The sequence below is a fragment of the Tetrao urogallus genome (assembly GCF_951394365.1).
Source record: "Tetrao urogallus genome assembly, chromosome: 23".
NCBI lineage: Eukaryota > Metazoa > Chordata > Aves > Galliformes > Phasianidae > Tetrao > Tetrao urogallus.
In genome coordinates, this window is record NC_136836.1 from 2,806,632 (window position 1) to 2,949,187 (window position 142,556).

Here is a 142,556-nt window from a genome sequence, read left to right on the forward strand (position 1 = left end):
TCTTCATCCTCTGTCTATATATAGTAAAGGAGATGAAATAATATTACATTTAGTTTTATTGCTGGAAGCAATCTGCTGTCCCTCAATGCAGTTTCCCAAAGGAAGGAGGCGAAACAGAAGATTCAGCAGGACGTGCTGACTGCAAACAAGAACAAGGTAGAACTGCACACATTCCAGCTGGCTGGCTGCTCCACAAGAGGAAAACAGAGCACAGAAGGGCTGAGGTTATTTAGCCAGGAACAGAACAGTCCAGCTAACAATCCTCTGCTCCAGCTGTCACAAAACAGCTCTGCTTTGCCTGGAAGGTGAGCTGTGTCAGAGCCCAGCATTTGCCACTCAAGGCTTCACAGAGATCTGGGATGCATGGAGTGGGACAAAGGAATGGGACTCTGCTGAACACTGCACCATAAATTCATTTAAATCAACTGATGTCATCTCATCCCTGTTGCTGCATTAAAATATAAGGCTCCCTGCAGTTGCATGGCTGATACTGAATGTTTCAGCTACTAAATACCCCAGCACTCCTGTGTCTTTGCAGTGGAAAGCTAAAAATCCTCAATGTTTTATACGAAAACAGAAGGTATGGAGATGAATTGCTCTAAATGTGACTAATCCAAATGCATTCAGCAGTGTGGATTCTGCTCTATTTACAGGTTTTAAGGAACTTACTACCTTAAGAATGTTATGAGGACCTTCTCAGGAGCTGGGAAGGACATGGAGAGATCAGGGACTGCTGCATGTTCATAGAAGCACACTCAGAATTCCAGCACAGCAAAAATACCAGCACACCCCTCTGCCATGTAAGCACAGGTTGCCACCTGCACATGCAGGAACAGAGCCACAAGCTTTGCTTTCTCCCTGACACAGACCAGCAAATCTCTTTTGAGAAGCAGTTCTCAGCTTGCTTTGCTGGCTGTTCAGACTGATCCCCCTCCAGGCAAACCTGCCCTTGTTGCTCTTCCCATCTCACTGCCAGAGATGCTGAGGATCAATGTCCACCTGGAGGCTGAATATGCTGAAGCACTGAAGTGTTCACAGGTTTTGAATAGGCCTGAAAATGAAAGGAAATTGTTTCTAGGAACTCTGTGTGCACCTGTATGCATACGCTGTCCACTGTGGGGTTTTCAGCTCCCATTCCTAGCATTTGGTTAGCTGTGAAGGCAGCTTGGACAAACTCATCCCACTACCAGGTGCTGCTGACTGTGTTATTTTGCCATAAGATGATCACAGTCCAGACAGCAGTTGCCCAAAAGCACTGATGGGAGAAATACAGATAGAATGTTTGTGTCCTGTGGGAGATAACTGCAGGAGAGATCTTTGCCTACCCAAAATCTATCCAAACAGGGCCCTCCTCCAACTGCCTGATAGCACAAATGACAACGGTTTGCTTGTTATCAGAGCCACCACTGATGGAAAACTCTTTGCCCATGGTGCACTTGAGTTGTGGTGGAAGCAGCCCAGGAGCCAACAAGGGGTTCAGAACAACCAGTATCAGCACGAGAAACTGGAACTTCAAAATCAACGTGGGAAGGTCAGCTCCCGAATCACAGCACTGAAGGATACAGATGAGCTGCTCTGAAGCTCACCCATTTCCTTACTGTCTCCTCTTCAGAGCTTTCATACATACATCTGTTAAACATGCTGCTAATAACTCAGTCTCTTTCAGGCACTCTCATGGGACACAGCAGACTCTGTATTCATATCTGTCCTCTTGCTATTGCAGCTCCACCACTGTTACCCTGGATTCCCCTTATAACCGGAGGTTTCTTCTAGATCTCAAAAAGAGATTGATATATCAAAACCAAATTCAATTACAAAATATAATAACCTCTTCTTGGAAGTGAAGCTGCCCCATATTCCAGACTGTGGCAGGATTTTTATGTCCTAAAAATATTTTTTAATAAGTTCTACTTAAAATATATCTGAGTCGCAGCCTGCCTATGGGCACGCTGTAATGCTCTCAGTGAAGATCTGCTCCCTGTCAGTTCCTCCTGGGCTCGAGGGAAGGGCTCTTCTCACTCTTCTTCTGCAGACTTGAGCATGAGAATGGCATTGTAGACCTTCAGGGCAGGACCCAGCTTGATATTGAGTATTTTAACCAAGTCATTCTGGTTCAGGAGCAGGAAGGCCTCCCCATCTATCTGCTAGAGGTGTAAAAACACAACAGAAGATCAAAATTACAATCGAGAAATAAGCAGGATTCTTACTCCTGGTTTTCAGTTAAACAATGCACTGAGGAATGAAAATACAGACACAGCCCTGAGGATGGAAACCTTATTCTTCCCTCTAGTTTTGGCACCCACACCAGCCTGCGATTCCCAAGCATGCTGCCCTTCCCAGGGGTCTCAGGCCTTCCCCTGAAGCCTGGAAAGTCAGAATGTGGACAAAACTCACTGGGAAGTAATGAGGATGAGGCTCGTCCACTTGACTTTCTATTCACTATAAGGATACTTACCCTAAAAAGCCAACAACTGTCAAAAATCCCGCAGCCTAGTCCCAATGTGTGGCAAAAGATTAGATCAGGAAATGCAAGCCTTCAGGAGGCAGCTATCCAAGAATTAATACATTACACTCATCTACAGCAATTAGAAGCACCACATCACCATTTCCTAGCACGCTCATTACATAATGTCATTGCACAGCTTCTCAGACTCCTGTTAAGCAGCTCAAGGTGAAGTGTGAAGCTTTGCTGCTTCTTTGGTCAGCTATGCTAGAAACTTTGCAAGATGAGAAGAACTGGACAGATGTGAGCATCTGGCTGCTCTCAGAACCAGCACTGTGCCCACAGAGTCTCACTTAAAGGAGGAGCAGAGGCTATTATGAAATAGCTCTCAATGGCACTAAATGGGCTTGTTCAGAACAAGGTAAAGGAGATGGTGTGTTATATAAAACAGGGCACAATAAAGCCATGAAATCTGTCTGGATTTACACACATACTCTTCTAATCCATCAGCAAGGAGACATCCAATCAGATTCAAAGCAAGCAATCTAAAACTGTATTAGCTTGTGAAAATAAGTGGAGCTCTTGGTAGCAGAGAGTAACAAAGAATGATTTGAAGAAGAGGTTAAAAATGTATTTTGGTTCACAAAAGCATCCACAGAGACAACGGATATAATTAATATAAACCCCAAATGCTGCAGAGAAGAAGCCAAAGATTAATGGACACAGACAAACAGTACATGTCTAAGTTATTCCATTAAAGTGCATTTACAGAGACTGACAGCATCTCCTCCTCTCACTTGATGCTCACCAGCACAGTGGACAATGCCAGACACTGGGCCTAACCAGAGCAACAATCCTTCTGTCCCTGCACTTTTCCTAACTGGAATTCTTCTCAATGTCAACAACTGGTAGAAAAGGACACGCTTTATAAAAACATGTATGTTGGACAAACATAGCAATGAGGCAAAGAGCTGGGAGACAGGAATTCCCCTCTGTAACCCTACGGAGGCTGCTGAGCAAGTAAAGTTCTTTTACTTCCCAGTCTGCACACTGGAAATGACAGCAAGGCTTCCAGCACAGCCAGCCACATTTCACTGAATCCTACCTGCAAGCTGCCTAGAGTCAACACTGCTGCAAGGCCCGTGGTAAGAACAGCTTGAAATAAATGGACTGCTGCTTAAACTGAATAAAGAGTCAAGAGAAGGAGAAAACTGGAGCACACTGCTGAAAAACAATCTAACGCTTTAAAGTGCTTTTGAGTCCAATATTATCATTACGTTTCACTTTCCTTGCATCGCCTCAACGATGTTTGTTTTAAACAGACCTTCCCTGAGCTGGTCCTAGAAATGAGTGCAGTATCACTGCCTGTGGTTTTTGTTCTATCTTATTTGGATGGTTTTTCAAATTCTGTGCACAATTTGTTCTCTTCATTTGTAACGTAAGCAGGAACTCATCCTCCTCCCTCCTGCCAACAGGAGTCTGCAAGGGATTTATTTCTCCTGAACGAAGAGCACTCAAAGGCCTGATTACAGTAATGGACAACCCTGGTGAAGCCCAGCAGTGCTGTCGCTCACACCTGAATTTTGGCCAGAGCCAAACTGCTAAAAGGGTTTTAAATTTACACTGACAGTTTAGTTCCAGCACAAACCTGAAAAACAATCCAAGCCTCTCTTGTTTGGCACAGAGAACCACGCTTTGAGACTGCAGAAGATATTAAAATAGAACATGGCTGTGCTGCTCTCTGAACTAGAAAACAGCCACCGTGTTCAGGATCCATTTCAATTATTACTAGAAGAAACAAAACAAATGGTAAATGGTTGGATCCATAGTAGACTTACACCTCAGCAAGCCCTCACCTCTGAACTCATCTTTGCTAGAAATTAGGAAGTATCTTTTACACCCAGCTATGCTGAAGGACTGCTTTACTGGGAGAAATTTCATCATTCCCACTGTATTCAATTAAGTGGTATTCCACTACATTGCTACACTGTGAACAAACATCAATTTATTTTGCTTTTTATTTGGTGTGTATGTTTTAAAATAAGGGAAAGCAAAATACAGGGACGTAAATCCCATAAAATGCACTCCAGCCTGATTCATCCTGAAAGAAAGCCAGCTCCGGGGAGCAGTCATCTATTACAAACCTGTCCTTTGCAGCCACTCCACTGAGCAGCGCTTCTCCTCAGCACACAGGGTGCACTAAGTGCCCTGCAGAATGCAGGGAAGGTCCAGCCCCTTCCCTCAAGCTCTTACAATCAGAGCAGCAGAAGGGGAGGCACGTCCGTGCAAATTAATCACGGGCTTACAAAGAACCTCCAAACCATCCCTGCAACAGAACTGGAAGCCAAAGCGTCATAGGATCAGTGAAAAGGAACAGGGCAGCCACATCCTGCACTGCTGGGATTTCTGAGAAGCCATGGGGAATGCACCATAGACAGGGAACAGAGCCCAGCACAGGGCAGTGACAGGATGTGCTGCAGGCAGGAGACGCTCTGACTCCCCAGCAATTGCTTGTTCAAGGCTAGGTGCCCCTCCTGCTCCCGCTGTGGTCCACAGGAGAAGCCAGGGATTCCTGAGAAGCCCTCTGACTGCCAGCCTGCCCAAGAGAAGCAGGCATATGTTCTTGTTAGAGGGAGCAGATGAGATCTGTGCTGCGCCATTCCAACAGGACATCTTTATAGTGATGCCAAAAGCACCAGACAATAGTCCAAGACAGGATGTTAAGCATAAGCTTAGTGATTGGAATGGGAGGGGAAATTTAAAGCAGCAGAATGCAATTAACCACACTGGGATTCAGCTCAGTGCTGAAGCTGTCTCCTAAATGCTACAGGCTAATGACAGGGCTGAGCATGTCTGTGCAGCCAGCACTGCAACTGCAGAGCAGCAGGGTACAAAACCAGCCAGCTCACAGCACAGGATTGGGGCAGATGTGACTTACCTCTTCCCTGAACACAGCTGCTTGTTCTTTGCAACCAGGTAAACGCTGGATAAAGTTTACCACCTACAATCAGATGTACAAAGAAAAACAAGGATGATCAGAATGATGATCAAGTACCAAGCATCTTATTTCTGTATGCAAGAATTTTGATAACTTTAATACTCATAACTCTCCTGTTAATGAAGGTTATATACAAGAAATAACACTGGGGTGTTGCTACAATGTGCCTGTAAAGCTTATTCTGGTCACAAACAGTACTTTGCATATTGCTGTTTGACCACTTCTCTAAGAGTTCAGTTTCTCCACTGCTTAAAACCATCACTCATTAAGAACTGCATACAGCCATATACTATTTTAAATCCCTCCACAAGTTTCCTTCCTCTGCAGTTTTGTCAGAAAATAAAACTAAAAAGAAGGATTTAGATGATTTCCCATCGTGACATCCTTTTCAGAGATGATATAAATCAACCAAATGAGCACTCCTGGTTTATTAACACACAGAAGGCAGAAAAGCAAGGAGTGAAAGAAGTTGTGGTTTTATTTAATGCATGGTGGATGCAGAGGATCCACAGAACCAACACGATTAAAGGAGTTAATTTTACATTTCATATTAGGGAAAACCTTTCTAAGCAGGAAATCTGTTACATTTGGAATAATCTCCTCTGAGACATGCAAGCAAGCCTTGGATTATATTATATAACACTACATAGTGCAAGCAACAATCCCGAATGCAGTGGAGGATGACTTAATACATATTGTCTTCTCCATCTGCAGCTTCACTGGTTCACAGAAGATTTGTATATTGAGGCATAATCAGATCAAACGTTTCATGCTAATTGGATGCTCCCTTGCAGGAACAGCTCTGTTTCATGAAGCATATTCACTTGAGTTATTACAGATGTGACATTTCTTCCATGAACACAAACAGACAAACAGTTTGGAGGCAAGGGGGGTCGCTGTCAAAGATGAGCTTCCCTTTAAATCACAATCGTCAAGCTCCCCCCTAAATCACATCACTGTGTCTCCAGCTGATCCCATTGCTGACCTGGGTCCTTCCGAGCACAGCAGCAAGCTCTCAGCTTGCCCCCAGCTGTGCTCTGCCCTGGCAGAGCTGCTTTTTGGTGAGCATCACTGACTCCTGACTCCTGTTGCTTCTGTTACACAGTCTGAGAGCAGAACCCTTCTCTCATCTCGTGTTTCACCTTTACATCGTGCCAGGAGGGAAAGCTCCATCTTAAAGAGAACCCCTAAAATCCACAGCTCCATCATGCACTGACTCCAAAAGTGCATTCTCCTACTGTAAACAAATAACAAAATAATACTTTCCCTGTATCTCCTTATAATAATAATAAAAAAAAACAATTGAAATACTTCTGCAGGGCTGCTATCTTCCAGAACGTTAAGTGGCAGCAAGGCAGTGAATGTCCCTCAGGGCCTGTGGCACTCACAGGCTGGCAGAGGTCTCAGGGGAAAGCTCTGAGCTTGCCTTGCTCTTCTCTCCTTCCTTGGACATCTGCTGTTGGCCACTGTCATGGATGCTGTGATGGCCTTTGATCTGCCCCTGAAGTCACCTGTGCGTACACAGCCAGCACCCTGCTCCACAGCAATGGTCTTTTAAACAAACAGAGTCCTGGGGCTTGCCAGAAACTGAGATAACAAAAGAAGGAGGAGGATGCAAGACAGGCATGCAGGAGAGATGGATCCCAGGGTGTGAACCAAAACAAAGCAGCGTGAGGAGTTGGAACAAACTTGTCTGGACCTTTAAGCAGCTTAACACTGATGGCAGGGAAGCACTTCCCCCAGGGAAAGGTGAGATATGGGGATGGTGGGAGATGGGGCAGATCAGGGCCTTTCCTTCCAGGAGGTCAACAGTTCCCTTTTGTTTCTGCTAGTAAAAGTCTCCACTGACAATCTCACAAATGCCTCTGCTGGCAGTGCCTTACTGCACATTAGGTGAGGGAAGAGAAACTGCTCTGTGTAATTCTGAGAGCACCTTTAACAGCTCCATGCAAAAGAGGTGCTAGGATAATCCTAGATTCATGAGATACATTGACATTGGCACAGTATTGGGGTATCCCTCTGGAAAAGCTGGAAGGCAGTCACACCAGCACCCATTTGGTATCAAGCTATAGCAGCCCTGATGCTAGGCAGTAACCCACAAGCCATTAGCACAAGCACAAAGTAATACCCTCTGACTCAGGATTAGCTAATCAACAATTCAGCTCTGGCACATATTAAAGTTCTTCCAAGATGCTTCACTTGCTGTGCTCTGAAAAAAGACAGGAAGCTTTCAATAACTAACAAAGCTGCATGACAGTAACTACTCCTGTTGGCTGCTCAGTGTTACCAAGAGTTTCTTAGCTTGAGGGCTTCCAAATATTGCTGCTGCTTTCACCCTTAAGCTGCTCCCAACCCAACAAAGAATTAAAGCAAGACTTCTTCCTTAATGCGGGTTCTATAAAAGCAGTTATTCAGTCTGAAACTGAAGGAGAGTACAACACTCCCATTGCTCTTGTTTCATATCAACAGAATGGGCTCCTTTGTGCAACAGAGTTCAAAGTACAACCCATAGGCAAATGTTTGCCCTGTAGGAAGATGTTAGGAGCCCAGATACCGACAGATCTGATCTACTTTGGACTCACTAGAACACAGGAAGTCCTACTGCATTCATCTTCCAGAGCTTGTGGCTACACTGCCCTGCACAAAGTGATCCTCCAAGTGCTCAGACAGAAGCCAAATTGATTCCTATGGGAACCTATGAAGAGCACCATTTGCTGAAACGAATCCACTTCACTGAAATGCAGGGCAGAATCCATCATGACTTCAGCCAGTCCACTGTGGTGCTGCAGCTGATCTTTGTAACACTGCATTCACAATCCCACTGGCAGCCAACACTCCATCGCTTGTTTCAGGCAGTATTCTGGGTTTTGAATCACCACATCCAGAGTGCAGTGTGCTTGCTACTTATATTAATCTGTTATCAAACTAATATCCCAGCTAAATTTACCCAGCAGTTGCTTTAAAGGTCAACTGTAAAGGACAAATTTTATTGGCTTGTATCCTGACTCTGCTCCTCCATGAACCAGCCTCCATATTTTGTCCAAAAGAAAGAGATTCTGATTGTTTCCATGCCAGAGGATTTGCTGCTCTGTCTTTATTGATTTATTAAAAGACCTTTTGGAGAAAGAAAAAAACAACACAACAATGGGAGCTTTTTCTAAAGAAGGATACAAATAGAAAATCTCTCCGATTTTTTTTTTTCTCCTTGCTAAGCAATTTAATTTAAGCTCATTTTCATTAAAACACGAAAGGAAGAAAGAAATATTAAAAGGACCATTTTTAAAAACAGCCCTACTAATTATTCTATCCCCTTCCCTTTTGCTGTGGTTCCTGTCCCTGTGATCAGTCCCACCACCTTCCAAGTGGTCCTCCAGCATCAAGAGCAAAGTCAGGACTGGCTTCTCTGACAAAGAGGCACTCAGGGAAGATGCACTTTCTGAATGTCTCTGAAGATCCTCTATGCATCATGAAGAACAGCACCTTTCTCCTGCTTTGCAGATTATCTCCTATCTTGTCAGCACAACATTACAGCACACTTCTCTTGAATTAAATGGCCTGTGATGAAGTGCCAGGATCCAAATTGTCATCACTTCCCAAGTGGAGATGCAAATATTATTTACGCCCAAGGCACCAAGTTAAAAAAAAAACACAACTACTCAGCACACAAAAGACAGCAGCTTTTTCACATGCCACCTAATTACAGGAGACATCTCGAGAGCTGGGACTGCAGACATCCCCAGCCACACAGCTGCCTCTGCCAGAAATCAGGTCATGCTGTGGGCAGTTTGTTCCAGGGAAACAGGCAGGGAGATGCGGGAGGAGCAGGCATGCACAGTGCAGTTTGGGATTATCTGCCATATAAAAGTGAATCAGCAGCAAAGTCACAGGAAAAGGGGAGGGAGGATCAGAAAGAAACAAAGTCTGATGTAAGAATGGTGCTTCAGGGGCTGAGGACTGAAACATAAAGGGGAAAATAAACAAAGAGAACTGCATTCACAGAAGTAAGGCATGGACATCAAAGGGTTAACAGAGCTCCTTCCCCTTCCTTCATAAAGGGACTTGGGTATAACTTTTAGCTGAGTCAGCTATGGCATATGCAAAGCAAACAAAAAAGCATTACCTAGGAGGAAAAAAAGGTGTTTTCCAATTAGCACTGCAGAAAAGGGGGGCCCTGGGATCCCCCCAGGAGCAGAGAGGAAGCAGGAAACTCACCTCTTCCACAGTCCATTTAGACACATGTTTGGCTGTGAGGCCCGAGACCTCCGGCAAGAGCCTGCAGTGCTGCTCCCAGCAGAGATGGAGGCGGTGGCTGGGGTTAGAGTCCAGGGCAGGCATGAAGATGGACTGGTGGAGGGCCTGCTGGAGGTTGAAATCGAGGTCTGTAAAGAAAAAGAGACAAGTCAGAGCAAGCTTTCAAGAAGGAGCAATTATGGAGAAGAAGGAAAGGTCAGAGTTTGGAGGGAAAAGCAAGGCAGGGCACACAGACAGCCAGGCACTGCTACTGCAAGGCACAGTGTGTTCTCAGGGCATGCTCCCCCACCCTCCTGAGAAAGAGAAACAAACAAACAACAAAAAAAAGATAAGATTGCCAGGCTGGATATAATATCGTTAGCTTCTTCCCAGGAAAATGATGTCACGCTGCTAACACAGAAGATGCTTGCAGCGTTTTATTGACAAGGTGGAGGAGTTCTGGTAACAGCATCTTCGGCTGGAAACTAATGGCACTGGCCCAGCTGCTGGCAGCCTGTGAGGAGTGAGATGTGTGCAGCTGATGGCCTGGGCTCATTGCCTCCCCAGGAGACTCCCAGGCCAGGAGTGCTGCATGTTACCTCCAGACATCAGTTCCCTTGTGCATCCGGTGATGGAAGCTTTGGAAATCAAAGAGGGGGAAAAAAAAAAGAGAGAGAGAAGAATCACCCCTCCCTGATGAGATCATTTGAGTAGTGCAGAGTCATGGTCCTACAGGGATTTGCCCAGTTATACAACAGGAAGTGAAGCAGAGGATGGAAATAACACGGAACACACTTCTCTGGTTCACAACCAGCATTATGCTTGGTCACATTAGAGGCAGAGGCTGGCCTGGCACAGTTGTTACTCTTCTGTCTCCTGCTGTGTCATGTTACCTTCATCTTCACCTCCCTAAGCAATGTAGGATGCCATCAAACATGGGTCTCTATCGCTAATAATGAGACCAGAGACAGGGGTTAAAAACACACATATAAAGCTAAGTAAGAACTGCTCTTCAAATGGGATGGAAGCTGTGTGCAATCACGAAATTACAGGTCAGTGGATTACTGCAGAATTCCTCTCCACTGATTTCCATCACTCTGCTTAAGGTGAATGCGACAGGAAAGCAGACAGCTTTCCCTGCCAACTGCAACTGCAGCTCAGAGCTGGCAGACTCCTCCAACTGCAGAAGTCAGCACTAGGTGAAAATGTATTAAAATAAAGCCAGGCACCTGTCCCAGTTTGTGCCTGCTTAGCTATTTTTGATTGGAGTCTATTACCATGTTAAATCCTCCTAAAAGCCTGGTCAGCTTGGTTCTCTGAAATGGCTTTTTATAGTAAATCTGAAAGTTAAGCATATGGTTTGCTAAAGTGATATCAGAAAGCTTCTCTTCAAACTTAACCTGTCAAGTACCAGAATAAAAAGACATTATTTTTCCATCTGAATTTTTATTTTCTTTTTCATCCTGAAGAGAACCTTCCAAAAGTCACCCCAAATGATTCTAACTGTTCTTCTGGATACCTGCAGAAAGAAGTTGATGGAACTCAGCAACCACCCGATAGGTTTGGGTTGTGTCTGCAGAATGGCTGTGGAATGGGTAACAGCCTCCCTTTGCCACTTCAGGAGAACAAGCAATGCTACAGGAGATGGTGAGAGCTTGTCTTCTCAATTAATAAACACAAAACTTCACCAGGTATTAAACCTTACACTTCTAGGCAATTTTACCCTTCTTCCTCATTTCAAAGGAAGAAGGACAACCACCATCATCATCTCCAAGCATGCATTCTCTTGATTGTGGTATCAAGAACAAAAAAAACCTGTGAAGTTTTAAATGATCCTCATAGGGATCATCATCTGGTATTCTGCACACACACAAATAAGTAAAAACCAACCAACCTTTCCCGTCGTTTTCCTGTTTCACCAGCTGCAACTTTATGTAGGCATGTGAGCATCCAAGCCTGAAACATCAATCACAAAGCATCTCAAATGATGACACAAACTGGTGCAACTGCTCCTCTATGCAGATCGACTAACGGGGTATTGAGGAACCAGAACATTCTCCCTCTTACCATCAGCAAGAGAATTTCTTTGTCCCTGGCTTCTCCTCCTCTAAACTAAGAACTGTGATATTAAACTCATACCTACAACTCAGAATGGAGTTCGCTGTGGGAAAGAAAGCCCCCAAATTAGTGTGAGGAAAGATTAACAAGTAATTCTAAAAGCCTATGCTGTGCATCTCCAATCAAACTGAGTTGTTCTAAGCTCCTGATCAACACCTGTATCTCAGATATCGCAGCAGCATCAAGAAACACAACTTCGTATCCACAAAAACACATCACAAAAATCTTATTTACTTTTTGGGTTTGGCTTTGATGTTTCCAGAGGGTTTCTCTTCTACCCTGTCTTTTGCTTCACAGCTTTCAGACTGCTCTGATGGACTCTGAATGCTGCTTTGACATGACTTTTCACTCTCTTGTGCAGATTTCCTGGAGAGACAGACAAATGATAGGAGCTAAGCTGACATTCTCAGTTTCCTTTTCCCAGAAGAGAGCAAAACTGGCAAATGAGAGTAACAAGTACCACCTAGTGGTGAAAGCTCTCCTCTCCCCTACCATCCTTACTGCTGCAGCCCACAGTGCTTTTTTTTCTCTTTAGCAGAGATTGAGAGACATGATACGAAATAAATCAGACCCTGTGGACAAAGGCTGCAATCCCAGCAGCTACAGGAAGCCCAATGAAACCGATTTAGGATTTATGAACCCTGGATAACGTTGAAGACAACTTACATGACTGAGTTTGTTGCTACAGTCGCCCAAAGGAGGATGAACAGCAGGAAGCTGTAATACCTGCATAACGAATTCAAACCTCCCACTATCAGCAAACGAACTGCTCAGAAGAATGTAAAAGTAATACAATTTTAGAATGATATTGGTTCTGGGAGAATCTGAAAACTCTTGAGGGAACTTTATGGCAGTGGTGCCATTGAAATGCAATCGATTTTGCTGTCAAGAGTAACAAAAGGTTACTTTTCTGCATGGCGCTGGGATGACAGGAAGCAAAATTTGGCCATGTGCACCTTGGGACTGAGAAGTGTTCCTTCTGTCTGAACAAATATACCAAATATATACAGAAAATGTTATACATTTAAGCAAAGCAAAGAAACCCTAACATGCATACAAGCCTTAATACACAAAAAAAGGCCAAAAGTAGCACTGGAGATTGCCCTGGTGAAGCTCAATTCCTACAGCCTAGGAATGACAATAATGAAAGCCTTTATGTCCAGATTTGTCCCATGACAGACTAACTGCTTCCTGCAGTCCAGAAGCCAAAACATGGTTCGTCTCAATGATACTCAATTCCAAAATTATTGTAAGAAAATAAAATACCTGAAGGGGCTCAATTTATTGGCCAAGTGATACATATGGAGTCATTACACCTACCACTGTAACATGACCGGCGCTGAGGTGGATTGCAGTTAGGATTTAATAGTACAAAATAATCTTGCCTGACAGTTTTAGGACAGGAAATGAAGAAAAAGAATATATTTTAAATTGAAACAGCAAGAAAAAAAAATAATTATGGAGACAGAATGCAATTTCCTTTGTTGGAACGTGACCAGAGCAGCAGGATTAAGGAATCAAAAAAACCTATTAAGGCACATGAGGGTATAAAAGCACACTGCTCTGTGTTAAGAGTGTCTGGAGCATGGGCCAATATTACAGAAAGATGAACTGAATGCACAACTGATTCTCTGCCAATTCCTGTGTTTTTCAGCCTTGTAAAATGGCATTGCTCTGCAATGTGTGCCCAGGAAATGGGCTCAGCTCACCTGAATTGTGGAGACTCCTCCTGAGAAGACTCTGCTGCTCTGAGCAGAACTTGGGCTGGGGTCTCCAGCCTCTTGGCTTTCTGCAGGCTGCTGCTGGGGGAAGGCCTCTCCCCACCAAGGCGGTCCTGTAACACGTTTTCTTTGTTGAGGTTCACATCAGAATATGGGCAGCCAACCAACCTGTGTTAAGAAAAAAAAAAGAGAGAGAGGTTGTGATGCATGTTCCTGTGTTCCTAAGTCACAGCCTTAGCAGCCTCAGGCAGATACAACCATTAACAAACCCAGGAAAAGGGAGGCCTAAAACTCATCCAGATGGAGACATTATTACCCAGTTTTAGGTATGGGAAAGCAGAGGACCAAATGGCAGATCTGGAAACTGAATTTATGTGTTTGAAGAATCATCCCAGAGAATAACAGGAATCTTCCCGTGTTACCTGCTTGTCTGAACAACATTTCATGAAACAGTCACTGTTCGAAGCTCTTCATCACAGTAAGTACCACTGGATCCCCAGACCTCCCATCTGAGATTGTTTTCTTGCTCTGTAAAGCCGTTTAATCAAGAAAAACTTTCCTTTTCCGAGAACACATAAGAAACCAGAGGTAAACCTGTCATCCAAAAGCCAGGAAGAAAACCCTCTGACTCCAATGTGGTGTTAGAAACTACAAAACATGAGCTCCCCCCTCACTCTTATGCTCTAGTAATATACCAGCACTCTCTTCCTCTTTAGCTATTGCCTTGCAATATTCTTGGGCACATTATTTTACATAAGTAATTCCTTCAGTGATGCTGGAATGTAGAATCTGGAGCGAATTAATCTACACTATGTTGTATTGCAGTTGGAACAAACATGCTGCTATAAACTAAATTTATGGTGGAACAGCTCATTTAGACACAAGAGGGAGCTGCAATTACACTAATAGCTGTCTCCAGAACACCCTGTGATAATTTCAGTGCAGTGCAGGTGCTTGTTGCTGCATTATTATTGCAGGCAACACTCAGATGCTCCCAGACAGAACCCTCCTAAGATCTCAGATACATACGTATAATGCGTTCCATATCGTGGCCCCCTGACATGACCAATGCCATGACAGCCTGGAGTGGGACACGTTTGTCCCACTGTTCCCACAGGATCAACAGCACCTGAAGAATAAAACACAAAGGTCAAGAGATTTGTAAGAAAGCTTCCTACCTCTGAAGAGAAGGCTGCATTTGGGGAAAATTATTCATGGTATCATCTGTATTACCTAGAGGGACTTGCAAAGCGTGTCCAGTTTTCGCACACCAGCCTACTGGATGAACATCAGGGCTGTCTGCATCGACCCAGAAATCATAGTTACAGTCCCAGCCATCAAAATGTATCTAAAAGAAGCACAGTCTCAGTGAGAGATACACTTAAGGATATGACTCAGCCGTTATTTTAACTTCCCCTTTTGTTTCACCTTGCTCAGCTTGGAGCTGATTCACTCAATCTTTCAGTCAAGCACAACCATCCTTTGTGTTCAATTTGTTTTCCTGTCCCCTCTGTCTACCTTTTACAGAAGCACCACGTTCTGGTGACACAGTCAAATCACAGGGTCTGCAAGAAAGCACAGACCATGGGGTGCCCTGGGGCTCTCCTTTCAAGTCTAAATCTATGCAAACATAACTGGTGTTTTAATTATCTTATTTGCTACAAATCCCAAAACATCACCAACTTGGCACGTTTTGCAGTGAAGAAACGAGAATTTTCTGCTGGATGAAGGCATGAGTAATAGCTGGTTTGGATCCAGGTTAGGCAAACAGAGACTAAGGACCACTGCTATTTAAAGGCTGTTAATAAGGCAAAGTTTCATACAGAGGTATGAACTGAACATCTTGCCTCTAGACTCTGGCAAAAGTCGACTTCTGCTTACAACCACAGTGATGAGATTGAGAATCAAACAAGCAAGGGAAAGCAAATGCCCCTCCTGCCCATGGAAGCATCCTTTAGGAAGGACTCCTGTAGCCAAGAAGCCCCCATCAGCGCAGCTTACACCTCAGCCAACTGATATTTAATTTCTCATAAACAAAAGCACAAGAGACTCTCCTGGCAGCATATTAATGTGAAAACAAGCAGTTACATTGCACCTATGCAACAAACATTCTGGTGCATAAAGCCACCTCCTAAATGGGTCAGGATTTAACTTGCTTTTGGATTTCCCTTAGGAAAAAAATAAATAAATTCAGGTAGCTTCCCACCAGCAGAACATTTCTGCTACCTTCATTTGTGCAGCTCGCAGATGGAAAACCGTTCTGTCAAATCTTATTTCAAAACAGTTACAGTAAAACAATAACTAACAATGCCAGGCAATTCTGTTAGATTTCAATGGGACAAAACAACAGAAATCATTTCCAGCTGGGCACTCCTGTCGGCTACATGGCCTGCAAAGCATTTGTTTGCTGCTCCTCACATCAGATGGGTATTTTTTTCTGTACTGCCTATCACTGCATTCCTTAGCACCAGGGCTCTGCCCTTCAAAGCAAGGTCATACCTTAATCCGATGGTCATCTCTGTCAGTTATGGTTGCCACTCTTATCAAGATGGGATTTCTTTTGTCTACAGCCTCCAACTTCATATTAACTTGAAATCCGTGAGCAGGACGCTGTAAGATAAGGTTGTAAACAGAACACTAAGAAGTGAAGGCAGTTGCAACTAGACATCTTCTCTGGATAAAATGCACTTAGTTTTTTATCTACCATTCAAGTGCTTTTGCAGTTTTGCCCCCATCTCCTCTGGCAGACTATTTCAGAGGTTAAAAGCAGAGTTTTCTAATAAGCTGTCCATTTGTCAGCAGCCCAAAAGCACTTGAAGAGAAGCCTGAGCTTCCCAGAGCAGAGCAGCATCTCAGAGTGAGAGCTCCTCTCTGACAGAACCAAAAAGCCCAAATACGAGCACAAACTCCACTGACAAACAGACTGAACAGCCTGGCAGGAAAACTGCTCAACACAGCAGAGATTACCCCTCACCACACAAGGACACCAGCCAGCTTGCTGCTGTCAGACACCTGAAGCACACTGCTGTGGGACATCTCCCTCTGCCACACAACGTGACATCCTTCCCAGCATCACATGCAGCCACCACTGCCTCAGCCTCTGGATATTAATTACCTTTGTTTGATGCGTGTGCTGGGAAACACACCTGGTTTCATTTCAGTGCAATGCCAATTTACTCCTCTGACCCTGTGGCTCTGTCCTACCTGTAACCTGGTGTTTTGGGGCATCCTTCTTTCTTCCCACTCCAAACCTCAAGTTTCTCTTTGGTCTTTTGAACTGGATGCAAGTCTTTCAGCCAGCTGGTAGAGCAGAAGGCAGACAGCCTACACTGCTTCTAGTTTTAAGAGATTCTTACTGAGACAGCCAACACCGTCTGAGTTTCTTGAGGAAGGAGCTGGAGTGCTAGAACAAAATGCTGCCCAGGAGATCAGTGAGGCTAATTGAGCCTTGCTGAAGGGCTGCTACCTTTTTGCAATGGCTTTTGAATGTTTATAAACTGACAGACCAAGACAGTAAGTTAAAATAGTGATGCTGACAACGGTTGTCTCCTGTTGTGTCTTTGGACAGACAAGGCAGAAACCCAGACACAAGATCTGCTGCATGTGCTAATGACCAGTGCCTCCACACTACGTATATTAGCTCTTGAAAACTGTTAAAAACTAATTTAGTGAGAAACACCAGTTCTGCCTCTCAACTCATATTTTTATATACTGATTTCCTGTAATTGCTAGCTGGAAAAATAGTAATAATAATAATAAAATCAATAACTCTGCCATGTATTTGCACTTCAGACCAATCAAGCCAGAAAAGTAACAAGATGCAATCTTGGAAGAGTTCTATTAGCGGCTGCTGTATCAAGTGTCTGCTTTCACTTTTTTTTCTGTTTCTATTTCAAAAAACAGACTTGGATGCTAATTTATACTCCTGAGTTTCATGAAAGTCGGTCTACCATCCTCTCTCAGCCAGGCATCTGAAGGAACAAAGCAACAGCTTCAGAAATGGATATAAAACAGGAAGAGTCAGACGAGGTGGCTGCATTCCCCCTTGGAAGATGCTTCATTTCAGAAGAATCCAGGAGAGGGAGTATCCACATGAAAAAGGCCCCATGTACTCTGCAAAAGCCCTGTGATCTTCAGGTGACATTTCTCAACACTCTTTGGATTCTGAAAATCTGAGGAAGCAGTGCTGGAATGACAGATTACTGAGGACTTCAGGCTGGCATCTCTAAGTAGGTTGCATTTCACTGTTTCCACTGTCACAACCAGTTTTATTATCTTTCCAAAACATTTGTCTCTACAACACCATTTCTATTGTTTCTCTGTCAAGAAGAAGACTGTCTGCCTCATTCCTTCTCTCTTGTATTCTGCAGGCTCCTGTTTTCCAGCCCTGTTGTGACTTTATGATTCACATGCTGCGCTCCATGACTGGGATGCAGCCTGTCCAACTGTGGAAAATCTAAATCCAAGGGATGTTATGGAGATCAACTACACTGCAGGTAACTCATGCTGTGGCCCTACAGTTCTCTGAAGAGGCAAAACAGCCTCTTTACATGACACCCACCATGCAGCCTACAGCATCTTCAAATGAATGCCTGCTGAAATCTAGCAATTATCAACTTTCCTTGGCTGGATTTTTACCTCCCTTATCTGGAGCCACCTTGATTGCTTTATCCTCTTCAGTCTCAAAGAGCTTGCCAACACAGTATAAGGGAGGGAAGGTGGTATTAACCTGCAAGTCTAACTTTATAAAAAGAAACCAAGGGAAATGTCACAACGGCACAGAAAAACTTCTTAAACACACTGCAAGATTTAACAAGATGAATCAGCATGGAAGATGCTGCTAAGGGAAAAAGAAACAAAAAAAAACCACCCAAACTTTGGAATTTATTTGTTATTCTACAATCTTTTGTTTTGTTTCTGCTCACAGTGAGCTCCCAGATAAACGCACTGTAAGGAAATGATGCCCATGTTCCTACAGTTGAGAGATCTATCTTCAGATTTAGCCTGCAGGATGGTCTCATTCCACCCAGGAGTTTGGCAGAGATGCTCTGTCACCTGGTGGTATGCTTATTCCTGCAGAGGGCACAGATGGCTCCTTCCTAGAAGTACCAAGATTTTGTTTTGTTTTAGCAGCACAGACAATTTTAATCTCAGACTCAAAGTAGAAAACACACTTTCATCCTCTTGGCACAGTCATGGTGAACTGTCACAAAATAAAGCATCTAGAAAGAAAGGCAAGATAATATGTTTCCCTTTCTCTCCTGAGCTAGGAAAATCAAAGAGATTCACCAACCAGCTTGAATGCTCTTGCTGGGGCTGCCTGAGAGTTGGTCTCTACCAAATATTTCTCCCATGAGAAGGCTTTGGGATCCTTGTATCCTGAAAAACAGGGAGAATTAACATTTCAGTAAGAGAACCCCACAATTACTCTTACAAACAACAGAAAAGCTGCTATGCAACATATGGCTATGATGTTAATGGAGCACTTAAAAATGCATGGCATTGGAAAGTGATCTGTTTATTCGTACACACTACTTATAGCACACACAACAGCACTGCAAGTTTCCCAAGCTTCTGCACAAAATTTTAACCCCAATCTGAAAAACCTGAAGAGTTTTTTTTTCTGTACAGCTTAATCCATTGTTATTCTGTTGCGAAAGCTGGCAATTAAGAGCAGCTAGTCAGAGGATTCTGTGATGTGCAGTGACATCACTAAATTCATCTCCTGTTTTATTAACCATGCTGTGTGTGAGTGCTTGGCTGTCTGTAGAAACTTCTTGTCTCTTCCCACCTATTCATCCATAGCTGAGTAGAATTAGCAGTCTGGATGTGAAAGCTCCATCACCATTACCTACCTACCCAGGTACCTACATGGCTGTGCTTCTCTCTTCACCAGCAACTCTCAAATGACATTTAAGAAAGTGCTTTGCCTTTTTTTCTTCTTCCCATTTCAGTATTTTTTAGCCTCAATATTGTTCCCTTTAGGCAGGAGGGTCCAATCACTAATTGCATAGGACAGACTGCAAATTGCTGCACATAAATCTTTTAGTAGAGAAATGAGAATTGACTGCAGATTCTCTCAGGGGCACAGGCAATTGTGATGTGAGTAGTGCTGTATGCCACAGCCTCGGTGCACGTTCCAGAAGCAGGAACAGATGTGGTGCTGCTGAGGAGCCCATAACCCTTCTAACATCTGCAGTAAAAGGCACAAAGGCTAATTCTTCCACTGCAAAGGCAGCTTGTAGTGGTACCCACTTCACTAAACTTGATATGCTGTAAGTAATCACAGAATTTCTTGCTCCAAGGCTGTCAATCCAGCTAACAGCAGACATGATTTTTTAATTACTATTATTTTTAAGACAAATGAGAACTTCCATAGCCCTGAAAACAGCACTCATTTTCCTGCAGGCTCTGTCCTTTTTCATTTGCCCACATTCTCTACAATGACTGAATTCCAATGAAGCAGAAAGAAATGTGGCTTCAGTTGCTCCTTCATTTTCAGGAATTCTCTCATCATCTATAAAATCATGACACCGATTCCTCTTTTTTCCTGCTCGCTTTGGAGGAAATTCAGAAAATAGCTCTGATTTCTTTCCTTCTGAAATAAAACTCAATTGCAAATTACCAAACCTTGTTCCTTTGCTTGAAAGAGCTGTAAAACAAACTACAGTGGCAAAAAGTATGAACAATAACTCTGTTCAATCAGCAAAGAAAAGAGTCAATCTGTAACTTGCAAACATATAATTATGTGGAAGATAAAGCCTGCAGGTTTTTTGGCTGAGGGAGGAAATGTCTCACTTTCAACATACCAGGTGGTGTTGTCAGTGGGGTTCCAGTTTCTTGGCAGTAGCCAACAGGACGAATATATGGGCTGCTAGATTCACACCTGAATCAAAGAGGAAAAGTTGGCACAAGTCAATTTTAAATCAGGAAGAAAAGCAGAATTTCAAATGCTCTCTGATACGCCTTTGCTGTGGCAGCAGATGCTTTCAGTGGGTGTGATCATGATGTAAAAGACAAGCACTGCCTTGTTAGAATTTATACACCTAAGTTATCAAGGTATTCAAGCTGCTCCAGAAGATGTCTGCTGCTTTAAAATACAGCAACAACAATAAAAGAGCTCCCACCCCCACACAGACCACACAAACCACAGCTCAGCCTGGACACAAATCATCCGAGTTAAAATACAAAGGAAGCAAGGGAAAGAAAAATCAAACACTTGTCCCTAACTGGAACACAATTACTGTGCAAGAAGGGGCAATGACTTCAAATGTCCTAACAAGAATTGCACATGAGCCACTGTTTCCAACCAAAACCTGTTGGTGGTCTGCCTGGTTCCCAATTTTATTGCAAATATAGACACTCTGAGGCCCTGAAGGAGGGGCTGGGTCTATTTGAGACAGCCCCTTTAGTCACAAACTGTGTTTGCGAGTCAAATGCTACTTTGAAGCTTCGTTTGCTTGTGTTTCCTATTAAAATGTTCAAATTCCAAACAAAACAAGACATGGAAACAAAGCTTCGCAGACTAAAATGGTAAAGGAACTAGATCTAACGTTCTGCAAATAGAAACAGCAGTGCTACAAGGTTCTGGATGGTATCTTTTTGGCAAAGAAAGAAAAAACCACCTTGGCACCTATTCTGAAGAACAAAACAAAACAAATAAAAGGAGGTGGGGGAGAAAATACAGAGCACCGATCAAGTCAGCGCTACGTAGATAAGCACATGCCTCGTGTTGCTTTCATAGGCAAACTCAAAGAAAGTTTCTCCATTCATGTGGGCTGGAAATCACAGGCCAAAGAGAGAGTATGTTTCCTAGATTAATATTTTACCTGGCCCCAGCATGCAGGGCAGGGATTGAGATTCCCAGATGCAGAAGAACTGCCGTGCAGGTCAGGACTTAAAAGCTTACATGCTGGCAATCACTTTTATTTTCAAAGTGCCTTAACCAAACTCTGCTGAAGCAATTGGGAAGATTTTTACTGATTTCAGTACTGCTTCCAAATGTAAGCTTGCCAACTTCCATTACTAGTTCTAGAGGACGACACCAATCAGAAGGGTTTGTCACCAGTGGAGCAGCTTATTCTTTCTTTAGTTCTGCAAAGGATAACATGAGCCTGACTCCCAGTCAACAGCTGCATTGCCCTGAACATTGCACTGGCAGTTCAAGCTAGTCCCAATGATTCTGCACTGAGCCAACTAAAGTCATCAAACAGAAAGAGAAACTACTATGCCACATTGTAATAGCCCCCAAATTATTCAGATATTTGAAAACTGATTTAAGATCCTGACTTCAGTGACTACGTTTCAAATATTAGACCTCACTCTCAGTGAAAGAGCGAAATAAACTGCAGTAATGCTTGCAGACATGGAACAGAAAAAGATGCTGTGTACCAGTAGTCGTAAGTCTCATCCCAGTTATCAAAATGAATCAGCAGGCGGTTATCCACCATGTCACTGATGGTTGCAACGCACATCAGAGAGGGATGCTTCTTGTCCACTGCCTCTAGTTTCATTCCCAGACGAAAACCAGATGGCGTGACAGGCTAAGGAACAGGACAGCAGGAAAGAGAAATCAGTCATAGCCCAGGTTAGGCCATTTCAACTAAGAAATCAGTCATAGCCCAGGTTAGGCCATTTAAAGTGCTGTTGTAAAGTTGTTAGTTGCAGGTCATAACCCCAAACCCCAAAACTCAGGCCATTAGCAAGAGGTCCACAGACTAGACTTCCACATGTTTTGGCAGTAATTTTCACTTTTAAAGAAGGGCTGTGCAGCCTGAATCTGCAGGTATTTCAATGCAAATTGAAAGGCTATGATGAACAAGCCTGTGCTGCTAAGTATTGGCTAAGGCTTAGCATGAGCACTGCAAGTCCTGTGCTATTGGTAGAAAAAATAGAGAGTCTTCACAAGCAGAGCTGTATGGTTAAGTCCAGATCCCTCTGCAGTCAGTGCTCTGTCCATCAGGAGCACTGAATCCATGGGATTGGGGACTTTGTGTCATTAGAGTACCACAAAATGGGCAACTGTGTTATACAGAAACTGAGGCTAACAACCAGAAAGGAAACAACAGTGGGTGAAGGATGAAAAATACTCCAGATCCATTGCCTCGTAATGAATCCCAGGGTGCACATGAGCATGCTGCTGGAAACCAGAAATTATTTTAGAAATGATTAAATTAGACGAAAGTGACACAAATATCTCGACTGTAGGGACACAGCAAAACAGTCCGTTGCAATATATTTAACAAATGGTGGAGTAAATCTTTTCCTCCAGTACTAAGGAAGAAGGGAAATAGAAATTCTCTGTCTGGACAGCCAGTGACTATGGGAAGGAAGAAAAATTGTACTAGTTTCCCATCTTACATATAAATCACAGCAGGAAATAGCTTGGATCTGACTGCTCTGTGGCCTCTGACATGAGCATATTAAAAACACGTAAATATTCTGGTCAAAACTTGCTTAGCATCAGACCTGTGTGAAAACACCTTGTATTCCATACAACCACTTACAGTGCTGAGGGTCTTAAAAAGGCTTTTCGGAGCTGCTTGAGCTTTGCAGTTCTTCAGATAGGAAGTCCAATTAAATTCTCCCTCCTTGAAACCTAGAAAGAGAGATAAAAAGATTGCTGTACACAGCCCTGTTACGTTCAGATTGCTTTTTCAGAAATGGAAATTACAGAATCACAGAATCACCCGGGTTGGAAGGGACCTCAAGGATCATGTAGTTCCAACCCCCCTGCCTAGCAGGGCCACCAAACATCCACATTTAGATCAGGTTGCCCAGGACCCCGTCCAACCTGGCCTTGAACACGTCCAAGGACGGGGCATCCACAACCTCCCTGGGCAGCCCGTTCCAGGGCCCAACCACTCTCCTTGTAAAGAACTTCCCCCTAACATCCAACCTAAATCTTCCCTCCTTCAACTTGGATCCATTTCCCCTAGTCCTGCTATTGTCAGCCCTTTTGAAGAGTTTACTCCCCTCCTGGGTGTAGGTTCCCTCCAGGTATTGATAGGCTGCCATGAGGTCGCCCCGCAGCCTTCTCTTCTCCAGGCTGAACAAGCCCAGCTCCCTCAGCCTGTCCTCATAGGGGAGGTGCTCCAGCCCCCTGATCATCTTAGTCGCCCTCCTCTGGACCCTTTCCAAAATCTCCATGTCTTTCTTGTACTGAGGGCTCCACACCTGGACACAGGACTCCAGATGGGGCCTCACAAGAGCCGAGTAGAGAGGGACGATCACCTCCCTGTCCCTGCTGACCACCCCTCTCCTGATGGAGCCCAGGATCCCATTTGCCTTTCGAGCTGCCAGAGCGCACTGCTGGCTCATGTTAAGATGTTACAATCTTCAGGGCTGATGCATCTCAGCTGAAACACCCCTCTCTCTTTCAGTACAATGTCCAATCATTGAACTCAACCTTCAAACGATTCCAGGGAATGGAATGTAGGAAAGAAAGTTGTGAACCCTAACGAAACTCCTTGCTTTACAGGCTCATCCAGGGGTCTCTGATCCAACTAACAACTTCAATCTTTGGGAACATCAGAACACACGCAGCCAGGACAAAGAGCTCTCAGTACGATTTATGCCTTCTTGTACACTGCTGTATTACATTCATACCTTTAGGAGGGAGCAGCTTATGACTCGTTTTTTCACACCAGCCAACAGGATGGATGTCTGAGGAATCAGCATTAACCCAGAAGTCATAGCACTCCGGATAGCCGTCAAAATGCAATCGCATTCTGTATCCTTGTACCTGTGAGCAGGGGAGTTCTGATTATCACACATGGTCACACACAAAGAAAAACACTCATAAAATGCTCCTTCTGGACTTGGATTTCTATCTAAGATCTGGTTTTATTTTCCCTCATCTCCATCTCCCACTTTCCACGCTCCTCCTTCTTCGCTTCAAACTGTTGGTGATAAAACTGGCCACTGCAAGTGCAGTGCCCTCATATTGCACACAATGTACATCCTGTGCTGCAACATCCTGAATGAAATCCAGCAGGACTTATGTCCATCCCAGCTCAATTCCATGAAATGTGTTGAAGAAGCATAAAAGCATTTCAGCTTGCCAATATTTAGTAAGTCTTAGGGCATAAATGCATTGCCTTTGTTCACATTCATTCATTTTATGGAATGAATAGGTGTGCTACCATTATGAGTTACAGCTGCACAAATCTGACAGTCGGGTTTCACATACAGATTCTTAATCACTTCACATTATTCCTTCAGTATCTGAAATCCTCCTAATCATTAATGAACTAAAATAATATGCTTATCTTTCCGCTTTTTACTTGAACAGAAATACCACAAATGTAAACAGGATTTTTGGAATCAAAGATAGGAATATCACCTACCTCTGCCACTGTAAGAACACAGAATCGAGAGGGGTGCTCAGGATCCAGCCCTTCTAATTTCATTCCAACTTTAAATCCATTCCGGCCTTGTGGGAACGACTGAGACTGTGAAAGGGAGGAAAGAAAGGAGAAACTTTTGAATTCCTGAAGAGAAAAAGCTATTGCACAGCAGTCATCAGATACACCTCAGGGTTTGAATTTACAGCTCTGAGTGGCAAATTCCATCCCTAAATGATAGCTTTAACAGACAAGCACAGGTACAGAGATCAGTAACGGCACGTTCACCGTATTTCAGGTTCACTTGTTATCCCAATTCGCCTCTGAAAAACATTGAACCACGAGTCTGTTGCATTTAACGGGGAGCAAATCTTTCAGCAGCCACAGAAATGAGCTCTATTCAAACACAAAAGATCTCCCTGCATAGCCCAGTGTAGGAGGGCTGGCAGAAACAAATAGAGAGGAAAGCTCCAATCATTCTGCCTGTGTCAGCACGAGGTCAGCAGGATGGATTTTCCCAAAAGGTAACTTCTCATCTTCAAACAGCAGAAGGGATAAAGCATGTTTAATCTGGAGCCCATTCACACAGCCATTCCAGAAAACGTTTGTGGTTTTCATTTATTTGCAAACTTAATCCAAATTAAACATTTGGAGTATAGTACAGGCTGAAGAATTGTAACCAGAATTGCAAATAGCTTACTGGATCCAATGGAGTACCAGACTTTCCTTCTCACCTCACCCTGCAGGCTGCAAACAGCCCTTGACTTTAGAGGATTCACTCAGAGTTGAACTCCTAATTCAGGCTGGAGCTCTGGAATGCAGAAGCAGCTTCACCATGCCTAAATTAATTGCCATATTCTCTCAGTTTCAGTGGATCTTCCACAACTTCCACCCTCCCTTGTAGTTTATCTCTAACATTCACGACTTGACTTACAGTTCTCTACACAGGAAGGCTGCTGTACAGCCACGGATGAAACACAGGACATATGGAAGACATTAAACTGTTCCTCTCCAGCACTACTTAGAGGTTGCCTAACAACCGACCTATTCGGAGCTACCCAAAGCAGACTGAAACAGCCACTGTTTATTTGGGAGTGGGATTCAATCCCTATTTTTTAAAGTGCTGCTTTTGGATGAGGCTCTCAGGGTGGATGTCAGTTTCCACAGCACCTCAGAGCTGGAAACAACTGGGTTTTACTGCCTGCTTGCACCAAAACAGCTAATAAACCCAACTGCTGGTTTGAGGATAGTCTGCAGTTCTGCTTCCACGGAGTTAGTGATTGTGTGAGATTGCCTGAAAAAAGCTTCCAACCTCTCTGAACAGCTTGAGGGGAGCAGCCGGCATCCGTTCCTCTTCTAAGTAGGAAATCCAGTTCCACACCTTCTTCTTTGCAGGAACAACTGAGCAATCAAAAACAGAAACAAAAATGAATGTTTCTCTCAGGTGCTTCCCGTTCTGCCCTCTCTTCTCTTTCTCCTCCCATTCCTGCAAGTAACGTTTTAGAGGACCTGGAGCATCTCCTGACTGCTCCAGTGCTGAATTACTCTTAGAGGAGGCAGCTCTGAGTTCAGCCCAGCCACATGCACAGCAGTGCTGTGCCTTGCTGTGCCCCTGAGGAGGCAGTGTGACCCAACTTTCTGAGGAAACGTGCAAATTCCAGCAGCAGGACAAACCACGCTCGTTTCTCATTAACCAAAATCGATGGCATCACAGGTCAAAGAAGTTGTGGCCCCCCGGATTGCTGGCAAGCTGTCATGGTAATATTCTGGCAGAGATATAACAGTGTAAAACTGTGGGAGATAATTCCTTCTCCTGATATTTTACAGAGAAATAAGGGACTGGGTAGGAACTAAAGGACAGCACAAATGGGAATGTGTAACTGCACCTGATGTCAACCTCCAACAAAAGAAATGAAAAAGCAAGTGAATTTGTGTTCACTCCATTTTTTTAATATATGGTACATGAATATATGTGTTTATAGCCTGCTAATAGCACAGTGCACCTACTGGAGAGGCAGCTGTCAGTACACAGATGATGAAGACAACGTGGCATGTGCTTGGATTCATTCTAGTAGGACCATGGCTGTCCACACAAAATTATGCTTTGAATGCATATTCAAAATCTCCCCCCAGTTTACACAAGCTAGCTCCTTTAAGGTAGGTAATAAATGTATCCCAAGGTCTACAATCAATCCCACGTTGTTTACAACTCATTTGCTGCTGGGCATTTGCTGTGTGTGGCTCTGAAGCTCTCTAAAGTCAATGGAGAAAAGATTCTTATCGGCTTCAGCAAGCTTTGCATCCAGGCTGTCTCCTTCCAGATCCTCTGTGCTGTGCCCACCATGCAGGCAAACCTCGTATATTCCTGCTAATACCTTTCAGGAGACTGACTGTGCTAAGAGGGTTATGTGCCTCATAAGCTACTCTGAATGTGGAATGAGCTCTACTGTCCTCTTCCGTTTACTACTATTCATTTTATAATAGCTAGTAAAAAAAATAATCATCTATAAACATTAAAGAAAAGAGACTATGAGCTTAGCTCACCTTGTTTTATTGGTTTACTGTTTCTGCGGCTTTTCATATTATTTGATTTATTCTTCTCCTAGACACAGATATGTTAAAAACAAGTTTAGCAATATTGTTGTTTCCTCCCTCTTTGATCATCTCACAAAGCATGTACAATAAGGATGTTACATGGATCTAACAGGAGTATTAGCTAGCATCATTTCCCTTTGAACAACCCTGCAAGAATGTTAGTAGGGTCTGTTACACACATCACTTTGATCCTGCAGCATCCCAAAATGCTTCACAAGTTATTCCACGTGGTACTAAAGTTCAATTTAAATATGGCCACCGAAGAGCAGCAGAGGCCCACAGTCTCCATCAGGAAATTAAGGATTTGCTTTCTGCAATGCAGGATTTACTGCTCATGTAAGCAACCTTACTGCAATGCTCCATTTTCCTTTGGCTTTCTGATGTTCTTATGTCCATCTACGCCAGGGAATGGATAGGGGAAAAACCAACAAAGCACTTACAAAGCCCTGTAGTTCAGAAGCAGAAGCTTCAAGTAATTACCATCATAGATGAACACCCCAAAACAGGTTTCCTTGCGTCACGCTTGGAGCCAAACTGCCGTTCATAGCTGCATGAAGTTTTCAAACCCATGTGAATTCACCCAGGGTTGTTATTCCTCAGAGTGAACCCCAAAGGGCAACATGTGAAATGCAAAGCTGCCTCCCAAAACACGCCCCAGACGAAACAGAGGGACCATTTCAAATGATGAAGAGGAGAAAAGGAAGAGACAGAAGTCAAGTACTTCTGCAGCGTGTATACTTTCAAATCTCTTAGGCACATCAAAGAGAAAGCTAAGCAATGAGTTAAACTGTTCATGAGATCAGAAACTGCAGTTTGCATTACCTACAAGCACCTACTCCAGTGGCTCTGCATTAGAAAAACAAGTGCAATAACAAGTACAGATATAATGGTTCAGGCCTGAAATTACATGCACGGTAGCAGAGAGCAGAATCACACAGAGAAAGGCCCCTAAAAGGAGTACAATGCTTAATGAAAGTTAAGATCATATCACAACTGAAGTACTGTTCATATGCCATTAATACCTGCTTCTAGTGGTTTAGTGGATGTGCACCCAAAGACATAATAAACAGAAATCTGGACACCAGCCCTCAGCATCTCCTAGCATTCCTTGACTGCAATTAGGCATAATATTTTGGGGGCATGTATTTTAATTACTGTGAAACGTGCTCAGTGCACACGGCTGTAAGCAGAACCATGTTCAGTTACAGTGTGAAATCTGGACTTCATGTGAGCTGTTCACCCATAGTGACTCCTCTCACTTCAGAGCTGAGCAGTGACCCAGCCCGTTCTCATGGGTACAAAACAACTTCCCTTGGTTCAGCTGTCACCATGCAGGGAGATGTAAGCCACAGCACTGTACATGCTCTTTACACTTCTCCTAAAGAAAAGACAGGCAGCCTCATTTACCTCTTCCTCATACGCATTTTCCTCATCATCCTCAGACTCCAAAAGCAATCTTCTCTTTCTTCTGAGCCGTTTCACAGGTCTGTCAGCCTCGTTTACCTGACAGCCAATGCTGGCATTAAGATTTCTACCACTTCCCCTGTTTCTGCAACCATCTGGAATTTCTTTGGTATCACTAAACGTTCAAAATTGAAAACAAAATCACATTAAAAGCCCGGCAGTATTCTTGTGGCATCCCCACTGCCTCTGTACCTCTTTGGCAGAACGAGGTCCATTTACCTGTCCCTGTGATGCTGTGAGCCTGTTTGAGCACAAAACTTCCCGTTCTCAAAGCAATCCATTTGCTTGTAAGTGGGGAAATCAGAACAGGGCACGTCGTCTTTGGGCACTACAGGAGCAGAGAAAAAGAACATTATTAAAGGAAATTGTTAAAACCATGCATCTGAAACACTTTCATGCACGGAGTTCTGTCAAAGTCCTTTACAAGCTCTCATTAAGTGAACCTCAGAATGCATTGGGAGGTAAGTAATTATTATCAGTATACAAATAGAGCGTACCACCTCATTAAAGACAAACTACTTTTATCTGTAATATTTTAATTTTGGAGAAGCTCTATCCCTATGTCGAAGCATTAAGAATGTAATCTCAAGGCTATAACCAGGACACGATGCCTAGTTCTTTATCCTTTGTAACCCTCTAACTTGAAACGCGCAAGGCCAACAGTGTTTGAAGAGTTCTGCCCAAAGAGTCACACTGGCAGATTAAAAGGAAGAATTGTTGGTGCTGAGGTGACCAGAGATGGGCTGGCTCTTTGCCTGATGGGTTGCTGCTGCCACAGACTGGCAGGCGAGGAAGACTACAGCCAGACAGCAGGAGCACAACAGAATGCCTTAAGGGAACCTACAGAGCTTATGGTGAGTCCTGAGATGAGAGACACAGCAGGGAAAATGGGTACAAAGCCCTCGTACCAGAGAAAGGAAACAGTTCCATGACAATAGTGGGGAAAGCCAGCTGGTAGAAACTTGTCCAGGCAAGCAACAAGAGGAGAGTGCTCTTCCTACAGAAGAAATTCCCTCCATGGGTGTGCATGATTTCAGGGATGCAGCCCTGCCTTGACCAGTGATCCAGCACTGGATTGCTTTTGCACATTCACAAGGTAGCCCTGCCAAAACAATGAGTAATTTGGTCATAGGAAACAAGGGTTTGAGGTGAGGGAGACTGCCCAGCTTAACTGAGAGGTGTGGAATGAAAAAGCTGAGAGGTTGGCATAGAAGTGTTCAATTTTGTGTTGTTGGTTTCTGGAAAACAAGAAGAGGTCTGCAAAGACCAATCTGAGATATTTGTTGATCATTACGTTGATGCATGTCTATAACATGCTTAGATTGTCTTGTTAGAACTCGATTTCCCCTAATTTAGATTGCAGCAGCCTTGGAAATGTTGAAACTGTAGCAGCTAACATATCTATAGCAGGAGTCAGGCTAGACTCAACTCTCTAGGAGTTCTAGCAAAGCTAACACAGTAGGGATTGACTAATTAAGGGACACGAACCCCAATTAGCACAGCACTATGTCACCCACTCACATTCCACAGGTGGAGGAATGACACTGGAAACTCTCATTGCCCCCAGGGGTGGTCAATGAAGGCAATCTGTACTAGTGCATCAAACAGTTCAGTTTAAGACAAACGCAGACCTAACTAACAGCTGTCATGACAAGGACATCACCCACATGAAGGACAAATGTCGATGCCACTGACGATCTGCTGCCCTGGAAAGAAGGGCCTCCATCTTCTCAGCATCACCTGAGGATTTAAGCTTAAACTCAGTGGCAGTGAGATGTTTGACCAAGCTGACAAACCCAGCCCACATCATTTCTATAACCACACTTACCTTCCACACAGGAGAGCACAATGCAGGAGCCAGGTACTGTTATGACTGTGCAGCAATTACATTCACTTTAAATACTTCTAATATATTCAAAACAGACAGTGACTCACAGCACATGCTGTGTCAGGGAGCGCAGCGCTGCTGAAACACGCATTTCAGTTCTGTTTCTAGAAGCTTTTTCAGAAACTGTATATTCTATCTCACAGCCAAAAGCTCACCTTCCAAAGCAGTGCTAAAGGCAGCGGGAGCGTTGATAGCAGCAGGAGCAAAGCTGGCTGGACTGGCATTTATTGCTGAGGCTGAAAGAGTTTCTAAGGCTTCTGCTTTTTCTGCTTCTACTTCAGTAATGATTTCTAGCATTCCAAACTCATTTAAAAAGTACTGCAGGTAACAGAAGAAAGCAGGTGAATGAGCAGTAGCAAATAAGTTAGGAAAGGGAAGAGGAAGGAATAGGATTCCCTGAGAAGCAGTGAGGAATGAGACAAAAAGAAATGGCTGTATGAGACGTACAAAAGCAGTAAAAATAACTAATGATAAAAACAAGAAACACCAAGTAACTTCCTCCAAATGCCAGCAACGGGCTCCCAAAAATCCCAGCAGTGCATTTCACTGCCAAAGGAAGCCACGTCAATTCTACCTGCTTTGGATGTTTCCCCTTTTAAAAGCCAGACTTATGACAAAAGCACCAGAATAAACTCCTGCAGAAAACCAATTTACTGCAAACCTCTGTTCTGATGGTTCAAACCTAGCAAAGCACAATCACATTTACAGCAAATTCCCCCAGATCTCCAGGCAGGCAGGAATCACCCAACTAAAAGTGCCACTGCAATGGGGAACGCAGACCTTGGAGCAACACGATGCAGTGAGCTGCAGGGGCTGGGGGCACAACTGGGCAACAAGAGCTTCCCATAAGAGCAGAGGGACGAGGGGAGATGCAAAGGCAGTGCTGCTGGACAACAGAAGACATGAAGAGATGACGAGCAGCTCTTCTCCTTGCATGCATCCCAAATAACCAGGATGCGCCCAACCTGCAACAGGCCAGGAGCAAACGGGTGCAAAGCACAAAAACTCTGCCAGGCACATTGTAAAATATATATATGTTAAAAAGATATATATATATATACATATATATATATAAAATATATATATATATAAAACCTCCTTTCTAATGAGCAAATAGCTCCAGTCACTCCTTGACCTTCTTCACTGCCTGCAGCACAGAGCTACTGAGCTCAAGAATGAAAGAGGCAAGTCAAAGGTGGGTTCCATTTGCAAGCTCTGCTCCAAAGCTTCTTCTCAAAGCCCTTTATTAGTTTGAAATCTTTTCACAGCCATCCGTTCTTCACTTAAAACTGGCAAACTCAGTCTAAAAGCATTTTGCCACCTCTGAAGCAGGGCTCCTCATCAAGGAGCACCATTCTGCCTCTACCGCTGCACGCTTCCTGGTCTCTGATCCCACCCCCAGCACTCTATCAAAGCCTCATCCCAAATACTCTTCCTCCCCCTGCTGCTTTTGATCTCAAAGCTCTATTTCTTAGAGCTTCAAAGATGCTGGACTTGTTTCTACAAAGCGCAAACCTCTTCCTCTGCATTCTCCCAGAGACCGAGCATCATTTTTATTTCGGCAAGAAATGGCTCATTACAAAGAAATAATCATTCTAAGGTAGGAACTCTGCATTTCCTGCAGACTGGCCAGCTTAAGAGAAGAAACCTATCAGCTGTCCTCACTGCCAGCACAGCACAGCATCTCAGCAGTCCGGTGCCATCGCTGATGAGGACAGCTCAGCACAACAAGCAGAAGGTGGGCAGAAGGAGCATCCCCAGATCTCTGTGCCATTAAGCAGCAGAGCTCCCAACCGGAGGTGGGGAAGGATGCCAACATCATTCTGTGTCAGCAGATCAGTCTCTGGGGTAGATATTCTTGCATACAAATCAACAGCTCTGATTCAGCCCAAGCCAGGAAGGACAGAGGGCTGCTATCCCTTCCTTTAAGAATTCCACAGTGTACCTGCAGCCTTATTAACTGATGAATCCCACTCCAAGCCCCCAGAAGCAAAAGACTGTTACAAAAAACAATGCCATATTATTAACAGTCCCTGATGTGCTGCAGAGGACAGGCTGTCCCATGGAGCCAACCCCCACTCTTCAAGGCCATACTGCTCACCCTTCACTTCTGGAAGCACACAGCTGTGCTTCTATCAGGACTGCATCCTCCACTGCACATTCAGAGGAGCTCAACGCAGCACATTTGTTAGTTTGAAACCGACGTGAACCCTTCAGAAATAATCTGTCCTTCCTGAGAACTTTTAAAGAAGGAATTCAGGAAAAAAGCATTTCATTGTGTATGCCAGAACTGGAATACAACAGGAAAATGAAGTGCTTCACATTTTTGGAGGAAAAAAAAGTGTTTGGCATCTTAAGAATGAAGTAGCTTCCTGTGCAGCCAGTTATGTTCCAGCTAAACACTTCTACTGCGCTCACTGGCCGTGGCATTCAGTGCTCTTACCCTCCATCATCTAACATAAAATAATGCTGTATTACTTGTTTTCTTTAACCCAAGTAAGCAGTGTGGTGCTTTGCTGGTTCTCTACTGGCAGCCCATGGAGGGACTTCTCTGCACTACTGGATATGGGAAGGGAGAGACGTCAGCATCATCAGGAGGTGGTGGACCTGATTCTGAATGCCTGATGACCAACAATATGTTTTTTCCAGAGCTCTCAAGTTCCTTCAATTCCAATTTACCTCTAGAAATTGATTTTTTTTTTCCCCCCAGATTCAAATCTTGACGCCTTAAGGACAATTTTATGCATTCACTTTCAGCCACCAGAAGTGCAATCAAACTGAAATAACAGCTAAAGGTAATTTGGGAAACAGTCGAGTCACCTCCTTCCCCCCTCTGCGACAGTACATCATGTTTGTGGCCATCAGATCTCGGTTGTGATTTATAGGAGAGCTGTGCTGGAGTCACCATCGTGAGTATATCAGGCAGAGGCAGCTGTAAAAAGCTGTCAAAAATAACCACTGGGGTGAAAAGAAACTCAAGGCCCAGCCCCATAAATATTCACTCATAAAAAAAGGTTCTCCCATTTTGGGCTGAATTAAGGGGACTTCTTGCCAAAATGAGTTGCCTGGACAAGATTGAGAATTAGGAAGATCAGATCCCAGAACTTCCATCATTTAATTGTTTAAAATATTCCTACCTTTAGAAATTAATCGAGCAACAAATGAGAAGGGGGAAGGGAATACCACCAGGCTTTCAGAAGCACCACTGAAATGCCACCGCTTGCTTGTAGAGTTTGAAACAAACCGCGGTCTGAAACAAACTGTTTGCTCTGCACAACTTTTACTTGCAGGCTAGAGAACATCAGGTAAATACTGTTGCAGTGCCTGAGGCACAGTGGCTGCTGGTTTATTGTTTCTTTGGATTCTTACTTGTATGTTGCTACTGGGTAAGGTACCAATGCCGTCTTTCCAGTCTAAGGCACTCAGCAAATCGTGGTCTGCTGTCGGGATGCTGATGGTGCTCTCCAGGACATTCTGTTCCATCTTTCTGCTTAGTCTTTGGGCTCTTTATTGAATTTTAAGAAAGAAAACTAGGATTTGGAGAAAAGAAAAATAGTAATAATCAAAGAATAAATCCTGCATTCTCTGGATTCAGCAGGAGCTACGCTCTGGGTATCAGCAGTACCAGGATTTAAAACTGCAGAATCATAAATACACATAAACTCGTACACCATATCCACTGCAACAAGTCAGTACAGCTTGTGAAGCAGCAGCATTTGTTGCTACGTTTCTTTGTATTGCAACAATGCTTAGGTTCCATGCTAGAAATTCTACAATGCTCTTAAAATGCTTTTTGCCCACGCACTGCCTTCGTGTCCCAGCAAATGATCTAATGGGCTCCATTAGAAGAACTGACCATAAGCCACAGCTGTATGAGCCCCCACTTCCCAATTACTCAAACATTACTGCAGAAGGCACTGAACAAACACTGACCATACGTTAACTGTATGTTGCTGCCCTTTAAACGTCCCCTGAATATTTTTAATCTGCAAACGTAACTGCTTGCCTAAAAACAAACGAGAAAGACTCACAGCCTTCTCTTGAGCTGGCAGGACTGCTAACTTTTCCAGTGTGAGCAAAGCCACTGATGTTAAGCACAAAGCTGAAGGCACGAGCTGAGCTACACTCCTATGGAAATGGGTCAAAACCACGCATGGATGGGGCTCTTTGCTCTGGCTTCTGGATTCCCACATCTGAGCTGGACTGCTCTGCTCTCAGCTCTCAGATGAGTTATAAGGTCAGGCATCGTCCAAGAACAATTTGCTTGATCTGCCTTTGGCAGGTTGCTTCTCGCCTTAAGCACTGGAGTGCAGTGACAAGGCTGGGGCATGGTTTAACTGCTGGGTGCTTACACTGGGGCAGGTGAACTTCACTCTGCTGTGATGTCTTCCACATGCTGAACCATCCATCTGCAAGCTAAGTGTGAATTTACTGCAGCCAAAGGCAAAACCACAGACCTGATACGAGTAATTGATAGTGCCTGAGCATTCCTGCAGCTCTAATTCAAGCATGACAGCTCAGTATGATGATCTTATTTAGGTCGAAATCAGGACAGATGCATGTAGATTGCATTTCTATTGCATAGCACGGTCTAATCCCTGTAGTATTTGCTTTTTTCCCCCCAAATGCATGTACCCAACTACTTACAATCCTGCCCATGCAGCAGAGCAGCACATGTTCTGCTCAGGCTGAGCCACAGCAGTGCAAACGGGAGCCACCAAAGCAAGGCTGAGCTGCAGCATCCAGCCCAACTGCCACTGGTTTCAATGGAACCACCAGGTGCTGCCTGGTGACCGTGGTGATGCAAACAGAACCCCACTGCTGCCCCCAGCCCAAAGCTCAGGCTGGGTGCCATGCAATGACTGCAGCCAGAGGCATTAATCTCAAATGTGCCCTTGTCCATATAGAAGCACCTGTTTGAGGCCATGCTTCAACTCCAGCAAGGGCAAAACCATCACTTTTTGTTATTATTTGTGCTCAGGCTTTAAAAATAAAGAAGCTGCAATACCAAGGCTGTCTGCAGGGCTCCCTTTAGGGAAGGGGGTTTGGAAAGTGCTTGGACAGAGCTTGGGCAAACGTAATTAAACCGCAGAAGTAATTAAACTGCTGTCAAGAAGTATAATACACGAAACAATCTTGGGCTATCTGGAGAAGACCCAATACGATAATGGGCCTTTTCCATCTCCTGTGCTTTATAAATCTATTAAAAGCCCTAGAAAAATGCAATGAAGAAATTACCGTTCTTACAGGGCTCCCTACCAGTACAATCTACAATAAAACCAAGATAGCCTAATAAAAGGAAGCAAACTGTGCAATTAGAAAGGCAGCAGAAACTAACTTGAAGCATTCTGAAGAGCCACAGTCGAGCACAAACGTTTCTGATTTGTCCCTATTTGCGATTGCTTTTCATTTTTAACATGATAAGACTCCGAAATTTTATTAGAAGATACAGCAAAGCGATGATGAGTCACCCAGACCCAAGCTGGAGATTCAGATGTATGAAATGATAAACGACTGGCAGAGAAAACGGCTCATAATTAATATGCTACCACCCAGACCTCTGTGCTTTATCTTCAGATTTGAAACCTGCAGGAAAAGGAAGCCCGAAATACTCAGGTTTTGATCTCATTTCTGTTACTGAACCTCAGAGCAGCCTTGGGAAACTGCTTCATCGTTACTGCAGAAAACCAGCTGTAGCTTTTAACATCCATCTTGCCTTCGTTGGGAGGGGAAAAAAAAAGAATACGGGAAAAAAGGCACAAGTTCATACAAACAAATAAAGGCATGGAAGCTGAATGAGTCAATTGGGGTTCATTATGTTTCCCTATACACCATCAGATCTAATGGGAAGAGAAATATTTCAACAGAAATTCCATTTCACATGCTGTCCAGCTTGACTGAGGATTTTGGTGTCTTTATATGAGGGTAAAATGTGAGAAACACAACGATGTAATAAACCCAAAGGCTGTAAATCAAGCAAAAAACAATCTCAGGTTCACAGCCCTTCTGGCTAAGCCTCCATACAGTAGGAGGTGAAATTCCATTCAGGAAGCAGCTGGCATCAGGGAAAGTATTTGATATTGTGCTGTTCTGGGAATAACCAACTTACAAATCACCCTTCCTCCCCGAAACAGAATGGGAAACCAAGCAAAGCTGGGCATTTCATTCAGTGTAATATATATGCACTCCAGCAAGCCAGGATTCAGAGCTCTGAGCACCCCTCTTCCTGTAAAATTCAGCATAGTTAGGTAACAGCCATTATATCTGTCATTCATTCTTATGACATTAGTGGAGAACTGAACCGCAATTTAAACAGGAGGAAAAAAAACTGTAATGAGTTCTCACAAGGCACAGCTAATCCTGCTTCTGGAACAGCTTTGAAAACTTACCATTTCAGATAAAAATTGGTTGCCTGTCCCAGGCTGTGACGGTGACTGATGATCTTTTACTTACCCATCAAAAAATATTACTCACCTCAGGCAAGCAATATTTTGCAAGGCTGAACTAAAACAATTACCAGAAGCCCAGCCTCACCTCCAGGAACCTCATCAGCACAGGCACAGATTGAAATGAACTTTCAGAGCTTGCAACGGAACCATACCAACACATTTCAAAAGAAAGTGTTTGCAGCCACTAGCAAGCATTTAATAGCACGAGTAACAGAGCTGCTTTCTCTATCTGCTGCGTCAATGAAGGAAGAATCAAACCTGGGCTCACAGCACAGGTCTGAAGCAAGGAGACACACAGGACTGCTCAGATAAACTGCTTTGGTTTCTGAGGGGCTTGCAGTGTTTGTTTGTACAATGCAGTCCTTGCAAGGTGACTGCAATGCACATTAATGTATGGATTATACCTACCTGCTATTGTGCTGCAGGACTCATAAAGAGGCGCGGCGGCTGTGTGACTTTAATCCATTTATAAGATCAGACACCAATATCTCCAGCTCACTCTAAACCAGGCAGCTGATCCTGGCATTAAGTCCAAAGCAGCATTGTCATTCATAAGCTGCTATCTCTTGGTTTCTTGACACAGTTGTGTTAAAAAAAATCCCAACGCATCCTCGTATTTATTTCAGCTCAGAAAAGAAAGCTGCTGCATGGGCTGTGTGTGCTCAGAGTGTGATGCAGCTTGCACAGAAACCCATCCTGCACTCTCTTTCCATTCGTGTGCCATCTCACAGTCACACAGCAGCCCTTCTCCTGTCATTTTCTTGCAAAAGGTGAACAAAACAGTCAGTGCTGTGCTGCAGAACCTATTCTCAGGAAGGGTGAGGATGCAAGGAAGGCACAAAACCTCCTCTGTGCCTTCCTTGGGCAACCTGTTCCAGGGCCTCACCACCCTCTGAGTGAAAAACTTCCTCCTAATATCCAACCTAAACCTCCCCTGTCTCAGTTTAAAACCATTCCCCTTTCTCCTATGTAAACAGCTGCTCTCCTCCTGTTTGTACTCACCCCAGAAAAACTGCCACGTTCAGAACTTCTGCAATGGTGGCAGAAGACAAGGAGGCTGTGGATCCCCATCCCTGCAGGCATTCAAGGCCAGGCTGGATGTGGCTGTGGGCAGCCTGGGCTGCTGGTTGGTGACCCTGTGCACAGCAGGGGGTTGGAACTGGGTGATCACTGTGGTCCTTTTCAACTCAGGCCATCCTTTGATCCTATAACATCCGCCATAAGATGCCCAAAGTTGTCCCAGTGCTAAACCTGTGTTCATTTCTACAGCAACACAAATACTTCCTGATGCTCTTGACCAGAACTGTTCTCACTCAGAGCGTAATGACCTGTAACCAAGTTGTACGATTTCTCATTCAAGAGAAAGTCAATTTTGTGGTAACATTAAAATTATAGTGCTGGGAGAAAAAATAAAGTGGTTCTTTAATGGAAAACTGAAAGCTCAGTTGCCACTTAAATGCTTAACTAAGAAACAAAGAATTAATTTTGCAATAAAACACGATCTCAAAGTGGATGTAGTTAAAGAAAACAAGAGCACACCATTACATTTTGTTGTCCTCCAATATTTTGATGTCTGCAATGACTGCAAGTTGGCAGAGGCTTTCAAAAAGAATTTTAAAGGGATGACAAAGTTCTGCACTGTTTGTTTTATTTGCTTCTGTTCTGAAGCCTGGCTGACATCGTGCCTTACTTCATCTCCATCTCATCCTTGTTGGGAGAAAAATTAAGGCTGATTATCTAAAACTGGCATTAAGGCCACTAATATTAACCTCCAAAAGCACCTCCTCCAAAGCAGTTTTTTAAGTGTTGCACTGACACTGACAGAAGCTGCTCCATGTTGAGTAATGCGTGCTAAGGTCAAGCATTTCAAAAGGAGAAAAGAAAATAAAAAGTGCTCAGAACTGAAAAAGCAAGTTCAAAAAGTACAGATAAACAGAAGCTTGTTGTTCAGATCCATTTGATGCTGAAGTCAACAGGCAGAACCAGACAGAGTGCCTGCACTGCATGTAACTGTGAGACAAAAATCACAACACAGATTTCTTTCCCTGGTATTTGTTTTTTAAATAGCTTGATACAGGATGCAGTCAATTTGTTATTTGTGGATTAGCGTTACTACAGAATGAAGGAAGTAAGGTACAGTCTGGCATAGAAGGCCATATCAAAATATCCCAGCTACCTTCAGCTAACTCTATGTGCAGGGGGAGAAAGAATCAGAACAGCAGTGAAGCATCGCCTGCCTTCTGTGTGCGAAACAAATGGAGAACTGCAAAACTGCCAGAGTCCCTGCTGCAGGAAAGGCTGAGACAAAAAGGAGTCCCAGAAAATCATCTGAATCTGGACACAAAAAGGGTCAGAGAAGGAACCAACTAAACAAAAAACGCAGAATTACTTTTTCAGGATAAAGATCACAGCTTGCAGGCAGACACAGGCCATCTTCCACCCTTCCTTTCCATCAGCAGCTGCAGCAGGTATGGGTGGATGGGTACCATAATCACAAAGGCTGAGCAGAGGAAGAAAACTTGATAGTACTGTCAGCAGCACTGTTATTTAGCCGACAATACGCTTAGAACAGAAGTTAAATGCAAGTGAATGACAACTAAAAGAACAGGTAACAGCCCAGGGCCTCTGTCTTTCTTCAAAAAGGGAAAAAAACCAACAAACCCAACCCAAACCCACCACCTTCATCAGCCCAACCTGCTTCCTATGCCTTTTATTTATTTATTCAGTAACTTTGCATATGTTCCAGTCCTGGAGCCCCAGAAATGCAGGAGGGCTGTCAAGTACTATTTGGAAACCCACTCTGACACAGACTGCAAGAGACAGACTGCTTGATCAGAAATAAAAAGTAATACTCAGATGCTACATTTAAAAACAAAACACCCATTCTGCTGGCACTGGACATCCCAGTCTGCCCATCACCACGTCCCCAGTGACTCAGTGTACCAACAGAAGCACATCCACACACGTGTTTCACCTGCTGAGCACAGTCAGTGCTGCTAATGAGGAAGACCTGGGCTGGAAGGAGCCCCATTTGCTGTGCCAACTAATTGATTCCAAGTGCCAGAGCTTTCAGCTGCCAATGTTCATTAACAAATAAATCATTTGATCTTTTCTCCCACCAGCTTCTGATCTAATTCTTCCATCTACTGTGCTAACCCTCTTCCTTTCCTCTGTCTGCTGGAGGCATGTGGCACTGATACAAGTTGTGGAAGGCTGAGAAAAGACAGAAATAGGTTTGTTGTTATAAACTATGGGAGAGGGGGAACTGCGTGTGTCTGGAGCAGAAAAACTGATGCTGCAATTCAGGAAGCACTGCGTTATTCCACAGGATGACTGCAAAGACGCACAGCAGCTGCTATAGCATTTCAGCCTGGTTTTACCCACTCTATTTTCCTGATATACAAATCCTGAAGTATCAATGCAGAATTACCCACAGATTCCTTCCTGTTCAGAGCAGACCATGCTCCTCAGCCTCTGCATGGCAACCCCATGGCAGTGGTTTCTCCTGACCTCCCACCGGCAGACTTTTGCACTTCTCACCTCCAAAATAACAGGGTTCGTATGGATCATGGAGGACTTTTCCAACTTTAATCAATCTAGGATTGCCAAGGGGCAAAAAAAGGCAAGATCTGAGCTCTGTGGCCCATGGGGCTTCTGCAGGGCTTCCATAGAGCCATTCTGTCACCATTGCATGGAAAAGGCCAAGGGGCTTACGCTGAGGCTGTACCCCCAAATCCACAATCCCACAGTGCAATGTATATATAATCACACATAAAAACACCTAGACTAATGGCTCTAAATTGGTAGAAATAAGGGAAAACCTTCTCCCATAGATGGAACGACAAAATTCCAAGTCAACCATTACAAACTGAATTCGCAGGTGTTTGTTAAAACAAGTTCTAGATGTTACTTCAAAGACAATCAGCCTAAAGACCAATGCCTACCGCTGCCTTAACGTTCCTGCAAGTAAAGAATTGGTGCTGAAATGCAGAAAGCACGCCCGAGGCAAATACACACTCTCAGGTCACATGAAAATGTGGTCAAGAGCTGTCAGCAGAGCACATCTGTGCACAACCACACATCACACCGCAGCTGATTCATTACGGCAATAAAAACAACAGAGGTGAGTTCAATTAACTCTGCCTGAGCGTGTGTGATGGCGACATGGAACTGGGCGGGCTCTGCAGCCCAGCTCTGCATCCATCTCCACACTCACGATGAAGCGCAATGTATTCGATGCATGTTCTTAACGGCAGGAAAAGATGCAGTCAACTTCAGGCACTGCAGCACTTCCCTCTCTTTTATGCCTCTTCTTATACAGAGCAACGTGTACCAGAGACACTTTATGCAATTCTGCACTGACCATCAGAGCTCTTTATCCCTTAATCCTGACGACGGACAAACGCAATGTTGTGTTTTTTGGTGGTTTTTTTTACTCATCTAAGCAGCATTTGAAGACATTAAACGCATTGATACTAAAATCTAATCCAACTCCCTGCAGCGTTGAGCATTAATAAAACCGCCCTCATCTCATTCTTCCAAACACCAAACTTCATTCAGATTGTCCCACGCTCATCTTTACGCAAAACACCGCTCAGGGATTCTCAAGTTCTGAGTTTATTGCTCTGTTTATCCGGCAGCAGCCTTCCCTCCATCCATTAATCCTCAATTTCATCGCTTCTGTGCTTTTCTCCTGGAGAACCTCTGCTTTCAGAAAGCATTACTTCTCGTGTAGAATCGCCATCTACCTTCAAGCTCAATACTTGGTTAAGCCTCCAAAAATCTCTCCTTTGCTGATGTTCCCCTTTGAGAGCAATAAAACACGATCTCAAAGTGGATGTAGTTAAAAGAAAACAAGAAGAGCACGCCATTACATTTTGTTGTCCTCCAATATTTTGATGCCTGCAATGCTTGCAAGTTGGCAGAGGCTTTCAAAAACAATTTTAAAGGGATGTCAAAGTTCTGCACTGTTTGTTTGCTTCTGTTCTGAAGCCTTGCTGACATCGTGCCTTACTTAATCTCCATCTCATCCTTTTTGGATAAGCTCTGAGCCTCCCCGTGCCCAGGTTTCCTCAACGAGCACAAGCCTCAAATATTTTGGGATATCTGTCTCCACAGCCCACAAACTCATCTTCCGACGGGCTCCCACGTTTGTGACAACGGCAGCGCGATGACACGAGGCCAAAGCCCAGCAGAGCACCGCCGCGGTCAGGTTGTGAGAGTTCAGGATTGAGGAACAGGGGAGAAAGAAGCCCGCCCGGCTCCGCGGTGCTCGCAGAGCGGATCCGGAGCTTTGCACGCGGAGTTCCAGACCCCGCAGCGGAGGCACCCGCGCCCAGCAGCGGGCGTCGAGCGGCCGAGGGCCGAGCGCTGCGCTGCGCTCCGCCGGGGCCGCGGCGCCCTGACGGCGGGAGGCGCCATGTTCCCACCCCTCCCCGCCGCCCCGCGCCGCCCGCCCCGCGCCCCCCGGCCCTCAGCGCCGCCGCCGCCGCCCGGCCCTTGCCACAAGATGGCGGCCCCCGGCCCCGCCGCCACTCACCGCCGCGCGGCCCAGCCCGGCCTCCCCGCGCTTTTCTTTTCTCCTCAACTCGGGCAACGTTTAGCGAACCGGCGGCGGGCACCGCGCATGCGTGGCTGCTCCGGCAGCGGCCCCGAGCCCCACGGCTCCGCTGGGGGCAAGGCGGGGCCGGGCGGCGGCAGGGCGGGCGGGGACGAGGCGGCTCCGGACGTCCGAAACGGGGATCTCGGGCCGGCCCGCGTGAGCGGCGCCTTCGCTGCTCTACCTGTGGTGGAGTTCGCTTCGCACCGCTCTGTTAAAATCGTGTTTCTTCTCATCGGGGAACGTCGTGTTTTTTGTTTTTTTTTCCCCATATGTGAATTTTGAGCAGGGAAACGCTGCTCAGCGATAGAAGCAGACCGCACTGAAGGCTCTGCTTTTAACCACGTCCTCGTGCTGCTCACCACGAGTTGCTGTGGGATTCCTTACCATGAAAGATGGCATTTTAAAAGATCAGCGCGCGAGTTAAATCAGCTGCTCTTAGGGGAAAGCAAAAGCGTTCAATACCCCAGGGATGCCCAAGGAAGCGGAGCGGGGCAGTGCCTTCACCACGCAGCTGTCGGTTAAAGCTGATGAAATCTCTTGAGGAAATCAGCCCCTGCTGAGCCCCGCTGCGCTTCTGCTTCTGTTCCTTGCACCACATCGCTCCCGTGCTGCCCAGCTCTCCATCGCTTTCTTAATCGAAACCTGCTCTTTACCTCTTGATAACTTGCCCGCAGCAATCGATCACCCGCTTTGGAAACGGCAGGAACAAAAGCAGGGAACAGGCAACAACGAATTGCATCCAAAAACTGCACTAATTAATGAATTACATCTAAAAACGGCACTAATACCTCATTGCAAGTACAGACATTTCCGTGCAGAGTAGGTGCTAGCTCCTTACTTCTGCATGGCCCAAACTACTCACCTATGTAACCTCAAATTAATTTTTGACCTGTGTGGTTTATAGAACCTCCTCTACTGGGCACAGCGTGCATCTTAGTTAAAAGTTTGCCTGTGTGCTTCCTTCCACCCTCAAAATACCCATCCTCAGGGATCCGGGGAAGAAAGTTCTGAGCACCCTTACTAAAAACACGCACTTCACTAGCAGCAGCATTGGCTGTCAGACAGTAAAAGCAAGAGTAAAATGCTCGCCTACACTTAACAAGTTGTGGATTTTGTTAGGAAGGATTTAAGCTAATTATCCCTATTATCATCACAGAACGGCTTGGGTTAAAAGGGACCCCAAGGACCATCATCACCTTGCCAGCACCTTGCCTGTTTTTTTTTATAAGCAGCAGAAGGAATTGCAAACACTCATCGCCTAACATGTTCAAGCAGTAACCACAAAACTGAACATCTCAAACTTCAAAGGAAATTAAATATCACTTCCACCGAGCTTTCTCATGCTCCTGCAGGAATATGACATTTGATACAGCCTGAGCCACTCACCAAGCCCTGAGCCCTCTCTGACGTGCTACAGAAATATTGTCTTGAAAGCCACTCTTGTGATCTATCACCCTTTCATCTTTTTAATGCGGCAGTGCAAGTTTCAAATGATCCAATTATACAAAAATCACTTGTTCCTATGAGGTTAACATCCAGTTGCAAAAATTGCCATTAGAAGTATGGTTAGCAGTTTGAGATTAGCTACAGGAAAGTTCTTAATAAAGCTGTAACTAACCTTCCCTACCAGACTAAGGAAGGATTAATAAGATTTGCTTTGCCTGGTATTTTCTGACGGCACTGCTGGCTTCAAAAGGTAGGAATGTCAGTTCTTAATTCAAAGCCAATGTAGGAGCTTGTAGAAAGTTCAGTTTTAATAATTTGCTAATGGTACAACTGTAAAATTGGAGTGCTATTCAGGACCAGTTAGAGTACTCGTGCTAGAAGCTGCTCTCCTTCCTTCCCAAATTCAGAGGGGTGCTGAGGACATTCAAGTAGAACAACTCACCCCTCAGTCCTCTCTAGTCCTCTAGAGCTCCTCAACAACACATGCCACACATTTCTCTTCTGTGTTTCCTCCAAAGCAGAGGTGTTTTGCTAGGAAGAAAAGCTCCTGGAGCTTTAGCCTCAACTCCCAATTGCTCTTTGTAACTGGAGAAGATGGATTGACTGCTGTAATGTTCTTGTGACACCTGGTTCAGACTAACACCTTTCCATTATAAAGTTATGCTTCATGACTGAAATCTCAAACTCACAATCAGAGATTATGAAATCATAGCAGTAAACAGCTGGATAAGCTTTGTGTCCTCCTGCTGAGTGTGCCAGACTAGCAAAACAACTGTAAAAGCACCGTGCCTCTCCCTTCATTTCTCAAGGGCACTGTAAGAAAGGCCAACTGTGCAGCAGAGGAAACAACTGAACTGATGATCTACAAAACAAAGCAAAAAGCAGAAGCAGCACGTTTTCCATGTGAACCATACTTACCTTTGGTGTTGGCTGTATAGAGAGCAAAATGTTTTGTTACAAAACAATGATTTCTGTTGGCTTAAGTCTAGCAAGTTAAGTGGCTGAAAAAACATCTTCGTATTATGGAAGCTGAAGCACACTACATTTCATTTATACACACAATGGAAAACAGTCTTGTCATCTTCATTATTTTTTCTGGTTCATTTTCTTGTATTCTTCTTAATGCAATGTTACAGCTCTAAACAACACTGTAAGTGCTTCTGGAGTAACAAGTTAAAATAACTTGATTATATTCAAGTGCCCTGACTACATATAGAGTGACTTTCCAAACCAAGACTCCGTTCTTTAAAAGCAACTGTTCTGCAAATTCAAGTTGACGCTGATTGATCTAAAACAGCAACAATCACAACACAACTTCAGGTAATCACCATCAAGTGTCATCAAGCAAAAATAGTCTTTATTCAAATCTCATGGAAACAGGGATCACTGTACTTTGCAAGACGGGGAAAAATAAATAAAAAATTAATATAAAACAAGGATATTGTCACAATACCAGAATATGGAACTCTATTTTCCCACAGATTACTGCAAGTACCTTTTTATCCCCTTTTGACTGTGCTATTCACAACTCTGTAAGTCCGAAAAATATGAAACAGAAGTAGTATGAAACTTAAGACTTAGCACTTCCACTAAATGGCATACAGCAAAGGGCATCAATTCAAGGGCAAAGATTGTTGAAGCCATCATACCTACCTATCAGTCATCACTGCAATCTCATAAACCCACTATGGTGCAGTGCTCACTCTCTGCAAAGCTCCTCCTGGAAAACAGGGCCGTTTCAGTGATCTGGGAAGAACTGTATTCTAAGAGAACCTTTCTGTAGAAGAGTGAAAGAGCTGAACAGCCCTGCACCAGAGAGCATTACAGGGAGCGAGTGCTGCCACTAACAACGACAGACAAACCATCAGGGCAGTTAAAAATATACAGCATTGACATGTTTTCTACTTCAATCACTTGTGCTACAACTACCAAACACGTACAAAAGACTTCTCTGACTGTTCCGAGTATGGTTGCAGCAAGGTTAGGATCTGGAGCGAGACCTTGACCGCGATCGGGAGCGTGACCTGGAGGCAGACCTAGACTTGGACCGGGACCTCGGTTTTGAAACAGATTTTGACCTGGAACGGGAATCTGATTTGACATTTGGTTTTGACTTGGAAATAGACCTTGACCTAGAGCGAGACACCACACGGGCAGCTGCATCCTCACCCTCACCTTTTGTCTCCTTTTTGTCAGACTCTGATTTTTGATGTTCCTTTTCTCTGGAGACTGACCTGGACTGCTCACGGCTGTCCTTCCTCTTTTTCTTGCTGCTTGGTTTGCTATCTCGCTTGCTGCGCCTCTTGCTTTTCTCACTCTTGCTGCAGCTCCTGCTTCTACTTCTGCTGTCATCCCTGCTTCTCTTCCTATTTTTCCTTTTCTCCTTACTGTGGCTCCTGCTCCTACTCTCATTCCTGCTCTTGCTCCTACTTCTAGCTTTGCTAATGCTCTTTTCCCTATCTTTGCTTCTACTCCTCAAGCTCTCCCTTGTCTCTCCCCTGTCCTTGCTTCCACTCCTGCTCCTGCTCTTTTCCTTGCTGCGGCTCCTGCTCTTTTCTTTCTCATCACTGTTATGGAGAGTGCCCTCAGATTTATCTTTACTTTTGTTCCGCGATTTCTCTGCACTCCTGCTGCGGCTCCTACTTTTATCCTCTTTACTTGGAGTCCTGCTTTTCTCTTTTTGGCCTCTGCTACGGCTCTTGCTTCGACTACGGCTCTTGCTTCTGGAACGGGACACAGACCTGGAAGGGCAAAGCCAACAGACAACTTCACTTTAGTGCAGCCTGGATTTAACCAGTGCTTAAATACTGTGCATAAGTCAAGAAAAACACTTTTCCCCCACTTAAACGAGAAGCGTCATCCCAAGTTTAAGTAACTAACCCCCATTTCTTTCACCACAAAGACGTACCTGGATCTTGATCTACTCTTGGAGCGACTGCTGCTGGCACTGCGGCTCCGGCTCTTATGAGAATGCCTGCTTCGAGAGCGAGACCTAGAACAAAATCCATCAGCTCAACATTAGCGTGTGCCCACGGAGGGCTTCTGGTCTCCTGCAGGTAAAAGCCCACAGCATTAAAGCACCTTTCAAGAACTCTTGAGCTTTTGAGAAACCTTGGAACCCTTATGCAGGAGGCACAACACACCAGTGCTTACTGAGCTAAAGGCTGCAATAGGGCCACTTCATTTTGCAGCTTATTATGATGAATCAGTTATAGAGCTGCTATCTGCCGACCTGCACACACCACTGAGCAGTGGTGAAGACATGAGAGAACAGCAGGAATCATGACTGACTGAGAGAGGAAAATCCACATGAAATCAAGCTTTAAATTCATGAGTTGTTCCACAAACAGCAGAAGTTTGCCTGAATTTTATTACAAAGTTCTACCCCAAAATGGAACGTGGCAGTATGTGCTGAAGCATTTCTCTTGATCGTACAAAGTAGGAAGTACATCTCTACAAACAAGGACTGGTTGGGGGCTTCCAAATTGAGGAAGAACTGTTAGCCCTGGTGCCTAGAGCAGAACACAGTGTTCAGAACTGAAGTGTTAGGAGTACCTTCTGCTTCATTCTCTATGCACAGCTCCACCTGCCACACAGCATTCCTCTGCAAGAAAGCAAGGACTACAGACTTAATGGAGTTGGGAAGAGGAGTAGCATACTGCCATGGATTTAGATAACAGATACACACATTCACTGAAGAAAACACTTCTGATTCGAGTTCCCTTGGTGACTTCCTGGTACCTGGTAAGTTCTCAAAAACTTGGTTTATTGAGAAGTCAGAACACTTGCAAGGTGTTTTAGAACCCACTGCATGTTCATATAATTGCAGATAGATTAAGCCTCACGATACCACCAGGAGACATACCTTGAATGGCTTCGGCTTCTGGAGTAAGAGCGGCGCCGTCTTGATCCAGGTCTGTCTTCCACTAATCTAATCTTTCTGCCATTTACTTCTGTCCCGTCCAGCTTTTCAAGGGCTCTTTTCATGTCAGAATAGGATTTGAACTCAATCACACCTTCATTTTTCCTTCCTTTGTGTGCATCTGCATATGTCACTTCCCCTGCCTGACGCATATAATCCTAGAGGAAGAGGACAGAATAACCATTGCCTCAAATCCAGAGTCAGGCTTCCAGGCTCTGCTCATCTCTCAGCGATGCTTGCATAGCCTCTTCTAGTCACACTGATGTCAGCAAGGGTTTTAAACAAAGAGCATTTGCAGTACTAAAGCCAAAAGTTCCTCAGCAAGCCAAGTAACACACTACAATTTCACAGAGTTTGTGCGATTAGAAAACTAAGGCAGCACTGATAATTTGAGCCAAATAATTTAAGATCTCTCATCTAGAGTCTAATGTCAGTAGGGTTGGGCTACGATGAAGTACAGAAATGTTTCAAGAAATAGATGCTTGCTCTCTAAATCCTGTTTTCAAAGTAACTTGGGGAAAGGAACACCCTTAAAGGTTAAATACGAGAAGGCCTCACACAGGCAAGAAGGCTTTAAAGCAAGCAGACTTCCCTTTGTCCTCCACCTAGGCAGCACATCTCATTCTGCTGGAAGAAACCCCCACACAAAAAAGAGCTGAATTCAGTTTCCCACTTCATGCTACCTGGCTTCTCTGTTTCACTTACTAAGCAGGTGAGCCCTGCTCAGAGCAAGCTGCCACAAGGCCATCTCAGCCACTAGCTACTTCAGCTGCAATGGGAACAGCACACAGAAATTTGGTTCAGTCTGTTTTTGGCCCAGCTACTCCCATCTTAATTACATTGAAATGAAAGCTATTCGGAGAAGCAATGCATCCAGTAGAGAATTAATCATGCCATGCTCTACTTACAAGTTTTAATACCAGAAGCAAAGACAAGCTACTGATGGTGTGAAGCATTAACAAAAGACATTTGAAGAATCTCAGTACGTACCTGAACTAGTGTTACACATTCAATTACAGACCAGTCTGTACTACGTCAAAGTTTGTTTAGAACAAATTTTACACATCCTTAAAAGAGAACCATAAAGAAAGCGTTCCTGTAAGAACAAGTGTTTTCAACCATTGCTGCTAAGTTCAATTAGGAAACACTGCCTTTCTGCACCTACTGTTGGAATGCTGCTCCCTGTCCTGCCCCTCTAGTCCACTGTGCAGGTAATCACAAGTCAACACCACCTCCAGGGGACTCAGATGTAGTGCTGTCTACACAGTGTTACCCAACATTTCCACTGCTGAGAATCACTTTCCATTCCTTCAGACTTTGAGAGAACATTCACTTTTTGGCAGAGATGGTTGCTCATTCGGGAAGCATCCTCTCCCTGAAACAGCCTTTAAAACAGTTTTTTTCACGCTGTGGACATTTTTAAGAGGGATTGTGCAAGAATGATGCTATCTTTTCCAAACAGCTCTTAGAAGCTGATGGTTAAAATCCAAACAGACAAGGGCAAATTCCTTTGTCTCTGGCGACTCCTACCACAGGCCTGCCTGAAGTGTTTCCACAATAACAGCTTAACAATAATCATCTCTAAGTGATGGTTTGTTAGGGCAAATGTTTTTCTCCCACCATCCGAGGACACCAAGCCTGCAACTGCAGCTCCCCGTGTTGCATGCCACACTACTGGCTTCGTATACACAAAGACACATCAAGACTGACTCAATATCGCTTCAAGAAAATGGACTTGTATGCATATGAGCACACAGATTTACTGACATGTTGGAGCTAAAAAAAAAAAGACAGGCGTATGAGTTTTCTTGGATGAAACAGAAGCTAACTTTTTTACCCTTTGTGCTCTTTAATAGAGAAAGGGTAAAGAAAGGGGCCCCATACCTTAAGATCTTGCCAACTGCAGCGGCTTGACAAATTTTCCACAATCAATCTGTATTCTGTACGGGTAGGAGGACCGTACTTATCTCTTCCGCTTCTTCTATAACCATATCCACCTTTAGGAGGTGACAAGCAGACAGCAGTACTTCAACCAGGGAAATGGAGCACTCACTCTACACCCCCCCGACAAAAACGTTCTGCCCCATCTGTTTCCAAATGCATTCAAAATTCACACCCCCACAAGTTTAAAAAGAAAGAAATAACCCCCCTCGTACAAAACACGAAGAGCCAAAGTGTTAAAAATGATTACAAGCACATCATTAAAGCTACGCACGGAATTATAATTAAGTTAAAAGTAACATGCAATTAAGTTTACTCTTTAAAACAGATTGAAAGAAGAAACCAAATTAAACCAGTTTACTAATGTTACTTACATTGCTTACAAGTTTTCTGAGTATTTGATATGAATAAAGATTTTCAGGCACCTATTTGAGATTAATCTCATCTGTCTCTAACCCTTGGGATCCTCACCACCCAGGTCTAATGGGAAAAGGTTGCAGTTGTCACATGGCTTCCTTTTTTGGTCAGCCAAGGGCCACAAGTTCAAAGAGCCACTCATGGAAAGGTAACCCAAGGTCAGCAAATGGAACAGGCAGTCATCTTAGCCTCAAAGGACTCTTAATTAAAACATTGAGGTCTTTGTTAAAGCTATGTTAAACATCACATTGCAAATAAACCATTAAAATAGTTAAACAAAACGATAATAAAATAATAGTACAAGAAAGCATGTTTATTAATTTATCCATTAAAAGAGTTTAATACAACAAATATTCAGATCAACAGTTACATTTACAGTTACAAAACACTATTCACAGCTTCATATCATTTTCTTTTAAAATTACTTAAAAAAATAAAATAAAATAAAATAAAAACAAGCAAAAATATTTTATTTAAAATAAGTCACTGATACAAATGCATTGTAGTGCTTACTGCGTCCAGAACCATAACTGCTGTCACGACGTGGGCCTCTGGCATGCTCAACGATCACTCTTTCCCCACAAAGATCTTTACCATTTAGCTCATAAACAGCATCATCTGCATCTCGCAGGTCATCGAACTCCACGAAGCCGTACCTGGAAACACGGGGGGAGAAAATAAAGAGAAGAGAATCACTCAAAACTGAGCCTGAGGTCTTCGTACTGGCAACAGCTGCCTCTGCAGAAGCACCTGAGGGAACCTCAGTGTGTGAATGTCAGTACCTCACGTGGAAATGCTCGTCTACCTCTGCAAATACATGGGGTCTGTGCACTGTGCTTGAAAGGCCAAACAAAAAAGAAGATGTGAAGTCAGGAAAAGGGATTTGCTTTTGCTCTTCAATAGACTCATTTTCCTCTAGACTGTGAGCAGTAACAGCCCAGAAAGCACTTAATGACAGCCCAAAACTTCAGAGAGCATGGGGAGACCAAACCTTAAAGAAATGCAGCAACAGCCACCAGAAATGAGTTCCTGGGGTGAACAGGGGGCACCCGCAGCCAAGACAGTGCAATGACAGCACTGGGCACAGGCCCAAGGAATCACAGAATCGAGGCTGGAAAACATCTCCCAGACCATCTGTCCAACCATCCACCTACCACCCATTCTGGCACTGCACCACGTCCTGAAGTCCACATCTACACAGCTCTTCAGCACCTCCATGGACAGAAACTCCAGCACTCCCCTGCAGCCTGCAGGCACCCAGTCCCCTCAGTCAGGATCCCACAGGATGGTTTATAAAACCATTTCTTACAGCTGCTTCTCAGGGCACGCTGTGATTTGCTTAAGGCTGCAGAGCAAATTCAGGGGAGCGCTGCAGTAAAACTCAGGCCTGCCAGCTCCTAAACACACGTTTAAAGAAAATAACAATGTGCAAAATGCCCATCACCATGCATTTGTGGCTTTTTTACTGTTGTCCACCCACCAAAACACCTTTAAGAAGGTCCCACAGAGAGGATTACGACCAGCCAAACCTCAGCTGAAAGCACTGAACTTCCTTCTCCTCACTTGCTCCAAAAGGAACCACTACGTATCTACCCTATCTGTTCATCCTATTCACCAAGGAGTGTAATAACACAAAAGCAGCCCTAGAATAAGATGGGCCAGCAACAACAAAACCACACTCCATACCACTCATAAACGAAAGTAATGCTGATCCACCTGCTAAATACGTGTAATATTGCACTGTATGATGCAAACCCATGAATCAAACCCCTTTGGAAGCATAGTTTTACACCACAGAAAGCCACGAGTGCTGACACAGCTTTAACTACAGCAATCTGAACCTGCTGTTACTTGACAGCAGGGCAAGTAAATCTTCTTTTAAATGTCTACTATTACTACTTCATACGTGGCATAAAACTACTTACTAAAAACGTCAACGCAATTTACTCCAGTTAATGTGAAGCTACATCATTTTCTGCTCCAGGATAAGAGGAAAAAAAAGAAAGGAAATTCTCTTGAAAGAGAATTTAACAGCTTACAGTCCATTCCAATTCATGTGATGCCTTTGAGTCCTCCTGCTCAGATGAAGCTACAGTCAGGAAAGGGAATATCAGGGTTCGCAAGGAAAAGCATCTTCAGACTGCTTGAAACATAACAGTCATTTAAATGAGTTACTGAAGTTAAAATCTCAGAAAACACTCAAATTTCAGTATTTAGAACTTCAGTTACTTAAGCATCCCTTAAGATTTGGTAAATAATCATTCTTTGAAATTGCTTCAATAATGATAAGCATTGCCACCAATGGTCTGCTAGCAAAACTGAACAACTGAAAGCAACAGAAAAAAGTCTCATCTTATTCACCTCCATTAATATTAAGGAAGAGAAAGGCCTGAATCCTTTGGAACGATAGGAGCAGTTCAGTGGAATCGTCCCTCCTGACATCCAGCTGTGCTGGCTCTCACCATTTCATGACTCCAACCTAATTTTTTAACACTGGCTGCTCCCACTGAAGTCAAACACTTCGCAGGGAAATCAAATCACTTCTCTTTAGGCAACAAACACAGGTTTTGAACTCAGCGAGATGAAAGAATTGAAGCTTGAAGCTTTTGGCTTTGATCTCTGCTCCTCAGCGCGTTGCAGAAGTGACGTCCCTCCTCTCGCAGGGATTTCTCCAAGGCGAAGCCATGAACACCAGAAAGCTGCTCAGGGTGACGCAGGGCAGGGAAGCACACAGACAGAACAGTTTGTTAAAGCTAGCGAGATTGCAAATTGCTCTCACCACCAGCAAAAGCTTCCAGCTTTCAAGTTATTACTGCTAGTTTTTCCTCATGCTTTCAGTAGATAAAAAAGCAGGCTGAAAAGTCCAATTTTCTGGTCATTTAATACACACACTACTGCCGTGCACAGCTCCAGATGTCCATGCAGGAAAACACGTGAGAACTATGAGCACACAACCAGAAACTTCAAACAGAAATGGAAGGACCTACAAGGAATGGATGTTTATTCTCTGGTCCTTCCCTCAGGTAAACATTGTTCAAAGACTTTGAACTGCAAGCTTAAGTTACAACCAGCAGCACCCGAGACCCAGCAAAGCCTTCAGGACTCTGCTGTGTCACATTCCAGTCGCATCTTATTGCCGAAGCACTTCAGCTTAGCTGCTAAAATACTGACAGGCTGATCTCCTGCAGGCTGAGCACTGCCAACAGCCCACCAGCTTCCAGAAGAAACTGAAAGACTCTACAGAGTGAAACAGTGTGCAGTCATTTTTAATCATTTGCTAAGCACTACTAAAAATAAGCTGACAAGAAAGGATCATTGGGCAAACAAAGCTCTGGAGTGCTCCAGCAAACGTCGAGCATGAGGCAAACCCAAGCAGAACAGCATCAAATCTGATAGCTGGAGTCAATAGCTGTCCAACTGGAATTCAAATACAAGCCACCAGGAGCCTGCACAGACTGCTTCAGGATAATGCCCTATAAATACCCATCCTAGAAACATACATGGAGCTCTATCTAACCCACAGCAGAAGCAACCTACCACAGAATCAGCAGACAGCAAGGCAGATGACCGCTCGGTTACATGTGGTTTCCTGTATCCCTCCAGTTATCTGCAACTTTTGAACTCTGTCTCCCCCAAGTGAACTGTGGTGTCACGTTCAGACTATTCACACTGTAGGTGTGGGCTGTGTCTTCCCTTTCACTCTGCAGTCCGTTGTAACAGGCACTCAGGATGCCCTGAGAGATGCTTTCAGCTTTGGCCACCTGAACTCAACACAGCTGCCCACAGAGCACTTCCAAATGCTAAGCTGGCATGGAAGGGCCAATCCTTGCAAAACATTTCTCAGTAAAGCAATAGGACCAGCCCATTACTGCGTCAGACATGCAATTCGGTAGATCCATATCCATTAACGAAGGATGTTTTTCTCTGCTGACATCTGCATATGAAGTACAAATATTTCTTTCAGAGCTTTCATACAACAACATAAAAACAAGATATCCCTTGAGCTTCAACAACGTGCAACCAAATACCTGAGCAGACTTCAACATTACCTGGCTAAAACATCAATATGTGCACACTCCTTTGTTTTAATAACTGCTTTTATTTCTCTTATGAACCTGTTAAATGTCCACCTCCCAGTAAAGCCAGTGTAACAGTTTAGCGAGCTTTTTGATGTGCTCTTTTACAAGAGATCCATTTACAAACAGAAATGATAATCAGCCCTCTTGGCTAATAGCAACAAATTCCATTTCCCACTCAGTCTTCCTAAACAAGACTTCAAGTTTTCTTACAAAGCTGCCAGCGCTCATTAGGCGGGCAGCTTCAAGAAACAGGAAAAAAGAAAGCAGCAATTTATTTCCTCTCGAGAATCAATACTTGAATGTCTTGTGCAAGTGCTGGTGGATCAGGATCCAACCCTCTACATGCAGCAAGGAGTCCTTATGTTACCACAGCTGCCCACAGGCATCCCACCCTGAGTGCTGGGGAGGGGGCAGGCACTCAAATACACCTGCATGGGGAGCCACTGCCACCCTGCCAGGCTGGGTGCTGGGAAGGGGCTGCACCACAGCTCAGCCCAGCTGAGAGGTGATACAGAATCATGGAATGGCCAGGGTTGGAAGAGGCTTCAAGGATGATGAAGCTCCAACCCCCTGCCACACACAGGAGGGTCACCAACCTCCACATTCAATACCAGCCCAGGCTGCCCAGGGCCCCATCCAGCCTTGCCTTGAACACCTCCAGGGATGGACGGGGCATCACAGCCTCTCTGGGCAGCTGTTCCAGCACCTCACCACTCTCATAGCAAAGAACTTCCCCCTGACATCCAGCCTCAGTCTTCCCTTCTTCAACTTCAAACCATTTCCTCTCATCCTGCTGTTATCTCCCCTTTCCAAGACTTGATTCCCCTCCTGTCTGTAGGCTCCCTTTAGGTACTGCAGGCTGCAATGAGGTCACCCCGCAGCCTTCTTTTCTCCAGGCTGAACATGCTCAGCTCCCTCAGCCTGTCTTCGTAGGAGAGGTGCTCCAGCCCCCGATCATCTTCGTGCCCCTCCTCCAGACCCTCTCCAACAGCTCCCTGTCTTTCTTGTACTGGAGGCTCCAGACCTGGACACAGCACTGCAGATGGGGCCTCACAAGGGCAGAGCAGAGGGGGACAATCACCTCCCTGTCCCTGCTGGCCACCCCTCTTCTGATGGAGCCCAGGATCCCATTTGCTTCCTGAGCTGCAGGAGACACTGCTGGCTCATGTTCAGCTTTCCATCCATCAGGACCCGCAAGTCCTTCTCTACAGGGCTGCTCTCGAGGACTCTTCCTCCCCTCCCATTACGGGACGCCCCCTGCTCACACAGGGCACTCTGCCCTCCCTCCCCTTTAACCTCAATGCTGAACACCTCCTCCCCACGCTCTCCCCAGCCGCCCTAAAACCCCACAACCATACACCCCCCCCTTCCCCCCCCCCAGCGCATCCCAACGGCACCGGCCGCCCTGCTCCCCCCGTTTCCATGGAAACCCACACCCCTAAACCCCCCCCCCCCCCCCCCCCACATCACCACAACACCCCAAACTCCCTCACAGCCCCTCAACCCCCCGGCGCCCCTCAGAGCAGCCGCCTCCCATCACAGCGAAACCCGGCCCTCCTATCAAGGCCGCCGCTTACGCAGGGCCGGGCCCGCGCTCCACCGATAAACCGAGCCGAGTTGGACCGAACCGCGCTCACCCGTTCTTAAGGTCCACCTCAAGGATCTTGCCGTAACCCTTGAAGAAACGCTCCACATCCCGTTCCCGCGCCTGGTAGCTGAGGCGCCCGATGTACACCCGCGGCATCGCGCCCGGGGGGGGCGGGAAGGGGCGGCGCCAAACGGCGGCGCTGCAACGTCACTACGCCGCGCGGCGATGAGTGGGGGGGCGATACGTCAGCATAGGCCACGCCCACCCGGCGGTTCTTAAAAGGGCCATGGCACGAGTGGGCCCACCTGCCCCAAAGTCACCAGGTGGGGGATATCGACCTCAGTATCGGGGTCCCAAGGGTTTTCTCGGTACGAGATTCCACCTGCATCTCAGCAGACCGTTCCAATGTTAATTAAATGCCAAGGACCTCAGTGCTTCATTTGTTTTTCTCCCTCCCTATAGGAAGACCCCAAAAGCCCGATTTTTGCCCCGCAAAAGGTGAAGTGGGACTGTAATTGTTGTATGGGCTGTTGCTCAAAATGAGAAACCCACTCTAAGGACAGAGTTGTTCCCTCCACTCTCCATCAGCCCCTGCTCCTGGTGAGCTAACCTAACACTAACCCCAACCCCCCATAGTGCTAATCATAGAATGGCCTGGGCTGAAAAGGACCACAATGCTCATCCAGCTCCAACCCCCTGCTATGTGCAGGGTCACCAACCAGCAGCCCAGGCTGCCCAGAGCCACATCCAGCCTGGCCTTGAATGCCTGCAGGGCTGGGGCATCAACAGCCTCCTTGGGCAACCTAATGGGGCACAGCCCACCCATGCCTCACCTCTATGAGCTGTGGGATTTCCCAGCCCTGAACTGGGAACAGCGAGAGTTTCCAGAGGCTGCTGGAGCAACAGAATGCTTTGAGCACATAAACATTTATTGGCAGCATCTTACAAAAATAGATATATCAGACATTGATTTCCAAGAGGTTTCCCTGCGCGTTCCACAATCAGAAGTTGTGGTGGTTCAGTAACAGCAGCAAAACTGAATTCAAGTCCAGGCAATGGAAAAATCACATTGATGGTGGTGAGCTGTTGGGGTGAGCCCAGAGGGTAGAAAATGTACCCATGTTGTCCAGTGTAACTCCAGCCTGCGTGGGTGCCCTGCAATGATGCCAGCACTGCATGTGCTAGGTAGGGAAAAATTAACAACAACAATAAAAAGTAATAATAATACAAATGTTTTAAAAAGTGGTTTTGCAATTCAATCTGCTCCTTTCCCTTGAGATGGCCAAGGGAAGAGCCCAGGCTTTCTGCTGCAACAAACTAAAATGTGACCCAAGTCTCCCTCCAGAAGCAAACCCAGCCTCTTTTCAGTGTGGCCTCTGCAAAATTCCAGAGGCTTTTAATACCTGAAATTAAAAGAAAAAAAAAGGAAAAAAAAAAAGAAACAAATTATGTGAGAAGTCAGAGCAGGAGCATCTGCTTGGAGGAGATGAAGGGCTGCATAGATGCCATCAAGGCCTCCCTGAAATCCTCCAGTGGGACTGCAGTGCAGGCAGGAGCGCTGAGCTGCCCCTTCCGCACCATCTGGCACAGGGAATCCACCATGCTGGCCATGCTTTGCTTGTCTGTGAGAGAAGAAGGTGGTCGCTGTCACCCTGAATGCTGACCCAGCCCCCTAACCCAACCCTAATGCATCCCTAACCCCAAGCCTGCAGCTCACCATGGTCCTTCTTCCACTGGGTCACCCAGAAGCCACGCAGCCTCACATCCCTGAAGATGAAGGCACTCTGCAGAAACAGGAGATGAGATCTGTCCCCTTCAGCCTGTTCCTGAGTTCTTGCTAGTGTGAGGAGCCTCTTTCAGAGCTCTAATTTGGGACAGATCCGCTTTGGCAGGTTCACAGTAATGAAATACCATGTGCTGCAGCACCGAGCTGCGTCTCACTGGGATAAAACCCAGTTTCACATCAAGGAGACACACACAGTCCCAGCATACAAGAACAATTTGCACCAGGACAAATCAGACACTCAGCATCTGTGGGGTTGTTTCAGCACAGGTACTTCAGCGCAGTCCAAATCCTCCATGAGTGCAACCAAGAGACCCCACAGCAGAATGCAAGGCAGCTCATTCCATAACAAACCCATCGGTTAAAAACAAAGACAGAAATTTGGAGGCTCTGAATGTGACATCCAGACAGAGGACGCACTGAACTCCTGCAGATGTACCCAAGACCATCCCTATACTCACCACTGGCACCGTCACAGGCTGCTTTGCCATTCCTCCATAGGTCACCATGGTCCCTTTGGGTCTGCAGGAGGTACAAGGCCTTGGGTTGCCCACGGGTTGCTCCCCCATCACACCCCAACCCACGTGCCCTGTCTTGGAGCAGGATCTGAGCCCAGCCCTCAGCCCAGCTCACTGCAGGTGCCGCAGCATCTCCGTCGTGCTCCTGCCTCCAACGCAGTTCAGGGCAAGCCGGGGCTTCGGGATGCTCTGCAGGAAAAAGGAAGGGAGCCCTTCATCAGCACTGTGCAGAGAGCTCCACTAAGCCCATTTGTATTAATGGCTGGGTAAATATATGAGGCGATTAGTGAGTGGCTTAGAGAACTGTATCTATTCCTAATGACTTACAGCCCAGATGTCACGCTGCCTGCCCTGACTCACAATTGCTCATCGCACATTTTCCTTTTTGCTATCCCTGCAGCTCCCACTCGAAGTACAGAGCTGTGGGGCAGCCTCTCAGATGGCCTCGCACCGAGGTACCTTAAATATCTCCTTCATCTCTGGCTTCCTCAGCGCATCCTCTGTCACAACGTGGTCTGCACCCAAGGCCAGCAGCCGCTCCACCAGCTGGGGAAGGTCGGGTCTGGAGGGAGAGAGGTCTTGTGAGGCAGAGATCAGGACATCCCCCCGCCCCCTTCTGCTGGAACAGGGCCGAGGGACGAAGGACCACAGGGATCACTGATGCCAACCCCTGGCTCCACGCAGCACCGTCCCAAATCCAAACCCTACGTCTCAGAGCAGTGTCCAAATGCTTTCTCTGCTCTGGCAGCTCATGGCTGTGTCCACTGCCCCATGGACAGACTGTTCCGTGCCCACCACCCTCTGGAGCAGAACCTTTCCCTATCCCCCACCTGTCTGTCCACTGATAGAGCTCCATGCTGTTCCCTCAGACAAGAAGGTGTGTGACCTTGTCATAAAAGAAGATTAAGTTCATTAACCGGGACTTTCCCCTCATGAAATTGTGTTGGCTGTGACCGCATTGCCTTCCAGGTGTTTCTCAATAACTCTCAGAATAATCTCCATAATTTTGCCAGGCACTGAAGCAAGCCTGGCAGGCCTATAATTACCTACAAAAGCCCCAGTGATGCACAGACTATGCAAATGAACTACAGAAAACCGAAATACAACAGAATCAGACCCTTTGTGATTGAGTCTTCACCACTTTCTCTGGGCTGAACACGCTCAGAAGGAACCTCCAGTCCCCACACTGTGCCTCCTTCCCCTTCTCCCACCTCACGGCACTCACCTGTCCCTCACCACATTGATGGTCCTGATGCCCATGGCCTTTGCAATCTGGATGACAGCCTGCCCCACGCCGCTGTTGGCCGCGTTCTGGATGACGGAGTCCCCTGGGGAGCACAGGTTTGGCACAGCCAGGTGGGCTCAGCCCCCTCCTCCCTCCTGCATCACCCCAGCACACAACGTACCCGGCGCCAGGCTCTCAAAGTCGGTCAGCATGCGGAGTGCTGTGCAGGGGTTGATGCTGAGCGTGGCAGCACACAGCAGTGGGATGTCACTGGGCACACGCAGCAGGCTGTCCTCGGGGAGCACCGCGTGTGTCCGCCACGTCCCTGTGCAGTGGGGAAAGGACAGCACTGGCAGACCTGGCACTGCACCCTAACTCGCATTGCTGCAGCACTGCCTTGCAGTGCATGGGGTGAACATCATACTGCAACATATTAAACCTTTTCCTCAACGGCTAGAGCCAGGACATTTATGTAAGTAAAGAAAGAGAAAGCCTGAAACAACGTGCAGGCTGGATATACTTAGATCTGATTTAACCCCTATCATCCATTTACTTTTTTTTTTTTCCCTTTATGTTTAAAAATATCGCATTTGGATCTTAACTAGATGGCTTTCGGTCTCCCATTAAGTGAAAAAGCCTTTTAAGAAGAAATAGGGAAGGAACAAGCTGTTAGACTAAATGGGAACTGACAATTTCTCTGGCCATTGGCGTGCTGGAGTAGCACGAGAGGCATTTGTTGGAAAATAAATTCCCAAGCTTTCCCATCAGAGCACTATTAGGGAGGAAACTGTAATGAGACAGAACTGCCCTTGCACAGGTTAAACACTTTATCCTGTGTCTTTACAGAGGCCATCAGCAGCTGTGACAAAACACGCTTGTTTCCAGAGAACAGATTGCCGTGATGCTCCGTAATAGTGCACAAGGGCCATAAAGGGTTTGCACTATAGAAAAGTAAATGATTTCTGGATTAAAGCTGAGCACACGCTTTCAGCACACAGCAGTGGGCGCCGGAGAGATGGAGGCTCTGCATCCGCAACCTTCCCCCAGGCAGGGTGCACCCAGGGCCCATCCCCAGACTCACCAAGCCCAGCATCAGCAGGGATGATGCAGTCCCCAGGACTCAGTGTCACCACGCCAGGGCCGACCTCCAGCACGCGCCCAACGCCTTCATTGCCTGCCACGGCTGGCAGTGGGGCCAGGAGGGCGTAGGTGCCTGCAGGGAGCAGGGTGAGAGCCACGCACAGAGCCAGGATAGGGACTGATGCGCAGTTCTATGATGCACAGTCAGTTGTAGGCAGCAAGAAACTACCTTGGATCATGTTGATGTCGGCCGGGTTGATGGGCGCTGCCAGCATCTTAATGAGGACATCTGAGTGTCCCAGTGCAGGCAGCTCCAGCTCCTTCAGCCTGGTAGGGACACAGTAATTACAGAGAGATTCATTCCTGTATTACTTCTACAAAGCATCAGCCGTAAGCAAAGCAGCACTATTTCCCCGTCTACATTGCTACAGCCTGGTCTCATCCAGCAAGAAATAAAATCTCAATATCTAACAGAGCATCTGTGCTGCTCCTCCGGCCTGTCCCCCTGCTCACAGCATTGCCTCACATCATAGAATCATTGACGTTGGGAAAGACATCTAAGATCACTCAGTCCAACCCCCATCATGCCCACTGACCATGTTCCTCAGTGCCACATCTCCATGTTTCTCTGAACACCTCCACGGACAGTGACTCCATCACTTTCCTAGACAGCCTGTGCCAATGCTTTCTCTCTCTTTCTGGGAAGAAACTTTTCCTCATCAGTCAGGTGGACCCAAAAGCACATCCTGCCCAGAGGACGCCTTCCAACCCCTTTGCCACCAAACCGTTTTCATGGAAATCCATGGAAAACGCCCTTACACCATGGCTGGGTGAGGCAGAATCCAAACTTATCCAAACTGAACAAGATCTTCAAGACCACCAAGTCAACCCAACCCTCCGAGTGCCACCAGCAAGCCGTGCCCCTGCTAGTTACTATCTTCCCATCACCAAACCACTCAGCCCATTGCTGCTGCGCACAGGGGCATTCATTTTTTGGCTGCCTTGGGCCACGAACCTTCCAGTAAAGAGGACACAGGGGATGCAGGGCTGCGTCCCACTGCCCACAGATGCATCAAGCAGCATTCACACCATGACACACAGAGTGGGGACAAGGGAGCTGGTGGTTGCCTGACCCACTGCAGGCCAGGGCAAAGTCATCTCCCGTTTGCAAGATGAGGGCAATTGGAGCCACATTGAACAAGTGAAGGAGGTGGCTGGACCTGGTGCTGCCAATTTTCAGGGCAGTTATTTGCTGCAATTATGTGCTGCTACATGTGTGTCATTAGAACAACCTGCTGAATTTCCTTCACAGCTCGTCCTGAGCTGGCAACGTGGTTTTCCCTTTTTCCCTTTGAAACTGCCTTGGTGATGGATGTGGAGACAACTCAGAGTTCTGAATGCTTAAGATATGAGCAAAAAGCACAGCGGCAGCCCAGTGTCAAGCTGCTGTGGGAAAATCTTTTTATTATAAAATAAAAAATATGGAGGGATTTTTGGCCAAGGCTGCCAAAACCCAATGTTGTGTAAGAAGGCATTGTGCAAGGATGAGGCTGTGTCATCTGGAATGGGTTTGAGGGCTCATCCCACCCTGCCTGAGCTTTAGGGGAAGTCGGATCTGTTTCCAAACATCTGCAACAAGACACAGAGAGGTTTCACCCATCACGAGGTGGGTCTTGCACAAGCAGCAGGGTGAGGACGGCTGCTCCTGCCCCATGTCCCAGCAAATCTCAGTGCTGCTAAACAGTGTGGTACAATTAAATGGTCCAAAGAGAAATAAGCATCTGCTTGCCTGCCCCAAAGAGTGGTTTGGGTTCTGTATGCACCCAGATCTGCGCCTCCCATCGTTCTGTGCAACTTGAAACAGCTCAGCTGCATCTGCACATCCCCAGCATTTCCTCTCTTGAAAAAGAAAGCAGAAAAAACTTCCCTCTTCTGAGCCTTTCTGGCCATAATTTGAAGAGAAATAAACCTGTACTGCTGCTGTGCCTTGGGTGGTTGCAGCACCTGCAGGAACCCCTACCTGCAACCCCAGGAAACACTCTCATTCCTGACCCTGCATACCCAACTGGGGTTAAAGTGGGGTGCAGCAATGCAGGCTCCCCCAGGGAACACTGAGGAACTGGGGGGCTGCCCCTTCCCTGTGTGCTGAACTACCCTGACACCCCCACACTGTGCACCCCCAAAAAACTCCACATCATCCCTGTGTTTACCTCCACCCTCTACCCCTGCCCTGCACTGCCATGCACCCCTGCCTCACCCCTACACCTGCTGTCCCCATTACAGTACACCCCTTATACACTCACACCATGTATCCCCTGCCATAAACCCCAAACATCTGAACTCCCGATACCTGCACCCCATACAATACACCCTCCTTGCAATGCAGCTCTCTATACTTGCACCCTTTTGCAATGCACCCCTGCATATCTGCACCCCCTTCAATTGCACTCCCCATATCTTCACCCCCTGCAGTGCACTCCTCCATATCTGCACCCCCCCATATCTTCACCCCCTGCAATGCCCCCTCCATAACTGCACCCCCTGCAATTGCAACCCCCATATCTGCATCCCCTCATATCTGCACCCCCTTCAATTACACCCCCCATATCTTCACCCCCCTATATCTCACTCCCCCATATCTGCACCCACTGCAATGCTCTCCCCATAGCTGCACCTCCTTCAATTGCAACCCCTATATCTGCACCCCCCCCATATCTGCACCCCCTGCAACTGCAAATTCCATACCTTCACCCCCCCATATCTGCACCCCCTGCAATTCCACCCCCTATATCTTCACTCCTCCATATCTGCACCCCCAGCAATGCACTCCCCCATACCTGCACACACACCCCATATCTTCACTACCTTCAATTGCACCCCCTGCATCTTCACCCCCATATAACTGCACCCCCTGCAATGCAACCCCCATAACTGCACCTCCATAACTGCAACCCCCACATCTGCATCCCCCCATATCTGTACCCCCTGCAACACACCCCCCATATCTGCACCCCCCAATATCTGCACCCCTTTCAATTACACCCCCTATATTTTCGCCCCTCCCCCCCTCAAACCTCCCCCCCTTCAACGCATCCCTTGCAAACTCCCCCTCTCCCTCCTTACTGCAGGACGTCCGCCGGCTCCCCGTGCCGCTCATAGAGGAGCCCCCTCGGGACGCTCCCAGCGGCAGCACAGCGCGACCGCACGGGACGAACCCGCAGCCCGCGCAGCACCGCCGCTCCCGCCCGCTGCATCCCGGCCCGGCACGGCGCGACTGCCGGCGGCGTCACGAGGGCAACCCCACCCCCAGCGGGTCGGTCCCGCCCTCGCCTGGCCTTAAGGCGGCCTCGAATGTGGCAGAGCAGCGCCGTGGTGGTGGGTTGTGCCGTTCCCGTCCCCGGTGACGTTTAAGGTCGGGTTGGACTGAGCGTCGCGGTGGGGCTGTTGGTGTCCTTGCGCAATGCGGGGAATTGGACCACGCGGTCTTTAAGGGTCCCTTCCGACTGAAACAATTCTATGATTCTATGGGATATCGTACCTTAGCGTGCCATGCCGTGCCTTACTATGCCATGCCATGCCATGATATTCCGTACCTTGCCATAAATGGTGATGGTAAGACCTTGCCATGCCATGCCATGCCTTACCATGCTATGCAATGCCTTACCACACCACACCATCCCATCCCATGCCACACCACGCCATGCCATGCCACGCCATGCCATGCCTTACCATGCTATGCAATGCCTTATCACACCATACCACAACATCCCATCCCATCCCATCCCATCCCATCCCATCCCATCCCATCCCATCCCATCCCATCCCATCCCATCCCATCCCATCCCATCCCATACCATACCATACCATACCATACCATACCATACCATATCACAACATGCCATGCCATGCCATGCCATGCCATGCCTTACCATGCTATGCAATGCCTTATCACACCATCCCATCCCATCCCATCCCATCCCATCCCATCCCATCCCATCCCATCCCATCCCATCCCATCCCATACCATACCATACCATACCATACCATACCATATCACAACATGCCATGCCATGCCATGCCATGCCATGCCTTACCATGCTATGCAATGCCTTATCACACCATCCCATCCCATCCCATCCCATCCCATCCCATCCCATCCCATCCCATCCCATCCCATACCATCCCATCCCATCCCATACCATACCATACCATATCACACCATGCCATGCCATGCCATGCTATGCCTTACCATGCTATGCAATGCCTTACCACACCATACCACACCATAGCACACCATACCATACCGTGCCGTGCCATGTCATGCCTTACCATGCTATGGCACACCTCACCATACCATATCATGCCATGCCATGCCACGCCATGCCATCCCATCCCATCCCATCCCATCCCATTCCATCCCATTTCACACCATGCCATGCCATGCCATGGCACACCTCACCATACCATATCATGCCACACCATGCCATAGCACCCTTTGGCCCTTCCCCTTTTGCCTGTCCCATCCCCAGCCCAAAGCCCCCACGCTCCTGCCACGCACAAAGAACAGCAAGATGCTCATTGCACGGTTATTTAAAACAACAGACGATGCCTGAACCAGTGTTAAGGAAAAAAAAATCCTAATAGTAATTTAATGCAGTGTTCGGTATAATTGTCTTGAAGGAGATCTCATTTATTTTTCCAATTAAAGCTGATTACATTGGGGGGGAAAGAAAAAGGGAAGTGAAGATGCTGCGTGCGCTGCTCATCTTGTCACTGCAGAACTAACAGTGGCTTTTACAAATAAATTCTTCTCGTAAATATAAGTTCCTCTTATGAAAAAAAGAACTGAAAATCAAGGGCAGCTCAGCGGGAAAGCTGAAGTGAAAGGCCAGAGTCAACTGGCATCATGTTCCAAGGTTGTTTTAATAATAATAAAAAGGAAAAATAACATTTTGGGGTTGTGAATTCCATGACTGGGGGAGGGTTCAAAAGGAAGGGAAAGCCCTGGTGGTGAGAAGGAGCCTCTGTGAGGCAGCAGATGGGGACTTTTCTGCCTTGCTGCTATTCTGGGTGAAGTTCGGAGGGGAGAGGAAGGTTTCTGCTCTGCCAACTGCTGCCCAAGTGCTGCAGAGCACCGACAGCACTCGTAACATTAAGAGATACACAGCAGTGCTGGCACAGGTGGAGCCAGGCTCAGCTTTGTGGGTTCCAAAGCCCATTTCCTTTCCCCAGTTCATAGGATTCCATTTCCTCAGCACAAACCCTCTTCCCCACATCTGGCGGGAGCCCGAGCACAGCTGCGTCCTGAAAGTATGGATGCAGCCATGTTTAAGATGCAGCAGTGTGGGTGAGCCTGCACAGCGTGAAGCTCGGGTGCCCACGCTGTGTGGCAAAGGGTTAATAGCTAATTACTGGAGCAAAATGAGATGCCTTTCCATAAGGTTCAAAATACATGCGTTTGCAAATCAGGGCTGGCAGACTATTTATGATTATTTTGTTAATGTTTCTCCTGTAACAAGCACAATTTCCTGGTGATTAATGGCTGCTTCATCTCCCGGAATTGCATTTATTTTATTTTATTTTATTTTTTTTTTTCAGGAGAGGCGCACAGAAATTTGCATGAGAGGGGTTTGGGATGAGGATGGGGCCGAGGTGGTGGCACAGGCACGGCTCTGCCAGGAGCTCAGCGATGCTCCCAGCTCCCCTTTGCCTTTTCCTGCTTAAAACCAATGAGCAAAGGTTTGTCTCACCCATCGGCTGATTCGGGTTGGTCACTCGTGTTCATGGCTGGAAAGCAAAATGAGGGCTGGGTTTGGCTGTGCACATCTGGGGGATGCTTGGCCCAGAGCCCCTGGTCTGCTCATGAAAGCTCAGTGGCACCTGGGTGACATTGGCTGTGATTTTGTGCCTGAAACATAAAGGGACACAGATGCAGGGAATCACCTGCTGAGCCATTCCAGGCAGAAGGTGGCAAACTGGTCAACTGCCTTTTGATCAGACATACCTGAACCAGAAAACACAAAATATATTGAGCTTAAAGAACCACTTCTATAATCCTTAGCTTAGCCCTGGATCCCTCATTTAACCCCTCTGGCAGTGCTGGACCATTCCATAACCCCTTCTGAATCCTCCACCTAAAGCCCCCCTTGTGCCCAATGCTCCACACAGTAGCAGCTGCCAGCACGTGGCTGCCCAGGATTAATTTCTGTACACACGCCAATGGCTGAGCCTTGTGCCTCCAGAACAGCCTGCATTATTACTTTTTTTTTTCTCCTATTCCCTTTGAATTGTTTCATTCTGAGATAATAATAATAAAAGAAAATAATAAAAGAAACAGAGCGCTCAGCAGCTAACTGAGGATTGATGAGTTCTGATCCTCTGCCAATGAGATGAAAAAGGAGGCTTTGCTGGAGCCATCCATAAGGGAAGGAGCAGACAAAGGATCCAGCTGTGCTGTGAGCAGTAGGGACCCAAAATGCCATCGTGGTCCTTTTGCAGGGAGAGAAATACCTGAACACACTCGTGCATGCACGTGCTCTGATATCCTTGCATACATGTAACGTATGCATCCCATGAAAGCAGAGACTCCTCTGGGCAGAGGAAAGCTCTTGAAATAGTTTAGAAGAACGCTCAGAAATGAATCAGATCAGCACCTTTTTTGCTTCTTTTAAGGTTTCTTCCAAACTTTCTTCCTCCCTCCTCTGCCCCAGGTCCCCACGTCCCCAATTCTGCCCCTTACCACAGCGGAGCCGACGCTCTCCCAACGCTGCAGCACTGTGAGCACAAGCAATGCTGTCTGCGATGGGAATCCATTGTTCCTGAGGCTCTGCTGGTGCCTCAGCTCAGCCCTGCTCAGCCCAAATGCCCGACGAGCTCTTTGTGTTGCAAACTGCCGAGCGCATCCTTTCTGTGATGGAGTTTGGAAGAGCACCAAAGCGGAGCTGCGAGGAGGGCAGACAGCACCCAAAATCAAATCCAGTGAAAGAAAACAAACTGGAAAAGCGGTGTCATCCCCAAAGGAAGAAGTAATCAGGAATGCTGGACAAAGCACTGCTCCATCCTCTGCTCAGAGCAGGCCTGGCAGCATCCAGAGGTGACAGTGGGAAAGCTGAGCGCTCCCAAACCCAGAATGGCTCTTGTCGCCTTGGTTGCCATCAGGGTCCCAAAGCACATGGGCTGATTCATTTCCCACCTTGCTTTCTTTTAAGGAAAAAAGTGTTGGAGGAGACAACGCTGTGTTTTGGGGCAGATCCACCAGGTTGTTGTGCCTTCATTCTTCTCTTATCAAAACCATTTTATTGCTGAAATCAGAAAGGGGCGAATCCACGCGTTTGGGATTGCAGCTGTGGCCCTGCGTCGAGCACTGCAGCCTGATGGGTGATGCTCTGGAATAGTTTTTGAGCTCTTCCCATTTCCCCACTGGGAAACCCCAGGGCAGAGGAGCTGAGTCTGAAGCGACACAGCATAACTCTATGCTCTAACACCGCGTCACACCGTGTAACATCCTGCAGCATCTTCACAGCTCCTTCCTCCGGGAGCTCTTGCTCCTTCTCTGCCATGCACAGGACCACGAGTGGCTCTGCTGGTTTATTTGGGTGAAGGCACAGAGTTATTTCATCCTTTCAGGCAGTGATAACTCATCTAATAGCCCCATTACATCCGGCCTGACCGCTGGGCGGGATGAGATCAGCTGTTTTGTCTGCTAAGAAAGGGAAGGATTTGGGGCATTAGGAAAAGGCAGTGATTTGAGAAAATAGCGGGGACTTATTAGAGGTAAGGGACTGGATGGTGGTGTAATAGGGAGAGAAATAGAAAAAAGAAGAGGGAAGCAAAGGGAAGGGGGGAGAGGGAGAGAGGGCGGCGTGGGAGAGATAGAGGGACAAAAGCAGAAGGTAGAAAAGTGGGGTGTGGGATGGCTGCGCAGTGCTGGGGGATGCACAGCCACGTTGTGTCCTCACAGCTCCGATGCCCTCACAGGAAAAAGGGAGAAAGTGTGGTGCTCTGAAATAAGCCAGAGAGGAGAGTTTTGGGGGTGGGAGTCCCACTCAGTGCAGGGCAGCTCCTGCAGCCCACCATCCCATGGGTGCTGGGGGGTTACGGGCCAGCCCTGCTCCACCACTTTGTCCTTTTATGAGCGAGAGGAAAGCATCCTCCCCAAAGCACTGCTGGCTCCCAGGAGGCTCAAAAGCCCCAAACCCCATCTTTTTGTCCCCGATCCAGTGGAATCCAGAGACACAGTGAGGACACGAAGGCTGTGTTGCAGGCTGCCGTCACACTGGAGCTGCAAACATTTATCCTTGGAATGGGAATGAGGGTTTCAGCAGAGACCATTTGCAATCACGGAGAGGCCTGCGTTTTTTTCTGCAAATGACTGCACTTGAAGAGTGATTACTTCATTTTAGCTCGATTGCTCCTGCAGGCACTGGGGGCTGTGATGGCAGCAGGAGGTGGGGTGGGGATGGGAAGGGGATGTGGTCCCAGGGACCAAACCCAGGGCTCAGCTGTATCATGAAGACACAGCTGTCCCAAGGGCACTGCCATGCTCCCAGACCATATGCTGCTCCATGGCAGGAAAACTGGCCCATGTACAGACAGCACCCAACTCCTTCTCCTCCTCTTCCCTGCATGGATGAAGGCCCCTGAACGGACCTGGCTGCAGCTTGGTGGTGCAGGCTGGTGCATCCTGCTCTGTGCACAGACCTGCAGCTGGCGCCAGGCTGGCACTGGGGTGAATCCAGGGATGCACAGAGCCACGTGCCAGCTGCAGACCTCAGCAGTGCAGAATGGGGGGGATTTAGCTTTGATTTTGCTGGTTAATGACAAATAGGCTGCGCTGTGCTGGGAGGGTGCAGTGCTTCTGCCTGGTTGGATTTTACCCCCTAAGGATAAAACAGAGGGACTCGGGGTGCAACAGCAGCACAGAGCACGCAGAGGGAGGAGCTGAGCTGGATGACAGAACTCGGCCCCCCCAGCCTTTGAGTAAACATTTTCCTGCTGCGGAGGGTGCAGATGAACAAGAGCCCTTTCATCCCCTGGCCCTGCCATGTCCCTATGGGCCCTGTGCAGATTTTTTTCTGCCCTTTGGATGCTTTTTTTCCCCCCTTCCCTGCCCTTGCTGCACCTCTCTCCATCCATCACCACCTGTCTGATCCCAGGGATGGTGGCACTGCGGGGTGACACCCCACCATTGCCACTACTGCTCCCATGCAGCTGTGCAGAGCGTTCCCTGTCAACATCTTGCAACTGCGCACCCCTCAGCAGCCATGCAACCCCAAGATGCAACCAAGCATCCCCCAATCTTGCACCCCCCATCAACCAATCACCCCACGCAACAGCACCCAGGGATTCCTCCCATAGCCTTTCATCACCCCTGCAAGCATGCACCCCCTCGAGCCGCGCACCCCACCACGCACCCCCAGAACCTCCATCCATCACGCAGTCACGCACACCCCCACCTGCACCCCCAGACCAATCACCCCCTTGCGACCACAAGCTTGCAACTTCCCCCACCTACCAACCCGCTGTCACCACGCACCCCCAACCTTACACCCCCCTACACCCCTGCTGCAACCGCGAGCCCTCAGAACCGCTTTCAGCCCCTCACAACCGCTCACCCCGCAACCCCCCCCCCTACCCCCCCAGCGGGGGCGGCACCGCGCTGCCTACTCGCCGTACGGCCGCCAGGGGGCGCCCTCTCCCCGCCCTCTCCCCGCCCTCTCTCGCTGCCCGCGGCGGTGGCGGCGGTGGAGGCGGCGGGGCCGGCGGCGCTGACGTCACGGCGGCGCGGGGCCGCCGCTATTTGAGGAGCGGGGCGGACGCGCGGGCCCCGCTGCGCCGGATCCGGGGGGCCCGCAGGAGGCGGCGGTGGCGGTGGTGTCGGCGGCCGCCCCCGGCCCCTCCGCCCCGCCGCCGCCCTCGCACCATGCGCAGCGCCCGGGCGCTGCTGCTCGCCCTCGCTTTGCGGGTTTGCGCGTTGGACACCGAGACGCCCTCCGGTGAGCGGTCGGTGCGGGGTGGGTGGGGGGTCCGGTGCGTGGTTACCCCTCGCTTGGAGTTTGGGGAGAGCGGTGGGTTTTCGGGTAGTACGGGGAAACTGAGGCACGGGGCGGGGATGGGGAACCGTTCCGGGTCCGGCTGCGTCGCGGCGTTTTGCGGTGTTCGTTCGCCGTGACCGCGTGTGGTGCGGGGCTGAGCGGCTCTGCGGGGAAACTGAGGCACGGAGCTGCGCTGCTCCACTCGGGATGGGGCTTTGCCCGCAGCTCCGGGGGGTTCGGCGCCCCGGCGCCCCGGTGGCGGCTCGCCGTGGAGGCGCTTCGCGTCTGAAGCGCTGCGCTTTGGGTGCTTTGGGGGGTCGTTGTGTTTTTCCCCCGTTTTTAGCAGGGTTTGGGGCTGGAGGTGCCGCCCCAACCGAATTCGGGCTCAGCCCCGCTTCCCCACGCCGTGCCCTTCCGACGGACCGAGGATGCTGCGGTTCGGGTCCGTAACGCGCGGGGCTCTGTGTGCCTCCCCCCATCCCGTATGGGGCCGTTATTCCATCCATCCCATCGTTAATCTCAGCGTCTCCTCCACTCTGGGACGCGCACCCTGTGCCCGCGGGATGCTCCGCTCTCCTCTCCGGAGCGCACGAACTTCAGCGGTTCGTTCCGATCACGCCGTGGCTGAGCTGTCGGCATTGCGCTGCTCGCAACGGGGGCTCCGGGGGCGCATCGCCTTGCTGTCAGGTGCTGCAGGGCAACGGGCACCTGCTGCTCGGCTCCTTGGTGTGTGGGGCTGTAGAGGGTGCCGAGCTGCTCGTTTCCACCTCCTCAAAGCTTCGATGCGGAGGTGCTCCGCGGGGTGCGCTGCTCGTCCCTACTGAGGGCTCTCCCAGCACCATCCCAAGCGTTCAGCGGCAATAAAATATTTGGCTTTGGATCATTCCTTTAGGAGAGGTTCCCACACTCCCGGAGTGTGGGGCTTCGCGGCGGCCTCAGGACGGTGGCATTGGGGTGGGCTGGGCTGGGGGGGGGGGGGGGGGGGATTGGTTTGGCCTCTCCTCTGACCCCGCATTGTCTGCGCCGAGTGAATGGAAGCGGCCGCGTTCCCTTTGTCGGGTTTGGGGTCGGGGAGCGGAACAAATGCGGCCGCGTCGCTCTGTAACGGCCGCGTCCTCATCACGAGATAATGGAGGTGATGGAGCTTCGCATCCCTGCTCTGGGTCGGGACCCCGGGGGCTGGCCTGGGTCGGGGCTGTGCTGCTGGCAGCTGGGATGCGTTTATTTTTTGCCCTCCTGCCTTTTCTTGTTGCGCTGTGAGGAATCTTTCCCTTGGCTGCTGTTCCATCTGCGTTTCTTTGCTTTTTATGCCTTGCTTGGTGCTGCAGCGGCAGGTTATGATGCAGACCCCTCTCAGGGTCCCCAAAAGCTCACACTGCTGTCCTTGGAATGCAGCACCCTCCTCCCATACCCCCTGTTTCCATCTCTCCATATTCCCCTCTCCCCAGCAGCACTGGGGCACGGAGGGTTTTGCTGCCTGTGGAGGTGAAGCAGAGCTGGGGGATGTCAGAGCTCGGTGCTCTTATTTCAACCCCCTCAGTGTGTGTGCTTTGCTTTTGCTCCGGTGCTGCTCTCCCTGGTTGTTTTCCTGGGCTGCAGGCAGTGCTGGACCTGCCCCCCGTCCTGGTGAGTCACCTCCTGGCCCGCGCTGAGCATTTTTTCCCTTATCCAAACTAAGGCAAACCTTCCAAATCTCAGCTTCCTGAGGAGCATTCCCTGCTCGTAGCCAGCAGGATCCAAACCCTGGAAATCAGAGGTTCTGATCCTTGCCTGGGCAACAGCAGCCCCCCCCACTGCCAGCCGATGGGGTCAGTGTTTTTCCTCCAAATTGAATGTTTTCCCCCTATTTAGCACCAGGAAGGAGCTTGCTTTGCTCACAGCCATTTTTCAGCACAGTTCCCAGAGCCCTTGAGAACCACTCCTCCCTGGGCTCTGCTCCCTCTGCCTGCTGGTGGCACCCCTTAAAGGTCCCCTCCCAGCTGTTTGCAGCCTTGCTGCTGGTAGCCACGAAGGGGTTAAGCAGCAGGAGCAGGTAAATCCCTTCCGCATGCTCGGAGCGGGGCTGGGGAGAGCCTTATCAACACAGCCCCGCCATCTGCCTGCTTAAACCTCCCTAAATAAGCTTTTTAATAATCTATCATTAACATGCACTATAATTGTCTTATTAGACGTGTCTGGGAACCTTTTGTTGCTGTGTGATTAAATGTCACATTCTCAACCCTTCTCCTCCTCCTCTCCCAAAGGCAGACAGAGGCTCTGCTCTGCAGCTGCCCCTGAGCACCGTTTCTGTCCCTGCAGCATCGTCCCCTGGAGCATTTGCCCCATGCTGTGGCACTCGCCCAGTCCCAAAGCAGTGATACTGGGGAACCTGAGGCTTTTCTCTCCAGGGTGAGGAGGATTCCCAACGCTCCCCCCCCCCCCCCCCCCCGGGGCTGATCTCCTCCTCCTTGGCAGCCTTCAAATAAACCCATCCTGGAGACAGAGTCTCTTTCCGCTGCAGATGGCCTCTTGGAGCCCCGCTCCGCCGCTGCCTGGCAGAGCTGCTGTGGGTTTCAGTGCTGGGACGCATCCAGATGAGGGTCATGGAGGTGCTGGGCATTGGTGCAGCTGCAGGGCATCCTGGGGACACGGGGCCGAAGGGCGGCTGTGGGCAGGAGGAGGAGGGTGAGGGCTGGCAGGCACCAGAGGCCCTTCCCCGTTGTTGCTTCAAGGGCGCTGGTGTTTGCAGAGCTGTTTCCTGGTGCACGGATCCAAAGTCCAACACTGCTGTAAAGCTCAGCTCCGTTCTCACCCACGGGGCTGGTGCTGGGGGTGTACAGACCCGCTGGATGCTGGCAGCTCCCCGCACCGTTCCTGCTGTGCACCGTGGGGTGCTGAGCACCGACTGCTCTTTGGCTTTGCTCCGTTCCTAACAGCAACCCGGCTTCTCTCAAGTCCTGGAACGAGCGCGGGGACGTCGGGTTTTAATTCCCAGCAAAGCTCGATGGCTGCGTGTTTCCGAGCCCGATCCTAAAGCTGAGGGACGGACATCGGATCCCAAAGCTGAACTGCGGACATCCCCGGCGCTCCGGGCGCTGCGCCGTGCGCGGCCGCCAGAGGGAGCGGGGACAGCGGCCGCTGCAGCAGCGAAGTCCCGGTGCGTGGGGAACCGGCGTGGAGCCCAGAGCAGCACGGAGCAGTGCGGTGCTGTAGATGGAGGGTGTAAATGTTGAGGCCGGAGCGATGCTCTGAATCTGCGCTTTGTGATGTAGCTTGAAAAAGAGCAGGGAATTGTCTGTCGTGGGGTGGCTGCGGCAGTGCAAGCTTCACCCTTTGGGCTGGGAGACCCCAGCAAGCTGAGCTGATTGCCCGGGCCCCTCTGTGTGCGTGAGCTCTGGTGGGACATCATTAACTTAATGAGGGCAGTGGCTTGAGCTGCTGTTTGAGCCTCGACAGCACGAGGGGACTGTGGTGACCTGATCGTGGTAACAAGGCTGCTGTCCCTGCAGTGCTGCTGGTTTGACAGAGGCAATGGCACGGAGCCCCCGGGCTGCCTGAGCCTCACGTGTGTCCCTGTGCCACAGCCATCCACTGCAGTGATCACAATCAGTACAGATGGGAGCACGAACTGCTCCAGCCCAGTGCTTTGCCTGCCCGCATCCCATCGCTGCAGCTGGGGCACCGTGGGGGTGATGGCATCACAGGGATGATGGCACTGCAGGGATGGAATGCTGAGACTCAGCTGCTTCCCAGTGAGGGGCCTTTGGGGGCTGCCTGGGGTCTTCCTGTTGCTGCTGGAACCCGATGCACTGAAGGAGGTGGAGCATCACAAGGTGGATGAACGGATTGCAGACAAACAGAATTTCCTTGCTTAGGTGCATCTAGAAGTGCCCTGGGACTGCACAGTTGGGGATGCTCTGGGATGCAGCCATCTGTATAGGGCTGGTGTCTCTGGTCATAGGGTATCCCATATTCCCCATGGGCCTTTATGTGGCTCCGGCAGAGCTTTTGGCTCGCTGAGAACCTACAAAGACTTTGCTTGGCACAAAATGAGATGCGTAAGTGATGGTGCCTGAGGGGCTCAGCACCAAATGTGAAGCATTTGCCATGTCCTGGGTTGGTCCACTGGGTGCCATGTGGGACTGCACCCATCAGCAGCAAGCAGAGATCCCTCAGTGGCCCTGAATGAATGCTCTCTGCGTAATGCCCAGGTTTGGCTCACCCAGCTGCAGCCAGGCGGATTGGGTTGCAGGGCCACTGATCCCTGTGCTCCTGTGCAGGGACAGAAGGGGCTTTTCCCAAGAGCTCTCCCCGTGCTGTTCACCTTTTTGGGGTCTTATTTTCAGCCTAACAGCCGCCTTCTGCTTCCCCTTGCTGTGTGATAACATTCCATTGATTTTGTTTCCCAGCTGACAGCAGTCCCGCTTCGCTCCTGTGCTAACAATCTCAAAGTGAAGCAGCACATCTCAGTGCTGGAGAATTTCTGGTTTTATCAGCATCACTCATTGGGTGAATCCACTTCTGCTGCCCGGTGTCTGCATCCCCAGCCTTGATGAGGTCCCTACGTGGCCAATCCTCTGCGTGGCAGAAGCTGCAACAGATTGAAGAGAAAGGAGAAGGGCGAAGCTGTGTGATGGCCAGGATGCAGCCAGCGCTGCTGTGGCTCAGTTCTGCCTCTCGTCTGCCTGCCTGCAGCAAAATGCAGGGCTTGGGTCAGAGCTGGGGCTCGGTGCAAGGCTCGATCTTGGCAAGTGTTGCTGAGTCCCTGCTGTATTTGAGCAACTGGCTGCTGTGCATTTGGGAGCAGAGCAGGGCACTGCGCAGACTGCTTGGCACACACAGCCCTTCCCAGAGCCCCTGCGTGTTCAGGAGAAAAGAGGAATTCAGTTCTTTGACAAATGACACGGACCATTTGCAGAGCAAACCCGGCTCTGTAGACAGCGCTGCGAGCAAAAGGAGGGAGGTATTAAAATCAATAAATAAGCTGTTGGGAAAGGCAGCGGAGGGCTCTGGTGGCTCCGGATTTACAGTGTGATCACAGCAACACCTGGAGCTGCCAGCCTGTGCTTTGCAGTGGGAAAGCTCCTGCTCTGCGTGGCTGTCAGGATGCACATGGAGCAGGGAGCCTTCTCCACAGGCATCCATTGGTAACCGGGGGCAGGAAAGGCCAGATCACCTTTCTTTTTTTTGCCATTTCCCCCCCTCCCACCCCCCCCCCCCCCAAAGAGCAGGAGGAGCAGAGCTGCCTGTCAGCCCTGAGGCTTAATTGCACTGTGAGCAATCGATAACTCCAGGACCGTGGGTTTCCAAAAGCCTGCCTTTGTTTTATTTCCTTTAGTGCAGAAGAGGCAGCCCTGACTTTGTTCATTAAGTGACGGTTCGTTATGGAAGTGCCCGTGTTGCAGCTCATCAGCCCACAAACCAGCCCCATGCACATTGCCTTCTCCCTGCACTGCGTTGCATTCCTGCCCTATTTCCTATGGGACCTGGGAGCGCTGCAGCACCGGGTGCTGAGTTTTGGGTCCCAGCAGTGAGGGCTTTGCAGGTGGGAGCCATCAGGAGGGTCTGCAGCAACCCAGATGGGTGACGTCTGCAGCTGCTGGTGGATAGATGTTGTTCTCCCAGCCCTGTGCCAGGCGCTGGGGTTATCAGGCGTAAGTGACTTATTATGCAAATCCTCTGTCTTAATATCTGGCTATTCTCTCCCTGGAATTGCATTGGCTAAGCCCCATGCGTTATTGGAGCTGCTAATGTTTACGCATTAGCTTCTTTGGCTAATGTACAAGGCTTCAAGTTGCAAATTGACGTTCCTTACAGCTGAGCAAATTATTTTTCTATTAAACGCAATATTTAAAATGATTTGGAGAAGCAAAACAAACTACTGGCAAGAATCTTAATGTCGCTGCTTTCCATATCCTTCTAACCAGCTTTGATCGGGTCCAGGAAATGAGTCCTTTTTTTTTATTTTTCTTTTTAAGACATTTCTATTTTGCCAAAGTGAGCGATGAAGAGAAGCAGGGATTGGGATTGTGGCAAAATGTGATGTGTGTGATGCACGGAGCAGCGAGTGTGGCTGTTGTGTTCGTGTCCCAAGTGCTCATCTCCCTTTCGCTGAACTCAAGGGGCTTTTAAGCTGCAGAGATTCCAGCTGGGAGGGATTTGGGGCTGGGGCAGCATTGGGGCAGAGGTGCTGCAGTGTGGGGCGTTGTGCACCAGTGGGGTCGGGAGGAGGGATGCTGCAGCGCATGGGCTGAGCTGCTGCAGGGAGCAGAGCGAGCTTGCAGGTTGCAGTTCCCAATCCCCCGCGTCTGCTGCCTGCACGTGGGAGCTTCCTTCCAGCAGAGCCTGGAAACAGCACAGCCGGGTGCTGCTGTTGGGCTGGGAGCTGTGCTGTGCTGTGTGCTTGTGGCCAGGGAACGTGCAGCATCCCTGTGTGCTCCTGGGTGTCCCTGCTACTCGGCGGCCCCATCCTGCTGCGTGTCCCATCGCTGCCATCTCCTGCTGTGGCTGGAGGGGACCCGGTGCCAGCTGGGGCTGGCAGAGGGGCATGGGGGTGGGGGGAGGGTTCCAGGCTCACAGTGTCATTGCCTTGCATCTAAGGGCAGAACCGAGAGCATCTTACTCAGGTGTACAGGGGAGAGATGTTGGCTGTTGCATTAACAGCAGCTCGGGGCAGCCTGCATTTGGGGCACAGCCCTGTTTCTAAAGCCTCTCTTTGAGGTTGATGCAGCATTGCTGTGGGGCACTGTGTTGGGTCCCCATCCACACGTCCCTGGGATGCTCCATAACAACAAGGAGAAGCCCCTGGAGCGTGTCCCACAGTGTTAAGCAGCAAAGGACATAATTAACATCAAGGCGAGAGGAGCACCGCCTCCATGCATGGAAGAGGTGGGCAGGCATGCCTGCTGCTCCGTGTTCTCTTTCCCTCCTTCCTCTGCATGGATCTGTCGTCTCTTCCCTCTCCATCCCCTGGGTTTCGGGGGCTGTCAGCTAATTTGGGCTGCTCCAGCATCATCTGGGATGCTCAGAGCTGTTGGCACCAGGCAGTCGTGCCCACGCTGATATTTTAATCTGCTCTTGCTGCTTTCTTCTCACCTCCTCCAGCTCTTGGAGCTGCTCCTTCCCTGGCACTGAACCAAGGCAGGGGCTGCTGCGGGGGCTCTGTGTTTCCGTTTGTAAGTTTTTAGGAAGCATCTGGGACCCTGAGCAGCTCCTGTGGAGCACGAGCTGCTGCCAGCATCCTTTGGGTGGATAAAAACCATCCTGGTGCTTGCAGGTGGGGATTTTAGGTTGCAGGGAAGCCTAGCCTTGCTTGCAAGCATGAATCACAGAATGGCCTGGGTTGGAAGGGACCTCAAGGATCACGAATCTCCAACCTTCCTGCCACATGCAGGGCCACCAACCTCCACATTCAATACCAGACCAGGCTGCCCAGGGCCCCATCCAACCTGGCCTTGAACACCTCCAGGGATGGAACATCCACAGGGCATGTTGATAAGCCCTAAATTTTGGGGGAGTGGCGTGAAGGTATCTGACTCTGTCTGTACCTTGCTTTCACAGCTGCAGGAGGACACTGGGTTGGACACTGGGATGTGGGGGTCTGGGAGCTCAGGTGATGCCATGCAGTGTGGAGAAGGGGCTGTGCAGGCAGAGCGGTGAGGATGCTCTGTGGGAGCAGAGATGGGGGATCCTTCATTGGGACACAAGGCTCAGCCAGCTCCACGTGCCTCCCCGAGCCCTGTGGCTCTCTGGGATGGGATAAATCATCCCCACAAACAAATTTCTCCCTTTCCAAATACCCACTCAACAGACTTCAGACGGAAAACACGCTCTTGGTTTTTTTTTTCTCCCCCAAAATCACTTAGAAATTTCCAACACTTTGGCATTTTTTCCTTTCCTTCGAGGGAAAAATTGATCACTTCTCCTTCCCATTGGGGAGCTGAGCCAGGTGGTGGGTGCTGTCAGATCCGGAGATGCTGCGATGGGAAGGAGCTGGGAGTGCATCCACACACAGCACTGCCACGCAGGGCTGGCACAGCACAAATGATCCTTTTAGTGAGAGGCACTGAGAAAGCAGGCAGGCTCCGTTCCTTGGTGCTCTGAATGGGAGAAGATTTGCTTTTAGTCCTTCTAAAAGAAGTTTCTCATTCTTGTTGTTCTGGGGAGGAAAGAAAGCTCGATGCTGAGGCTGGAGTGCTCCCCAGTGCTTTAAACACTGAGTGTAAAGGGAGAGAAAAGCTCAGTTCTGTTCTCATGTATCTTAAGTGTTGGGAAGAACAATTCTGTGCATGTCTTGCAGTAGTGGGTTTAGTAAGCTGGCTGTTTTGGTGCTCTTTGGAGATCTGTGAGGTCCTTGCCATTCAAGCCCACATAACCCAGCACTGGGAGGTTTAATTTGGGATTAAAATACAAAAAACCCACAAGTGTCACCCTGACCTGTGTTCTGCTTTCCCACTGACCCATAAGGGGACATTTGCCTTTCTCCTCCTGTTTGCTCACAGCTTTCCTAACGTGCTTGTCCTCACCAGCCCAGGGGCTTAATTCCCTCTGGAGCCCCTTCCTTGTAATCAGTGATTTTAGTAAAGCATTGGGGCAGTGTTAACGAGGCAGCCTGCAACAGCTCCCCAGATCTCATTTTCCTGGGGGAGGATGGATGGATGGACGGATGGATGGATGGATGGATGTAAGGGTGGAGAAGGGATGGATTTGGAGCCCTACAGACCACAAATGCTTTGGTGCAGCTTTCAGCTTTGCTCTTTGCAAAGGGAAAAAAACAACTGAAGGTGCTCAGAGGTGACAGCCTGTAGCTGGGAGTCCAGCAGTGCAGTTGCTGTTGTTGCTGCTGGAAGTCTTGTCTGAGGCTTGGCACTGTTGTGGCAGCAGTGTGCAGATCTGCTGGGCTCATGGTCTGAAAGCCAAAGCGAGGGCTGTGCAGTTGTGGGTTCTTGTGCAATGGCTGCAGCCAGTGCTGTTTTGTGGGGGAAATTCCTGTTTTAGTAGCAAAGCCTCTGGGAAGTGAAGCTGTGACCTTGCTCCTGTGCTGCAGCTCGAGTCGGATCATGGACTCATTTAAGTTGAAAAGACCTCTGAGGTCATTGAGTCAGCTGCGACCTCGCTGGGGCCGAGGCCTGACAGCTCACCTCACTGCATGGGAGAGGAGGGGGAGAGGCACGGGGCAGCTTTGCTCCTGTGCTTGCAGGGGTGGGAGCGTGGGGGGACGGCTGGGTGCACCTCAATATTGTGTAGGGTGCGACAGCATCAATCCCAGCTGGGCTTCTGGGGACAGAGCAGCTGCTTTCCGGGGCTGATCTGTGTGTCTGTCTGTCCGCAGCGGGCTGCACCTTCGAGGAGGACGACGATCTGAACCAGTGTGAGTACAGCCAGGGTGAGGATGATGACTTCGGGTGGGAGTTGGTCCGCAGCTACATGATGCCACACCTGACGGCCGACCTGCCCCACGGTGAGTCCCAGCCCCAAACCCGCAGCTGCTCACATGCCTGGGATGGGGATTGGGCCTGGGTTGACTTGATTCACCCTCCATCTCGTGGTCGGTGGGATGCTGCTGTGCCCCACGGCAAGGTGTGATGAGCTGTGTTGGTCCTTAATGTGGCCCAGGGGATGTCACAGTTTGGGGACACAGGACTTGAGGCTGTGCTGCAGGGAGGCGTGCCCCCCAGTCTGGGCTTTCCTTGCAGCAGTGCCAGGATGGTACCCAAAATCCCTCCTTAAAGGCACCTCTGCTCTTTTCTTTCTGCTGTATTTGATGGCTAGTGAGAAATCCCCATCTCCAGGAGTCATGGGAAAGGGAGCAGTGTGCTTCTGGCTGTTTTGATACAGGCAGATGCTCGTGGCTGTGAGCTGCAGGCAGCCCTGACGTCTCAGGAGATGTGAGAGAAAAAAATGCAGAGGGAGATTTTTCTCTTGTCTTTTGTCTTTTTCACATCACTTTCAAGCCACTCGTTGTTACTTTGTGGGTCTGGATCCTTGCTGTGATGGCTGGGATGGGGGGACTGCTGTAAGCCCCCTCCCTGGGCAGTGCCCCGGGTGACATTTGCGGGTCAAAGGGGGGTTGGCACATCCTGGGCACCCAAAGCAGTCCTCTGCCACAGGAATAATTACAGATAATGGAGATAATTGCTTTAAACTGAGCTAACCTAATTTGTTCCTTGATGGGGCTTTGACCTGGGGGCAGTGAGGCGGGAAGCGGAGCTGGGGAGGGGATGCTGGAGGTTGATGTCAGAGCCTCAAACCTGTAATTGGAGTTTCTGCTCAGTTTTCAGCTGCGATTTAAAAGCAGCAATGAAGCATAGCAGTTTGAAGCCAGGGGGCTTGCAGGTGGCTGGAGCCTGCAGCATGGCATGGTGCAGCCCATGGATGTGCAGGGAGGGGGTCCCAGCCCCAGCGTGGGTCAGCGAGCAGTGGATGGCACTTGCAGGGTGCTCAGCTCCTTCCAGGGAGCTCCCCAAGGTGCCCCACCAGCAGAAACATCATTGCACAGCTCCAGGATCCCTCCGGGGAGCACTTCACAAAGGAGTCTCGTGGTCTTGGATTAAAATGAGTTTTTCTTGGAGATCAGCCAGCTTCGAGAGCACAGGATTTATTGGAGCGGATGCTGGCTGCAGGCCACCCGCCTCTACCTTTTTTTCCCCTCTTTCTTTTTGTTTTCTTGCTGTGTTTGTTTTTCCCTCTCTTTCCATCTTGACTCGTCTCCCTCTTTCTCATAAAGAAGACGGATGGGGCTCTCCCACGTTGCAGTTTTGCTTTTTCAGCTTGTTTCTGGGCTGCAGCCACACTTGGGCTGAAGATGGGCTGGGATTGCTGGAGTGATGTTGGGATCTGTTGGATGGAGCAGGTGCAGGACGGAGCACTGCTTCGTGAACAGCTTCTTTTGCTAGGTTTGCATTGCAAAGCATTGAAAAGTTTTCCTTCCAAACTCAGTGATACTAAAAAGATCCCTCTGTGGAGCAGCTGCTTCCCTGCTTGTCTCTTCTATAAATCACACGCTGAGCACTGGGGCTCAGAAAACTGGCCTTGATTTTGGCTCCCAGATGTGGCACCTCTGAGCCCCCACGTGATGGTGGGGTTGGTGCTGGGGCTCTCTGGGGAGATGCTCAGGGCAGGAGCTGGGTGCTGCTGCTCACCTCGTGTGCTGCTTTGCTGCTTCTTTGTAGCTTTCCATTTTTATCCCCTCTTTGTGGTTTCCTGGGATAAAAACTGAATGAGATGTGAAGTTGGGGGGGGGAGAAGGGCTGGATTGCTGCTGGTGCTCCCAAAGCACCTGGTTGGGATCTGAGGGAGGGTTCATGTCCCCACATGGGGAAGCAAGGCTGGAGACCTTGCAGAAGGACTCTGCAGGGACAGGTCCAGGGCTTGCCATACACAGACTCCGGAAGCGGAGTGGATTTTGCAGCTCAGACCTCAGATTCTCCTTGCTGACAACTTTAACCTACCGATGTGCTGTTTTTCCCATTGGGAACACAGCCAGAAACTTATTTCTGTTTTCATTTGAGATGTTATTTAGCGCTGTTAAGACTCTTCTGCGTCTCCGCAGAGCAGTTGGGCTTCTCCCTGGAAACACACCTGAAAACTGAATTAAATTACATTGCCCGTGTCCTCCCAGGCAGAGGGGCTGCCCGTCCTGGAGGGGATGGCTCATTACTCCTGGTGACAAGGCGAGGTGACAGCCTGCAGGGCTGCTGTGTCAATTAAAGCTGACCTTACATTGGATTGAACAGCAGAGGAAGGATTTACCAAACGAAGCACAGCATCGATCAAACTCTCTGCACTAATGGACTCAGTGCTGCTGGGGAGGAAAGGTTTCCTGGGGGGCTGCAGGCATCCTGGTGGGTCGTGTCCCCTTCCTGTGGCTGCTGAAGATGCCCGTTTCATGTGAGGCTTGGGAATAATTCCCACTGTGCTTTTTGGAGTGGGTTTTGCTGTACTGCCAGCGTATGGACAGGGCTCAGAAAACACAGCTGTGGTACAGCACTGCACTCTGGCTGCCCGGCCCCGTGGCTCTGGGATGCTGCAGGGCAGGGATGCAGCTTCTCTGCCTCCTGGGTTCTGGCTCTGCTTGAAGCAATTAGGATAATGTTTAATTGCAAGCCCTGTGGGGCTGCACAGTGTGCTGGGACCGAGTGCTGCAGTCCCCATGTGCTGGCATTGCCCCACTGCTGCTCCTGGGGGCACCCAGATGGGGCTGTGCTGCCTTGAGAAATGGGCTGTATTGAAAAACAGCCAGAAACATGCCGAAATGTGGAAAAATACCTGCAAGAAAGCCTGAGGGATGTTGCACCCATCCAGCCTATTGCCAGAGCAAGGAGGAGCTGCCAGCCAGGGCTCCGCGTTTGGTGATGATGCTGCAGCAGCAGTCCCATCAGACACAGCTCAGTCGTTCAAATAACTCCTTGGGGGTCTAATTTTAGTCTCAGCCTCCTTATTTCTCACGTCCTCTGGTTTTATTTGTGGGCAGGAGGAAGGGCACCGTGTCCTGATGGGAGCCTGAAAGGTCAGGTGGGCTGAAGTTGCTTTCAGAGGCGTCCCGTGGGTTGGTGTGGGATTTTGGCAATAATTTTGATGGGAGAAAAAGGAAAAGAAAAAAACAAAAAGCACCATGACAGCTACAGAAGGAATAGCCACACGCTGGCTTCCTCTCTCTCTGTGAAATGCAGCTGTGTTATCTGAGGAAAATAAGTTTATTTCACCCTGAACGTCTGCCTGGAAGGGCTCAGATGCAGAGTGGCAATGCAGACCTGTGGATACAGCCCAAATTTTAGGGTGGGTTTTTTTTTTTTTTGGTGATTTCATTTCTTTCCCCTCTTGTTCACTGGCTCCCATCCCTAAGGATGCGATGGAGGAGGTGCTGTGGTGCAGCGCTGCCTTTCCCCAGGTGCAGGAGGGAGCAGCCATGAGTGCAGCTCCCAGGCACATGGACGTCCCCGTGCCTTTGCTAGGCTCACTGGGTGCCCAAGAGCTGCTTGGTGGGAGGACAGTGCGTGGATTCATGTAAATTAAACAGCGGTGAGAACTATTAATTATTAAGGGGCTGCTGTCAGGAAAACAATGGTTGACTTGGATAAATGGCCTGGCTTTGTTAGTTACAGCATGTGCAGTTATTAAAATGGATGGAATATGAATGATTTTGTCTTTGCTGGAGTGGGTTAGAGGCAGAGCTGTCCGTGGGACCCCAATGGCTGCAGGACTCTGCTCCTCCATGGCAGGGTTTTGCTGTGCAGCCTACAGGGTGGGTGATGCATTTTGGGTCCCCTTTGGGTGTTCAGTCCTTATGGATGAGCATCGGCACCGCTGGTGGCTTTGGGTTGCAGCAATGCCTGCTGGTGGGGGACCGAAGGCTCTGGGGATGGGGACAGCAGGATGTGGGCATCCCAGTGGGCCCATTATGCTGGTAAGCACTTTTATCCCTACGAGAGCCTGCTGAGCACAGTTTAAAATCAGCAACAACTGCGTGCTCAATGATACGAAGGAAATGAGAATTAAATAGGTCGGGTCAGGGTGGGGGCTCACCGCTGGAGCTGTGAGCATTAATGGGAAGCTGCAGGGTCTGCATCGAAGCCATGAAGGGCTTGGAGGCACGTGCAGTGGGGTTTGGTGTCACAGGGGGACCGTCTGCCTCAGCCTTCCCTCATCACAGAATCACAGAATGGCCAGGGTTGGAAGGGGCTTCAAGGATGATGAAGCTCCAACCCCCTGCCACACGCAGGGCCCCCAACCTTCATAGCAGCCCAGGCTGCCCAGGGCCCCAGCCAACCCGGCCTTGAACACCTCCAGGGATGGACGGAGCATCACAGCCTCTCTGGGCAGCTGTTCCAGCACCTCACCACTCTCATAGCACAGAACTTCCCCCTGACATCCAACCTCAATCTTCCCTCCCTCAACTTCAAACCATTTCCCCTTCTCCTGCTGTTATCCCCCTTTCAAAGAGTTGATTCCCCTCCTGTTTTAGGCTCCCTTTAGGTACTGCAGGCTGCAATGAGGTCACCCTGCAGCCTTCTTTTCTCCAGGCTGAACAAGCCCAGCTCCCTCAGCCTGTCTTCATAGGGGAGCTGCTGCAGCCCCCTGATCATCTTCGTGGCCCTCAGCCTCAAGATCCCCCCGCTTCCTTCATGTCCCCAACCCAGGTTCTGAGTCCAGGCACAGTTGCACGCTCTCCCTCCTCTCCCTTTCCCTCAGGCTCCTACCTGATGGTGAACGCCTCGCAGCACGCCGCCGGTCAGCGGGCCCACCTGCTCTTCCAGGCGCTGAGCGAGAACGACACGCACTGCCTGCAGTTCAGCTACTTCATGTACAGCCGCGATGGCCACAGCCCTGGCACCCTCAGTGCCTACGTGCGGGTGATGGGGGGCCCGGTGGGCAGCGCGGTCTGGAATGCCTCAGGCTCCCACGGCCGCCAGTGGCACCAGGCTGAGCTGGCCGTCAGCTTGTTCTGGCCCAGCGAGTACCAGGTGAGTCCTCCCCGGATCCCCCCATCCCTTACAGACCCCGTGTCACCTGCTATAAATGTGCCTTAAAATCCCTTTGCTCAGGAGATGGGGCCAGCTCCAAAGGCTCGGTCCCGGGTTAGGGGACCGCTCCGCCGCGCCTGACCCCTCTGTTCGGTGCCACAGGTCCTCTTCGAGGCGGTGATCTCCAGCGAGCGCCGGGGCTACCTGGGCTTGGATGACATCTTGCTCTTGAATTATCCGTGCTGTGAGTGCAGGTGGAAGCTGGGGGTGCTGCTGCATGGTGGGTGCTGCTGGGCTGGGATGCTCCTAGGGACTGAGAGCGCTGGGGTGCAGCCTTGTGGCACCTGAGTGTCCTGGTGTCACCAGGGTGCTGGAGGTCCCATCTCGTTGGGCAGCCTTACCTCCATCACCGGCAGCTCCTGCATTGCTTCAGTTGTCAAAAGGCCTTGGTGAAGTGCAGGCTTCTGCAGGGATGGAGGTCCTACCCTAGGGGCATCTCTGTGGGCTTCTTGGGAGGGATCCAGGGCTGGGCTATGCAGGTGGGACTCGAGCCCATCCTTTATTTGAAGGAAGCTGCCAGCTGCGAGCTTGGCTTCAACTGGGCAAGTTTTGGGGCGTAAGATATCTGCCTCATATCTTATTAAGGAGACAAGACTCTCCTTAATACTTTTTTTGTTCTATGACAGCAAAAGCCCCTCACTTCTCCCGCCTGGGTGACGTGGAGGTGAACGCGGGGCAAAATGCCACCTTCCAGTGTGTGGCTGCTGGCAAGGCTGCCGAGGCAGAGCGCTTCCTCATGCAGGTGAGATCTGTGCGTGGCAAGGATTTGGTCCTCGAGGGCCACGTTTGGTGGCTCCGAGTGCCACGCTGGGCCCTCCTCATGCTTTTCTCTCCCCACTGGGCAGAGGCAGAGTGGCGAAGTGGTCCCCGCTGCCTCCGTGAAGCACATCAGTCACCGGCGCTTCCTGGCCACCTTCCAGCTGGACGAGGTGTCCAAGGGCGAGCAGGACCTGTATCGCTGTGTCACCCAGTCCAGCCGTGGCTCTGGGGTCTCCAATTTTGCTGAGCTCATTGTGAAAGGTGGGTGCCCACTGTCATCTCTATGCGCTGCTTTCCTTCTCGCTCCTGATTCCGTCAGGGCACTGAGGTTGCATTCACTCGCTGCAAACAAGTCAGTATGCAGTGGCTCAACATAAAACTGGGGCACTGTCTTTCCCACTGGCCTTAGTTCATTGATTCTTGCTTGCAGTTGAAGGGAATTCATTCATTCTGATGAAACTTTGTGGCACCTTAGTGAATGCCAGGCAATGCATCTTCTACAAATAATCAGATTTGGTCATATGGAACCTTGATGCTTCCAGGGGTTGTTAGAGAGATGCGTGGCATGCAGCACGGGCTGACAATTAATGTCTGGTTTGTGTTGAATACTCCGGTGTCATTCCCTTATCAGTTTTGCTTGTCCTCTGGGCATGCACGCTCCAGCTTTGGGATGGGGTGAGATGCTTCAGCTGCTTCTCCTCTCTCTTCCAGAGCCTCCAACACCCATCGCACCCCCCCAGCTGCTGCGGGCTGGCTCCACTTACCTCATCATCCAGCTCAACACCAACTCCATCATCGGCGACGGCCCCATCGTGCGCAAGGAGATAGAATACCGCATGACCTCGGGGCCGTGGTCAGAGGTGCACGCTGTCAACATGCAGACCTACAAACTCTGGCACCTGGATCCTGACACAGAGTATGAGATCAGTGTCCTGCTGACACGTCCTGGTGAAGGGGGCACAGGCAAACCGGGACCCCCCCTCATCAGCCGCACCAAGTGTGCAGGTGGGTTGGCTCCTTTCTGGGAGCTTATTTTATTGTTTTTAACCAGCCAAGCCTGACTGCTCTTGATGGAGGGGGTGTGGTGCCTGTCCTTGTGGGCACTCCTTTGAGAGTGCTATGCCAGCAGCATCCTTCCTTATGAGCTTGAAAGCAGCCACCGGGGCACAGGGATGGGCTTGTCCCTGCATTGTCATCGTGCTGGTGACAGCAGCAAGCTGGGACCTGCCACCCCTATGCACGTTGTCCCTGTGCTGTCACACCAATGCATGGCAGGAGTGGAGCAGGAACAGCTGCAGGGCTGGGACGTTCTGGGCTGGAGCATTGCAGCTCTGGCCATGTCTGTGACCCTGGGGGCCTGGCTTCTGACATTGGTAGAGAAGCAGATCTGGAGGTTCAAACCTTTAGCAGGGTGCAGCAGCCTGGGGCTGGAAGGAGTATTTCTCCCAGTTAATTCTTACGGGTGCTGCAAGTAAGACTGGGTTTCATGATTACCTCCAAGCTGATCAGAGCCGCTCTGTGTTCGATTTCCAACCGTCTCCACCTCCAATCTAGGCTTCCAGTGCTCTTCCAGTGTGATACAAGCATGGATTTCACTCCCAACCTAGCACATGGTGGGATCAAGCAACTGTTGTTCTTCTACCAGAGAAGCAGCTGCATTTCGGTCACCAGCCCCGTATCCTCCTGGATGTGCCAGCCATCATTCTGCAGCATCTCTGGACCAGTCCATGGTGGCAGTGGGCTTTGCAGAATCTGATCCAAAAGGACCCTGGAATAATCCACTTAGAGGATAAATGCATCCTGCCCTGGAGCAATAGGAGATGCCCAGTGCTGTCACCCGTGTTTGACACTGTGCCTGTGTCTGTGCAGCTGTGTTAGCAACTGTGAGCACGGGTGGCTTGGCACTGGCACTAATTGCATGGAAATATTCAGTGATGTTGGTGCCTGCAGACATCCTTGTTAGCTGAGCTCTCGCTGAATTGCTATTCGTATCTGTGTGTGTTGGCCTGGGGATGCTGGGCTGTCTGTTCCCTACTGATCATTTCAATGCGCTGGAATAAGGAGATGGGTTCTTGATGGGTGAAGAAGGTGATGGGTTGGTTGCTGATGGTGATGGGGGTGAGAATCTTCATTCTGCTAATGGTGGTACCAAAGCTGAGTCCTTGAACCAGGCATAGAAGGGACTCAGGCTGGGAGTGCAGGCAGTGAGGACATCCTTTGAGGAGGGCATCTGGAGCATCCAGTGAGGTTGCAAATACCTTCTGCAGCCCTGAGTTGCCCAAAGTCTTCCTTGGCACAAATCCCATGGAAATTTGCAGCATGGATTCTCCCTGAGGATCTGTTCTAGGATGGGCCAGGACCTCAAAAATTCACTCTCATCATCCTTTCCTCACCCTTTAGGTCCTGAAAGGAATTAACTGGAGGTAACACAGACCACTCATATGCATACTCTTGGCAAGGGAGCTTGGCTCCTCCCTATTTATGCAAATGATAATTAATTTTTTTTTACTCACTCTGTCCTATTGAGAGTTTGCCGTCAGCTTGGTGGACAGCTGAGGGCTGCCACCTCAGTTGCAGTGTTGGGAGGCACACTGCTGCACACTGCTGTGCTCCCAGTGTCCCATTCGTGGGTGAGGAGGAGCAGAGGTAGTGCTGGTGGCCTTGGAAGTCACAGGATGGTGAGGTGGGAAGGGTCCATCTGGCTCACCAAGTCCAGCAGGGCTGCCCAGGACCACATCCAGCTCGCATTGGAGAATCTCCAAGGAGGAGACTCCACAATCTGGGCAACGTGGGGCAGCAAGCCTGTTTAGAGCTCAGGGTTGCTGTGCACGCCTGCCGTACTTCCACTCTATGAAGTCTTCCCCTCCATGCAATCGAAGCTGCTTTAGCTTAAACACTTACAGCAATGTATTTTGATTCTGTCTCTCCCTGGCAGAGCCCATGCGGGCCCCCAAAGGCCTGGCTTTCTCCGAGATCCAATCCAGGCAGCTGACATTGCAATGGGAGCCTCTGGGCTACAACCTGACCCGCTGCCACACGTACAGCGTCTCGCTGTGCTATCGCTACCTGGTGGGCAGTGGCCTCAACCAGACCTTCCGTGAGTGTGCCAAGATGGAGCGCAACGCCAATCGCTACACCATCAAAAACCTGCTGCCCTACAGGAACATCCACGTCAAGCTCATCCTCTCCAACCCCGAGGGCCGTAAGGAGGGCAAGGAGGTGACGTTCCAGACGGATGAGGACGGTAGGGATAACCCACACGTGAAGGGTTTGGGAGGAATGCTGTGGGTTGGTTGGATTGTGATGGGGCGGTGTGTCTACCCAGAGACGTCCCCGTCCTGTAGGACTTCAGCCGTGCCCCGTGCAGTGATGCCCATCTCACAGAATCACAGAATTGTAGGGGTTGGAAGGGACCTCCAGAGCTCATCGAGTCCATCCCCCCTGCCAAAGCAGGTTCCCTACACCAGGTCACACAGGTGGGCATCCAGGCAGGTCTTGAACATCTCCAGAGAAGGAGACTCCACCACCTCCCTGGGCAGCCTGTTGCAGTGATCTCGACTCATGCCCACATGGGGAGCATTCATTCGTCCTATACTGTGGAATTAAAACCTAGCAGCAATAGCAACAGTGATCAAAGCAATTAATGCTTTGCACTTAGGTGACTCCTTTCATCTGCAGAGCTCAGGCTGATTGAGTTGGCTTTGCTGGGTTTCTTGGTGAGTGCTGTGAACTGGAGGTCAGCGCGTTCCCAGCACAGCTTTGCTCAGCTTCCCTTTGCTTTTCTCCCATTAACGTTGCATTTGAGTTGCACACAGCGAAACTATTTGTCTTCCCCTGCTTTCTGAGACCCAGTGCCCTACCCAGGCACCAAGAAAAGGTGCATGCCCTTCAAGCAAACCTGGTCTGGCTCTTTGGTCCCACTTCCATCTCTAAATACTAAAACCACAGTGATCGCTTCATGCATCCTATCAGCACGCTGTGTCCTTAGACCTGAGCCTGCTCAGCCATGGGCAACCAGCTCAGTGCTCCTGATGCCTTTTTTTTTAATCTCTAATTGCTTCAGCTGTTTTCACTGTGCTGTGACTGCTGCAGCTGCTTTCTTATTGTATATTAATACAGTAGCTCCAGATGTTTTTTTGCTATACTGTAATCACTCCAGATGCTCCTCACTATACGTTGATTAAGCAGGGCTGGCTGCTCCCCCCCTTGGACTGAACTTGGTACAGTGAGCACTTTCCATCCCAGGAGGAATCAACATATCTTTGGGTTCATAGATGCACTGCGAATGTTACGAGTGGGTTTGGCCCAGCGAACCCTATTCAATTTAGCTGCATTAGATATTCAGTTTATCTAAATTAGCTAATGACAGGGTGTGGAGCTCAGCTGCTGCAGCTCCTGCATTGCCATGGCCAGGGCAATGTAGTGTGTCTGAAAGCTTGCAGAAGAGCAGCAGTGGGTGCCGTGGCTGAGCTGGGGGCTCTGCAGTCACCTCACTGTGTGATGGGGACATTCCCACCTTATGCTCTCCATCTCCATGGCACTGAGGTGTTCCCTGCTGCTTTTCAAGCAACCGGACCTGATAGGGACAGGCTGAAATCTTTCCCCCCCTCTGCACTTGATGAGGATGATCTGAGTTACCAGGACTGGTTGACAAGCAGCCCCACGTGCAATTAAGAGGAGATGGCAAAGACTCAATAATAGAACCTTTGATTGTGTTTTGTTTGAATCTTTTGTGCTTTGTTTGCATTGTCTGTTTGTGCATCACTGGGGCTTCTCTAGGTAATTACAGGCCTGTCAGGCTCACTTCAGTGCCTGGCAAAATTATGGAGAAAATTATTGTGGGAGTTACTGAGAAACATCTGGAAGGCAGCACAGCATTGGTCACAGCCAACGTGGGTTCATGAGAGGAAGATCCTGGTTAATTAATGAACTTAAGCTTCTTTTATGGCAAGGTCACACACCTCGTTGACCAAGGAAGCAAATGGATGTAATCTGTGGTACAGTTCTGCAGGGCTCCATTTTTGGGCTGATGCTTTCCTGGCTTTCCTTTCTTCCCTCACCTCTGCAGCAGCAGAGCGATGTGTTGGTGCTGCAGGGAGACAGGGAGAGGGCTCTTGCCCCTGCTGGCTGCAAGCCAGAGTAAATACGTGCAAATACAGGTATATGTGTGTGGCAGAGGGCTTTGCACACTGCTGGGATCTGCCCACGTGGTCATGGAGTGTTTTGTATCCACAGGTGAGCACCCTGCCTTTGTTTTGCAGAAGAAATATGCTTTTATAGGTGCACGCATTCCTGCCCTAAAGATTCCCAGGAATTTAATAAGTGTCTCTCGTGTACACCTGTAGGACATGATGCTTCTGATTAGATTAACTTGTGAATCAAGTGGAAATTGTGTATTTGCACGGTGGGAAGTGTGCAGAAGGCAATCCCTCTCCCTTGGCTGTATAATTAGATCTGAACAAAAGCTGCAAAAAAAAAAAAAAATAAATAAAGGGAAGATGGGAAGAGCTGGCATCTGGGTGGAAGAGGCCCATGTGAGGTTGCCTGGCTCCACCTACTTGGACCCAAATAGCAGAGCTCAGCAAAGCTGTGCTGAATGTGATGCTATCGGTGAGATCTTGCCTGGATTGTGTCCCACCTGAGGGCTGTTCCCAAGGTAATAACTGCTAATGATGGCTCCCGCTGTACCTCCAGCATCCTGGTCCCACGTGCACTATGCTGGTTTTCTGGTTTAAGTGGGTTTAATTGCTCCTGCAATGAGGGGTGTGATTTTTTTTTTCTTTTTTTTTTTTTTTCAGGCACTAAAGCTTGCAGCAGATGCTTGGGAATAATGGTCTTGGCTGAACAATTGCCTATCCTGCCCTCCTTAACAACCCCCTTGGGTTGGGGGCGGGGGAAGGATGATAAAAGAAAGCCATGCTAAATAAGTGAATATCAATCCTGACACCTTCAGCTGCTATTATCTGTAGTTGTTACTGGTGGTGGTGTTAGCTAGTGTGGAGAGCTGGGGTACGGTGAGCACTTCTGCTGGGGGGGGGGGAAAGGCTGCATCGTGGGGGCAGTGCCAGCACTCACAGCAAAGCCCAGTGGGACTCATCCTAACCCTTTTCCTTTCCCAGTGCCTGGTGGCATCGCCTCTGAGTCACTCACATTCACCCCTCTGGAGGACATGATCTTTCTGAAATGGGAGGAACCGGTGGAGCCCAATGGCCTCATCACGCAGTACGAGGTACATCCTGAGCCCTGGCACCTCTGGTACCCACAGAATTATCAGAGTGCTGCAGGGAGGAAGGGAGCATTGATCCAGCCCACTGAAATCCTCCTGACTGCAGGGTTTCTCTCCTGGGTAGCCCTGCTTTCAGTGCCAGGACTGCTTTCCAGCAGCAGCTTTTCCAAACACATTGCCGTTTACCCCAAAACACAAGCAGAGGCATCAATAATCCATGTGGGTCCCTTCCGACTTTGGGATATTCTCTTCTATTCTGTGACATTCCCTGTGCTCCTGCTCACTCATGATTCTCTACTCTGTCTCTCCAGATCAGCTACCAAAGCATTGAATCCTCTGACCCAGCAGTAAACGTGCCCGGCCCGCGACGCACCGTCTCCAAGCTGCGCAATGAGACTTACCACGTCTTCTCCAACCTGCACCCTGGCACCACCTACCTCTTCTCAGTTCGTGCCCGCACAGGCAAGGGCTTTGGGCAGACAGCACTCACTGAGATCACCACCAACATATCTGGTAGGTGCTGTGGAATCTGGCTCTGAGAGCTTCTCTGCGCAGGTGTGATGGATTCCCCTCCTTGCTTTGAGGGTGCTTCTGTCCTCAGGGTGATGCTTGTGCCATGCCAGGGGTTGGGTGAGATGCTGTCTCCAAGCACAAAGGGCCCATCTTAAGGCTGGAGCATTTGGATCCTGCCAAGGTTGCATCCTGTGCTGCCTGCTGGACTTGTGGCATTAAATCCCTCACTGCAACCCCCAGTCCTCTCCAAAACACAGTGCTTGCTGAAGAGAGAGTTTTGCACGTGCCTCAGCTTCCCCCATGCAGGCAGCCCTGCACACACAGGGCTGCTGCTCAGTCCTCCGTGCTCTCTTTGCAGCTCCTACCTTCGACTATGGGGATATGCCATCACCACTGGGCGAGTCAGAGAGCACGATCACGGTGCTGCTGCGGCCAGCACAGGGCCGGGGGGCTCCCATCAGGTAAATGAGGACTGCAAGGGGCTGAGGGCACGGTGGGAAGGGCAAGGCCATCCTTGCAAAGTTAACCTGTATCTTGCACCTTCCACCCACCCAGTACCTACCAGGTCATCGTGGAGGAAGACCGGCCCAAGAGGATCAAGCGGGAGCTGGGTGGGCAGGAGTGCTTCCCGGTGCCACTGACGTTTGATGATGCCATGTCTCGTGGCTCTGTGCACTATTTTGGGGCTGAGCTGCCTGCTAGCAGCCTCACTGAAGCCAAGCCGTTCACTGTAGGGGACAACCAGACCTACAGTGGCTACTGGAACCCGCCACTGGAGCCCAAGAAGGCCTATCTCATCTATTTCCAGGCCATGAGCAACCTCAGAGGGGTGAGTAGCTGTATGTCTCTGGGTCTCCTTGGGGATGCTGGTATATCTACTTTGCCACCAGCTGCATGGCATCCTAGGGGTGCTGGGAAGTGGGGCTTGCTTTAGGTCCTTCTGCTGGCTGCTCACCCTTGGAGCCCACACTGTCCTATTTAGGGGCTGTCACCCAGGGCCACGGGGGCATGTTGGGAGCACAGCTGGGTGCTTTCCATCCTCCCCACAGGCTGGGTGCCCCTGGGACATATGTGTCCCCTGCCTGGGCCTGGCTGCTGAGGCTGGAGGGGTCCAACCTCAGCTCCTGCTGCTGTGGAACAGACCCCTCAGATAGAAAAGATTTGGGATTAAAGAGTTGTCAACATATTCCTGGACCACCAATTCCTTGGCTTTCTGGCACCAACACCTGAATCCATCTGTCCTAAGCTCTGCCCTCTGTTCGGGCTGATTTCCTCCAAGGACCCTCAGGATACCTTTACCATCCTCACGTGCTCCAGCAGACCCCTTTCCAGCTGGGGCAGAAGCTGCCAAACACAAAGCAACAGGACCATGGCAGCATCCTCATCTCAGCTCCTGCACAGATCCACGCACTGGCTGGCAGCTCGTTTTTTTGCAGGGAGGGATGTGAATTTTGAATCCTTCTCCATTGGGATCTTTCACACCTCGCTGGGTTGTAATTAGAGCTGAGACAGGCTGCTGCATCTCGGCTCTGGCTCACTTGGGCACTGCTGGATGATAACTGGTGCTTTACAGCCTTCCTGCTGGGAGCCAACGGGTTTGCCCTGGCTGCTGTCAGACACTGAGAGAAAGCTGCATCCCAGCTTGGGTTTGCTGTGGCTCTCGGGCCAGCTGGACCACAAAGCAGGAGAAGCCAGACCTGGAACTCTGTGGGATTGCAGCACTGTGCCAGCTGCCCCGGGCACTTTGCATGGACAGATTTTGGTTGGCTGCGTGGATGGAGCCCATGGTGCTCCAGTGCTGGTGTCCTGATGTGCTGGAGGAAGCTTAGAGAGAACTGCAAAAACAGTGGATTTCTTTTCTGCCAGAAATCAAACACATCAAAAGATGGAATATTTTAGCTGAATTCACAGCACAAATGCTGAGATTATTGGACAGCTGAGCTTGAAGCCACCATGGTAACATTAGCAGAACGTGCAGAGCACCAGGGATGGAATGTGAAGACTTTGCTGAATGACCTGGGATGCTTTGGCTACAATCTTTAGCTCACTGGTGATGTGCAGATCCTCCAAGAGCTCGCTCAGGACCTTCCCTTTGCACGCCGCTGAGTTTTGTTGCCCTGGTTAAACCAAAGGACATTGGTATAGGAGATGCTGGGGACGGATAATTCAGCAGTGGGTGCTTCAACGTAAATGAATTGGAAACTCATTCAGTTTGAGGGCAAAAGCAAGCCAGGCTTGCATCCAGCCAGCCTCTCACTCCCCATCTCTTTCCTCTGCAGGAAACCCGGCTCAACTGCATCCGCATTGCCCGCAAAGGTAAGCTCCCTGCTCCTGGTGAGCTCCTTGCTCACTGCAGCTATCCCAGCTAGATTTCTTCTGCTGAGGCTATGGACCCACAGTGCTGCCCTGAGATCGGGGAGTGAATGATGGTTCATTACAGCTCAGTCCCACGCTGCTGGGAGGGGGGTTGTGGTTGGTGCTTGCTTTCTTGTGTATTTAGGTTTTCCTCTTGCTAGAATTTTGCTCTGATGTATTGTAGTGGCTGTTGTAGGATGGGGCTGATTGTGCCCCAGGTATTGGGAGACAGAGGGATGTGCTTAAGTGCCTGTGGATCTCCAGGCTGTGCAGAATAAAGTCCCTTCATGTCTCAGATGGGATAAAACATGCAGAGCATCTCATGGGGAAAAATTATAGGGAAGAGACCTGGGCGTTGTTGGGCTCTGCTGTTACAGCATCCTTTGCATCCTCTACACGTAAAGGAGAAAGCACAATGCATTACATAGAATTCACATAACTGGATGCAGTGATATTTGCGAGTCCCTTCCAGCTCAGGATTTGATTTCCACATGCATTCATTCCACATGCAGGGTGCAGCAAGGCATGTCTGCCCACGGTCTGAACATTGTCACAGAGCACATGCATCCATCCTGGTGCCCAAAGGAGCACTTCTTTCTCTTCCCTCCCTGTTTTTTCCCACCTGACATTGCCACTTGGTTTTACATCCATTGCTGTGTCGGAGGGAGAGGAAGTTGCCCAGCCCTGGCTGGGGGTTACACGAGGAAGCTGAGCATTGAGCCTCTCATGCTTTCCCCTGGCAGCTGCCTGCAAAGAGAGCAAACGGCCTCTGGAGGTGTCTCAGCACTCGGAGGAGATGGGGCTGATCCTGGGAATCTGTGCTGGTGGGCTCGTCGTCCTCATTATCCTGCTGGGAGCCATCATCGTTGTCATTCGGAAAGGGTAAGGAGACCTGCACTTCCATCTGCCCGTCCTCCCTGCTGTAACCAGTGGATGCAGTGCTATCTGGAGGTGACTGGGAGCCCCACTGCTGCACTGGGTGGACTCCAGATCTTCCTCCCAGCCAAACTGATGTCAGTAGTTGGGATTTGTGAGATTTCTTCACTTGCTTCCTCTGTCACATCCAACCTATACCTGTCAGATAGCCTGAGGAGGGGCTGGCATTCAGTCTGGCTGGGTAGCAGGGAGATGTTGAGCATCTGGGGCATTGCATGGGTTGAAGGCATGGAATAAATCCATGCAGCTGCAGTGAGAAGGGCACAGCAGGAGGTGACCCTGGGAACCAAGGTGCAAAGTCCTGGGACGCTCCATCACCCTGGAGACCCTGCAGCTTCAGTCTGTAATCACTCTCCTCCGTGTTTTCTGGTCTGTTACAGCTTTGTGCAGCTCTGTTAGTTTTGTATGGACTGAAATGCTGCTGCATGGGGGATGTTGGGGCAGTGCTGAGCCTCACTGTCCCCATCTCTGTCCCTCTGCTCAAGGACAATGGGAGCACCCCATCCTCCGGGCAAGGAGATGCAGGTGCCTGCACAAGATATGGATGCTCAGCATCCCCGCTCTGCCCAGGCTCATTTTAATGCAGAAATACTCTTTTTTTTTTTTTTTTTTTTATTTAAGTAAAACATGAGCAGTAACATGCTGAGCCCCTCCAGCTTTTCTGGCTCTAAATGAAACATTCCGATTCATTTGTGTGCTGGAGGGGAGCTTTCACAACACTCACCCATTGGGGACCACAAACTCCCCTCCCATGGGGGTGTCCCTGTGCTTTGTGATCCGGGATGGGACTGTGGCCATGCAGCTGTTGTTGGGGAAGCTCAGCAGGATGGGAGGGAGGAGGATGAGGGCTTTCTGGGACACACAGCCCCAGGAGCGCTGGGGATGCAGCCACTGCTTTTTGCTGAAGCGCAGCACCCTGGAAAGTGGCCTTTTACTTCAGGGGGCCCAAGGCAGCACTGAGCCGTGGGGGGCATTAAAAGCAGGGCTGGCATGGCAGGGGAAAAAAGGGCAGCAATTAAATGAGCTTGGGAGCGATGGGAGGAAAGTATGCTAATGGCCGGGGGGAGCGAAACAACCACAGCCCGTGCAAATCTGCAGATCTCTTTATGACTCTGTTTGCTTTGAAGGATTCTTGCTGGCTTGTGCCAGCTTGAAAGTAAGGCTGTGGTGTCCCATCATCACTGCAGCACTGCGAGGTGTGCAGGGTTGGCCCGTGGCTCCTTGCCACCCTGTGCATGTGGTGCTGGGCATCTTCTGGATGGAGCAAACACTCGTAGTGCTGATGCATTTGAAGCCCTTTGGTTCTCATGAGTGGTGCTGTTGGGCCAGCAGAGAGAAAACTGCTGCGTTTCTGTTGCCCTTTGCTGTGGTGTCCCAGCGTGAACTGGCAGAAGGGGCCACAAATTAGACCCAGTGTTTGAGGATACAAACATGGAGCTGTTGGAAGCTGGGATTAGCTCATCAATCTCCTCTGGAGCGTTTTGCTGTTGGAAAATGCTGATGTGGTGGAATGGAAATGTGCCCCCAGAATCCACTCGTCTGTAATGAATGGTGACAGCCGGCGTAGGCGACCCTGGCCCCATGTTCCCTGATGGGGGAAGCAACACCACCTCCCTGGGGATGGCCCAAATTCTCAGCACGTTCACTGTTCAGTCTCATGAAACGTGAAATATCTCCTGGGCAACTCTCTGACCATGGCTGCCACAAGAGCTGGTGCTTGGGCTCTGCTGCCAGGATGCCTGGACTGCTATGGGTGCAGCCAGGATTCTGTCTGATGTGCTTGGTTTTTCTGAGCACGGAGTTGGGCTGAAGTCCCTGGTGCTTTGTATGATAGCTCAGAGCTCCCCAGCCATAACTCACTGGTGTTAGGGCATGTGCAGCCCATTACCTGCTCTCCTGGTATGTATGGAGTATGATTTGAGGCAGTGCAGAATGAGGATGGCTCTTGGGGGAGGAGGGCTGAGAGGAAGGGGAACCTTCTGAGATGCTCGTGATGTGCGGGTGCCTGCCTGTTCTGTGCTCTCCTTCCCTGCACGCTGCCCTAGAGCCCCACTTTCTCCATCAAAGAAAAGCTGCTTGTGCAATTTGTGCCATTCTCTTTGTTTGCATGCTTGCCAGGAGGAACTACTATTCTTACTCCTATTACCCGTAAGTAATTGTCATTCTCTCTCTCCTCCTTCCCTCCTGCCCTCCTTGCTCTGCTGCTCTCCACTCTAACAAGTCCTTTTCTTTGTCAAGTACATCTTAAGGGCCTCTTTGGCTTGGGAAAACAATGCTTCTGAGCTCATTAGGATGGAAGGCAGTGTAAGCAAAAAGGGTCAGATACCCAGCATGGCTGTGCTCCTGCTCGAATTCAGGGTTTTGGCAGCATCCTGCAGTGTCCTTTCCTCACCAGTGTGAGGTCCCTCGGGTGGTGTGGGCTCAGGTCTCCTGCTGGTTCTGCCCCCAGAAGTGGGCAATGAGGATGCACAGCTGGGACTGCAGCTGAGCCTGCAGGAGATGCTCCATGCAGAGGAGCATCTCTCCCAAGCCAAAGAGGCTGCAGCTGGATTTGGGGCACCAGAATACCAAAGCACCAGGGGAAATAAGCTGTCCTGCAGCCCCAAATAAACCAAAGCTTGAGGAGCTGGTTTGGGGTCTGGCCATGATGCTCGGTTCAGCCTTATTCTTTTCTCCTTTGCATTTCCCTGCAGCAAACCTGTCAACATGACCAAAGCAACAATTAATTACCGCCATGAGAAGACACACATGATGAGTGCCATCGACAGGAGCTTCACGGACCAGAGCACGCTGCAAGAGGATGAGAGGCTGGGGCTGTCCTTCATGGACACCCACAACTACAGCAACCGTGGTAAGGACAGGGAGCTGCAGTGTTCCCATGGCTGTGAGTGTCAGAGCAGCAGCGTGCCCTGCTCAGCTCTTTGGCTCTGACCACAGCTGTGCACAGCTGTGGGGTTTGGAGGCTTGAAGAGCCCCAGCCTTCATATCAGAGGGAGACTGATAACTGAACACCCACTGGAGTACGCGACTCGGCACTGATTTAGTTGTAAACTAACTCGTTCAGTGCCTCAGTTTCAAACATATGCTAATAACATCTGTTACAGTAACTCCAAGATGCTGCTTTACACACAGCTCTTCTCCACCGATGCTGGATTAATATGATTCCTGGCATTGTCTCGCAGACAGTAGAAGCCCAGAGGGCAAACTTTTCCTCCTTTTAATACATCTGTATAAGTGTATTATTTTTCAGTTACTGTCCTACTGGGGCTCCTCGAAACACTCATAGCCAGGCTGGTTTGTACTGAGATTTTTCTCCATCTTGGAGCTAGAATTGCCAGCCATGCTGTGTTTCTTTTGGGAGAGGGGCTGTAGAGCTGGATCCTGCTCCCACCTGGGCTCGGGCTGCTGTTCTGCTCTGCTGTGTGCTGCTCCCTGTCCCTCTGCTGGTCCTTGCCTCAGTTTTCTTGCATTTAAGCAAAGCCAGGACTACATCTCATAAAGGGTCCTCAGTGTGTGACCGTGCAGATCCCAGCCTGCATGGAGCTGCTGGCACACTGCAACACCCACAGTTCTTTTCCTATTAAGCTTGATGGAGAAGGGCTCTGTGTAGGCTGTGTGAGGAGCCAGCATAAGTGAGTGGCTGATCCTTGCATTTGAGCAGACCCCCCCAAAAAAAAACCAAAAAAAAAACCTGGCAGCTCTGAGCGAGCCAGCATGGGTGGTTTTTAGAAGTGTTGTTAGGGAAACTACATCCAGGGCTGCACTGTCACAGCAGAGCTGCTCGCTGGCCCTGTGAGATCTGCAGCAGCCGTCTCTCTTGGCAGCAGTGAGGAGCATCAGTTCTCGTGCAAACCCAAATTTCAGGATCGTGTGTGCTGGCCATGCAGCAGCCCTGTGGGGTGAGCATGGGGGAGCTGTGCCAGTAATTATATGACACTGGCATAATCTGGGTAAAACACTGCATAAGCTCGTGCATTAACCCTCAGCAAAGTCCATTTGTGTCAGTGCTAGAAATGAGAGGATCGTATCCAGCAGTGAGGAAAATTAACCATTAGGCTGGGCTGGGGACTTTGGCAATGCAGTTCTTCGAGTCAGGTCTTTAAGTGAATATTTATGCATGTAGCTTGTACTGGTCTGGATGGGAGGTAAGTGCTTGAATCAATGAGAATAAGCAGTGAGCCCTCTTAAGATCTTGCCCACTGGTTTCTAAGAGGTGTGCTGTGGTTCTGAGAGGTGTGCTGAGGTCCTAAGAGACTGTAATGGCCCTTGCCAGCTTCAGGCTGCAGGAACAGCTGCAGAGAGCGTGGTGGGGTCTGGAGCAACTTTGTCACCCTGAGAGAGACCAGTGTTGGGGCAGAGAACTGGAGAACTTCATTGTCCTCGCTTTGTGGGTGTGAGGGGCTGACAGAGACATGGGAGCAATGCCTCAGACCCTGATTATCTCCTGTGTCCCTCCTGGTTTGCAGGTGACCAGCGCAGCAGTGTGGTCAATGAGTCCAGCAGCCTGCTGGGGGGCTCTCCTCGCCGCCAATGTGGCCGCAAAGGGTCCCCATATCACACAGGGCAGCTGCACCCTGCTGTGCGCGTGGCCGACCTCCTCCAACACATCAACCAGATGAAGACAGCAGAAGGCTATGGCTTCAAGCAGGAGTACGAGGTGAGAGCGTTGTGTGCTGTGTTTTGAAGATATGTGGTAGGGTGGATGAGGACCCCGAGGTGTGGCATGGTGGTGTACAGGACCCTTGTACAAGAGGATGACCTGGAGCTACAATGCTCTGGAAGGAGGGAGCTGGAGGTCACAGCTCTCTGAGCTCCCCAAGTCTTTAGGTGTCAGCACAGGAGGTGTTCCTGCTTTTTCTGGCTGAGTCTTGATTGGGTTTCTGGCTGCTCTCTATTTATCAGCAGCTGAAAAGCAAGGTGAGCTGAGGCAGCTCTGCCAGCCCTGCAGTAGGTCACCCAGCATCTTCTGCTGGTGCTGGAGGTGCTTTTCCTTGCTCAGGTCCTCCTGGGCAAATGCCAAGCGGTGTCACTTCTCTTGCCACTTCTTCCCTCTCCCATCGACTCTCCTTGCAGTAAGCATGGACACAGACTGAGGGTGAGCAATTTCTCTGCAAGCTGGCAGCTCCCAAGGCCGTGCAGAGGCAGCAGGAGGGGCCATCCCTGCTCTACCAGGGGAGGGACATCACCCTGAGGGTCACCACTTGCATCATGCCCATTCCATCCCATTGGGCTGCAGTCCTTGGAGCGCAGAATTCTTCACAGCTCTGCTGCAATGCACGTGGCCGTGCTGATTTCTCAGCTTCTTGGTGTCCCACAGTTCTAGCGATTGAAATTTCCCAGTGAAATTACTGTTTAATGTTGTTTCAAGTGCAGGAGCTTTTTCCCCCCCTTTTTTTTATGTATTGGACAAACCGGGGCTGGCTATAATCATTAGTGCTCCTTGAAAAGCTGCTGTATGTTCTTGGAACCTAGTCATTTGAAAGCACTCAGATATTATGGGAGGGGAGAAAACATGTAATTTCCTTCCACTTTCCTCCTCTTACGCCAATCTATGAATGTTACTGTTATTACATGCAAACCTGTTCCGTGCTGGGGAGAGAAGGATCTGGGGAAATTTAAAAAAAAAAAGAAAAAAAAAAGAGAGAAAAAACAAACTAGAAAAAAAACAAGCAATATGTAATTTGCTGGAAAATAGAGCATTCTGTGGATGCAACAGAAGTGTAGAGCTGGCAGAACTGCTGTGGAATCGACGTCTCTGCCCTGATCCCTGGGAGGGTTTTGGAGGTAGGGCTGTTCCCAGAGCCCTGTCCTCAGGCTGTGACAGCTGTCTCTCTTTGCAGAGCTTCTTTGAAGGCTGGGATGCTTCAAAGAAGAAAGACAAGACCAAAGGGAGGCAGGATCATGTGTCGACGTGTAAGTGCATGTAGCAAAGGCTTGGACACCCTGAATAGTGTTTTCAGCCTTCCAGAGGGCTGGGTTTTATTTTGCTCTATTGTGTCTGGTCCATGGCAAGGAATAAACAGATGGGGTTTGGCTGGTAAGGAGCAGCAGAAAGCTTCTTGCATAGCAGGGGTCGGGGCCTGGGAGCTCGCATTGGGCTACAGCTCTGGAGGAAACAGCACCTTTTCCTCTTGCCTTCCAGATGACCGCCACCGTGTGAAGCTCCATCCTCTGCTGGGTGATCCCAACTCGGATTACATCAACGCCAACTACATTGATGTAAGCAGGGACAGATGTGTGGGGCTGAGCTTCCTGAGGGCATCAGGGTCTGTATACCCTGGAGGGAGCTCAGGAAGACCACACCACGTGTCCCTGAAGAGCCCTCCTGCTTTATGTCCATCAGCAATTTGTGCTTGTTTCTGTTGCTGTCCCCTGCTGCTGTATCTGTCTTTCATCCTCAGCTTCTGTCTGTCTCTGCTTTCTCATTCCCTTCTCCATGCTTTCTGCATGGCTCCAGGATTGCTGTCCTCTGTAGTCAGAGGATGCAGAGGTGGAGGAGGAACATGGGGACGGGCTGGGGGTTTGCACTGTGCTGACGGGGCACCCCTGGTCCCAGCAGTGCACGAATCTGAGCAGAGCTTGGCTCTTGGAATGGTGTCCCCTGTCCCCCTCCAGCAATGCCAAGAAAACAGGGGAGACTTGAGACTCTGGGCAAAGTGAGGGAGAAGACAGGGGCTCTTCAGGCTCCTTGGAAGTTGCAGGTGCTGCTTCCAGATCTGGGCCAGGATGGTGACCCTGCTGCTTAGAGAACGTTGTCCAGCAAGAGGGGTCTGATACCACTGTGATGGGCTCCCTGTGCCCGAGCAGTGTCCCCCTGCTTGTCCCTGTGTGTCCTTCCTGCCCTGTGGCTCTGTCCTGCCTCTCGAGCTCTGCCTCACTAATGTCTCTGTCTCTGATCTTTCTCTCTCAAACCTGTGTCCGAATGGGATCGTTCAGATTCGGATTAACCGAGAAGTAAGTAGATGGTTCCCTGCTCCTCTGCTCCTGGCCGTGGGGCCGTTGCTCCACATGAAGGTGTAAAATTGCACCAGTGAGAGGCAGGCTTGGTAAAACACATGGAAAGATTGGGGACAGGGAGAGAGGTGAGGTCTCCAGCTTCTGCCACTGTCACCTCCATGTGTGTGATATATGGGAACAATGGCCAAGGCTGCTGGCAGGAATGGGACACCTGGTTCCCATGGGTCCCTGTGGCACTGGGAAATGCTCTGCTGCTTGGGCTGACATGTCTGTGTTGAGAGCCAGTGATGCTCGCACTGCTATGGGATGCAGGAGGGGAGTGGGGCCATCACCCCATGCCATGTGGCTGCTGCAAGCTGGGATGTGTATTATTCGTTGGGCTCTTGTGACAGTGTGGCCACACCTCAGTTTGGGGTGTTTTGGAGGTGCTGGTCTGCAAACAGATGCAGACTTGGGCTGGGGGGGTGTCACACCCTTTGCTGAGTCATAGGATGTGATCCAGGCTAGCAAGGAATGCTGCAGCAGCATCGTGCTGGTGGCACAGCTGATCTGAGCACCTGCTACTGCTGGCCAGGAAGGGTTTTGTTGGGCAGTGTTTGAGTGCCCCATGTCCTGTCCATTGGGCCTGACACCTCTGCTTCTCTTGCAGGGTTACCACAGGTCCAACCACTTCATCGCCACCCAAGGTGAGTTGTCCCCTCTCTCTTTGCTCTCTGCAAGCAGTGATTCAGCAGCCAGATTTTGTCCCTGGGTTATTTGGTCTTGTCTGTGCGAGAAATGGGAGAAACAGTCTAATCTGGGGACATATGGGGCAGTAGCAAAGCAGACTTGGTCAGCAGTCCCAGTGCAGGCACCATAAGCCAGAGGACCACATTTTCCTTATGTCCACAGGTCCCAAGCAGGAGATGGTGTACGACTTCTGGCGCATGGTGTGGCAGGAGCACTGTTCCAGCATCGTGATGATAACCAAGCTGGTGGAAGTGGGCCGGGTAAGGGTCTCCTTTGCTCTGTTTGCCTCCAGGCTCTGGCTCTGCAACATGCTCTGCAGGAGCCAAAAATCCACCCCGTCCCCTTCTTGCAGGTGAAATGCTCCAAATATTGGCCGGATGACTCGGAGATGTATGGGGACATCAAGATCACCTTGGTGAAGTCAGAGATGCTGGCAGAGTACGCCGTGCGGACCTTTGCTCTCGAGAGGGTACGCTCCCTGCCCACACCAGCCCATGCAAAGAGAAACCTTGAGCATTTTTAACCATTCCTTGTTGGCATTTACCAATACCCTGCTTATTTACCCCAGCGTGGGGTTTTCTCCACCTTTTGGAGGAGCCACCCCCAATTGTGTCCTCCCTTTGCACTTTCTGTTGCAAGCCTGGTCCTGGCTCTGCCCTCAGCTCATGCATGTGGCTCAGGGTGAGCACTGTGTAATTGCAAAGGAGGCTAAGTGTGCTTTTTCCCCTCCAGGCTGCAATGTGGGTAATGTGGCAGTTAGTTTCCAGCATGGTACCTGGGGATGGAGCCAATGCAATTCACCTCTTAATGTGCAGGAATGTGAAATCACTGTCTGGTTAGGAGGCAGGTAGCAAAGATGCTTGTGGAACAGATCCAGGGTGCCTCGGGGCTGCTGCCTTCTCTGCTCGTTTTTAACCCTCTTGTATCTGAGGAGCAGAGAGCCATAGGGCTCCTCAAGTGACTCATTACAATGAGGCTGGGGAAATGTTTGATTCCTAAGGAAATGGGATGTCCAGGAGTCGGGGCAGGATTTTGCCCTCCTTGCTGTTCTCGGTAGCATCCCTTCTGTAGGTCTTTGACCCCAAGGCTTTTCACAAGGTAGCTGAGAAGCTCAGGGGCTCTTCGTGATGCATCCTCCCCATTGCAATTGCCCCATCAATCTGTCTGCCCCATGCCCACGTGCTGTATTGCCCTCCCTTGCAGCGAGGTTACTCAGCCCGGCACGAGGTGAAGCAGTTCCACTTCACATCCTGGCCTGAGCACGGTGTCCCCTATCACGCCACGGGGCTGCTGGCCTTCATCCGCCGTGTGAAGGCATCCACACCACCCGATGCTGGCCCCATCGTCATCCACTGCAGGTGGGCATGAGGACCATCCCCATCCGGGGTGGGTTTTGGGGGTGTTGGGTTATGCGTGCGGCAGCAAGACGTGTTTACAGGTGAGTGCTCAGCCTTTGAAAAGCTCGGAGTTACCCTGAAATATTTAGCAGGGAAAAATGGAGATGGGTAATTGAAAGGAAGAGCTGAGGCAGGGATGGAGATGGGGTTTGTTGTCAGAGTCGAGCTGTCATCCCCAGGGCTGTGGGTTGGCAGTGGCATGGGAGGATGGCTGGCGTGGCCACTGGTGATGGCTGTATTGAAATACTCCGTTTGCTCAAAGGGGAGGAGCAGAGCTGGATGCTGTTCCCCATCCCTGCAGGGTGTCCCTGGTTCAGCTGAGGGAAAGCAGAGCAGAGCTGTGATTTTTTTCCATCCTCGTGCAGGCGTCCCCGTGTGACAGGTTAATGGCTCTTCCTCTGCTGGGCAAACAAGGAAGATCTGATGAACAGGAGGGATTTTTTTATTTGATTTCTCCCTGTCAATTGCCTCATCAGTATTCATTCACTGGCAACAGCGAGTGTGATTAGCTCCTGTAGTCTGTAATCACTGATAATCACGACGAATGATTCATCAGCCCCAGAAATTAGGATTTCACTGCAGAAGACTTTGTGGGAAAGGAGCAGGGGGGCAGCTCTGTGCTGGGGGGCTCAAAGGCCTCAACCTCTTGTCACATTTTGGCTGCATGTGGGAAAGTGTCAGGATTTGGGCTGCTGCCTGGTCTGGCTGCAGGCATAGTGTTCTGCTCAGCCGTGCATCAGGCTCTGGTGCTGAGCATCCTTTGGGAGGGAACTGTTGGCACTCAGGTGTTTATTGCAAAGAGCATCAATTGCAGCTGTGCTCAAGCACTCATTACCCTTTGCTGTGAGCTCCTCCCCTCCCCTGCACAGCAACATGTGGATGCGGATGGATGGGGTGGATGCAGGGAAAACCAGGCTGAGGGCTGTGTATGGAGGTGTGTGCCATCCTCCAGCCCTGTGCAGACCTCGCTGGTGCCTGGGGCTTTGTGTGGTGCCGTATGCTCTGGGTGTACATGAGCTTTGTTTTTCTCTTCCCCAGTGCTGGCACGGGGAGAACTGGCTGCTACATCGTTCTGGATGTCATGTTGGACATGGCCGAGTGTGAGGGTGTTGTGGACATCTACAACTGTGTGAAGACACTGTGCTCACGGAGGATCAACATGATACAGACAGAGGTGAGTAGGGTTGGTGCATCCTTCTGCTGATGCCAGAGCCAAGAAAGGCCGTAAAGCACTTCCAGCCCAACCTGAGGTCGTATCTCATAGAAAGCCAGCACCCATCTCATTGCTTTTCAGCCTTTGGAGGGTGGTTTGCTCAGAGCTGGCAGAGCTGTATCAGAAGAACGTGAGGGTGTTTTGCTCCCTGCAAGCTGCCCTGGCTTTGCACAAATTCATCTTGCAGAGAAGGGGTTGGGTGATGGGAGAAGGGGAACCTCCTGTGCGTGATGCCCAGCTCAGCCTCTTCCTTTCCCCACAGGAGCAGTACGTCTTCATCCACGATGCCATCCTGGAAGCCTGCCTGTGTGGTGAAACCAGCATCCCTGCCAGCGAGTTCAAGCCCACCTACAAGGAGATGGTGAGGATTGAGCCGCAGAGCAATTCCTCACAGCTGCGGGAGGAGTTCCAGGTGAGTGACTCCAGAACCAACACATCCCTCCCCCCTCCATTCTCCCAGCTGAGCCAAGAGGGGATTTGGGGTTTGGCTCCAGCAAGGAGGAGGGAGCTAAGAGGAGACTGTGTGCCCACAGACCTTGAACTCGGTGACTCCCCACTTGGACGTGGAAGAGTGCAGCATCGCCCTCCTGCCCCGCAACAGGGAGAGGAACCGCAGCATGGACGTCCTGCCGCCGGACCGATGCCTTCCCTTCCTCATCTCTGTGGATGGGGACAGCAACAACTACATCAACGCGGCCTTAACTGATGTACGTGTTGCTCTGTGGAGAAGGAAGGGGCTGGCTTGGGTTTAGGGTCCTCGTGCCATGCTGTGAACATCCTTGGGTGGTGTGCAGGCTTGGAGGCGGGGATGAGGTGAGCCTCAGTGTCCTTCTGGGTGGAAATGCTGAGTTGCTTGGGCTGCTGACCCTTGGGTGTGAGGGGTCTGGGCTTGCAAAGGGGATGTGGGGAAGCCTGGTGCAGTTTTGGCATTTGCTGCCTATCCTGCAGAGCAGCCAGTGCCCATGTGGCCTGCAAAACACAGCCTGAGCCCCGTTTCAGTACAGGAGTGGGCATGCTCATGGGGTTGTTGTAAGCTGAGGGGTGGCTTTTCATGCCAAACCTTGCTCAGCATGAATTCACAGCCTCATTTTGTACAAATGCACAAAGATGTCGGTACATGTCGGCCCCAGCCTGCAGAGGGAGGGCAGGGACCTCCATAGCAGGGTCCCTCACCCCATCTTTGTGCAGTGACATCTTGTTCATCTCAGAAGGGCTTTTCATCTTTCACAAAGGAAGGTTAGGGCATGGTCTTATTTTGTAGTGAAGCTGAAGCACAGAAAAAGGAGGGAGTTGTTAGTGCTGAGCATCCCTGAGTGCAGCCAGCGTCCCATGGTGCGTGCTTCCTTTCCATTCTGCTGCAATCTTGAGGGGCTTCCAGGTGGTCCCAAAGCCACCGTGCGTCCCCTGGTGCAATCAGAAAGGCCACCCATCATGGAAAAGCAATTTGCTGTCTGCCGATGATTGCAAAGCAGAGCAGAGAGGCTCAGGGTGTGAGTGACGGGTCATTTGTCACCAAAACCACTTTCCTTTGGGCAAGGTGGGTGCTTGGGCTGAGCCCTACAGCTCTGTGTGCTGCAGCCAGCCTGCCTGCCTCCCCCAGCACCTGAGCACCAGCACCTCCTGGCTCAGCCCTGTGTTATTCCCCCTCTTGGGTGATATATCTCCCTGTGTCTTCATACAGACCTTGTACCTGCATTTGCCTGCAGCAGAAGCAGTTTCTACACTGGAGGTGGCTGCTGATGGCTCGGGAGCAGCAGATGGAGGCTGTGACTATAGCACAGAGGCAGCTTTATTTTCATCTTGCTTGGGGTCTGCATATCCATTCTGTGTTTATACATCACTGAGCCTCCCTTCCTTAATCTCTGCTATGGGGATAGCCAGGGTCAGAGAACAGGCATTTTTATACAGACACAAAAAGCCCTTTGGATGAAATTCTCGCTGAAAGGGATAAAACCCATTTGCCTCTTTTAAAAAAAAAAATAAATAAATAAAAAAAATCTCATTTTCTTTAAGTGCCAAAGTGGTTTGCTCAGTAAGTCCACCCGTCTGTCAGATCACATCGGTCCATGCTGAGCATTGTGGTGCCGCTGGCAGAGCCGTGGCACTGTCATTGACACTGGTGCTGGAGATGTGCATGGCAAGGATGCAGTCCACTCACTGTGGAGCTCAAAGGGCAGAGAGAAATTGGATGTGATGCACAGGGAGGGCATTTCCATGAGCTGGGTGAGAAGGCAGCAGCTGAAGGAGACTCGCTGTTAGCTGAGCTGCACTAGTTCACCAGCACAGGGTGTGCATGGCTCTGTTTGTGCTTCCGAGGAGGTTTGAGCTGCAGTGTGTTAATGTGAAAGTGATTGATGCCCAGCCCTGGGCTCGCAGACCTTTGGCAGGCTGGTGCTGAGATGGCTGAGGGGCCAAAGCTCAGCTGTGCTGCTCCTGTTTTACAGGAGGAGTTTCTCTGGGTTGCTGCTGGGTGTGATGGAGAGGCAGAGATCCCAGCTTTCATCTTGGAGACCTCCAAACTTTTCTCCTCTTTCCCTCCCTCCCTCCTTAATTTGAGGAGGTTATATTTTAAGCGGAGAGCTGAAGCAGTCTCTTATTCTCTAGAGGTCTTTCATTCTGGTTTCCTTTCCTTTCCAAAAAGAAAGCTGCTTACTGTTTCTGCTGCTTGGGGTACCCAGAGGTGCTGAGGACATGGGACTAACAATGCTATGGCTGATGCAGTGGCACTTTTGCTCATGTCTGGGGCAGTCCAGCTGCACTCGTTCATGGATCCAAAGTGATTTCCCTTTCCTAGTTATGTATATGAAGCACCTCTCCCTGTGAGAACCATCCCCACCACAGGCAGAGACAACCCAGACTTGCTTTCCCTGGACATGGATTTCCCAGCACCCACACTGAAGCCATGCCAGGGATACCAGTGCTGCTCAAGCATAGAGAAGATGGCTTTGCTGGCCCTCAGCACTGGTTGCACTGGTTTTTCAGGGTGTGACAGCAACGGCTTCAGTGCTGCCACGGTGTCCTTAACCATTCTGCTCTTCCTCCTTGCAGAGCTACACCAAGAGTGCTGCCTTCATTGTCACCCTGCACCCACTGCAGAACACCACCACTGACTTCTGGAGGTTGGTGTATGACTATGGCTGCACTTCCATCGTTATGCTCAACCAGCTGAACCAGTCCAACTCTGCCTGGGTGAGTGCTGCCAACAGCCCTGCATGCAGCTCTGTGCTGCCTTGATGTTGGGTTGGCACTGCGTCATAGAACCGTAATCTTTGCAAATGCCCAAAGGAGATGTAATTTAACAGAACAAAGGAAAGTTTGGGGGATAAAGAGCTGATTTTTATTCTCTTTTTAGAAAGGGGAAACTGAGGCACGGGGCATTTTGCTGGTTCACACGGAGTTTTTGGTTAAGTTTAGCTCAAAACAGGGTTCCCCTTGTTCTTCATGGAAGGCTACACCACCAGGAACATACTTTGCTAGTGAGGTGCATCCTTCCATCCCTCACCTGCAGTGAGCAAGTTGCTGGTTTCATTGTGCTCAGTCAGCCCCTTCAGTGCTTTGCCCTGGCAGCGTTTCGGTGCCAAGCTGTCCAGTGCTTTGTCTTCCAAAAGACTGGTGGTCTGTGAATGCTGCTTTATAAATCAGCTACATCTGTAGCAAATCTGCTACAGAGTGGGTGTCCTGCAGGTTTGTTGTGTGATGGGATGTCCAGATCTGCTGAGCTAGAAGAGAGATGTCTGCTGTCACCTGTAGAGAAGGGACAGAAACCCTCTGCCAAGGAGACTGGGGAGGTGCAGCTGTGCCACATCCACAGCAGATGTAAAAGTCCACTCTGGGTCTGTAATGTTAATTCAATGAGGAAACTTGGTGGATTTTTACATAAAATTAGCATTATAGACACATAATGGCTGTCGGAGAAGACTTCATTAGCTGGCTAATTTTACAAGGTGAGACCAGATACACAATGTAAACGACCCCGAATGGCAGTCATACCATTTGTCACAAGGATGCCATGAATGGAGCACCGGTCCTGTGTTGTGTGGATCCAAGAGCTGGACACACACAGCTCACATGGTGCTGTCTCTGCACCATAAGCACGCAGCAAAAGCATCAGCTGTCAGCTGAACCCAGCTGTAAGGGACCACAACAGCAGTGGGGAAAAAACATCCAACACTTCATTTCTTTCTCCCCACCTGTTCTTTCATTCCCAGTTCAGAAATGCCCAGCAGGAGCTGCCTGTCCCCTGCAGCGTGGCAGGACAGCTGCTATCCCACAGCACCATCCTAGCCAGGACTGTGCCATATTTCTTCATTATTCAGCCCTGTCTCTCTCTCTAGACATCTATTCTTCAGGGATGTCTGTGTGTAACGATATTTAGCTGGATCTTAAATGTTTACCAGTTTAGGACCAACAGCTAATAAATCAGCCTTTACAGCAGGCAGCTTTGAAAGGTGACTTAGAGGGTATATCCCTCACTTGAACTGTGTCTTGCTGAAGGAAGTTTTAATATCCAAATTATAGCTCTGAGTCTAGAAGGCTTAGAGATCTTGGAGATTTATAGCCCCTATTAATAACCAATTATTTCTCAAACACATTTGCCATGCAGTTAGGCCCAGGCCGTTAGATGGCCTGAAATGCTAAATGTTCTGTTAAAGTGTGGTGACAAACATCATATATTTTGTATCGCTGCTGGTTTCCCAGCTGTCATGGTGTGAAAACAATTGCATCCGTGACCCTTGGCCAGAGCCATCCATCAGTGCCCTGCAGGACGTGGGAGGGAGCAGGAGCTGCTCTACAGCCCTTCCTTCTTGCCAGCTGATGGTAGTGTGACTTTGGGATGGTCCTGGCCATGGGTTGAGGGCCACTGTCGTGCCATGTGATGGCTAAAGCTACACTGTGCCTATTCTCCCTGCAGCCCTGCCTTCAGTACTGGCCTGAGCCTGGGCTCCAGCACTATGGCCCCATGGAGGTGGAGTACGTGTCAGGAGCAGCAGATGAGGACATCGTGTCCCGTCTCTTCCGAGTGCAGAACATCACCCGGGTGAGGCTCTCTCTGCTTTTGGGGCTCTCCTCGTTGGGTGCCAGAGGAGTTTTCTCCTGTTCTACCTCCTGATGCCCTGAATATTTCTGAACATGAACCCCCCCACACATCTGCCAGGCTGGAGTCTGTTCCCATTCAGCTCCATGGATGTAATCCTCCTCTCGCAGCCTGCTAACCAGATTTGGGTTTCTCCACTAACCAGCTTACTGGGGTATTAAGGCATGGTGCCAACACTCCACCCCTCTGTGGGCAGCAGCTCCTTGTGAACCTCCTGGCTTCCAGCAGACACAACAAACGCACCCCTGGGGTCCTCTGCGTGCAGGAGAAGGATCTGATGGAGGAGCCCTGGAGAAGCTGAGGGCTCTGCTGCCAGGTTTTGTGAGATTCAGACAGCTTGAGGTGCTGCTGGTTAGGATAAACCACATTGATGGAGCTGCCTGGAGTGGTGGGTCCATTAGGCTGGGGTGGGCTGTCAGGGAGAGGGCTCAACCATCCATCTCATTGCATTAGGAAAAGTTTTTTTCCCCTTTTGCTCTATAGTTAATACATGACGAACACAGCTTGCCCTCCATGAAACCTCCAACGGAGGCAAAAGAAGGCTCCCATGGCTTAATGCTGATGATGTTTGCTTTTCTAGCTGCAGGAGGGGCACCTGATGGTCCGGCACTTCCAGTACCTGCGGTGGTCGGCGTACCGAGACACCCCAGACTCCAAGAAGTCCTTCCTGCACCTCCTGGCCCAAGTGGAGAGGTGGCAGAAGGAGAGTGGTGATGGCAGGACTGTGGTGCACTGCCTGTGAGTGTCAGCTGGAGGGCTGTGGGCTCTGATGTTGGGGAAGATGCCACCAGCTCATTTACCCACAGAAACTCTTCTGAAAATCCCATCCCATGCTGATTTTGTGCCCAGATGGTGCTGCCTCTTCCAAAACACAAGTTTGGGGTGAAGCACCCTCTGCTCACTATGTCACAGCTCCTCCATGAGGTGTGTCCCCCCACCAACAGCAAGCAGCATCCATGATGTTCACCCTGGTCCTAGCCCTGTCCTCATGTCCCCTGCATGTCACAAGCTGCAGAGGGGTGTGTGAGGAGCTCTGCATCTCCCACTGCTGGCTGCTCACCAGGCACGTGCACTCCTCATCCCCTTCTCCCATACACGTGCTCTCCTCAGATGGGACCCAGCACGTTCACAGATTAGTAGAGACAGCAGGAGAGCCTTTAATCAAAAATTAATTATGGCTTTGCCCATCTTCATTAGCCGGAGGGTAATTTGAAAACATGCTTTATAAAACACCGGTGGCATGTTCGCTCATCCTCTCCCCAATCCCCATCACTGTCAGGGATCAGACGTGGATGTGACGGATGGTTTCACTCCTGGATGAATGGTTTTGTTGCAGTGCTGGAAAAATGAGGCCAGCACCTCCAGCCAGTGCTACCCACAGTGCTCAACCTGGGGGGACAGGGCTGGGTCACCCTGTGGATAGCAAGAGGGTCACAGAGGGACTAAATGGCCTCTCCAGGGTCACTCAGGAAATTGGTCTGTGATTAAGAACAGAGCTCAGGTGTCTGAGCCCCAGCCCTGGTGGACCAAAAAGGCATTTTGTTGCTCTTACCTGGCTATTGCAAGGACCAGAGCGCAGGATCACAGCTCCTGTCACCATGTGGGAATCATCCATATCACCCAGTTTGTTGGGATTCTGTACTGGGAAGGAGGGGATGGAGAGAGATTGGGGGCAACTGAATGGTGCATGAAGATGCTTGAAGGCCATCTTTGGACCTCACCATGTGCTTCTTCCACCAGGAATGGGGGTGGTCGGAGTGGCACCTACTGTGCCTCCACCATGATCCTGGAGATGATCAAGTGTCACAACATGGCAGATATCTTCTATGCTGCCAAGACCCTCCGCAACTACAAGCCAAATATGGTGGAGACCTTGGTAAGCAGCAGGCACTACCAGCATCCGTGTTAACTGCTTCTCCCTTTGTATCCACCTTCCTGCAAGCCTCCAACAGCAAAAGGGGTTCTGGAGGATAATGTGCCCCAAAACGCTGTTTCTTTTGGGGCAGCAATCTTGTGCCCTATTCTGGGTCCCTGATGGCAGGGTTGGGGCAGGAGCAGCACGTCTGACCCCACATCTCCAGTGCTGGGCTGGTGCCTGGCGGTGGTTCAGAAGTAAGCCAGCTGGAAATGTTTACCCCGCTTGGATTATGAAATCTCTAAGTTGACAAACGCAAATCACATCCCCCTCAAATCACATCCCCCTCTAAACCCTTTCATTAGGAATTAAATTGAAGGGGAAGGTGAGGGAGGGTACCGGGGGGTGCAGATAATGGAAAGATGATGTGACAAGCATGAAGCCACCAGGCCCATTGGGCTAAATTACCGAGGTATTAAAAAGGCAACATTTCACATCAGGACACAAGCATTCTCCAGGCTCAAATGAACCTGAAACAGCTATTCTGGGAATCCCAATCTCCTGGAGCCACTGGAGGCCAGATCCTCCCCCTGTGTATGAGTGCAGGCCTGCAGAGAGCAGCCGGAGCGGAACAGTTCCCTCTGGATCCAGCCTGTGCATCTTCCCCCTCTGTGTGCCTGTGGGGTTTATTTTTATATTATGATAAATTGAAACAATCTCTTTTCTTAATCCTAAAGCATTATGTGCTTTTAGTCTAAGCTGCCCCAGCCTCCCTACTTTGAAGCCCCTCTTCCCACTCCCACCTGGGGATAATGGGATTTTTGTGCTGGTGCTTCAATCTGCCATATCTGTGCTGCTGCTGTGGATTTGGGGAGGTGAGCTCCCTCCCTTTCCTCCAGGCTCAGTCTTCCCTTGCACCCAGGATGCTCCCATCCAAGAGCATCTGAAACCTGGCCTTGTGGTGGTTTTCCACCTTCTGGCTGTTCTGCTCATTGGATGCTTGAAAGAGCAACATCTCTCTGGGAGGGGCACTTCTGATGTCTGTGCTACCCTACAGTTCTGTGTGCTATACACTGCACGACAATGGGAAGGCACAAGAGCAGCTCACTTAAATGAGGACAAGGATGGACAAAGCTTATGAGCTCAAACAGCGATTTTTGCTATGATGTCAAGCTGGCCATGCTGGGATCTTAACTCTCTCCTCTATCCCCATACAGGAGCAGTATCACTTCTGCTACGACATAGCACTGGAATACTTGGAGTCCCTGGAGACCAGATAGCACCTCGCCAGGAGGGCAAAGGCAGAGGTTTGCTTAGGGTTTGTGCCAAACTCACATTTCTGCACTTGTGTTAGTGCTGAAGGAGAGGAGGGGGAAACAGCAAAGGACCACAAATGGACACAAATCAGGAGCAACAAAAGGACCTGGGGAGGTGCTGCCTGTTCTCCATCCCCTGCTCTCCGCCTTCCCTCCCACTGCTCCAAGTGCATGGCCATGGGTCGATGATGCTGCATCTCACCTCGTCCCATCCCTGCTGTGATGTGGAGTTGGTGAGCACAGGAAGTGGCCCTTCAGCACTGCCTGGCCCGCTCAGACACATCTGGAACAGCTGGAGAAGACCCCAAGGAAAGGAGAGGACAGAAGGATGCAAGCCTGTTTTGGCTGGAGGAATATCTGGGAAAAAGATCTTTTTAAAATCATAGTTGGAGATGAAGCTGCTCTTCAAGGAGCCTCAGTGGTTCCGGTGTGTTTTGCCCTGCGTGGGGACTCTCTTTGCACTGGAGCAAAGCCCCTGAAGGAAGCTCATGGATTTGTCTACTTAACACAAGCTTGGTTTCCACTGTTGTGTTTCTGTGAATTGTGTCCTTCATGCATTCAGCCCTGGACAGAGGGGGACCCTGGGATGGGAGGCAGGGGATGTGTGATGTCCCTGATGGGGACCAGCCCAGAGCTCTCTCTGTGTCCTTTCCAAGCTGCAGCAGTGATGTTTCCCCTATGGCATGTCTGTCTCCATGCAGTTTTCTCCATCCATAGTAATTATTCCTTCCTGGGGGGCTCTAAGAGCTGGTCACACATTCCTGATGCCCACCCAGAAGCCCGGACCCTAAAGGCAAAATCACAGGGCTGATGTTTGAAGGCATCTGATGCCTTTTGCTTTCATCCTGTTGCAGGCAGACATCAGGTGCAGTGTTTGCTGTTTTATCTGGAAAAGCCAGGTTGTCATCAGGCAATGGGAGCGAGCTGTGGTGAGGGCTTTCTCTCTCCAAACAGCTCCATAAATGCACAGTGAAGGGATGCAGGTTTGTCTTCAGGAGTTGGGGATGCTGCTTATCTCGGGGGCTGAGCACAAACCTTTGTCAGTCATTTTTTAGTGAAGTAGAGGAAACCAGATGAGAAACCAGCATCCTCATGCTGGAAATTGCACGTGGGATCCACATCTTTCATTGCCATCTGCTCCGGGCAGCAGAACCTTTCCACCCTTGCTGCCTTCATACCTGCATCAGGATCCAAAGCCCAGCAGATGCTGTTTGGTTGCACCAGTCTGCAGCGTGAAGATTTCAGAGCCAAAGTGGCTTCTCCAAGGATGAGCAAACCTCTGAGAAACTTCCAGCTGCTCTCCAAGAGTGGAAGGTGAAAGGCCACAAGATAAATCTCTCCCTTGGAGAGGATTTGCCTGAATACTTGGCTCACCCACGTCCTTGCTGAGTAACTTGCACAGCTTGACAACACTTTATCCAAGGGCTATGCAACACATCCCCCTTTGTTTCCATCCTTGCTGTGTGCCACTGTTGCCTTGTGACCACGCAGTCTCATTGCTCCAGTTGGGGGTTGGTAACACAAGTGCTTTGGGTGATGCTGGTGCTTTCATTGCAGCTGCTGTGTGAGGTTGGTCAGCATCCCCTTCTCTCCAGCACCATGTCCATGCTGCCCAGGGAATGCAGGTGCTGTATGGGATTGCTGCTTGCAGATGAAGTTTGGCCAGAAAAAATTTAAAAAAAAAAAAAGTAGTGGAAAAAAAAGTTCAAAACCCCATTTAGTCCTGGGGAGAGAGAGCAGAGAATGGAGGAATTGCAGATTTGTTTCAGACCTTAGGGTTTGTTTGGTTTTTTTCTTTCTAATATTTCCTTGCTGGATGTCTCTGGGTTTTTAGGACAGACTTTGGAATCAAAGTGCTGTAGAAATGAATGCATCTCCAGCCCCTACTGAGATGCTTACGTGACAAGAGGCGAGGGCAGCCTGTACATAGGAATATATATAAAGAAATATATATATATATATATAAATATAAATACTGTTCTTAAGATGGATAACGTTTATTGGTATTGCAGGTTCGAGTGGTGCTTTTATTTTTTCCCTTTATAATGTCTCCGTGGAGGGGACATGAAGGACCCGGGGGGGCACAGGAGGGACATGTTTGATGTGGGTTGTACCACACACATCCAGCTGTTGCTGTTTCTTTGGTTTGGATTATTATTATTATTTTTTTTTTTTTAATTATTATTATTTTTGGCTTTCTTTCCTTTTAAGAAAATCAGTTGCATAAATAAATGTTCCAAATTTGTGATGGCCTCTGGCTTTCTCATGCTGGCATTGGGATGGGACTTTCAGGAACCTGGTGCAGAGGGAGGCGTCCCTGCCCTATAGCTGGGAAGGGGGCAAGGGGGAGGGGGGTAGGGGGAGAACTAGATAATAAAGGTCTCTTCTACCCCAAATCATCATATGATTCAAGGAGGAGAAGAGGAAAAAAACAAAAAAAAAAAAAAAAAAAGAGGTATAGTCATACCTTGGTTTGTGGCAAGGATGTTTCTGGGGACCAGATACAAGGCCAGGTGCTGGGAAAGCAGAGCCTTCCTGGCATGGAGCATCAGCACTGCTCCACAGAGCCCCAGCTGGAATGGAGTCAAGGCTGGGAAAGGTGCACAAAAGCAAGGAGGGACTTCCAGGGCCTTTCCCAGCTGAACACCTGTTGGAAGGAAACCTTTCTGGAAAAGAAAGCTTCTGCATTGTCCTGGGTGATTTATCTATTACAGAGCAGCCTTTGGTTTAATGTGTGATATTAAACACTTCCAGTAACACTTGAGTCTTAATTTAATGGAGACCAAGGGGGAGGAAAAAAAAAAAAAAGAAAAAAAGAAAAAAAAAAAACCTAATTGACTTGTCAGGACTGTTTTTCATCTTTAATTAAGGTTCATGAAGGATGCAGTAATTAGATTTGATCAATAAATAATAAAAAGGGGGCTGATGCGAAATGAAACCTGGAAGCACTGCTGGGAAGGATTGTGTGTCTCCCTGGCCAGGGGGGGGGGTCTGTCCTTGACTGCATGCCCCCAGTGTCTATCAGCAACCAGGAACAGTGCCCTGTGTCCCACACTGCAACTCCAAGGGCTGTAGGAGAACGAGCCCAGAGGAGGAGGAAGATGCTTTGCTCAGCTTGGGGCAACTGGAGCTTTAGCCACAAGCAAAAATGCAGGAGCACGTTGCAATCATGCCTGCTGTTACTGCACGAGCTGCTGATAAAGATTCTATGAGATCTGTTGAAATATCTCTACATTATTACTCATAGGACAAAAAAAAATCTCAAATTGAGCCATTTCTATTTAAAAAAATGAAACAGATCCCTAGGGGAGAAGATAGGAGTTAGCAGTGATGCTGATATTCATTTTTTGGGATGGGGCTGTGGAGGGATGGGGAGCAGGGACCAACACGCCCCCAGTGCTGGAGAGTTGATTTAAGTTGCTTTAATGGTACTGTAATCTCTATGCCAATGGTGTCACCTCTAAATGTGCCATCAGAAGGCTCAATGGGAAGAACTTGTATTTCGAAATAAATATTTCCTCGCGGTGTGCAAAAATATCTAATCATGTATTTATCCTTAAGTACTTCCAAAAGTCAACATAATTATTCTAGTCCCATTAAGTTTAATTTGCAGTAAATTATGCATTTAGCTTTAAGTTGAGGTTGCTGGTTAGAGTCAAGATAAAGCTCTCGCTATTTATAAAGCAGTAATTCAGCACGGCTATCAAATACAAATGGTTAGGCATGAAAATCCTGCTTAGGAAGTTTGGAGTTTCAGATGGAGGCAGAGACAGAACCGGGCTGAAAGCAAACACACAGCACTGCAGGGAAAGGGCTCAGGGTGTGCTCTGCAGCACAGGGCCTGTGCTGGCATCTCACTGTCCCCTTAGGGATGACACCCCTGCTGTCCTTCGCTGCTCTGCACAATGCTTAGCAAAGCAGGGCTTGCTCAGGGCTCAGCTGGTTGGGGAGGCTGCCAGGTTTGCGAGAGGAGCACTCAACCATATCAGAACTCTGGGCCTCCTAAGGGACAGCCAGAGATGAATGCACCTGAAATTAGCAGGGACTTTGGAAGATGACACCCTGAAGCAGTCCTGCAGAGGCACACGGGGCTGAAGCAAGGTCAGCAGCACGGTGCAGTCATCCCTGCAATTTAGGATGCTATACTCTACTGCAAGCCTGCAGGTTGCTGCTACAAGATCAGTGCGTGGATAGTCCATTCCTGGATGGCCCAGCATGGGATCTGAAGAGTGAGCCCCAGTACACAGCCCAACTGTGCAGATATTCAGGGTACCATCACTGAGTTCCTTGGTTACAACCACCCACACGGCTCACCGTTCTGTACATTGGCTACTCTGACCATCCTCTCTTCAAACCAGATTCTTTCAGTGGTGGGATGGTATGCCACTGCTCTCCACTTGCTCAGGTTACCCTTGTTGAACCCATCTGTATACCAGACATCTTCAGGAATGGGGTATTCCTCTTCCTGAATGGGACTCTTTTCTGGTGGAGTGACGATTGTCTCTTCTGGCGCATCACTGTGATGCATAATCAAATCTAGGATCTTCTGGAGTTCTTTCAGAGGTGATAAAGACAGACTACTCCTCTGGCTGAGATAAGTAACTCATCAAGCCAAGCCCAAACACAGCAGCTGGGGAGGCAGAAATAAAGGAAGAAAAATTTCTTACCTTTAAAAGATCTCTGGCAAGCAGGGATTTCCAGTGAAATACTCTTATTTCCACTGCCAGCCTTTAAATGAGGGCTGGGAAGGGCTGGATCCTGACTCCACCCCTTGTGGTCACTCAGCTGCGTTGCTCATACCTGGGTTGGCCCTGCCTTCCCACCAGGTGCTCCATCACTGCTCAGGCTGTGACGCAGCACTTCTGCTACACCTGAATAGCACATTCTTCATTTATTCATTCATTGGTTTGTTCCTTTGTTCATTCAGCCAAATCATCTCTGGGTACTTTGCCATCCACTGTTATGGAGCTTTATGGACAATCTCAGTGCTCTGTATCTGTTGTGGTTTTCTTCCACGCAGATCTCAGAGGAGCTGCTCAATGCCCGAGCCACTGAAGCCAATGGGGAAGTGCTACTTTGTGAGGCAGCCACGTGTCTGAGAGCAGCACCACAGCTCCCCGCAGCCCTGTTTGCATCCTCAGCCCTGTGAGCCTGCAGGACATGGGGATGGAGGAAGGCTGGGCTGAAGCAGGGGTGAGGCGCTGCATCCAAGGTCATACGGCTGCTGACTGCAAAAGCCAGGAGCTGCACACCCAGCCCATGCTAATCTTCAGGCCAGGCCATGATATCATGATACACACCTGCTATCATATCATATCCCTCTTTTTATTTTTGGCTTTCTCTTTCCCAAGAGCTTTCGGAGGCCGTCAAGGAAAACAAGAGGTGTTTGCAAGGTTAAGAGAGTCAGTGTCTAAGCGTACTGTAAAGGTTTGCAGTAATTTACAGCTGTAGGCAGCAAGCACTCTTTGTGGGGGGAAGGGAAATGCAATTTAAGAGAACAGAAATAAATAAGGAGCTGCAGCAGCTAACACTCTCTGATTTAATCCTCAGCCCATGAGAAAGATTTATTCTGTTATCTGACAGTTTGATCACTCCACGAATCCCGTAGGTCAGCCCATATCTGCTGTTGTTATCTCTGGGCTGCTCCCAGTGTGGTGCATGGGGAAGATTTGTTAAAGGAATGAGCCAAAGAGGGGCTCTGATAAGTTACAGATGGGAAACCCAGAGATCTTTGGTACAGAGGAAAACTATGGGATGCAACCACACAACCGCCTGAGATCTTGTTTAGGCAGGAAGGGCCAAGGCCCTTCAGGAAGGAGGAATCTGCTGCCTGCAATGGGGCTGGGAGAGCTGGAGGCTCCTATGGCTTTGGTCTGGGGGAGCAGGAAATCGTGGCCGTGGGCTGTGTGCTCATAGACAAAGAGTTTCCAGGAAAAGGGAATTTGGTTGCATGTTGAGGGCAGGTTTGCTGCCTGTATTGCAGTGCTAACATCAGCTCTTACAATAAATCCCCCGTCTTGAATGCAGGCACATGCCCTAGCATGCCCCAGCATTACAGAAAGGCAGGCAGTGTTGGCATGGTTGAGATCTGAGGGACTGTTGGCTTCTGCTCGTTAAACTGGCATTAATCTACTGGAGAGATCCCAGTTTCTGCCCTGGAGCACCACTGCAGTGTTCCATGATCACCGCCTGCCTCTCATCCCTTGCTGGGACAACTCTTCTGAGCTGTTTGTGCAGGTCCAGAAAGGATTCCCTTTTTTTTTTCTTTCCCTTCAAAACCAGCAGGAAAACCACTTGTACAGGTGCTGGGCCGGGGGACTGGTTGGAGGAGATGGGTGTGATGGGAGAGCTGAGCACAACTCACACACTGACAGCGGTTCGACCCCAACTCCTGAGTTCCTGAGTGAGGAAAGTGTCACTTCAGTGCATCTTGGCTTAGAAGCCAGAAAAACCAAGTGGGAAACACCGTCATTAAACCCCAAGGCGATGAGACGCAGGTTGAAAAGCAACCATTTCCCAGCACCCTCCCTCCTCTTCCATTGCTGTTTAATAACTTCCCGGTGCAATGTGTGCATTTTGCTGTCAGAGCTGTCTGGGAATGGCACCAAAAAGCCACAGGAGTTTTCCTATGTGATCAGGCACATCGCCACAGAGACATATGCAGAGGGAAAGGCAGCCTGCACCAACAAACAGAGTGCAGACACAAACAGACACAGATCAACAGGTTCACTCCCAGCCAGCCTGAAGCACAGGCACATGCACAGGTGTTAGCAAATGTGTGCAGAGATGTGCATGTGCACACATGGATGCATGGGTTCTCCCTTTCCCTGCAGCTGCATGCACAGAAGTGGGGCACAAATGTCTTAAACGTGCACGGTCCTCTAGATGCATTGCTTGGCATCACCTTGGGTTGGATTTCTCCGGTTAGAATTCTATATGTTGCCAAAATGCAAAGCTGCAGTTGGTAACTAGCCTGTCCTTGCTCCATGTTGTGACTTTAATGGACTTCTTTGTTCTGTGCAATGCTATTGACAGTACAAGGGGGTGGGCAAAACGCTGCTGGCCAAGGAAAAGTTTCAGGTTGGGGATGGGGATGGGGATGAACACTGCTGCAGCAGCACAAGTTGCACAGGCAAAAGTGCTGAGGTCTCATCCTGGGTTGCTGTCCTGGAGCAGAGCAGGACTGGGTGCTGCACTGTCACCTGGGCTCAAATCTAAGACCCAGAATGTGACTTTGTTTCATAAGGGAAGGAGTAAAAAAATGCTGAAAATTACCAGGAGGGAAAAGGAAAAGAGAAGGCAGCTTCTTTTTATTTACCTTTTTCATTATGTAGTTCTAAATGTTTCCCTTTGAGGCATTTGCAGCACTTGGTGTTGACATTGGCTTTTCAGGCAGGAGCAAGCTTTGAGTCAGACCACAAAATATTTTTCAATAAAAAAAAAAAAAAAAAGTAACATCAAAAGGCAAAGCACAGAACACTGCAGGAGTGTTGAAACCTGATATTTTCCATCGCTTTTCCTTGGCCTTTCTCCACCCAAAAAATACCCTTAGAAACTCCAGCTCCCTTTGGCTGAGCTCAGGGTGCATTTCCAGGTTTTGCAAGCTATGCTGATCCCTCATGGCCGTGTTTCACCACCAACGTGTCCCCAGCTGCTCAGTTTCGCCCTGGCTTGTGCTGCCTTGGATCCTCATGCAGTGCTGGGAGGAAGAGGGCAGGTGCAGTGTGCTGCATGCTGTGCACGGGCTCTGTGCATTGAGGGGTGATGGATGAGTGGTGGGAGGAAGGCAGGAAAAGCCCCAACAGAGCTGCAGCCCTTCTCCCTGTTTTTACTGCCTGTTAATCCCAAGTGATGGAGTGACCCAATGCAGAGCCTGAAATGTCCAGATATTGGGCATTGCAGTGCCCAAGGGCAGTGCTCCAGGACGAGGACTGCTTCTCTGCATGCATTACAGCATGTTAGCTGGCCAGCTTGGTCTTATCATGGGTTAGCACTCCCAGGAGAAGCCCCTGATCTGGGAGGCAGCAGTGCTTGATCATGGTGGCATCTCTCAGCCCTGTGTGGGACCGGGCAATGCCAGGGCTGACAGAAGGGTTTAATGAGGGTTTGAAAGAAACATCTTGTAAACTTTGGAGCGAGAAAGCTCCAGTTTGATTTGAACATGTTTGCTTGGCAGGGGCTGCCTGGGCCCCTGCTGCTGCTGCTTTTCCTGGCACTAATTAGGCAGCTTTCCATCTTGCCAGGCACAGAAGCTGCTCCCAGCGGCTCAGGGACAGCTGGAGATGCTGCAGTGCTGGGCTGTACCAACATCCTGGATGGGGACAGGGCACACAGAGATGGGTCCCAGCTGGGTGCATGCCCTGAAGCAAAGCAGTGGTGATGCATGGTCTGGCAGGTGACCCCCAGGCCTCTGGAACATCTCACTTTGCATAGAACACCCTGGGGATTCAGCATTGCCATGGAGTGGAAATCCTTTGCAGGTTCAGGGCCAATCCTGCTCCTGCCCCATGTGCACTCTCCCTTCCATTGCAGCCATCTGCTTCTTTTGAAGCTTGATAAATATTTCCTTTCCCCTGCTGTTTCTCCCTTTTGCTCCTCCTGGCCAACATCTTGCAACAAGCAAAACATCTGCAATAACTGAAGCACCACCACCACCCCCACACCAAAAGCCCTTTTCTTGACACGGCTCTGCTTCCCTGGCAACTGTTTGAGGGTGAGGACAAAGCAGTGGCCGCTGCTTTTCCATAGCCTCCGTGCCCATCCGAGTGCTGGGGATGGGTTTGGAGCTGTCGAGGGAATCCACCTCCTTTGTTTAATGTTTGCTGCGAGACCAGTCCCTCTTAATCTCTTACGATGTCATTAAAAGGGAAAACGTTTGCTCTGTGAGGCCTCAAAAGGCCTTTTAAACTACAGTAAAAATGTAATTACTGGCTCACTTAGGAACTTAGCAGTGTCTTGGTGCTAACATGCCTAGGTTGGTTTCCATGTGGGACTGCAGGGCTGGGCCTGCAGCTGGGTAGGAAGAGCCCAGCTTTGGCTCCTGGGTAGGTCCTGTGATGCCTCTGTGTTGGAGATATGTTACTGCTGCAGTTGGACAGCTGTTAGTGTTTTGAGATCTGCAGGTGAAAACCTCAGTGTTCAAGACAATAACCTTGCCCACAGCTTGGAGATGCGACGTTCAGGGTTTGGATCCCATCCTCTTTGAGATGCCCAGCTGCAAAGAGCAGAGTGGCTCTGCAAGGCAAAGGGGTTTGGGACAGATTTGGACCCAGCAGGCCTCGCACCCAATGGGTGCCATCAGCTCTCACACCCCGTGGGTGCCATCAGCATGCCATATGGGGCTCTGGGAGCTGGATGGCTGCATGGAGATGGGCCCAAGGATGGGTCTGTGCTGCACAGCCCTGCATCCCTGGGGCACTGCCGTTGTTGCTGCTGTGCTTCTGTTGTCACGGTGCAGGCAGCAGGGCTGGCACACTGGGGGATTTGTTCCCACGGGCAGATCAAATATGTTGCAGAAATGGAGGTAGCATAAGGACATCGTCCCAATCATTCTGGTTTTGCGTCATGCTCCTAAAGGCAGATTGCTCTGCTGTGGTTAAACAACACACGCCTTGTGTTTGGGTGGCACGATGAGGTCTGCGTGTTTACGTGCATCCCTTGGGTTCTGCAAAGGGGTTCTGCCACGGGAAGGACAGCCCCAGCATTGTGGGCCAAGCTCACAGGGGAGAAACACCTTCAATGACTAAAAGCCAATTATTTTTATTAGGGAAAAGAAAGAAAACACCTTTATTCATTCTATGTGTGTGCATGTACGTACTTTAAATTGTAGCAGTCTCACTGTTGAGTGGAACTTAATTATCTTCTTGGGAAGCTGGAATTGCTGAGTGCATCTCACAAGGAGAAGTGCTTCCCCCTGCGCTGCATGCAGGCAGCTTCCAGCAGCCATCACAGCTTTGGCTGTGCCCACAGATCCCAGAGCAGACGGGTCTCTGGAAACAGTTCTGCAAATAAGAACTTGTTGTAGTTGTGTTGGTTTTGCTGCCTTTTTCTAACTGCACCGGAGTCATCCTCATGGCAGCAGCTCAGGCTGGTCCAAGGGCAAGCATCTGTTTGCAGACAAAGCAATGATAATCACAGAGAGTGGGCCTGGAGGTTCCTGCAGGGCTGGTGGGTGCCCCACTGTAGAGCCTGGGCTGCATTGCCCCCATCCTGCACTCAGCCATATCCTTCCCGCAGGCAGACAGCTCTGCGCAGCATCCCCTGAGTACCTCCTCCCTGTTGAGAGCTCTTAATTACCTCTAATTGCTCTTGACTTGTTCTTAATTGTTCCCCAATAACACCCTGATTAGGGGAAGAGGAGTGTACAGCTGAACTTTTTTCCCCCTTGAGTTCTCAACAGATTGAGATGTCATGTGAAATGCTGTGGGTTTGTCTTTCCTATCCAGCTGTTAATGGCCACGTCTGCTAGATTATGGAATAATCTTCTAGGGGAAACAGTAGGAGCTGCATTACTCCAGCCACTTACATCTAGGTTGGGCATAAACACTAGGAAAAAATATACTGGGGAAAAGTGCTGCAAATAGGTGTGCACCTGATGGAAGACAGGGGGTTTTGGCCTTGGAGCTGCTCTGATGTGGGGCTGTTGGCCCTGACCCTGTGGGGAAGCCACTTCTACCAAGGGGCTTCTCTGCAATGAGATCTGATCTGGATGCTTAGGTGCTGCAGTGTTTAAAGAGAACCAAAGTGATGAGGTCTGTCAGCTTTCCTGCAAGTTAACTAGGCTTGGTAGGATTCAGCCTTTATGTTTATGGCAAATCAACAGTTAGAAATGGAAGGCTGTTTTCAGTGGCTGATGTTTATTGCTGCTGTAATGTATAGTCACTCTCAGCCTCTCTTGTTCTCAAGCCATACAAGAACAGCTCTTGCATCTGGGCACCCAGATCCATGCAGAGCTGCTGGGTTGGACCCAGCTCTGACCTCAGGGGTTGGTGTGGGGCTGTGGGGTTCACTGTGCACCTATGAGCACCTATGGGTCCTCTGCCCCGGCTGTAGCACTTGGGAGAAGCTCTGCTTCCATCTCCAAGTTTCCAATTGCTCTCCCTCTCTCCTCCAAACACATCTCCTATTGCTTTAGAGAAAAGGACTTCAGGCTTCTGTGACTGCCATGCTGGGATGCTCTGGGGACAGCAGTGTAAGAACTGCTTCTCAGATGCCTATGGTGATGCTCACACCAGCCCATTCTCTGCCCCACTGCATTCCTTGGAGCAAAAAACTGCTTCTGCAGCACACACACAGTGCAGGGAGAGCCCTGTGCCGACCCAGCGGATGCTGGGATTCAGTAGCAGCAGTGTGAAACCCACTTCCAGGAAAAGCAAGGAGTGTTAATAGCACCTGAAATCGATAGAAGCACCACCAGATCCATTTTTAACCAGCTGCCTGCAGAAGGTGAATGCAACACTCGGAGATTAATAGAGCAGGTAAGTGTGTTCTTTGGAGAAGTGGCAGTGAAAGCTGCATTAACAAGAAAGCTGATGCAAGGCCAATTTGGGTAGGGGAGAGTGCTTTGAGCTGAAAAAAGGTGGTGAAATGGAGCTTGGGTAACTTTCCAGAGATGCCTAGGCTTAGGATTGGAAAAATCCATCAATATTCTTAGGGGGAAGCTTGTGAGCACTTGAAAGCAATGAGGAATGGACATTTTAAAGTGCAATCAAGCTCCTGCTCCTCACGACCAGGCCAAGACTGAAGGACCTCAGTGTGCAGGAGATGATGGAGGTGAGAGCAGAATGCAGCGATGAAAGCCAGGAGGCACCAACCTCTCTGAACAAATGGTGGCCACTCGGTGTGCTCTGAAGACAGCAAGGAAATACTGCCGTCATCTCCACACCCTGAGGAGCCCTCTGTTATCTCTACAGTTCTCATGTCCTGGTGTCATCAGGCTTGGAGGAGAGCCAGCTGATTTGATTAAGAGGCAGCTCATCTCTTAGCCTCCTCTTGTCAGGCTCTGAACAAATCAGGAATTCAAATCAAGTTTATCTGGCAGTGAGGGCACAGAAAATGTTCTCCTCCATACAGGCTTCATCTGCTCTTTTGGTCTTTCCTCTTTTCCCAATTCCTTTTGCTTTCTTGATACTGGGTCTCTTGCTTTCCTTGGTACCAGTATTTAATGCCATCCCCACCAAGGGAGAGCCAATTTTCCTTCTAACTCCATTAAAAAAGCTCGTAATGGAAACTAAAAGGTCTGGACCATAGGGCTAGTTAGTAGCATTTAATTAATTAGATATGGGAAGATGAGTCTAGGGGCTTTCTTAGTGCAGTTTAGTTTTATGGATTGCTATTGCGGGGCTTTTCTCATTGATCAGGAGAGATGCTCTGCAACGTGTGCTCCAGAGGGACTCCCACCAGGCACTGCATTCCCAGGATGCTTGTGATGAGTTTTTTGGCTACCAGATCTTTGAATGCTAAACGACTGCATTACGTCTTCTGTTGTGTCTGAAGATAAGTGATGAAAGTGAAATTTCTGGTGCCAGAAACCGAAATAATCTATTTGTGGGTGTGAGAACCAGGCTTGGGAGAAAGCAAGGAGAGGAAGAAAGGAGGTGACAAATCCTAACGTTTTAAATGATCCCTAAACCCATGACTAAGATGATAATTTGTCCTGGAAAGGTACCAGAAATGAGTTAAGCAAACTAACAGCCATTAAGACATGGGAGCATAGTGGGAGCTTTGCCAGATCTTTCCCAAGCTGACAGTGGGATCCAATGGAACTGACAGTGCTGCAGCCGTGGACATGTAGCATGGGTGAACCTGGCCTGCAGACACGTGCTGTGTGGGCTGGGGGCTCTGATGGCTGCTTGAGCAAACAGCCAAGCTGCTGCATTGCATATCACCATAAATCTGTGGATAAGCAGGGTCAGATTGCTTCTGGGCAGGTGCTGCTGCTACGACACAGCCCTGCTCTTCCAGCAGCTCCCCTGCTCTGTGCACTAAGGCAGCTGATTCCCCAAGAACCCCCCGTCCATCCCTCAGCCTGTTCCACCAATGGCTCCTGCTGACCGAGGCAGAGCAGCGTGTCCCAGGTCTGCACAAACTGGGACATCTCCCTTCTGTGCAGAGACAAAACCTTTTGTTCCGCTCTGTTGTTACGGGAGATCACAGCGAAGCTCATGTGCTGATTCCTCTCAGAATAACTTCGGTGCTGGCTCAGGGCTCCTCCCATCCTCCTCTGCAAGCACAGTTTGCCAGAAGAGCTCCTCGTTTGGCTGTAATTATTACCGTGTGTATGCACAGAGAGGCCCCGTCTCCAGCACACAGAACCTTCCCCTGTCTTCTGTTGACTCAAGGCACTCAGAGGGTGAGCTCAGACTGCTTTAGGAGCCTTAGGTCTGGTGGGAATTCTGTTGCATTGCACCATCCTGTTTGGGAGGCCTTTCTCTGCAGCAAAGGGAGGACAAACACTGCCTCCAGCCTTTCCAGTGGCCCCTGCTTGAGTTCAGAGCTCTTGTCTTTCCCATTCCTGGCTGATGCTCTATTATTGAAGTTTCAAGCTTTCTCGTTCAGCAGCTTTAACCAAATTTGCTCAGAAAATTAGAAAATTGCTATGTATATATCCAACCCACTTCTCTTGTCAGTTCTGATTTAGCGCCAGAGATCAGAGGGATGCTCAGGTAGGAGCATCTGGTAATTACCCTCAAAGATACCTGGGTCCCAAAGGCAGCCTTGAGAGGAACAGATACTGTGAGAGGGGCTGGCACAGGTGCTGCTGCACGGAGCTCAGAGCACACACGTGGAAAGGCCCAGCAGAGAGGATCCAGCATCGCCTTTTCTCCGGGTAGCTGCAAAACGGTGGGTGCTTTCTGGGGATCTGATGCAGTCTTGGGCCCCAAAACTGAGGGGTCTGTAAAGTAGCCCCATAGAACCCCAGCAGATGGCTGCACCGTGGCAGGGTATGGGGGCTGGCTCCTCTCGGCCAGCTGCCAGCAAGGCAATCACTGCTCTTGGGAAGCAGAGACTCGAGGAAATCATTTGAAATATCCTTGTGCCACATGTGCTTTATTTTGAGAAGTAGACAATAACCCTGCATCCCCAGATGAAATATTGAATTTTAAGGGAGATGCAAACAAGTACAAATGAATAATGTCTCTGATCATAAAGAAAGCATTTGCTAAAATTAAAATGGAATGCATTACTGTCTGGGCTGGAAACAGAAATGTCAGTAGAGCTACGAAAGGGGAGGCTGACTGCTTAGTGACCAGATACATTTATTGTTTTCTTTCCATTAATGCCAGTGGCAGTATTAGAGAAAAAAGCTCCAACTGCCTGATAACACTTCAGAAGTGAATTAAGTCCAGTCCTTGCAGAGGTCTCCTCAGCTTATGTTCAGAATGGAGACTTGAATGGCCTCGCTTCCAGAGCCACTAGGGTGGGGAAGGGAGAATTAATCTTTCTGAGCAGAAATAATATAGATAATGTCATAATAATCATTAAAAGGACAAGTGAAATTGGTCTGGTCCTTGAAGCAATCAATATGACCCATTATCCAGTTGAATTGGCATTTGATGGGAATGGCTCATTATTGTTTTGGATGTGCCTGTGTTTCACATCATCACCTAATTCAGAGACAGAGGTGTATTTATATCCTGCCACGTGCATTGGGATGGAGTTTGTGGCAGGCTTGTGTTTGGGAAAGCTGCTGTGGGCTGACCTGGAGGCACACATGTTTGAGCATCCTGCAGGATTCATCTGAGTGCCTCTGTCTGCACCAGTGGACACTGACCAAACTGCCATCCACAGCCTGCTGAAGTTAATGAAAAGCATCTGATGACTCCAGTGGGCTTTGGGCCAGGGTCAATGTGTAGACAAACATTCTGCTCGGTGATATGAGTACCATCTGTAGGCACGTAACTGCTTGTTGGCTGGGGCAGATGCTCTTGTGAAAGTTCAGGCCCAGCCAGATGGTGGAAAACTTGTTCTGGGGGATTTGCCTGCCTCATTCTGTATTTCCAGGTGGGTCAGCTATTGGGGAAAGGGTGTGAAGTAAGTTCTGAAAATGTGGTATTTCCTGCACGGACCATTGGAGCACTGGACTGTGGTGTGGGGGGCACTGGGAGGCTGGCAACAAGACATCAAAAGGAGCTTGTATTTGTAAAAGCACTGTGATTACAAGTGATTACTGATTACAAGCATCTGAAGTTGGGTCCATAAGCCCCGAAACACCCACGGGTCTGGATTCCAAGTGTTACCAAGTGCTATGGGAGCACACTTGGCCATGCTCTGACCTTTCTGCTTCTCAGGTGCCCTGGCAGGAGAGCTGGTGTGTTTGTGGTGAGCTGCCAGAGGACTCAGTAATGAATCTGGTGGAGGAATGCTCGTGCAATTGGTCGTAGCAGCAAAGCTGACAACAAGGCACTGCTTGGAAAGGCAGGAACCAACAGCTCAGTGCTTCCAGCCTCTCCAACTGGATGTGCACGAGAGTCCTGACCGTTGCCACAGCGTGGCACTCCTTCGTTGGCTACGAGAGAGTTAATTCTCATTTCTCACCAAGTGGAGGTAAAAATAAATAAATCACCCACAAATTCAGTTCAATTAAACTGAAGCCTACTGGGTCTGCTGCTTTTAGACTTATTTATTTATTTATTTTACATTTCTGTAAATGAGTCTTCCAGGGTCTTCGAGCACTTACGTGGGGAGTGACAATCACAAGCCGCTGCCTCGCCTCTCCCCATGCTGCCTCTCCACGGGAGCTCAAGAAATCTTAACATCCCATCAAAAGCTAATTACATTCTGACACACCAATTGGAGACATTGAGAGGTGGGGAGGGGAGAGCAGCTTACATAATGGCTTTAAAATTACATGGCGCATGCTGAATACTTGGTGCTCTGAGGCTCCAATAGTTTGGAGCAGCAGATGGAAAAAGGGAATGGAAGGAGTTATAATGCAGCTTGTACTTGAAACCCACTCCATGTTGCAGATGTAAGACCTCTTCCTGAGCCTTGTCTTTCAACCACTGCAGCTTATTTGGAAGGGGAAGGTTCCCCCATACTTCCCCTTCTTAAGTCTCTTTCTACCTATGGGATCAAGGGCTTACTTGAGCAAAGGGGGTGGATGCCATCTCTTTGTTCTCTGGCTCTTCTGGGTCCTGCTAAGGAGAGACAAACCCAGGAGCGAGTAGGGAGCGGAGGGTGAGGTGAGATGCCCATGGGCAAAAGGATCCCATCAAGGGGTCCTGGTAGCAAAGCTGCTGACAGGTAAGGGCTGCAAGAATCAGTTGGGAACATTTGCCTGTATAGTCAATCCAATGCAGGGGGCCATGGGGCTGCAGCATCCACCCCCTTATCCTGGGGAAGGTACTGTTTTCTGAATAGAGTGATCAGGATGTGGTTTTCCACCAGCTGCCCTGGTAGCAAGGTAATTCTTTCTTAATGTTATTGGCTGAGCTCAGGAGCATGGCAGGAGGGCTGTGGCTGACCAGGCAGCAAATTAACTGGAATTTCATTATCTGATAATTTATAATGATGCCTGTGTTTTTGGTGAGGCGCCTTCATTAATAGAAGATGCCCTCTGTCTGCTGACTACATACACTACTGGCTTTTCAGGGACCCCATGTAGGGCTTCCTTTTTTAGTGACCTTCATAAAAGAGAACAAATGTTCCTCGTTTCCCTTGATTTTGATAATGAATTTTGTTCCCTTCTGCTTTACAAGTATTTGTTCTTCTGAAAGCACCACAGGCTCACATTTCAATCTATGCTGCTGTGAATCAGGATTCGCATCCTCGATGTGACTTGTGTTACAAAAGCTGCTGGGCGGCCTAAGATAGATGTTTGTGGGGATGGATCCAGCACGTGTGTCTGGGAATGGGAGAACATGAACAGCAATGGCCACCACCTCAGCTTCTTGTGTGGAAGCCCTCAGAGATGCTGCTGGGTCCTCTGAGTGTGGGCACGATGCCACTACTGTGCTGTCTTCTTTCCCTGGGTGCTGTGAGGCATTGCAGGACATCACTTGCCCCGTCCCATGAGGAGGGTGGTACGTGGAAGGGTGCAGTGTGGACAAACATCCTCCTGTCCCTGTGATGTGTTGTCCCCTGGATGTCTGGTGCTCTGCTTTTCATGCTGACCAGTCTGCATTGGAGCACTGTGCAGCTCTCTGTCCTCCTGCGGGGACTGTGGCAGCTGCAGAGAACCCCGCTGGCTCCTCAGGGTGCTGGAGCATAAGCTTCTTTGAGGTTTTTCTTAGCTGAAGAAAACACAGGCTCATTAAATCCATTTCCAAGCTCCAGTGACGTGGAGAGGTGACATCAGAGACGTGACTCACAGCACACCAGCAGGAGAGCAGCCCCTGGGAGGGCAGCTGGTGCTTTGGGCTGTGCAAGGAAGGAGGCACATTGCAGCCCTGCTTGCCCAGGGCACACACAGACATTTCTCCCTTTCCCTGGGCTCTCATCTGAGCAGCCTGGGGAAAAGCTTCCCTGTGGGTGCAGGAGCTGGTGAGACCCCATTTGCAGCCTCCAGCCACACAGATGGGTGGGAAGGGGGTGGTCCCTAATACAACCATGTTGTCATTGCACTGTGACCATCTCCAGATGCCTAAAATTTCCAGACCTGCTGCACTGTGGGGATGGCACTACTGGCTTCCTGGCTAAGTCTGCTGTTTGCAGCACCATCTGTACTCAGATGATCATATACTGATCTGGTACTCAGATACCAATGGACAGTGTTGTCCAAGCACTCTTTGTCCTGGGGACTCCTGTGCTGCCTGTTCTGCTCCCCCCACTTCAGGGCACTCGCAGGTGGGGGCTTTGCTTTTTGAAGGCTGCCCCTCTCCATCAGAAGGGTGTTGTGCTTTGGCTGGGAATTAATCTGCTGTCAGCAGTGAAGGGCAGAGCTTCTGCGGAGCGACAGGCAGGGACACGATGTTCCCCTTCCCAGCCTCCCCCTCTGATTGAAGTACAGAGCAGTTGAGTATCTCCATTTCCTAGTGCTCAAGGGCTGCAGTGAAAGCCTCTCCTGGAGAGATAAGGGTACTCCAGAGCACCACAGAATCAGCAGTGCCAACTGGCATGGAACATGGGAAAGATGGCTGGTGAGCGAGAGTGGTACTCTGCTGTGCTGCGGATGCTGTGCCATGCTGCTGATGCTCCCCTGGGACTTCTTGTTGTCCCCAGAGGACTGCATCCACTGGGGATGGTGCTGCAGTGCCTCAGCTTCAGGATGCAGCATGCAGCGTTCATTCTCTTTCCTCTTAATTCGAGGAGTGAGGATGTGAGTGGAGGGGGAGGAAGAGGCAAAGCTCAATTTGCAGTCCTGGTTTCAGAGGATGGACTGGGGGGAAAGTTGGGGTTTTGAAGGTCCTGGTCCTTCCTGATCCTCCTTGATGTTTGGCCTCTTTAAACAACACATTACCCTGAATCTGAAGATGCTGTGTTGTGTTATCTAGGTACCAACACATCAGCATGGGACTGAGGAGAGGCCTGGACAGAGTGAGCCCTTCTGCCCTGAGCCATGGGAGTGCCCAGCACTGGGCTCGGGATGGGAAAATCCAATGTGAAATGGGGCTTAGTGTGGCCTTTTGTAATAGTATGAACTGCATTCAGCAAATGGACAGGGATTTTGTTTTAATCTGAGTTCAGTAATAATTAGGATCAATACCTTAGTCTTTTGTGTATGGTGGGTCACTGACTCCATCCTGGTGCACTGTGCTTCTCTGCAGCGCCCATCGCTTTGAATTCAGTGTCACATCTGAATTTTTGACAAAAAGGGGGGATTAAACCCAAGCTGAAACCTAGCAACACAGCACAGTTCTCCCCTGAGAAGCTGGAGAAACTGGTATGGACTTGACCAAGGGCCCCTTTGGTGTCTTTGGAAAGATTGAGGGGTGTCCAGCTGCCCCACCTCCTACCCTACTTCCCCTCCATCAAAGCCCTTTCTGCCCTCACTGCTCCCTGTGTGCAGTGGGAGCTGGTGGGTGCTTCAGGGCACAGGGTTCTGGCAGCTCCAGCTCTCCTGCAGCACAGTGCTGGTGGTGGCTGCCATCTCTGTGCAGAGGCACAGTGTGAGTGCTGCCATTTCAAAAGGGCTTTACCCATTCTTTGTACCAGTAGGGGTTAGTTATAATGAAATCTGGACTTCATCTCTGCTTCTAAGGCTTTCTGGCTGTAAAACAGTTGTTTGTGCTATTGTGCCCTGAGCTGTTGGAAGGAGAAGCAGTAGAATGAGGCTGGAGCACAGTGGCAGCTCCTCATGCTTGTAGGGTGCTCAGCCCTCAGCTCAGCCCCAAATGGGGAAATGGATGGATCAGGGCAGAGCCATTATTCTCATGGTTAAAGATCCAAATGCATGGAACAATCACCTTTGCGTCAACCACCTTCACTTCTCCAGGCAGAAACTGGCTCCCAGATTACGTTCCAGCTCTATGTTAATGTGAGCAGCAGGCTCTGCTGGTTGGGACTGCCATTTACTGATGGCAGATGGCGTGGCTGGAAGACATTACTGGATTTGGGATTTTCCAGGACGCAGTGAAGTGCAGTAATAACCTGAAGTTCTGCAATAGGAAAAAAGTCTTTTCCAAGAGAGTTGTGATGCATTGGCACAGGCTGCCCTGGGAGTGGCGAGGTCACCATCCATGGGGGTGGCCAGTAACCATGGAGGGGTGGCACTGAGGGACGTGGGCATGGGGGGATGGGTTGGGGTTGGACCTGGTGACCTGAGAGATCTTTTCCAGCCTCCGTGGTTCTATGCAAGCTACACTGTCCCAGAGATGTGTTATCCTTCAGATCGGGGATGTATCTCTTAAGGAGAGCAAGTTTGTAACCACGAACCCAGGGATGTATCCTGATCCTTTGCTGAGCAGGTCTGGGGTCTGAACACACTGTATCTTTCTGCTTGCTTTTTGTGCGGAAGCAGATGGGGAACCTTGGATGTAAGGGGTGATGCTGCAGGCTACCAGCAGTGCTGAAGGTGGGTGGGTGGGAGCAGGGTGGGAGCACACCTACAGAGTGATGTAAGGAGGGAAACATCTGAAGGTCTCTCTGCACAGGAGCTCTTTATTTCTGCTTATCTGCTTGCAATTGTGTTTCCTCAGTGTGAAACTTGTGTCTGTGCACGTTTAGATGGAGGGCTTGGCAACGCTGATTTTTGCAGAAATCAGGTCATGTTTATGAAGCGTTGTCACTTATGGCAAATTAGTTTGTCAGCTCTGTAAACGTGCACGTCTGGGATGGTGACAGGAATTAATCTAAATCCAAACACAGAGATGTGATGCGGGGAAAGCAGATGCTGAATCAGAGAAATGACCAAAGAAGTTAATATCTTGCCCACATAGGGTGGAACTACAGGTACAGCACTGTCATTTTGCCATTGGACTGAAGTTTCTCAATAAATAGAGAGGCAGACCCCTCGATTCGTGGGTTTTACAGACTGGTTGGCCTGCAGAGCACAGGCTGATTTCCCTGAGAAGGCGAAGGGGAGGAAGCAATTCTCTCCTTCTGAGTTACAAGTGGCAAATTACCGACAATCAGCGCAGAAAGTTTTCCAGCACCACGGATGATGTTGTTGGCTTTGGAGCTGGAACCGTCCGGGTGATTTGGAGAGAGCTGGAAATTGCTTATGACCTCATGGTCTCAGGTGTCTCATCTACAAGAAAATATCCAGAAAACACACCCCAGATGATCCCTGTGGGGTAGTAGGAGTCATCAGCTGGCGAGCTTCCTCCGAATTCAGTATGTTGGGTCAGCCAGGTTGAAGGTATTGGAAACCGCAGGCAGATAAATATCAAGGACTTTGAATCAGAGCTGTGTGTGCTGAAGACATTCAGTTGTCCATAAGGGGGTTTGGGTCAGTCTGTAAATGAGTAAATGAAGCGCAGAATGGAGCAGAAACCACCTCCAAAATTTCCCATGAAAATAAAAAGCAAACCATCGGTTGTTTTGTTTTGCCTCCTATGAATATCAAAGGCAGCGCGCGGTGCCGGGAGCCCAGCAGTGGGCTCTGAGTCTGTGTGCACTGCCAGGAGAGCTGTGAAGGGCAGAGCTCGTTTGCAGCAGCTGAAATGGAAACGGAGAGACTTTGTGCCACTTGTCCTGCGGGACCGGAGATGGAGAACGTTGGCAGAAGTGCTGCTGGAAGCACCAATGCCATCCAGCACTGCATCTCAGCAGTTTCAGCTCCTGCTGATTCGTAAACATGAGTATTTGCGGTGGAAACCTTGCTTGCAGAACTCTGCTCATCTAATGGCAGAGAAAACTGGGCTGTGCAGCTCGGTGTTCTGCCCCAGCTGGGCAGACCCTGGCACTGGAAAGCTCATTGCCATCGCAGGCGCCGCTGCCCCCAGCAGAGGCAATGCCTCCTAGAATGATACCAAGCAATTGTTTAGTGAATAATTCTGGATAATGAAAACGCAGAGGAACAGAATTGGAAAGTTGTTCGCTAAAGGAAAGAAATGGAGGAATTTATCATGTCAATGGTTTGCCTATGAATTATTCACTTGCTTTGCAAAAAAAAAAAAAAAAAAAAAAAAAAAAGTAAATAATCTCCTCCCCTGCCCAGTCTGAGATGAGGTTTGCTGGCTTTGCTGCAGTGTGTTTGTGCCATACTGGTTGCTGGAGGTGCCCCCTGCCATGTGCTGAGCTGCGCATTGCACGCGAGCCACGTGAGCCCAACGGCTGGGGGAGAAAGCAGCGGTGCTACATCCAGGAATGGTGCCAGCAAGGCTATAAACAAGAGGGAAGGCTATTAACGGTGTATAACCTGATGCTGCTATACCAATAATGGGAGGAGTCTATGCATCAGCAAGGGACATTAGTGCAATGTTTTACTGTCTCCGCGCTCCTAAGCATCCATTTGGCAGCAGGAAGGGAAATGCCATTGAAATAGAGTTGACGAAGGGAGGTAGGAAGAAATATGTTGCTGGGATGGAAAGGAAGGCGGATGGGAAAGGACAAAGGGTTGTTTTGTTTGCTGCTGTAGGGAAGGGAAGGGCTGAGCCTGGGGACCGATCTGTTGGGGATGGAGAAGGGGCAGCTCCAACCAGCAGCATGTGGCAGGTTGAACATCTCTGTGCCTTCACTCCTGCTGGAGATGGGTGAGCTGAGAGCCCGGAGAGCGTTACTCCAACTTGGGGCTGCAGAAGTCACTGAGGGAGAGGATAAACAGTGGGGAGCGAGTTTGTCTCTTTCCTGTACTACTTGAATCCACATTGATTTAGCTGAAGATGATGTTTAATACCCCTGCTAAGTCATCACAGCGAGAACTGTCCGCACAAGGGCTTTCAAGGTATTTGCTAAATTGTTCTCAAACCTTGGCTAGAAAGTGGTATAATTTACTGGAATAGGCAAAATCTGACTCTCATTTTCATAAAATAACAGTGATAAAATCAAGGCAATTTCTTAAGAAGCTAAGCTTATAAAGCTAAGCTGAGCTCTCGCTAAAGACACATTTTAGTCTAAGAAATGAGACCAGAAGAAAAAAAAACAACAAAAAAGCAGGTTATCACCTATCACCTGCAATAAGTTTGTACCTGCATGCCTTTTTTTAAGACCTTCTCCAGGCTGCACTTTGTTCTAGCATGGAGTGAGCTCTGTGCTTTTCCCCAGGCCCAGTGAAGGAGATGCATGGAGCACAGGGCTGGCTCGAGTGCTGGTTTTCCTTCTGCTGAGAGAGGAAACACAATCGCACCCATCATTAACTCAGGGCAGAGGAAGGCCATGTGTTGTTGTTGTGAGTACAGTAGACTCTCCTAAGTGGTAACAAATGGGGGTGGTAGTGTTGGATTACTCCTCCGTGGCTGGGCTGGGTGGATCAGACATCATTCATAGGAGGGGAAGGTGTTCCTGGGGAAGCGTTGCTAGTAAGCAGCTATTGATCTGCAGAAAACATGTGTCTGAGGTCTCACAGTCATTTCTGCTTTCTCTTTCTTATGTTGTCTTGAATGCCCCATGGTTCAGCAGAAGGATTTTATGTGCACAGTGAAAGTGGGAAATGAGGTGATGCTGAGATTCTCATTCTTGCTGAGGCGATTGAGGAGGCTCAGCTTGTCAGCCCTCGGGCTGGAAAAGTTCATCCTTTCTAGTTCAGACCTCAGGTGAATGGATTTATGCGAGGTGAGTGCGTGGGAGCAGAGCCAGGGTGAGAGGCAGGTCTGTGGAGGCGGCCTGTAGTCACAGCCTGGGGTTTACGTGGGCTCAAATCAGCTTTGCAGGCTCTGCCCAGGGGAGAGGAAAGGCTGTGTGTTGATGCCCCCATCTTCTCTGTCCTCTTCAGTGCACAGCTGTGAATAATTAGAATTATCAATGTGAGAACAAAGCCGCATGATGCCTGGTATCCAGAAAGCTTTTGCTGTACCACTTTACCCCAAGGGCTTGGCCATGGCCTTGGGCAAGTTGATGGTTGGACTCAGTGATCTTGAACCCAAATGGTTTCATGATTCTAAGAGGTTGGCTCAAGCCTGGTGGGGCTGTCCCATCGCCTGAGGCTGCAGGTAAGAAAGACTGAAAAGTGTTCCCATCCACAAAGCAAGCAAGTGGGTCCTGGAGGTGAAGACTGCCCTTGGTGAGGCCAGATGGGGACAAAGCAGAGCACGTGAGCCCAGAGCTGCTGCTCCAGATGGCAGCGGATGATGGTAAATCTGGGTTTGCATGTGAAGGAGGCTATAGCTCTCTCTGTCTGGAGATTGTGTGCTTCAGTTTCCTATGCTGGGAGGACCTGAGCTGAGTGGGCTTTGTGCTGGCAGAGGTGTTAGAAGGAAAGTTAATTCTGTAGCATAAAAACTGAAATAATCAATGGTGTGGAGAGCTGGTGCGTATGCATACATGTGCGTGCCTGGGGAGACCTTGTGAGGTGAGAAGTGACACCATGTGTCTTTAATTTGGGATTACGTTGGGCATCTGGGGTGAATTGTGTCCAGGGATCAGCGTGTTTGGTTCACACAGGGAATGTGCTGTGTGCAGGGATGAATGCCTGAAGGATGAGCTGGTTTTCCTGGGAGCCCCATTTGCTCCCACTGTTTGGCCATGGCAGCCTTTTTATCGGCCCTGCTAAAGCCAGCTGTCTGTGAAGAGGTTGTTTCTAAAAAGGCACCACATTAACTTCTTCCCAAAATGGAAGACTGCGTGTGCGTAAAGCAGACCCATCCAGATAGGCGAGCCTGAGCATTTCGTGCCACTTCCTCGCAGATCTGGAAACCCTCGCAGTGATTACGGTGGGGATGGAGACTAAATTTTGCCTCCATGTAGATTCAAGGATAAAACGACAGATGTCTTTCATTAAACATCTCCGGAACGAGCTGTTCAGGAGGCAATATGTATTCAGACGCTATCAATATTTCATAAAGCTGTAATAGATGTTATCATAGATCCTCCATCCAATATTTATTGCACCATAAGCACTGAGACATTGCACAGAGCTCCATCCGTCCCTCTGCTGCCTGTCCCCCACAGGGCACGCACCCAGGTACGTAGCATCTAAATAAAGTGCAAACCCAGTGCCAGGATAAATTTGAAGGAGTATGAAGTTGTTTGTTACTTCAGGCACTTTCGAGCCCAACGATAACGAAACAAATCTGTTTGCAGAAGGCATTTTTATGGAAGGGTTTCAAAGTGAGTTGGCTTAGTGTAAATCTCTGGGTTGGGGCCATTAGAAAACATGCAAGCTGCAGCGAGGCAGCAGGCTGTGTCTCCAAGTCTGTGGGTGCTGGAAAGCAAAGCCCTAAAAATAGCAGCGTGGAAACTATGAATGCTTTTGGGGAGTTTGCTGCACCAGTAGGAGAGACCTGAATATGCCCAGAGCCAGGCTGGCCCCACCAGCATCCTATTGAGCACCCTGAGCAACCTTACTTCTTCCAGGGGTGCCGTGGAGGGATAGGATTGGACCAGAAAGATTTATCATTGGGATTTTCAAAGGATTCTAATGGATGACATTTTATAGCCTGTGTCACCCAGGAGGTTGGACTCCTGGTTGCAGTAATCCCTGCTGCCCTCAGAGCCCATCTGTCTCCTGGAGGCCAGCTGTCATTGGTCTTGCACTTATTCCTAACCTTGTCAAACTTCTAAAAAGTGCTTGGCTTTGCATCACAGGCTGTTGCAATGGATAAAGAGGAGCCATCCAAAATCAACATGGTGCACATTAAATGACTGAGGTTTTTTAGTTAGCTTTTTAAACGGAGTCCTAAAAGAACTGATATCAAACAGCATTTTTTTTCTTGAGGAGACCCTAAATGGCTGGTCCTGACCCTGTCCCATGTAATGTCTCCAGCAACGATTTGGGGAAGAAAAGGAGAAGAATCCATTAAATCCTCATTGAAAATTTTTCAAAGTGACACAAAGAAAGGGGAAGAAAAGCAACTCTTGCAGAGCCCCAGCTAATGATGTGGAGCCTCAGGCTTGCTTGGCAGCCCTGGGTCAAGTAAACACGGTTTTTTTATATGGTCAAATGTCAGCCCATTCATCACATTTAACACAGTTGGGTGAGGGATCCCCATCTAGCCCTTAGAAGGCTGGAGAATGGGTAACTGATGACTCAGGAGAACTCTGCGGAGATGGAGGTCATCAAGCAATGCCTGCAGACAGTTTTACACTGCAAGGTTGTGATGCCTCTGTGCTTCAAAAAGGACATGGAAATACTGGAGGGGGGGAAGGTTCAAGGAAGAGCCAGAAAAAGACTAATGAATGTGAAATCACACATTTCTGAGAGCAAATCAAGGAGTATGATCTCCTTAATTTGGCCAAGAGTTGGTAATAGCTGACTGATGACATCCTTACGCCTGTAGAGAGGAGACATGTCCTACCAACAGCTTCATGGCACAGCAGGAGCAGTGTGAGCAGCAGTGCCCAGATCCTGGACCAGGACAGCCCAGCCCAGAGCAGGGTGTTATATTTAAACAGCAAAGGAAATGAGCTGCTGGTAGCACTGGATTTCTCATCACTTGGATGTTTTGGAAGCAATTAACTCCAAAACATCCTTTCTCAGAGTTATGCGAGGCATCCTACTGAGTTCCTCGCTGGGGTTTCAGCAGGGTCACGAACTGTTAGAAAATAACTCAAACACCTACTTTACAGAAATTTTATCATCTTTTCAGGCCCGTGGGGCCCTGACGGGAAGCAGACCATAAGGAATGTGCACACGTGTGTGCCGGGGGGGGGAATGATGTTTTAGGACATTTAGTGAAAAATATGAGCCCAAGCAGCCTTCAAATTTGAAGCACAGGTGAGATAAGAGCCTCCTTCCCTTCAAAATACGGTGCTGAATAGGTTGAGGGACCTGCAGAGGATGGAGGTGGTGGAGAAGAGATCAGGGCTGCTGCTGGGGACTGGGCTGAACCTCGTCTCCAGGTTTTCATCCATCACTTTTCTTTGAAGCAACCCCTGGAACCCAAACATCACATCTGCAAACGAGTGGGGCTTTAGCTTTGATTCCCCATAAATCACTGGAGAGCAGCGGGAGGGCTGGAGTTTAACGAGCTGGTTGATGGGGCAGGCAGGGTACGTTTCCCTTCGGTTCTTTTAGGGACTGGAGCCCCCAGGTTTGACTTCGAGTTTCTGTGGAACAGAAAAACATTTGCTGATGTAAGGCAGCCTGAAATAACTGAGCTTGGGGGCTGCTGACACTTGAATAAATCCAAATGTCCCGGTGTTTGGTTAAACTCGAATCTGAATGTTTGTGTGTGTTTTTTTACAGCATTTACTCGCCTCGGGGAGCAATTTGTGGAGCTGAAATAATCCAAGAGCTTTTCTTTTTTTTTTTTTTTTTTTCCTTTTTTTTTTCTTTCTTTCTTTCTTTCCCAGCCTGGTATTTCCACCCTTCTGGAAGTGAAAAAGTCTCGAGAAGATTGGATCATGCATTATTTTTACCCTTGCAAATGGTTCCCAGACGCACCGAGCTCAAGCTGTGAAAAATACAGAGCACAAGCACTGGCTCCTGAGATGCTGACCATGGGGCTCAGGTTGAATACAGTCACACAGATAAAACCTCTGTGGGGTCCCAGCTGAGATGCATCACCTCGTGGGACCTTGGCAGCAACACAAGGCTGCTGTGCCCGAAGCTCTGGTGGGAAGAAGCACACACACCTTGGCTCCTCCGAGATGAATTTCAGATTTCTGAGCAAACCTGGCTTCCTGACAACTTGGCTTCATCTGCTGATTACATGTAACACATAACCTCCTGAATATTACACGTAGCATGTTTAACTGCTTAATTTACTTTGGGAAATATTGCCAAGTGCAGCTATTCTGTTGACATATCATTTGCATGATAAACTTGTATGCTTTAAGCCACGAATAGAATGCATCTGTGAGCTATCCATCCACAACTTTACAAGCCCCCAGCAGCACAGGATCTTCACACCTACAGTTGGAGCCCCACATCATGTCTGGGGAGGGAAGGATCCCTCCTCTGGGAAAGCAGACTCGTGCCTTGTCTACATCAGGGAATCAGATGGAGTTCTGAAATAACTTCCTGTGCAGACGTTCTCTTTGGACTGGAAATGGCTTATATTTTTAATAACTCTGAACAGCTATTTTTGCTTGGATACGACTGGAAATGACATTTCTTGCTTAGACAAAGAGCTATTCCGGCTTATCCCCTGCTGGGTTCTCACTGCAAGGAGCCTGTGGCTCAGCCTAGGGCAGAACTTCACATGCACAAGTGTATTGATAGGTGGGAGCAGAGCCCAAACCCTCCCACCCTGGACCTCACATCCACCCCTTGGCTCCTCTCCAGGCTCCTTTTCTTAGCATCACGAGTTTCTGTCTGCACCTTTTTGATGTAGCAGACGTTGCTCTGGTGCCTATCAGCACTAACAAGCACTGCTCCCTCTGTGCCCTGCTCTATG

At 49.2% G+C, this 142,556-nt stretch overlaps 4 protein-coding genes across 4 annotated transcripts; 1 reads left to right on the top strand and 3 right to left on the bottom strand.

The window, feature by feature from the left end:
• Positions 1 to 2,015: 2,015 nt before the first annotated feature.
• Positions 2,016 to 34,285, bottom strand: LOC306954927 (lethal(3)malignant brain tumor-like protein 4; the record flags this gene model as incomplete). The annotated part of the gene is made up of 21 exons (XM_079546134.1): positions 2,016 to 2,144; positions 5,382 to 5,444; positions 9,654 to 9,820; positions 11,566 to 11,627; positions 12,024 to 12,155; positions 13,499 to 13,678; positions 14,540 to 14,639; positions 14,744 to 14,858; positions 16,010 to 16,120; positions 18,804 to 18,889; positions 20,320 to 20,396; positions 21,902 to 22,053; positions 23,017 to 23,108; positions 24,119 to 24,254; positions 24,859 to 24,963; positions 26,168 to 26,256; positions 27,400 to 27,457; positions 28,858 to 29,029; positions 29,134 to 29,242; positions 30,958 to 31,120; positions 34,172 to 34,285. 21 exons carry the CDS (start codon positions 34,283 to 34,285, stop codon positions 2,016 to 2,018), a joined length of 2,412 nt encoding a protein of 803 aa, XP_079402260.1.
• Positions 34,286 to 46,280: 11,995 nt separating this feature from the next.
• Positions 46,281 to 56,402, bottom strand: SRSF4 (serine and arginine rich splicing factor 4; the record flags this gene model as incomplete). Its single annotated transcript, XM_079546071.1, has 6 exons — positions 46,281 to 47,040; positions 47,208 to 47,291; positions 48,165 to 48,379; positions 50,106 to 50,218; positions 51,093 to 51,235; positions 56,296 to 56,402. 6 exons carry the CDS (start codon positions 56,400 to 56,402, stop codon positions 46,281 to 46,283), a joined length of 1,422 nt encoding a protein of 473 aa, XP_079402197.1.
• Positions 56,403 to 57,704: 1,302 nt separating this feature from the next.
• On the bottom strand, positions 57,705 to 64,106 carry MECR (mitochondrial trans-2-enoyl-CoA reductase; the record flags this gene model as incomplete). The annotated part of the gene is made up of 10 exons (XM_079546010.1): positions 57,705 to 57,868; positions 57,964 to 58,030; positions 58,491 to 58,551; positions 58,663 to 58,736; positions 59,007 to 59,109; positions 59,773 to 59,875; positions 59,954 to 60,097; positions 60,854 to 60,985; positions 61,082 to 61,179; positions 63,976 to 64,106. 10 exons carry the CDS (start codon positions 64,104 to 64,106, stop codon positions 57,705 to 57,707), a joined length of 1,077 nt encoding a protein of 358 aa, XP_079402136.1.
• Positions 64,107 to 70,774: 6,668 nt separating this feature from the next.
• Positions 70,775 to 114,702, top strand: PTPRU (protein tyrosine phosphatase receptor type U; the record flags this gene model as incomplete). Its single annotated transcript, XM_079546098.1, has 30 exons — positions 70,775 to 70,847; positions 80,197 to 80,325; positions 85,056 to 85,327; positions 85,490 to 85,571; positions 86,014 to 86,129; positions 86,233 to 86,407; positions 86,858 to 87,151; positions 89,082 to 89,390; positions 92,266 to 92,375; positions 92,684 to 92,885; positions 93,244 to 93,346; positions 93,441 to 93,714; positions 95,165 to 95,201; positions 95,984 to 96,122; positions 98,870 to 99,027; positions 100,643 to 100,833; positions 102,017 to 102,089; positions 102,319 to 102,395; positions 103,783 to 103,819; positions 104,025 to 104,122; positions 104,215 to 104,331; positions 105,066 to 105,220; positions 106,298 to 106,433; positions 106,735 to 106,884; positions 107,006 to 107,179; positions 109,521 to 109,661; positions 111,385 to 111,510; positions 112,148 to 112,305; positions 113,308 to 113,443; positions 114,640 to 114,702. 30 exons carry the CDS (start codon positions 70,775 to 70,777, stop codon positions 114,700 to 114,702), a joined length of 4,305 nt encoding a protein of 1,434 aa, XP_079402224.1.
• Between the last annotated feature and the right edge of the window lie 27,854 nt (positions 114,703 to 142,556).